This window comes from Lygodium microphyllum, unplaced genomic scaffold, assembly GCF_053477565.2.
Source record: "Lygodium microphyllum isolate KBCC unplaced genomic scaffold, Lygodium_microphyllum_v1.1.10 scaffold_112, whole genome shotgun sequence".
Taxonomy (NCBI): domain Eukaryota; kingdom Viridiplantae; phylum Streptophyta; class Polypodiopsida; order Schizaeales; family Lygodiaceae; genus Lygodium; species Lygodium microphyllum.
In genome coordinates, this window is record NW_028229595.1 from 155,486 (window position 1) to 299,664 (window position 144,179).

The window sequence follows — 144,179 nt, forward strand, 5'->3', positions numbered from 1 at the left end:
TGTTATGTAGAATGTATGTGTGACTTTGGAAAAGTTTTCTAACTTTTGAAAAGGATGAATCTAAGTTCAAAAGAGCTAAAACAAATGGAAGAAGCAGCTGCTGAAGACTGAAGAGAAGACTGGAGTGACAATGACAATAATGAGCTATGAAGAGACAATGTAGTGGCTCTGGTGCCTCTTCACACCAAACATACATCTTGGGAGGTGCATCCATGACCTAAGAAGGATTATTGAGAGTCATTATTAGAGTATTGTAGTGAGGAGATGATGTACTATTGAGAGAGAGAGAGAGAGCTAGAGTTAGTCAATTCTATCAAAACTGTGTAACTGTATATGAGAGATTGAGAGAGAGAACTATAAAGACATTGAAGATGAATACTATGTGATTGATTTCCATTCAAAAGTGGTGTATTCATTTATATTCTTTGTTCTATTGAAGGATTCTATGAAGATGTTGAAGATTATGGTTGATTCTATCAAATCCGTGGGACATAGTTACTATGATGATACGTGAAGAATTGTTGTTTTCTTTGTTTTGGTCATCAAAAGAATGAAATAAAAGCTTGTTGATGTTACAAGATAGATTTTCTTGCAGTAGAATCCCTTTTTTCTTGGTGTCTCTCTTGGGGCTCCATGTTTTTGGTGCGCAGTCGGGGAAACTTGCCATCAACAAGCATCAAAAGAGGCTGAAAATGAAGGAAATGGCATTGCTAAGAAGAGAAGAATTCAATGGATGTTTGCAAAGTTCCTTCTTCCACTGAAGAGTTGGAGATTCTCATTATCAAAGCCACTTTCCACAAGAAGTTCATCCCACAATGGCGGAAACATATTACCATCATGATGCAAGCTCTATGTGGTGGACTATTTCCTCTTTCTATTGAGGCAAAAGAGACGTGCATCTTGGTGGCAAATTGTTTGGGAACAAATTGAATAGCAGAAGTAGAGAGAATGACTATCCATGGAAGATTTGGTATTCATTGAGAAGTTTCCAGACATCATCAAGTGGGAGATCGTGAAGAAGCTTCAGGAGTCGTGGTCTGTGGAGGTTCACGAAAACAAGAAGGAAAAGAGTTGGAATTTGTTCGTGGATGCTCAACAGGAAGATACGTGGAATGCTTGGTGACAATCTTCTGTTTCTCCAATTAACAACCCATTGGAAGTTGGTAGACAGAGTGTTTTTCACAACATACACTGTTGAAACCCTCAAAAGTTGGCATTATTATAATGGCACAACAAAATCCTAAGAAGAATGAGTTTTGATACTTTCAAAACGGAATATCTCCCCCTTTGTAGTGGTTTGAAAGCTGAATTCAGAGATGTTGAAAAGAAGAAAGTAGAAGAGATGTTGGCCAGAGAATCCCCCAGAGACTGAAGCCCCTCTTTGATTTTATTTTGTTGAGTATTGAACAACTAGTTGGAGCCAAGCCCCTGATGAATGACGCAATCAAGAGGCAAGCGTTAGAATGAGTCCAGAGGTATGTGAGAAGAGAGAAGGCAAAAATCAAAGCTGAGAACAGCTCGTAGAAGCCTCTTTTGACGCTCTAAAAGCACTCTTTACAGAAGTCCCCATATGGCGACTCAAGGCCCCCTTCCTAGTCAGATTCATCCTAGAAATATTGATGACATGCTAGCAAATGTAAACCCCTTGCCAGTTTTTAAGGGAGAGTACAATGAAGACCCTGATCTTCATGTAGCAGCCTAATAGTGAGCACTGTAAGCCAACTACCAAGGGAAACAAAGTCCTTGTCCATGGGAGAATACCTCCTGCCTCAACTAGAATTGACTTCTGAAATCACCTCTGACAGTGAAATAGAAGCATGGATGAACTGTTCTCCCTGCTACATGTCAGTCGCAGAGACAGTAACAAAGATAGTAACAAAGATAGAGCCAGAGACAGAAGCAGAAGCATAAGCAGAAGCAAAGGCAGAAGATCTGTTCTTCTCCTATAGAGCCTCTACAGAAGCAGAGACAGAGCCTCTAGAGGAAGAGGATGAAAATGATGGGGAAGAAAATGAAGTAGGTTATGAAAGTGTACATGAAGAATTTCCTTTGATAGGGGATGATCTTGTTGATGTCCCTACAGAGACCTCAGAGGTTGAAGATCTCAGGGTGTTGGATGGAATGACCATGGTTCCATTTGGGTTGACCAATGGACCACAAAGTATGCAGAATCTGCATAAGCAATGGATTAAAGGCATAAAAATTAAGTTCACCAGTGGCTCCTGTCGCTCTAACTGTTTAGTCCAGAGAAAAGATGATGATGATGTCCCTTGTCAACAAAAGCTAGAGCTATCAGAGCCATGGCTTCTAGAAGGTCTGTGCTATGTGACTTTCCTAGATGCATCCTTTGAAGATGAATCCCTAAATCTGGAAGAAATCACCACTCACACAGAAGCAAACAAAGCTCTGATACCCTTCCAGCAATCTCAACAAACAAATGAGTCATCTGTTCGGAAGTAGGACATTGGTTTTAGTGGAACATCAAACGAGGACACTACTCCCCTGAAAGAGTCAGACCTCTATCCAGAAGCAATCCGTGGGACATTGATCTGCGAAGTGGAAGGTGAAAGACAAGTGATGTTCCTCGATACTGACGGTACTGAATGTCACCTGAAAGTGGGCCTCAATCTTCTAGAAGAAGAACTAGTGGTCCTGTGAGACTTATTAATGGAGAATTTAGATGTGTTTGCTTGGTCATATAAAGACCTAAAGGGGATTGATCCCACAGTATGCCAACATCACATTGACCTAGAGCCTGATGCCAAACCTGTAAGGCAAAGACAAAGGCGTATGAATCCTAATTATTATGCTCTGGTGAAGGCTGAATTATTAAAACTTCTTGAAGCAGAGTTCATTTATCCCGTGGCTAACAGTGAATGGGTTTCGCCCATTGTGGTAGTACCCAAGAAGAACAGGAAACTTAGAATATGTGTGGACTTTCGAAAGCTCAATTCGAAGACGAAGAAGGATCATTTCCCTATCCCTTTTACAGACCAATTGTTGGACACACTGGCAGGCCATGAGCTCTGTTCCCTCTTGGATGGATTCAACGGATATAACCAAGTCCAAATCGCAAAAGAGGACCAATCCAAAACAACCTTCACCATAGAATGGGAGACCTATGCCTATAGAGTGATGCCATTTGGGCTTTGTAATGCTCCTGCCACCTTCCAATGAGTAATGATGGCTGCCTTCCAGAATCATTTTTATGATTTCATTAGGTGTATCTTGATTACTTTTGTGTTTATAGTTTGATCCGTGAGCACTGGGGACACCTAGAGCAATGTTTTGACAGATGCCGAGAGTATGGGATTTCTCTCAACCCCGACAAATGTGTCTTTGGTGTCTCATCAAGAGTTCTTCTAGGCCATATTGTCTCTACACAAGGGATTGCAACAGACCTGGCGAAGATTGAGAAGATTGCCGCCTTAACAGCACCAACAAGCCTCAAGCAATTGAGAGGATTTCTTGGCCATGTGGGCTACTACAGAAGATTTATTGCAGATTTTGCAACCAAGGCAGCCCCTCTGCACAAGCTCCTAAGGAAAGATGCGGATTTTCTTTGGACTAATGACTGTGACGAAGCCTTTAATACCCTAAAACAGTGCCTTATCCAAGCACCTATCTTATAGTCTCCTGACTGGACGAAGGAGTTTCATGTGCACACAGATGCATCGGTTGAAGGGTTAGGTGCTGTTCTATGTCAAAAGGGCCCCTCTAAATTGGATCAACCAATATATTATGCAAGCCAGAAGGTCATTGATAGGGAATGGAACTATACAGTGACAGAGCTTGAGTGCTTGGAAATGGTGTTTGCACTGGAGAAGTTTCGACACTATCTACTATCAACTGATTTCAAGTTCTACGTGGATCATGAAGCCCTGTCCTTCCTGATGAACAAGGCAGATGTTAAATGACAAATGATGAGATGGTTGCTCCTATTCCAGGAGTTTGATTTTGAAGTGGTCACTAAGCCTGGCCGTTCCCATGTCCTAGCCGATCATCTATCATGGATCCCTCAAATAGAAGAAGAGGAACAGGATGATCCAGACCTTCTTGATGCTTCCTTGTTTCTAGTTGAAACAGTTACTCCCTAGTATGTTGACATAGCCAATCTCCTGGCAACTCAACAGTATCCTCCAACAATATCCTCCAACAATATCCTCATGGCATCTCAAGCCGTGAGAAGAAGAAGCTTCTGTTAGAATCAGCCCCCTATACTCTACTAGACGATGCATTGTACAAGAGAGGCAAAGATGGTGCTGTGAAGATGTGTTGTAGGGGATGAAATCGGCATAGTATTGAAAGCATGCCATGACGAACCATGTGGTGGACACTTCGCAGGAGAAGCGATAGCCAGGAAGGCTTTGTTAGTAGGATAATGGTGGTTGGCCGACCCTCCACAAGGATGCATATGACTACTGCAAGAGATGTGATGCTTGTCAGCGAATGGGAAAGCCCACCAAAACAAGTGCCATGCCACTGCAACCCATTCTTCCCCTAAAGCCATTCGAGAAGTGGGGGATTGATTTTGTGGGTCCCATTGATCCACCCACCAGACGGAAACAGAACAGATACATCTTAGTATATACGGATTATGTCACAAAGTGGTGTGAAGCTAAAGCTTTGAAGCGGGACAACGGTAAAAACATAGCCCTGTTTATGTACGAGAATATTATCACCCATTTTGGCAGTCCCCTCGAGCTGGTAAGTGATAGAGGTACTCATTTCCTTAATAAAATCATAGAGGAGCTGACAGAGTTGTATAAAATCCGCAATCGCAAGTCCACTCCCTATTACCCCAGAGCCAACAGCCAAGTTGAAGTCACCAATCACATCCTTTGCTTGATCCTGACAAGAATGATTGCCGCACATCGTCGCGATTGGGACGATCAACTTATAGAGGCCCTCTAGGCATACAGAACCTCCCATAAGGCAGGTACAGGACAGACCTCTTTCCAGCTAGTGTATGGTACAGAAGTCGTCTTCCCTGTTGAACTGGAATTGCCCTCTTTGTGAGTGGCAGTTAAAGAACGCTTGGGAGATGATGAGTCACTACAACGCTGCCTCCTGCACTTGGAATGTTTGGATGAGATACAGTGGATGGCCCTATAGTGTATGGAAACCACTCAAGCGTGATGCAAGGCCTATCATGACAGTTTCATCAAGCATAAGGAGTTCAAAGAAGGTGATATTGTCCTAGCCTATGATTCGAGATTTGGCAAGTTTCTTGGCAAGCTTCAACAACGGTGGATGGGCCCGTATAAGGTACTTGCTATCAATCCTAATGCCTCTGTTCAGGTGCAGACTGTTGATTCCTCTGATGATCCTTTTCTAATCAATGGCTATTGTCTGAAGAAGTACTTCCCTCCCTGGGGATCTTGAAAATCACAGTCAACCTACCCTCTCCCTTTTGGGCATTGCACTGTCTTTCTCTTTGTGCTTCTGATAGCCCTTATGATTCTCCTCATGAGGCAGTCTTGTTTTGCTAGCCGCTCACAGATATCTCTCAACCCGACCTTGTTCTCTTCTCGTCTGATCTAACAACGGTGGTGAGATTGGTCTTGACACATGGTATTTCTACCATTCTCTTTATTAATGGAAAAAAAACAAACAAAAAGAGAGAAAAAAAAAAACAACAAACAAAACTGTTATGGGAGAAAAGGAAGAAATTCCTTGTCATAACAGGCCTCGTTCCAAGAAAAGGCGGAAACACCCTTGGGCGGGAAGCTGACTGTGGAAAAGGTGGTAACATCCCGCAGTCCAGGATAGCTGACTTACCAACAGAACCTTTCTAGCAAGTAATTTGAAGCTACCTCCTTGGTGCGCTGTCTTTGCAGTATCAGTCCGTTTGCCCTTTTTAACAGATGACCTTTCTTACAAATCCTTGAAGTACGAGACTTGTTGGCTGCCTCCCTGGGTATGCCTCGTCTTCAAGATCCTGATGACAATAACAACTGACATGATCTTCATCACCAACCCCTTGAGTGATGTGAGCTTTCATCCTAACAGGATGGGGATGTGAGTATGGGGTGCCCTCTGTATGTATCAACGAGTGAGACAGAGGGTGGGGTGAGTGACCAATATTTCCCTTCAAATCAAATAAGAGGTGAGATGTGTGAACGGAGTGTTGTACGCACAGGATGGGCCTCTCAATGCACAACGCACGATCTGTTCATGTGCACTGCACCATAAGGTTCCCCGGCCTTCCTTCTTGCACTACATGCTAGCAAAGGGCGGGATGCACTGTTGCCCCATAAAATGCGCACAAGGCATACAAGCTCTGCACAAGTGACATTGAGGATTACATCAATGGGTTTGAGGAATGGGCTGCCCCTTGTGTCTTTCAACAGAGCGTGAGACAAAGGATGGGCTGAGTGTGACTAGTGTTTCTTCAATCAATTATTGAGAGGTGAGGATTGAGGGACGTTACGACCATTGGAGTCAGGTACGTTCTCGTTTCCCTCTACACCCACGGGATGGGTCTCTCCTATCAGCACATGACACGTCACTTTGTTCTGTACACTGCACATTGTAAGGCTCCCTGGCATTTCTGCTTGCACCTATGCTAGACAGGATTGGACGCACTGACGCACCATCAATTGTGCACCCTGGCATACTCCTCCTACATCACCCCCTTGTCGATTCCTTAATCGGGTGTGAGCTTTGGGTTTCATCATTATTACCTCGAGTGATGTTAGTAATGGGGCGATGACTGCTCTTTCATTCCATTTGAGTAATCGTGAGTTGAGTGCAATATCCCTCGTCATAGACGAATTTCCTGTGATTCCTTCAACCAGCTACCTCCCTGGGTGTTGTCGCGTGGTCCTTGCCATGAAGGACGTGTGCTGTGAAGCCACCTTGGTACTTCGTGCAGCCGACAACGACACAAGACGTAACCTCGATAGTTGACATTACTCCTTGGCAATATGGGCCAAGTTTTTCTAACCCTACACCTTCTGTTTCTAAGTGACGATCATGTCTTAAGTGTGGGGATGTTCGTGGTTGGTCTGATGTGTGGTACTAGGTCCTTGTTGTTTGGTTTACCCTTCCTGTTAAGGTCTTAAGTGTGGGAATCGTCCCTGCGCATCTGTTCTACATATCATCATGAAAATATATCTATCCACCTCCAAATGCAAAAATTCATTTTTCATGCTCTGACGGGGTCCCTTCCCCACTCATCTGTTATATTTTACCCTGTCCCCGGGGCTGTTCCTTGTCCGTTTGCCTTTATCCTTTATTTTGTGATTTTTTTCATGTGAACACACACTACGTTCATTGAGACTCACATCCAACCTTACAACCATGTTCCTCCCTTTGAACTGCCCATTTTTCCTTTTTATCAACCCTTGTTCCGATAGCTGGTTCTTGAGTTATTAATTTATGAAGCAATTCCCGTAAATTGGATGGTTTTCCATATGAATGTGTCTTTATTACTTCGGAACACTAATCTGATATGCCATCCCTGCCCTACCCATTCCCCCTGATATTTTTTCTTTTTACACCCTATCCTTCTGATGCACGGTTGGTCCGCTATTAATTTTTGCGGGTTTTTAGGCCCTTTTCGTGCCTATTTTTCACATTTTTCCATGTGAACATGCCCTATTTTCATCGGAATTCTAGTTTAATTTGACAACCATGTCTCGCCAGCCTTTCCCCCACTTTTTTATTTTTCCTTCCCCCTCTTTCGACTGCTGGATTTTTAGTTATTAATTTTTCCATGTGTTTTTGGGTGTCTTTTTTGTATTTTTTGTATGTGAACCCCTCCTCACTTTGCCTTCAGTGAGTTTTGATGTGACAGTCCTATGCATCCCCTTTCCCCAAACATTTTTCCAGCTGAATAGTTAGCTTGTATTTACGTGTGCTTGCGCCTGTGTTATTTGAAGTAGTATTGCTAGACATTCTAGCAAAAGAACCGAGCAAGAATCTCACAGTGATAGGAAGCAAGTGCAACAAAAAGAATGGCAAAAGAGAATAGTGTGTAGAAAGAAAACGTGGGAGCAAACAAATGCGAAGCTCGTACGAAAATATCAAAAATACAAAATCTCTCGAGTTCCAAGACAAAAACGGCCGAAAAGGTGACCCCTGACCTGGATTAAAAGATGAGGGCAATTAATGGCCGACCTCTTCAATGAACCAAACATTCTCTCATTAATCACATCTGGACAACCAAATTTAGAGGTTTTATTCTTCCTAAACCTCAACTAATTAGCAACTTAATCACTTTCTTACAAGTGCCATTTTTGAAGCGTTTTTGGCCCTAATGCAGCATTTAATGCTGATAAAAATACCAGAAATGCTCAAAAAAATCTCGAAAAGGGTGGACAATGTTTGGTAGGTGAGGCAAGCTAAAGAATGTAGAAACTACCCTCGGAAATGTACTGTTTATCGCACTTCGTTCCAGCAATTGGTTCTTCTCGTATTAATTTTTGAGTTTATTTTCGGGTCCGTTTTTGGAGTTTTTCCCATGTGAACGCGTCCTATCTCGGTCAAACCCATGTGTTGCCATGATAGGGTTGTCGGACACGTTATTTTGCACATTTTTCCTTCTTTCAACACTTCGTTTCGACGAGCGGATTTTCCCATATTAATACACATTTTTCTCTCATCTTCCCTGATTTTGCCTTGGAACCCATGTTGCATTTTTCTCTCATCTTCCCCTCCTCTCCCGGCACATTTTTCATTCTTACGATTTTTTGATCCGACGTACGGTTTGGGTTTTATTAAATTTTCTTCCTTTTGTCGTGTGGTCGTGTCTCTCGTGTCGCGCGTGAACGCGCCTATTTTTGGTTTTACGTGCTTCGGGACGCTCTGTGGCCTCTGTGACTCACGTGTCGTCGTCCCCACTCCATTTGCTCCCGCCGTTGCAAATTTTTTTACTCCTGCCCCATGCATGCGCGCGGGACAGGGGTGCGCTTACTTTTTCATGAAACAAAACACAAACCACACACAAATTTTAAAAAAACCAAATAAACAAAAAATAATAATCAAAAACTCAAAAAAAAACTAAAACAAAAAAAAACACAAAAAAAAAACAGCCCCCACACACAATCCAATGACTACTCACCCCATCTATAACAATAAACACCAACATCATACAAAACAAAAAAACAATTTAAAAAAAAAACCAATCAACCACCACATCCACACAAATAAAAAATAACAAACAAACAAAAACTAAACTAAATAATAGAACACAAATAACTACACCACCATAATCATAACACCCCCAAAAGAAACCGGAAAAGCAAAATAAAAAGAAAGAAAGAAAAAAACAAAAAACAAAAAACGAAGATAGCAAAACAAAAAGAAATTAATTAAAAAAAACCAAACAAAACGACTTACCTGTCGTTGCCCCGCGACCTTCCCCTCCTTTGTGCCGGCTTCACGTCCCCTTGCTCCTCCACACCTCCCATCGTCCTTCTTCTCCCTCACCACGTGCTCCTCCCTGCCTCCCATCGCCTTCTTCCCTTCTTCTCTCCCTTGCTGCCGTCGCCCGCGACCGTCTCCTTCGACGTCCTCTCCTTCCTCCTGTAGTACCACGACCTCTCGTTGTCGCCTCGGCTTCCTTTCTCCCTCGCCGCCTGTGCCTAGCCACTATGCCACTACCACCTCGTTGGGCCTCCCTCGCCACCGCCACCTCGTTGGGTCTCCCTCGCCGCCTGTGCCTGGCCATTACGCCACCGCCACCTCGTTGGGCTCCCCCGGCGCCCCCCTGCCCGCCCCCGCCCGCCCGCCCACCTCCTTGGGCCCCCCCATTTCCCCTTCCTTGGGCACTACCCGCCCGAAGCGCACCCCTGTCCCGCATGCGCGCGGGACAGGGGTGCGCTTACTTTTTCATGAAACAAAACACAAACCACACACAAATTTTAAAAAAGCCAAACAAACAAAAAATAATAATCAAAAACTCAAAAAAAAAAACTAAAACAAAAAAAAAACAGCCCCCACACACAATCCAATGACTACTCACCCCATCTAACTATTAAAAAAAAAAACAATAAACACCAACATCATACAAAACAAAAAAAACAATTAAAAAAAAACCAATCAACCACCACATCCACACAAATAAAAAATAACAAACAAACAAAAACTAAACTAAATAATAGAACACAAATAACTACACCACCATAATCATAACACCCCCAAAAGAAACCGGAAAAGCAAAATAAAAAGAAAGAAAGAAAAAAACAAAAAACAAAAAACGAAGACAGCAAAACAAAAAGAAATTAATTAAAAAAAACCAAACAAAACGACTTACCTGTCGTTGCCCCGCGACCTTCCCCTCCTTTGTGCCGGCTTCACGTCCCCTTGCTCCTCCACACCTCCCATCGTCCTTCTTCTCCCTCACCACGTGCTCCTCCCCGCCTCCCATCGCCTTCTTCCCTTCTTCTCTCCCTTGCTGCCGTCGCCCGCGACGGTCTCCTTCGACGTCCTCTCCTTCCTCCTGTAGTACCACGACCTCTCGTTGTCGGCTCGGCTTCCTTTCTCCCTCGCCGCCTGTGCCTGGCCACTACGCCACTACCACCTCGTTGGGCCTCCCTCGCCACCGCCACCTCGTTGGGTCTCCCTCGCCGCCTGTGCCTGGCCATTACGCCACCGCCACCTCGTTGGGCTCCCCCGGCGCCCCCTGCCCGCCGCCGCCCGCCCGCCCACCTCCTTGGGCCCCCCCTTTTCCCACCCCTACCCGCCCACCTCCTTGGGCCCCCCCATTTCCCCTTCCTTGGGCACTACCCGCTGGCCTTCTTACCCCTCTTTTTCCACCTCCTTTTTCCACCCCCTTGGACACCCCTACCTGCCCACCTTATCTTACCCCCCCCCAAACCCCTTTTTTACCCCCTCCCAAATTTCACCCACTGTCCCTTTTACCCCCCCTTTACCACTTTACCCTACCCTCCCCCTTTCACCCCCCTTCCCTCTATTTACCCCACCCACCCTTACCCCATGTTCCCGTGCTCGTGCATTTGCGTGTGCGCTTGTTCGTGTGGCGTCACGCGGGAGCCCTCTCGTGTTGTGTGCCTGGTGCGTACACGAGTTTGTGGGAATTTTCCAGCGAGTGTTCACGCGCGAGGACGTGCGTTTGGTCTTCTCCGTGCGGTGGAGCGTGCCGTTCCCGAGCACACACAGTTGTTCACACGCAGCCCGGGTATCTCCTTTGATTTTCCACAAACCCAAGAAAAATACTAAAAAAATACCTAAAAACATTTTAAAACATTAAAAAATTCATAAAAATTCAAGTAAAAAACAAAAAAATTACTTAAAAATTCTTTACTAAATTGGGTAATTTTTTGGTTGATCTTGCTGAATATAATATAAAAAATTAATTTCAAAAAAGTAATAATATTTAAAATCATTTTAAAATTCACTAAAAAATTGAGAAAAAATCATTAAAAATCCTTAAAAATCAGAATTAAATTAAAAAAATCACAAGAAATTCCATAAATACATTTGAATTCTTTTGGAATATTTTAAAATAAAAAATATACAAAAAAAGAGAAAAGAAACTAAGATGCTTTATTTTTTCCAGTTAGTGGTTTTTGCTTTTTTTTTATTGGATTCCTTGCATTTGGGACTACTCAGTGCGCTCTCAGTCTCTTGCATACACACCCCTACCAGGTATCTATTTTTCGTGCTTTATTTATTTTTGGTCATCCTTAACCACAGTTAATTGTTAAAATGAACTTTATTCCTTCACTTTTCCACGTGCACTCGCACTAAACACACATTTTTCTAATAACTTAAAATCAACCTGCCGTTCACTTTGCACGCGCTACGTGCGCTTCAGAGGCTGTTATGAATGTCACTTATGGTTCATATTTATCTGCTTTCTTGACATACTCAGGCCTTAAGAATGGTATGCTACCCCCTTCTCCATCTGATCCTATACCTCCCCCTCCACCTTCAGAGGATTCAGAACCCATTGACATAGAGGATCTTGATTCCCCTCCTCCATTGGTCATTCAGCGGAAGCGCTTGAAGCGTGTAGCAGAGAAAGCTCCCCCAGTCATTCCTTCAGTATCCTGCTACCTCTGGAAGTGACCTCCCTGCCTACCTCACATGCAACAACTTATTCAGGGCACATCGAGAGGGTTCTTTGGAAATATCAGTTCCTTCACTGAACAGTTTAGTGTCAGGAGATGCCATTCCTTTCCTTTGTAATGACATCCAGAGTTCTATTGAACTCTCAGTGAGACAGCTTGTGTTCAACAGTTATATGCTTCTTTATATGAAGAATTGATACAATCCAACGACCAGATGCATAATGCAACTACAGAGTTAGCCTCTGCTAAAGACACTCTTGCTGATCTGTTTAAGCAAATGGAGTAACAAACACAAATGATTGAGACCTAGAGAGAAGAAATATCTTCTTTGAAAATTCAATTAGTAGAAGCTCAGCTAGAGGTCACTAGAGTTTTAGAAGAGAAAGAGAAAATGTCCAAAGAAGCTCAAGAGTTTAAGACTCTTTTCGATACAAAACTGTCAGCTTTGTAGACTGCTCATAATACATTGGAATCACAAGCTTCCCATATTAAGCAGTTGTAGGACCAATTGGCACAGTCACAGTCCATTCCTCCAAGCCCCAAGGTTTCCATGATTCCTTCTATATCTCAGCAGGACTTGGCAGTTCTCCAGAGACATGCCACATTATATCCATTGTTTCAAGATAAAGTGGAAAGATTGCAGTCCAAGATGGATTTTGAGCAATTTCATGAATATGTTCCTCCGGACCTCCTTCTTTGTCCACTATCAGTTGTGCAGAAGTTGGCCTTCTATATGAAGCTTTCAACGATGGATCTCCCTCTTCCAAAGGATGGTTGGAGTGGGGCTTGGTCTTCTGATTTGTTGACAGAAGTTGTTCGTATGGTCTTTGAAGATTTTGTAATGACGGATACCATGTTGTTGTCTTATATGTATCTACGAGGTGATCTGTTGATTTTAGATGATGTAGATCTGGCTTGGTATGTGGGGAATGTGGTTTTACAAGCTACCTTATATGTCAACCATTTGGAGTTGAGGATAGATGACATGATACAGTGCTATTCTTATAAAGTGACTACTTGCCTTGACACTTCATGGCATCAATGATTGATTCTGTAGTCCTGAACCAACGCCAGAATACAGCTTCTACTTATGTGCAGAGCACTAACCAACTGAGGGTGGATCGCCTAGCTTATCTTTCCAAGAACCATCCATTTGATTCATCCTTCTTTGATGCCTACCATAGACGATCTATTTTAGGTCCCTCTATTCCTAGCCTATTGTACTATCAACAAATGGCCCATCGCTATGATGCTTATTTTTCCCTTTATAAATCCAACTCAGCAGCTATCTTATGTCTCCTTTTCCAACCTCAGGGTTTTCCTCAAATTCCAATCTTTACCTATTGTTCTTTCATTGAAAATCGAGTTTTTTTCCCTTCTCCGCCATGCCCTTCTCCATCTATCCATATACCTTCTACTTTTTCTGCTTATCAATTGACACCTTTCCTAACTGATTCGCTTAAATTTTTAGCCACTCCTTCTTTAGCTTATTCCTCATTTTATGATTTTGCCTACCCATCTCTTCATCCCCTTTTACTTATTCCACTTCCATCTCCTGCCACTTCTATTTCTCAACCCCCTCAGTTGGTTAGTGGGTACGAAGCATCCGCCTGTAACTATGCCAGATGAGGAATGGCTTGAGCTTGATGAGTTATGCAAGTCCACTATTGTATTATCTCTCACAGAACAGGTTCATTACAATGTATTTGAGGAAGAACAGAGTGCATGGTAGTTGTGGGATAAAATCAAGAATCTCTATGACAAGAAAAGTCCAGCGAGTTAGATGTATTGGCTGAAGCAGCTTATGGATCTGGGCATGAAGGAGAATGTGACTATGTCTGCTCACTTGAGCCAGTTCCATGCTATACTCAAGAACTTGACTTCGTAGGACATCACTTTTGCAGAGGATGTCACTCATCTTTTCTTGCTTGGTACTCTTAATGAGTCATGGGATGTATTCCGCACTGCATTATGTGCCTCTACTGCTACCTTGAAATTATCTGATGTTGAGAGTGCTCTTCTGCAGGAAGAGGTTAATCGTAAGAATTTGGATGCCTCTCGTGTGTTGTATGCTATGACAGTTAGAGGTAGGAATGATGGGTATGGAAAGCATGGCAGTGGCAGTGGCCATGGACGAGATTCTCAAAAATCTCAATCCAAGTCTCGTGGGAAGTCACATAGCAAATCCCATGGCAGGAATGCAGATGTTAGTTGTCACCATTGTGGGAAAAAGGACCATATTAGGCCACAATGCCGTGAATTGCACAATGAAAGGTGCAAAGATAAGGGGAAAGACAAAGTGCAGGATAAGTCTTCTGATTGCAGCATAGTACCTGCAATGTCCAGTGTTAAAATTGAAGAGATCAATGTTATGCAGCTTGAGAATGTTGATGATGATGATTATATCCTAGCAGATTCTTCTAGTGCTTCACAGATGACATAGATACACTCTATGTATGCACAGTGTTGGCTCTTGGACTCAGTTGCGTCCTTTCATGTGACACCTTGCCGAGAGTGGTTTCATTCATACCGTACTGTTTCGGGTTCTGTGTGCTTGGGTGATGACAACTCTCTTGATATTGTGGGCATTGGCGATGTTAGGCTGCAGTTTCCTTCTGGCAGTAGTTTTGTTATGCAGGATGTACGTTATGTACCTGCTTTGACACACAGTCTCCTGTCAGCTGGATAGCTTGATGACGCATGTTATCATGTATCTTTTGGAGACTCTGCATGGAAGATCACTCGTGGTAGACTTGTGATTGCAAGAGGTGCCAAGGCTAGCAGTCTCTACCCCTTGACTGTATCAGCTTCTTTCCTTGATCATGTTTTGTCTGTGGGTTCTATCCCACACGTATCTCTTTGGCATGCCCGTTTGGGCCATATGTCCTTGAAGAGAATGAAAATACTTTCTGATTTGCAGTACTTACCGCCCCTTGATTATGCATGTTTTGATTCATGTGAGCATTGTCTTTATGGCAGGCAGACTAGGTCTATTCATAAGAAGTCTGGCAGACCACGCATGAGTGAGCCCTTGGCATTGGTACATTTGGATGCTTGTGGGCCCATGCCTTGTCAATCTATGGGTGGTGCAAAGTATTTTGTTACTTTCATAGATGATTTTTCACGAAAAGTTTGGGCTTGTCCCATTAAGCTGAAATCTGATGTCTTGGTTGTGTTTTAGAGATGGCTTGCATTGGTTGAGAACCAGTCTGGTATAGGCTAAAATGCCTAAGGACAGATAATGGGGGTGAGTATGTCTCACGTGCTTTTGAGCAGTTATGTGATGAGAGGGGTATTAAGCATCAGTTGACTGCCCCCTACACCCCCCCAAGAATGGTTTGGCTGAGCGGATGAATAGAACCATCTAGGAGCATGTACGTAGTATGCTTAGCCATGTAGGCCTACCATAGAGCTTTTGGGCTAAGGCGGTTAGTACAGTTGTGCATGTCATAGATAGATCACCTTCTAGTGGTTTGGATTTCCAGGTTATAGAGGAGGTATGGACTGGAAAACCTCCCTCTTATGCGCATCTCCGTGTCTTTGGATATGAGGCATTTTGCCATATGCCCAAGGACAAGAGAAGTAAGTTGGATCCTAAAAGTGTCAAATGGATTTTCCTTGGTTATGGGGATGCATGCGAGATGGGTTATTGTCTCTGGGATCCGCAGGCGCTAAAAGCCATCCGCAGTCATGATGTAGTCTTCCATGAAGACAAGATGCATCAGCAGCCTGAGAGAGTTGTTGAGATCCGCAAGGTCATATTTCAGGAGGAGCCGAGAGCTCCCACACAGCCAGTTGGACAGCCTACAGCTGCAAGCAGATGCTCATGGTCAGGGTGTTGGACAGGCAGCTAGGCAGGCAGCAGAGCGTGCCGTGAGACGGTCTACTAGAGATAGACGTCCACCTGATAGATTTCAGCCCTCGATGCATTATGTCTTGGTTACATATGCAAGAGAGCCTTTCACTTATGATGAGGCTATGCGTAGGGGTGACAGCCACTCCTGGGAGAGGGCTATGCAGTCTAAGATAGACTCCTTGCATAAGAATGAGACTTGGGATTTGGTTTCCTTGCCTAAGGGCAAGAAGGCTTTGCCATCCAAGTGGATGTACAAGCTAAAAAGTACCCCTGGACACCCCAAGCCAGCATACAAGGCTAGACTGGTAGCAAAGAGTTTTAAGTAGGAGCATGGTGTGGACTTTGATGAGGTCTTTTCTCCTGTGGTTAAGATGACTGCCCTGTGCTTAGTCTTGGCTTTGGTTGCTTAGCTTGACTTGGATTTATACAAATGGATGTCAAGATGACTTTCTTACATGGGGACTTGCATGATGAGATTTATATGGAGTAGCCTAAGGGCTTTGTAGAACTTGGCAGGAAGCACCTAGTGTGCAAATTGAAGAAAAGTCTTTATGGCTTGAAGCAGACACCTAGGGAGTGGTATCATAAGTTTGATGCCTTTATGCAGTCACAGGGCTACATCAGGAGTGCTATGGATCCGTTCTTTACACGAAGAAAGCACGTGATGGTTCTTTATTGATTTTGATACTCTATGTGGATGATATGTTGATAGCAGGGAAAGCTCATGATAAGCTAGATGTTCTTAAGACTCAGCTCAAGAAGAGCTTTGAGATGAAAGATCTGGGACAGGCCGCTCACATACTTGGTATGTGCATTAGACGCGACAGGCATCAGGGACTCCTCTACTTGTCATAGAGGAAGTACATTCATAAAGTCATTGAGTGCTTCCGCATGCAGGACGTAAAGCCTATTGGCTGTCCATTGCCTTCTTATGTGAAGGTATCATAGGCTGATTGTCCGCAGAAAGATGAGTAGAGGGCCGAGATGGCCAAGATTCCCTATGCATCCGCAGTGGGCAGTCTTATGTATGCCATGATAGCCACTCATCCAGATATTGCCTTTGCAGTTGGTGTTGTGGCATGCTATATGGATACACCTGGCAAGAAGCATTGGGATGCCGTGAAGGGTATCATGAGGTACCTAAAGGGCACTGCAGATATGTGCATATGCTATGGCAGCCAAGATACAGGAGTCATGGGGTACACTAACTCTGATTATGGAGGACATGCAGATAGTAGGAAGTCCACTTCCGGCTATGTATTCACCTATGATGGAGGTGTTGTTTCTTGGATGTCCAGGGTGCAGAAATACACGGCCCTTTCTACTACAGAGGCCGAGTATGTTGCAGCCACACTGAGGCCTGCAAGGAGGCCATTAGGTTGGGTCATTTGGTTGCTGACCTTGGTATGACCTTCTGTAACCCTTTGTAAACCTTCTGTAGAGCCTTTGTATTTGCTCTGTCTCTGTTCTGTATCTGCTCTGTTTCTATTTTGTGCTGTTTTGTAGATCTTCTATAAATGTTATGTAGAATGTATGTGTGACTTTGGAAAAGTTTTCTAACTTTTGGAAATAATGAATCTAAGTTTAGAAGAGCTAAAACAAATGGAAGAAGCAGCTGGCTGAAGACTGAAGGGAAGACTGGAGTGACAGTGACAGTAGTGAGCTATGAAGAGACACTGTAGTGGCTCTGGTGCCTCTTCACACTAGACATACCTCTTGGGAGGTGCATCCACGACCTAAGAAGGATTATTGAGAGTCATTTTTAGAGTATTGTAGTGAGGAGATGATGTACTATTGAGAGAGAGAGAGAGAGAGAGAGAGCCAGAGTTAGTCAATTCTATCAAAACAGTGTAACTGTATATGAGAGATTGAGAGAGAGAACTATGAAGACATTGAAGATGAATACTATGTGATTGATTTCCATTCAAAAGTGGTTTATTCCTTTATATTATTTGTTCTATTGAAGGATTCTATGAAGATGTTGAAGATTATGGTTGATTCTATCAAATCCGTGGGAGATATTTACTATGATGCTGCGTGAAGAATTGTTGTTTTCTTTGTTTTGGTCATCAAAAGAATGAAATAAAAGCTTGTTGATGTTACAAGATAGATTTTCTTACAGTAGAATCCCTTTTTCCTTGGTGTCTCTCTTGGGGCTCCAGAAACTAGAGGAACGGAGGCAGGAACTGCTTCTTCTGCCACTCGCTTTAGGCGATTCCTCTGAATGACCAGAGGAGGAGGGGAGTCATGATCTTCAGGGATAGGTTTAGAATCCTCAACATAAGGAGGAGAAACCACTAGAGGATTTTCAAGAGGTGGTGGAATTTCCTTTGCACGAATAGAGTATGCCATGAAAAGATACAAGTAAGAACCATATGTGACATTAGTAACATTATCCCTAGTCACCCTAATAAAGTGTTGATCCATTTTGATAAGGAGATAGGAACTCCAACCAATGGTCACGTGCTTGAGCACCATTTTGGAAGCATTGAATAATTCCTTGGACATATAATTAGACAAAGTCTTGGTAGACATAAACCTATCCTAAAGGAATTGATATAGTTGTTTCCAAAGAGGATTAGAGATCATGGAGACACAAACTCTGGATGTAGTGATGACTTGCTTAGCATATAAGCCCTTGGTTTGTGTTGAATGCTAAAATGACCTGTGTTTTTTAGTTGATTTTTGTTGTTTTTGTGGATTGAATGGATGGTTTTATATGATGATTATTTGTTTTGGAAGTGGTTTGAGAGTGTTTTGGATAGCTTGGAATGGTTTTGATAAGCTCATGATGTTTTTTAAGTAAAGATGTGATGTTCTGCTATGTTCTGATGATGTCTTGATAGTGTCTGATTGATTCTGATAGCTTCTCTTTTATTTTGTTTTTCTTATGTATGGAAGGATGGAGTAATGATTGATGAAGTTTGAGGTTGTTTGAAATTTTATTGAATGGTTTTTGATGGTTTGGAATGGTTTTAGTATAAGTTATGTGGTTCTGATGCCTTCTATTAACTTTCTGTTGACCTTTTGTAACTCTCTGTTGAGCTTCTGTAGAGCCTCTATTCCTGTTTTGTTCTGTTCTATATGCCTCTGTAAGTGTTCTGTTGGATGAGGGTGTAGTATGGAAAAGTTTTCTAGCCTTGGAAAGAGGTGTATGGAAGTTCAAAAGAGCTCAAGGAAGTGGAAGAAGTAACTATTGAAGAGCTCAAGGAAGTGGAAGAAGTAACTGTTGAAGACTCAAGAGAAGACTAGAGTGAAGTGACAATAATGAGCTATGAAGAGTCATTGTAGTGACTCTGGTGACCTTTCATATCAAGCACACCTCTTGGGAGGGGTATTCATGACCAAAGAAGGATTATTGTGAGTGATTATTGAGTATTTTAGCGAGGATATGATGTACTATTGAGAGAGAGAGAGAGAGAGCCAATCCGGACAATGTATCTATCTATGAGAGATTGTGAGAAAAAGCTATGGAACCTTTGAAGATGAATCATATGTGATATCTTTCCATTCAAAATGGTGTATTATCTTGTGTTTTTGTGATCTTTCAAAGAATTCTATGAAGAATATGAAGAGTATGATGGATTTTGTTAAAGTTAAAGCCGTGGGAGAATTGTTTCTATGAAGCTTCATGTAGATTTCTTGTTCCGGGTGTTCTTGTCTTTGTTGAGATCATATTAAATATGAAAAAGATGGTTGTTGATGATACAAGATAGATTTTCTTACAATAGAATCATTGTTTTCTTAGTGTCTCTGTTGGGGTTCTATGTTTTTGGTGCACAATCGGGAAAAACTACCATCAACAAGCATAAGAAGAGGCTGAAAATGAAAGAAATGGCATTGCCAAGAGGAGAAGAGTGCAATGGATGCTTACAAAGTTCCTTCTACCACTGAAGAATTGGAGATTCTCATTGCCAAAGCCACTTTCTGCAAGAAGTTCATTCCACAAAGGTGGAAAAATATTACCATCATGATGTAGGCTCTATGTAGTGGACTATTTCTTCTACTTGTTGAAGCAACAGAGACGTGCATCTTGGTGGCAAGCTGTTTGGGAACAAATTGAAGTGTAGAAAAAGAGAGAATGATCATCCATGGGAGATCTAGTATTCATTGAGAAGTTTCCAGACATAATCAAGTGGGAGATCATGAAGAAGCTTCAAGGGTCGTGGTCAGTGAAAGTTCACAAAAACAAAAAAGAAAGGAGTCAGAATTTATTTGTAGATGCTCAACATTAGGATATGTGGGATGCATGGTGCACTGACAATCTTCTGTTTGTCCAATTAGCGACCCACACTGGAAGTTGGTGGATAGAGTATTTTTCACAACATACACTATTGAAACCATCAGAAGTTGACATTACTATGATGATAGCACCACAACGATCCTTAGAAGAATGAATTTTGACACTTTCAGAATGGAATATCTTCCCCTTTGTAGTGGACTGAAAGCTGAATTCAAAGACGTAGAAAAGTATTGTGTCTCCTTCCGGGCAGCCATATCTGACTCCTTCGAGCTCCCGTCACTCCCTGGCTTCCCGAGCACCTTCCTGGCATTGTTGGGCATCTTTACAACATCACATCAGAGGTATTTGATCATTTTTTTCAGGGTTTACTTTAGTTCTCAGGTCTCACAGGCTGTAAACAAGATTGGGGCAGCCACCATTGAAGCTCCCTTGCTTCATATCTCACTTGCCTTTGAACAAGACTTGCTGGAGCTTGTTTGAGGCCTTTCTTGGCTTTAACCGGACCCCTCCGAAGCTTGGCCACCATTTTTTGCAGCCCCAGGACCAGCATTTACAATTGGCGGAATCACGCAGCCCTCCCATATGTGTCTTCAGCATTGACAGTCACAACAGCAACTCTCCCCCTCCATTGGCACTTGGAAAGGCTCCATTTCGGGCATATGAACATGCTTTGATGCTTGATTTTGATGGTTGATGTGTTGGCATAGCATTTGGACTGATTTAACACTGTTTTGGGACTGTCATAACAGTCCACAAGCAGTTTATGACAGTGTTACACTGACATTTGATGCTACAACTTGTTTGGCATTGTCATTTGATGCCCGATTGGTCCCGTTTGATGCCCAGATGTTAGGGGAATGTATGCCTATTGTTTGGCAACCATTTGGAGCTAATTTTGGTGCTGAAATTCTCAGTTTTAAATAGTAAATCACTGCTGTACACAGTTGGGCTGAAGTCATTTTACTCATGTATACTTATGCCTATGCTTTTCGAGCTATGTTTTGGGCATATATGGTGATGTATTGACACTTGGGGCTCGACATAGAGCTTAGTTTTGATTCGGGATCATTGGTTGAGTTTGAGCTCACTTTGCAAAGCAGTTGGATGCTCCGTCTTGGATGTACTTATGGCATCTATGTTGTTTATGTCTGACCGGTCTTGACATGCTTAGCCTATGCCATTACTACATGCTAGTTACATTGTTTGGAGCCTATTGCTACTGGAGCTCGGTCTTGGCTTGACCTTGGATTCTCGGAGCTTACTTGAGCTATTTATTGGCTTGCCAGAGTTGTATCTTGGGATGTACTTGATGTCTTACATGCTTATGGATGCTACATATGGATGCTCTACCGCCTACATGTTCGGGATGTACTATTGATGTATTGTCTTGGACTTATGTCATTGGCACTGTGTCTTGCCTTGGCTTGAGCTCTTGAGCTCGTATATACGGCTTTTGTGCTAGTGGGAGCATTCTTGAATGCTTATCAGACATTGAGTAGGTGCTACTTTTATGCATTGAGCCGTTACATGCTATTGAGCAGTTACAGACACTTGAGACTTTGGGACTTCTTACCTTTTGGGATGATACATCATATGTCTTGGTTCATTGTATGCTTATGAGCTAAGTCTCAGTTTTGGATCCGTATCTTTGTGAACTGACACCTACTTGTATCAAGTTTTGGTAGTGGCAGGAACACTTTGCCCTATTGCCTGGGGGGTGTGCCTACTCAATGGCAGATGTTTGTATGACATACTTGGGTGTTGGATTCATGCTTATTGACCATCATATGCTTATGCTATGCCCGCATGATGCCGGCTTTGGTCTTGGCAATATCTGATTGCCTTGGGTTCCGATTTTAGCACTGATAGCTCTCTTTTACTGAAATCTGAAATTTATTACAGCAAGCATATATGTATGGACTGACATGGATTTTTCTTGCTGAAACACTCTGAAATGATGTACTTTCACTAGTACTTGGTGGGCAGTAGCTTTGGTTTCACTTTCTTCGCCATTTTTCCTCGATTTTGGTGATTTTTTGGTCATTTTCTGCAGTAAACAGCAAGCAGTTTGAACTGTCTATAGTCTTCTAGCCTGCATTATGGCGAGTTCGTCCACTGATCATGCTATTTTCAACATCACTAAGCTTGATGGTACGAATTACTCTTATTGAAAGAGCTAGATTTGGCAGGTGTTGGTGCAGAAATTGCAAATCAAACCTTTGAGGTTAAGCGGGCATCCGCCTGCAACTATGCCAGATGAGGAATGGCTTGAGCTTGATGAGTTATGCAAGTCCACTATTGTATTGTCTCTCACAGAACAGGTTCACTATAATGTATTTGAGGAAGAACAGAACATATTAGGGGAGTTTTGAGGTCTCGAAAATGCCCTGTAAGAGATCCTAGAGAGAGAAAACAATTTAAGAAATAAAATTATTTTATAGATTTTTTAAAAGGTTTATATTTTGGTAAGTCAAAAGATCAAAATTCATTAATAAGTCATTGTCGTGATATTCTCGTGGTCACATCAAACCTAGAAATCTAGGTCGCCATAAAGTTGGCAAGGTTGTCATAATGAAGATCTTACCTCTCCTCATTAAAGTGAAAAGTAATATTTAATTTGAATTTTGGTGGATACTCGATTGTCTCCCTCCATCGTTTCTCTCTTCTTTTTTTATCCTCCTTAGTAGTCTCTTCTTTGTTTTCGTTCTTGCTTCTAATCATATCCTTAGCTATGGATCAATTACCCAATGATCTCTGTAACTCAGCTATGGATCAATCATCCAATGATCTATGTAGCTCTCATAAAAGACCTCTCTATCATCTTCATATTGAGTTGGATAGTGAGTATGAACCAATAAGAAAGAGAACAAAATCTATCATGGTTACAGAGTTTATGAAACATATACTGAGGTTTGAAGGAAAGAAGAATATTGATCTTTGGTTAGATGGAAAGCTATATCCCAAAGATCCTAGCAGAAATAGCACTCCTCCTTTCTATAATAGCTCATCATTAATGAGGTTTATTGGTGATGGCTACAATGGATTTTTAGGTTATACACTTAACCTTGTTGCAGAAAAGGATATCCTTGGACTAGAGAATCATCTTTTGATGAAACACAATATAGAGTTGTTGCAGAAGCTAGAGGATTGTCAACAAAAAATTCATTCATTGGAAAAGCGTATCAAAGCTTATCAACGAAAGCAAACTTTATTAGGCCTTCGAAATCGACAAAGAGCTCTTAAAAATATTGAGAATCTCAAATGACGAGGAGGAGGCTATGGTAAAAGAATCCAAGCAGCAAGGTATATTTTTTTTCACTTGAAAAATCTTAAATATGGCTTTATTTAAATTACTTGCATTGATTTGTGATGTTGATTTTGCTTAGATCTCTTCTACAACCAAATACAAGTGAAAGAGATTCTTTAAAAGCAGCTCAATTTTATTATCAACTTCTTCCTTCAGTAGTTTCAAAGGATATTTTGGAGAAGAAGAAATTTAAAAAGGCAAAGAAACAATGCTTGGAGTCATTTGTAAAGGATCATTCTTTGGATTCTGAGTTAGTACAAAAGACATTGGATAGTATTGGTATCAGTCGAGATGCTTATATGCAACTTTTCCAGCTTTTACAATCAAATATGAAGCAAGGACAGGTACGCAATTGCATACTTTCGAAGCCATTTGTGGTTAGGACTATCAGACAGAGAGTTAATAACAAAGTGATGGGGATTCTAGGTGAGCCTTTTCATGCCCACCCTACAATGCTTAATGATCAAATTTTATGACTTGTCAGTAGCAGAGGCACACGGAGTGGCTAGATTTGTGATTAAACTTGATGAAAGTGAGATTCTGAAATGTAAAAAATTGGAGAGAATCTCTATCATCTTGATGAATAGAGCACTTTCGTCAGGTCATTGCAATCACTCAACATCATTTAGTGTTCAATTTGAATATAACATCTGGTGGCTAGGAGCATTTGAGGTAGATACTGATAATTTTGATATATTATATTGGGTTTTTCATCAAACATCAATACCTAATGTTATTCAAAGGCAACAAGCAGGAGAAGAGCTATTTGTTGAAGGATTTGGAAACTACAGGATTGAGTGGCACATAGCTGGTGACCTAAAGACACTCAAATGTATGTATAATGTATCAAAGGGATCCAACTAGAGATCTCCTTGCTTATACTGCATGTCACCAGCTGCAAAGTTAAACTCAAGCAATTGGAATAGAGCTCCCTCTAGGCACAATAAGGATCCACAGTTTAAACCTGTCTTGGACATTCCTTTAGCGAATGCCCATATTTGTACACTTCATGCACTTTGCAGGATAATTGAAAAGCTTGTTTATCTCTATATAGGATTTGCACGGAAGCTAAAGCCATTATCAACTAGAATAGATGCTATAACAAAGGTTGAAAAAGTTCCCTCTGCAATTGGTTTGCATGGTGGCAATGTTGTTATTGAACCAGATCTTTAGAAGTCTAAGGATGGTAATTGTGTCCCAAAAAATCGAGAAATGGTGGCTTAAATATTAAATTTAATTAGTGGAAATTCCTACATAATGCAGTTAAGGATCACACTGATAATGGACAAGCTCGGAATAGAAAAGCTAAAGTTTGGAAAACACTAGACAAAGTGTTTTTTTATTGTGATAAGACTGAATGGAATGACGATGATCTCAAAGACTTTGAAAACCAATTGAACCTTTTCAAGAAGGCGATGACAGAAGCTTGGGGTGATCAACACTTTACTCACTATATGGTAAGAAGTTTGTGTATGTTTGTTTCTTCATTGTCGAACTCATATAATGTTTTTTAATAACTTTCTTTATTTGTTGACTATGCAGCATATTCTATACAACCATGCTCCATACTTTATTAAACAATATGGATCTCTATCTATCTGGTCAACCCAAGGTATGGAAAAATCACATTATCAAGCAAGAACAAAATATTTCAGACACACAAGACATGGAGGTGGAAGACACAAAGCCAACGATTTATTAGAGGTCTTTCAATGGTTCTATTGACAAATCTGGCATAAATTCAAGCTTAAAGACACAACCACATCAAGCAATACATCATTTTTAGCAAGGACTATACAAATTGTTACCCAAAGAAGAAAAGATAGATATTTAAATTCTTGCGCAAAGCAAAGATTTACAGAATGGTTACAAACCAAACAAAGAGTTGGGAAAAGATGGGTTTCAAGAAACCCTTAATCTTTGGCATCTTCTAGTCTGATTGTGTTGCAGAAGAGTCCTTAGTTTCAGGCACCTCGACAGGGCCTCCAGAGGAGTCCTTAGTTTCAGGCACCTCAACAGGGCCTTCAGAGGAGTCCTTGGTTTCAGGTAGCTCGACAGGGCCTCTAGAGAAATCTTTTGTTTCATCCCACTCAATAAGACCTCTGTATTTCAAAAACTCCTGTTTCCGATAGCCTGGAAGAAGCTTCAAATTCTTACTATCTCCTACATAAGAGAGCAAATAGGAGCCAAGAACTCCAAAATATCCAGCTCTAGATCCACTGTATCCAGGCATGAAGCCAAAAAATCTTACGGCTTCTTCCTTATCCACTAAAATGATCTTGTCCAAACCTTTGTTGAAAACTTGAGATCCAATTACCTTTGAGATAGCTCTCAAAGCCATCATTGGTAGACTTGGAGAGCTTGACAATCTACTATGATATATTACAATTGTTTGATTGTTTAAGTTTCCAATATAATGGCCAAGGCTTTGATTTTTTCCAAGCTTCATTGGCCTAGAGCCCTTTGCCCTTCCAAGAAAGTTGTCCAGATCTTCAGTCTCAATCTACACAACAAACCACAACAGTATAAGATATAAGATATTTATCTATAATGCATAATAAAGCCTAATATAAACTCAATGGGTAACTTCGAATTATATTTCATACCTTAGGATGTTCGTCTTCTTCGAGAAGACTATCATCATAAAGATTTGTTGAACTCTTGGGTTTCTCATTTGATGGAGACTTCAATCTCTCTTCATACCCTACATTATCAATATGAAGTTTCTTCTGGACCTGCAAGAACTCTTCTTTTGTAGGTAGCCCCCCCTTTTCGTATTCTACGATCTGATTAATACATGTATGTAAGGCTATAGAGCTGTCTTGGAAATTCTCCCCCTCAACATCAAGACTTGCTAGTGATTCTTGTTCATAACCTATAAAATTCATGTCATTTTTGCCCCAACCTGCAAGGATTGCTAAGCAATAATCTTCTCTAAGATAAAAAAGATGTTGAATATCATTTAGCAACACATATCTCTTCTTGTTGATAAGATAAGTGGGAAATGTTGGAACACATGCAAGAGGACCTTCTTCATCAACCTGTGCACTTGGCTCGATCTCCTTTTCTTCCACCATTGTGATATTGTCACTCTTGAACAAACCTACATCAAAACCTTGGACAAGTTGATTCTCAATATCTTCTTGGAACATATCCTCCTTCTCTTCGACCTCCTTATCCATACTTGTAATATCCTCTAGCTTTCCCTGTTGGTCTATATATGGAGAAGAATTTTCCATGTATTGAAGATACACAATAAATCCAACGTCCTTGTGGATCAGAAGGCATTGCTGTTGATACCTGTGGAAAGGACAACATGTTTCTCTCTTTCTGAATTCCTCATCAATGAGGTTGAACCTGCCTAGCAAAGTTGACCTGGATGTACTGGTGGCTCCCATGACATCACTATAATGAACAAATCCATTGATTCCCAAACCTTAAACATATCTATCATAAAACAAGCTGTACTCCTTAAGTTTATCTTCAAGATCCTCCAATAACTCCTTCAAATCAAAAGGAACATTGAAAATTTCCCTGATATAGCTAAACTTGGAAGAATTTCCAGCGGTGTGTAAGAAATCAAAGAGCCTATCATCAGAAGTCTCCACTACCTCCTCCTCATCCATTCCTTCCAGAGATAGCTTTCTCTTTGTCATCTTGACCAACAAAAGATTTGTCCCTGAAAACAAAGCACAATGGCAACAATGTCTAATGAAACAAGATGGAACGATGGAAAGAGGCCCCAAAATTGCATTTTTCAAGACAAAAAAATCAAAAAAGGAGAAAATTTTTTAATTGACTGGTGAAATGCGAAAACAAGGTGTTCAAGGCAAATGCCGATGAAGAAATCGTGTTTCACCGGACACTACTTGAAGACGAAAGTTATTTGAATGTCTCACCAGTGAAATGCGATAGTTAGCAAAGTATCACTGATGGGACCTGAAATGGGCCGGCACTGGCTATAGCACTAGCCGGACCTCATGCTCATGACACACAAACACCCTCACGGCCTCGCGGACCAGGAGCGTCAATCTAATGCTAAAGGACAAACTGCCCTAAAGCCTAATCTATTCGTTTATAGTCTATAGTCCAACGTTTCCCTAAAACTCCTCAAAGGGAGAACCCAAAGTACATAGGCATAATGCCTCGTCACACACACATAGGAGGCACTCCACCGACTAATAGTTGGAGCCCCACTGCAGCTCTCCTACATCGCAGGGATTGGCCCTTTGATGCGCTGCTAACCATATAACACAAACGAGCACAAACTCCTCTCAAGGTACCAATATTTTACATTCCAGGATGTACCATTCCTCACTACACTTTCCCCTTAGGACCCAACAGCTAACCTAAAGCTTAGGACATCCTCTCACACTCATCGTTGGTCACAACCTAAGGAAAACAGGTGCCATGCATCCAGGAGGTTTTTTTTGATACCTTTTAATTATTATGCTCAATGCAAATCGTGTATGGCTATGTGCTCAGACAAAAGAAAAATCAGCATCGTACATGGTGCATAAAGCATTCTTTCCATGAATTTTACTAGCACGTGCTGCGTTGAAAGGAGGCACCGAGCCATATGCTCATACTACCATCCTCTTTATTTAAACCGTTTCCTATATGCCAAGTGCAATGCATAAATCAAATATTTTCTTTATCTTTCAGCGTTTCAGCCCCTCTTCATCCAACTCTTAGTATTTTTTATCGTTAATCGGTTAGATAGGGTTTCTATGCATTTCTCCCTTTTAAAAGAACGATAAATACACACAAGACATAGAAACGGGGACAAACCGAGGCCAACCTCGTGCTTTGCCATCGTTATACATTGCACAAACATAGATATAATTTTCCCTAATTTTCCTAAGCCCGTTTTCTATTTTTCCCTAATTTTAAACCCATTTTTTCCATTTTTGGATATTTTTCTCTATTTTTCTTTAATAAATAATGACTGAAAATGAAATTTGATTTTGGGCTGTGGCCCTTAGGTTCATTGATAGCAAAAACTCAGATTTAGTTGGTGTGACATATCATATTTTTCATTTATATAGCAAAACCCCCAATTTTACCCTTAAAATGGGTGTTTTGCGTGTATTTTAACAGTAATTCCGGCCATGTAGCCTTATATTTTCTGATTTTCAGGTTGCAAACAATTGAAACTCATGGAAAACAATATCATAATGAACTTTCATCCCATATGAACAAGGTTTCATAAATCAAATAGCATAAAAAGATCATTTTCATTTATAAAAATAGCATTACCACTTATTTTCGAGTTTCGGTTTTTTGTTATTGGTTACGGGACTGATTTCCAGCATGCATTTAATGCTCAGCATGACCCCGCATTGCCGTCTCCAGCCCCTCTTCATTCATGGAGCAATCCGATCTTCGCCGGACGAGCATCTGCCATTCCTTCTTCTTCTTTCTTTTTCTCGCGTGCACCACCCCTTAGAGGAGAGAGAGGGAGGAGAGAGAAAGACTGATTTTCTCTCTCTCTCTCTCTCTCTCTCTCTCTCTCGCGAAGGGCGGCGATACAGAGCGAAGAGATTGTGGATCAGCCCTGTAGTATCATTGCTATGGCTTACTTTCAGCCACAAAATCACATCGTGGGGGGGTCGTTTTGCTGTGCCGCCTCTTCTCAGAACAGCCCATGGCCATTTTTTGAAAAATATGGGCGTGGGGGGGTCCCAAGAGGCACCCCTCTTGACCCCTTGTATGTCCACCTTTTCATTTCTAGCCTTTTTCTCGGCCTTTCCTGCGTCCAGTGTCCGAATCGCAATCCGAAAAATCTTGGGCGTCCCTCTCGGCATCCCTTACTGGCTGGCAGCTTCCATGACTCGCACAGGTGCACGGAAAAATTCCTAAAAATTCGAAAGTGTCACACGGGCGCCTTTAAAGGATTTGACGCTTAAAATCGTCCTAGGTCGAGGCGCCGCCTTCATGATTGAACATTTTTCTGCTAAATTCCACATTTTTCCCAATTTTTAGGCCCATTTGCCGCCCTAAAATCCAGCTTTCAATCACTAACTAGAGACATTATTTCGCGTTTCATCGGTCAAAAGATGCAAAACAAGAAGAGAAACATGAACTATGAATTAATTCTATTAAAACACAGAAATTTATAATAAGATCCTTTCTAGAAGTGCTGTGCTCCTTTTAAAAGATAAAAAGCACATAACATCTGTAATTTTTCAAGTGTTATAAAAAATTCTTTCTATATTAATCAAATTGATTTTGTTCAAATACTTGTAATAACAGAATTTTGTTACCTATCAGAAATTGTTGAACTGCTCTTCAAACAGGAAGAAAAGACCTTGAAGGGAAGTCGAAACAAAATTTCGGGAGAAAGGAAGAGAATATCGGAGAGAATGGCTTTGAAAGGCTTTTATATTGACCGTCAAACGTGTGTTGATAGTTCCAATGAAAAAGTTTGCGTAATGATGAAAAATAAACGTGACTGCAAATTTGGATGAAATTTCCAATATTTTTGCACGCACGAAATACCTCAGAATACGTGCACATGTGTCTCACTTAACACACCGTATCAAATTTCTCAGAAGACGTGCACACTCCCTTTTTTCGAGAATACGTCGCACGTGTTTTACTTAACACTTCGCCAAGTAATGCATGTACCATCGAAATACCCCAATAAAGGGAAGCAACAGCTAAATTCGTTTCATATTTTTATGGTCATGGAGCACATTTTCATGGTCATGCAGTAGGGCCTTCGAGCACATTTTCGTGGTGATGTTGTGGTTGCGAAGAACGTATTCACGTTTCACCAGACCCATTGACAAAATTCGTTCTAAACGGATTTTTCCCAACAAAGCGTGAAAGAAGGTATGGTTTTTTGCATCATCCTTCTCTTTTGCATCCTCCTTCTCTATGCCCAGGCGTCCATTCATTGCATTTTTTTGATTCTTTTCCTTAATTTTTTCTATTATTATGAGCTTATGAGCATTATAAACGAATTCTTTCCATAGTGTGAGCATTCCTTAATGTTGTGGAGATTTAAGGCAATCCTTCAAACTTTTTCCTTAATTCTATGGATATTTTAGGTAATTTTAATGGCATTCCTTAGATCAAAGCTTTGTTTTTCTTGGTTTTGTTGATTACTTTGCTATTTATGAGTTGTCCAGTGAAATGCGAAAACAACATGCTACAAGGAGGCCTCTTGTCTGAAACTCGCGTTTCACTGGACACACTGGATAAGAATGCGATGAAACGCGAAAACAAAATGCTGCAAGGAGGCCTCTTGTCTGAAACTCGCGTTTCATTAGACACATTGGACAAGAATCCGGTGAAACGCGAAAACAACATGCTGCAAGGAGGCGCCTTCTCTGAAACTCGCGTTTCACTGGACACACTGGACAAGAAGTCTGGTGAAACACGAAAATAACATGCTGCATGGAGGCCTCTTGTCTGAAACTCGTGTTTCACTGGACACAATGGACATGAAGTAATATCTTTTTTTTTGGCAGATGGCTAGGACTAAAGCAACAACAAGGAAGGGGAAGATTGATCCTAGGGGTTTAACATCAAAGATTCATGAATCTTCAAAGCCTCCAAAGCCATCTAGAAAGTCAAAGCCAAGAAAAAGTTTTCTCAGAATGTCAGATGCCTAAGGGAGATTAGGAAGGCAATAAAGGCTCTTGACAATGCAATTCCAAAGTTGTCTTTTCAGAGGCTTGTCAGGGAGATTTGTGACAAATATAGTTTGGATAGTTTTAGATGGACTAGAACAGCCCTTAATTGTATACAGGAAGCCACAGAGGATTTTTTAATTGAGTTTTTTCAAGATGCCTATATATGTGCTGCTCATTTCCTTGGTTATGGGGATGCAAGTGAGATGGGTTACCATCTCTGGGATCCGCAGGCGTGGAAAGTCATCCGCAATCATGATATAGTCTTCCATGAAGACAAAATGCATAGGCAACCTGAGAGAGTTGTTGAGATCCGAAGGGTCATATTTCAGGAGGAGTCGAGAGCTCCCGCACAGCCAGTTGGACAGCCTACAGCTGTAGCAGATGCTCATGATCAGGGTGTTGGACAGGCAGATGGGCAGGCAACAGAGCCTGCCGTGAGACGATCTACTAGAGACAGACGTCCATCTAATAGATTTCAGCCCTCGATGCATTATGTCTTGGTTACAGATGCAGGAGAGAATAGCTATGGTATCCTTTGAACTAATTAATGAGTCACATCATATGCAAACTATCCATAAGAAATAAATTAAGAAGAATAAGCCTTCCTTCAGTAGTGGCTCTTGCCGCCCTAATCCACCCCTCTCACGAGAAGATGATGATGATGCACCTTGCCAACAACCACCAGTTTGGCAACTTAAACGGAACTCAGAAGATTCTTGTTATGTGACGTTTTTGGATGCATCCTCGGAAGATGAGTCCTTGATCCAAGAAGTAACTCATCCCCAAACCAAACCTGAAACTGTAATGATATCCTTTCAGCTTCCTAAGGATCAAGCTAAGTCTCCACTAAAAGAGGAAGTTAAAACAACCTTCACAATAGAATGGGGAACCTATGCTTACAGAGTGATGTCATTTGGGTTTTGTAACACCCTTGCTACCTTCCAACAAGTGATGATAGCCGCATTCCAAAACCATTTGCATGACTTAATTGAGGTATACCTAGATGACTTCTATGTCTATAGCCTAATCCGTGAGCATTGGGTACATCTAGAGTAGTGCTTTGACAGATGTCGAGAGTATGAGATTTCTCTTAACCCCGACAAATGTGTCTTTGGAGTCTCGTCAGGAGTTCTTTTGGGTCACATTGTCTCAGCACAAGGGATAGCAATAGATCATGGAAAGATTGAGAAGATTGCCACTTTAATAGCGCCAACTAACCTTAAACAATTGAGGGGATTTCTTGGCCATGTGGGCTATTACAGAAGGTTTATTGTACACTTTGCAAGAAAGGTAGCCTCTTGCATAAACTCCTTAGAAAAGATGTAGAATTTACATGGACCACTGATTGTGACAATGCATTCAACACCCTGAAGTAGTGTTTAATTGAAGCACCCATCCTGCAGCCTCCTAATTGGATGAAGGAGTTTCATGTGCACATTGATGCATCAGTCTTATGCTAAAAGGGCCCCTCGAAGTTAGATCAATCTATATATTATGCAAGTCAAAAAGTAATTGATAGAGAATGAAACTACACAGTGATGGAGCTTGAGTGCCTAGCAATGGTATTTGCTTTAGAGAAGTTTTGACACTACCTCCTGTCAACTCATTTCAAATTCTATGTGGATCATGAGGCCATGTCCTTCTTGATGAACAAGGCCAATGCGAAGGGAAGAATGATGAGATGGCTCCTTCTGTTTCAGGAGTTCAACTTTGAAGTGGTTGCCAAACCCGATCGCTCCCATGTCATGGCTGATCATCTGTTGCGAATCACTCAAAATGTTGAAGAAGAGTAGGATGATCTAGACCTTCTTGATGCTTCCTTATTTCTAATTGAAATTGTTACCCCATGGTATGCAGACATAGCCAACCTCCTAGAAACTCAATAGTATCCCCCTGGTATCTCGGGCTGTGAGAAGAAGCTTTTGTTGGAATCAGCCCCCTATACCTTGTTAGGAGGTGCTCTATATAAGAAAAGGAAAGACGAGGTCTTGCGAAGATGTGTTGCAGGAGAAGAGATTGGAATCGTGCTGAAAGCATGCCATGACGAGCCTTGTGGTGGGACACTTTGCAAGAGAAGCGACACCTAGAAAGGCCTTGCTTTGTAGGATATTGGTGGCCAACCCTCCACAAGGATGTCTATGACTATTGCAAATGTTGTGATGCTTGTCAAAGAATGGGAAAGTCTACCAAATCTAGTGCCATGCCATTGCAACCCATCCTTCCCCTAAAGCTATTCGAGAAGTGGGGAATCGATTTCCTTGGTCCTATTGATCCATCAACCAAGAGGAAACAAAATAGATACATCTTGGTTTGTACGAACTACGTAACCAAGTGGTGTGAAGCCAAAGCTCTAAAGCAGGATGATGGCAAGAGCATGGCTCTATTCCTGTATGAGAATATCATTACCCATTTTGGCAGTCCCCTAGAGCTTGTAAAGTGACTGAGGTACTCACTTTCTCAACAAGATTATGGAAGAGTTGACAAAGCTATACAAGATCCACCATCATAAGTCCACACCCTATTACACTAGAGCCAACGGCCAAGTCAAAGTTACCAATCGCATCCTTTGCTCGATTTTGACAAGAACGATTGCTGCACATTATCCTTATTAGGATGGTCAACTTATAGATGCCCTTTGGGCGTACAGAACCTTCCATAAGGTTGCTACAGGACAAACCCCTTTCCATTTGGTGTATGGAATAGCAGCCGCATTCCCTCTTGAAATTGAGCTACCCTCTTTGCGCGTGGCTATTAAAGAACACTTGGGAGATGACGAGTCTTTGCAATGCCGCCTCTTATATCTGGAATGTCTCGATGAGACTCGTAGGATGGCCCTACTGTGCATGGGAGCCACGCAAGCTCGTAGAAAGGCATATTATAATAGCTTCATCAAGCAGAAGGAGTTCAAGGAAGGTGATTTAGCCCTAGCCTATGATTTGCAATTTGGCAAGTTTCCAGGTAAGCTTCAACAACGATGGATGGGCCCCTATAAGGTACTTGCCATCAACCCTAATAGCTCTATCCAAGTCAAGACAATCAATGCTTTGGATGATCTCTTCCTAATCAATGGCTATCGCTTGAAGTACTTTCATCCTTGGGGGTCTTGACAATCACAGTTGACCAACCCTCTTCCCCTTTAACGTTGCACTGTAATTCCTCTTATGCTACTTTTTGATAGTCATTCTTCTACTACTAGTGATGAGGCGAATGCAGCCCTTTGTCTCTTCAGCTCCACCTCCCGCCCATGTTCTCTCACCCTCCATTTTCAATCGATAGTTGTGATGATGATGGTTTTGATACATGGCATTCTTGCCATTCTCCTCCTTCAAAAGAAAAAAATAAAGAACAAATAAATATATATCAGTCATATGAGAAAAGGACTTCGGTCCCTATCATGTCGACCTATTCTTCGAGAAAAGATGGAAACACCCTCGGGAGTAGGGCAAAAGAAAAGAAAAGAAAAGAAAAATAAAATAAAATGTTATGGGAAAAAAGGAAGAAATTCCTTGTCGTAACAAGCCTTGCTCCAAGAAAAGGTAGCACACACCCTTGGACGGGAAGTTGGCTGTGGAAAAGGTGGTAACACCCCGCAATCCTCCAGGACAGCTGAATCTCTAAGCAGAACTCTTACAACAGAAATTCCAAAGCTGCCTCTCTTGGTGCGCTGCATCATGTAACCCCATTAGTGCTTCTGCTTCCTCCAAGAGACAATATTTCTTATATGCAATCCAAGAACCGGACTTGTTGGCTATCTCCTTGGGTATGCCTCTTCATCAACCAATCCACGTGGACATCATCGACCAGACGAAGTTGATCTTCATTGATGTGGGAGCTTTTTCTCAACCGCCAAGACCCACGGATCGCTTATTGTTTCAAGCATTCCAAGCGAGCTCTAATGGCTATCTCTCACCTAGCCGACCCGCCGTCGATCCTACGAGTGTAGTGAGCTTACATTGATGCTTGATCGAGTACCCTCCTCCCTCTTGCATTCTGGTAGCTCCACGATTCTTGATGCTAGCTCAAGCATCCTCAATCCTCCTCCATCTCCAAGCTCCATCCTCCATAGCCATGCGCGCAAGAGAAGAGAAGAGAAGAGAAGAGAAGAAGAGAAGAGGAGATGGTGAAGAGCTTCACCCCCTTGATCCCTCACTCCCTCACTCTCACACTCCCTCTCTCAAGGGCACACACAAGCAAGAAGGAGAGAAGAAGAGAGGAAGAAGAAGACTCCTTTTGCCACACCCAAAAGAATGAGCTTCTCATTCACTTTTCAACTTTATATACAAAACCCTAAATCTCTTTTGGGCGGTCATCCCCTTTTTCCCTTTTTTACATGGCCAGTCGTAGCCTAGGCTCTTTTTCCCATTTCCCACCACTCTAATTTTATCCTATTCCCAACTAATGCGTACAATTTGCACAGGAGCAAGCCTGGCGCTCTTTTACAAGGATTCGGGAGCACTTCCATATTTAATGGTGCGCCTTTTACTCTTTTGTTGTCTTAAGGCGACACTGAGACTTTCCGAGGGTCGTGCCCGAACATTTAAATTTTTCAAGGTCTGGTTACCGGTCAAGGTGCCTTTTTCTGCTTTTATCCTGCGCCTTTTTTGCTATTTCCTTTTTTCAATTTTTTGCTCCTCTGTGCTGTGGGAAACACGGTAACATTACCCCCCTCCTAGCCAAGTGCTAGTCCCATGGCACTGCGATGGGAAGTAGTGGCTAGTTAGGTCTGCTGCTAGGTGGAACTGGTAGGTGGATGACACTGCTTCCAAGGTGGCTGTGTGAATGAGAGGTGATGGAGTTTAATGACGATGACTAGGAGAGATTCCGGTGTGCTTTAGGCTTCATGAAGATGTTCGGCATCTTTCACATGGTTGTGGTGTCCATTTTGCGACGGCTGATTGGGGTTCCAATTGGCTGGTGGAAATTATGTAGCCAGTCGTCCCTTGAGAATCAGAAACGCTTGAAGCAATAAGCAATCCCTTAGGAGGATGGTATTGGAGGGATTTATCCTAGAGAAGCCCCCCCAAACTCTGTCTTGACAATGATATGGTTTGTCTTTGCATTTGAAAATCCGTGTCTTTGATTTGAAGATCTTTGTCTTTGAGTTGAAGGTCTTCAGTGCTGTGTTAAAGATCTTCAACCTTGCATTGAAATTCTTCAGGCTTGTGGAATCAATAAGCGATCCGTAGATCTTGAGGTGTTGGGCATGCATCTTTGGAAGATGAGGTTCCAAGATCTATGCCAATGGTAGATCTATTACTGAGTACTCCTTTTGCTTGATTTGGTTCAATCATGGTAGCCATCAGCAGGCAGATGGTTGGCAGCATGAAGCACGTTGGTCCGTCCACTCTAATGCAGAAAAGCTCCTGAAACAGCAGCAATGGTGTAATGTCCGGCATATGGAAAAGTTTTTTGGTCATTAAAGGATGCCGTGGGTGATCTTCTTCAGCTGAGTAGCCCATTCTTGAAACTCGAACATAACCTGCAAGAAAAATTGTGCACTTTCTAAGGGGTCTGCCTCCCCGTGTAGTGCGTGGTGCCGGTGGCAGTGGAACTGGGAGATGGGTCTAACATTGGGCAAGCCCTTGGTAATGTCCACACTTGAGGACCCAGTTCATGTGTCGTTGGAGGTGTGGTGCAAGTCTTAGGGTGACAGGTCTGAAAGTCTTGCCCTTGATGTGCCCTAAGTGTGAAGTGGGGGAGCAAAAAAGGCTAGGGGGTTAGGAGTGGAGCCGGCCGACCGCAGCCACCGGGCACACCTAACTTGAGGACCCCTAGGTGCAGTGGTAGTGCTCTATGTGGTGTTCAAGTGTTGCTGCGAGCGAGTGCTTTTTTTTTTTTGAAATGATAGCCAAGCCTAATTGTCTTCATCGGAATGAGGAGGGGAAGGGGGTCGGATAGATTTGCTCAAAAATTGGCGACTTTGCATCTAATCTTTCAGATTCATGCGGACATGAAGAGAAGTGGTGGAGAGAAAGGGTGATTGCACCTAGTGAATTGGCTGTCATTCATATCTTCTAGGAGAGCTAGGCAAAAAGAGGGAAGGCGACTAGCCCTCATCATAAGACGAGCCATGGTGCAGTTGTCTATAGCATTAGTGTCAAAGAATAGGGGAGGTAGGCTGCGCTCTTGTGGAGTCGGGTCCTACTTAAGGAGTAGCCAAAGTAACCTAAGATAATTACAGGTTGTTACAAAAGTGGGGTCAGGATATGAGGAGAAATCCGCAAGAAAGCGTGTCATAGAATCATCTAGGCTTTCAACGATAAAGAGAAGGGCATGCTCGAAGGATACTACATTAGAGTTATAAATAATAGGGAAGTCGTACCGCCCATGGAGGGTGGCAACAAAATCCACCCCTACCCTTTGAGAGTATGCCATGTAGGTAGGGTTGTTCCACTCGAATGGCAAGGTGTTACAAAATGCCATCCAGGCGTGCATGCTGATGTCGCATACTCGCCTCCTCCATAGGGGTTGGCTTTTGTAGCCCTATACAGTGTGTGGGACTTCAAAAACTTTGTTCTGCTAGTAATCAGCCGCTTCTGTGCCCCAAGAGGTCGGGGTCTTTTCTCGCTCTTCTAGCCATCTTTGCCCTAACCGGCTACCGACCGCGATTACCTCGTCCATCACCTTGAGCGGTAGGACCCTCCGCAGACTATTGGGTAGGAGGAAACTAAAGGTGAATGGATCCTTTCCTTGTTCCTGTATCTCCCACAACACCAGTTCTGCGTGGAATCCCACGGGGAGATCATCAGGGCATGGTGGGAGAGGTGCGGACGACAACACGGCTGGTTTGGCTCTTAGCTGTTTCCTGGCTTCCTCTACTAGCTTTCTGTGTCTTTCCCTAGAGGCGGCTTTTCTTTCTGCAGATGGGTCCTCTTGTGGTGGCTCTTGAGACTGCGGCAAGGGGGGTTGTGGAACTACATCCTCCCTGAATCGATTCATGTCAATTTCAAGTTCTGCTTCCTCCCCCTACCATTCTCCCTGTGCTGCTTCTTCTTCAAATCCGAGGGCGTCGATTTCCTGGGGGGTTAGGCCAGCCAGCAATAGGTATTTTCGTTGCTCATCCAAGCTCAGCCTAACCTCTACAGGTAAGGGTGGCATCTGCAATCCAGTGTGTAAGGCTCTCCATGCCATGCCGAGCTTTCTCTGCGTCACCTCCAATGACTCTCCTTGCGCTGCGTGGGTGGTGTCTAGGATGGTGTCGAGGAAGGCCTTCTGTTGAGTGCTGAAGGCCACTTGGGCAGCTTTTGCCTTGCTCTCTGGGATGATTTTCTCCTTCTTTGCCAGAGCATGGCACCACGCCAGTGTCTTCACCCTCTTTTCATTGTGCTCAGCCCACTCCTCTGCTCTTTTGTTCATCTCTTCCAAGCTCTCTCCTTGCTTTAGGGTTAGCATCATGAGTTTCTGCTCATAGTCTTCCAACTCCCTAACCAGCCTCTCTTGCTCTTCTTTTCCAGAGTTTAGTTGATCTGTCAGGCGCTTGATCTCCTCTTGCTGCTCCTTTATGCCTTGTTTTCTCTCCTCATCCCTGGCATTCAGCTCAGCCACAAGTGCATCAACCTGAGCAGATTTGGTAGCAAGCTCTTGGTATTGCACTATCAGGAGCTTGTGCTCTCTTTGCATTTTCACTAGTTCGTGTGTCTCATTTTCAAGCTGCTGTCTCCAATGCTCCTCCCTATCATCCTTAGTCTTCATTTCTTGTTTGAGATCTGCGATCTCCCTCTGCTGCATGGCTATCATCCTTGTTTTATCCAGTTGGAAGGCGGCCACTGATTCCTTCTCGGCTGCCAACTCAGCCACGGCTATCTTGCATTCCTCCTTAGCTTTCTCCAGGCCACATGTCAGTCCATCGAGCACAAACTCTGACACCTGTGTGCTAGACCTTGGTCCTTCTTCTCTATGCGGGCTCAGGTTCCCTAGTTCATCTGCTCGGCTTTGTTGCTCGATGGACCGACGTGTGGCCTCTGCCAGGTCCTCTTCCTCCTTCCTTCGTAGCTCTTCCTCTTCCTCATCCGCCTTTCTTTTCCTTTCCTTCTCCGCTTTTCTCTGCTCTTCCTTCTTTTTCCCTTTTTCTTCATTTTCCTTTCTTTTCTTCTCCTTTGCTTCTTGTTTTGATGCATTCTTTGCTTTCTGTAATTCTTCTTTTTCCTTCTCCTCCTCTTGTCTCTTTGTCCTCTCTCTCTCCTTGGCCTCTTTTAGGGACTCTTTCTTTGCCCTTTCCAAGTCTTCTCTCTCCTTCTTTCTGCCTTCGTCATTTCTTCTTTCTCTGCGTTGTCTTCTTCTTGGGTTTCCTGGTTGTCTTTTTGCTTGTCTGTCCCTCCCCTTCTTCTTCTGTCTCAGTTCTATCGGTGGACCTATCCTTGTCCTGGTGAGGAGGCAACCTTTCTGGCATTTCTCCTTCTCCTTCTTCCGCATCCCGTGCTTCCTTCACTGTCTCCTGGATGAGCGCAGTCAAAATGCCTCCATACCCGATGAAGGAGGCTTTGGAGGAGGCTTTCTTTCTTTCTGTAGCTTTAGAGGCTGGAGATTCTCCTCCTACTGGTACACTTCCTAGGGCCAACGCTTTGGCTGCCTGATCAATCATTTTTTGCACGTACCCGTTTCAATCTACTTCATCTAGGGTATGGGCTACTACATTCTCCAGCACCGATATGCTAATTCGATGCATCAATGAATTATAACGCTGGCTGGAGAAGAGCACATGTATCAGCTTGGCCTGCATCCTGGCTTCTGCATCAGGGATATCCTAGATGCTTATGCCATCATTTGTGAGCACATCTTCCTTCTTTATTTTAAGCATGGCATAAACATCCCTTTTTTGTTTCCTCTCCGTCTTTGGTACCAGTCCCAAAGCCTTCTCCACCAAGGCTGGATCTAACCGGACCTGCACCTGCTTTGCATCTTCTCCTCTGCCCACTGTTACAATACCACATTCTTGATTTGGGTTGTATGTTTTGAGGAACTCCATGCACTTCAGGTGGTCCGGCTCCTGCGAGAACTTTTCTAGATACTTCGTGAGGTTGCATTGTTCAACCACCCTCCTGGCTGCTTCCTCCTTGGCCACCATGACTTCTATGTTGTGGATGGTTCAGAATTTGAGCTGACTGAAGGCGCGGTTCTCTAGATGGATGCGATATTGCTCCCTTTCCTCGTCTGTGAATGGGAGTCGATGGGCGCGGTCTTGTTGTGACATTTTATGCTCCTACCATAAGTCGTAACTTTCATTAGTATTTTCCACATCAATTCGCTGATTGCTGGAAAAGAAAAACTCTATGCTTTTTAAATGAATTCATTAGGAAGCCATGTAGATTTTCCTTTTTAGACTTGGACTCTTTGCCCTTTACTTCAAATTTTTCCTGCCCATTTTCCTACCCCGTCCGTTTTTTCATACTACATGTTTATGCTTTTCACTAATTTTACTTTGATTTATCCCCTTTGATTCATTTCTCTTCTGATTCCTTTCACCTTACCCCCTCCCCTTCCACTGTGAAAAGAATCCTTCCTAGGATTGAGGGTAAAAAGGTTAAGGGCTTTCGGTAGGTTGGGGTAGGAGTTACTTGTGAAGGGGCCAAGTATAGAAATTTGGATTGTATTCCAGTTGAGCTACGCGGTCCAAATTGAAGGGTCGAATTTCCACGTGCGTGATGTATGTGAGAACATCTGTGAGGAAGTCACCAGAGTCGACCCGACTCGCAATGTGGAGTTCTTCCTCTGTTAAGAGGCGGTCAAGGTAGGGATGCCCCTTGATGTGCTCTTCCATGGGTCGGCCCCGAAGAGTGGTTAACACTCTATACAAGGTGGACGCGACGTAAGTGGGGTCATACTCTGCTGTTTTGATGGCACGGCGCTGCTCGGCGTTGGTCATTATGCGGCACCCCTCAACTTCCCATTGCAGCCTAAGAGTGTACCAATGCTTCAAAAACGTGGAGTCAGTATCAGCGAGCTTGGATAACTCGGTGATTTCCTGATCAGTGATAGCAGAAGTGGTTCTTTGATTGTAGGATGTGATGAGACGTTGTTTAATGGCTTGCTCTTTGGAGATCTCGCTGTTGAGCAACTCAGCAGCAGAGTGAGAAGCTTTTGCAAATGTAAATTCAAAAGTATCCCAAGAGCAAGGCATATTGCGCACTTCCGTTGCAAAGGGTTCTTCTAATAGACCTAAGTCCAAGCAGTCGTAGCTGAGGGCTAGTGACATGAAGGTGGCATCGAGTCATTTAATGCATTCCACCATGTCATCTCCGGTGTCCTCAGCGAGGTCGGTGGCTAGCGCTAGGAAGGATTTTCGTTCATAGGAGGGCATAAGGCCGACGGGTGGTCGAGGTTTGCTAGAACTAGAGGCCTTGACAACACATAGTTGCAGTTGGGACTTTCCTTTAGCCTGCAGTTGGGCTGTTTGGACTATGGGTAGATTAGTGTCAGCCACAACATATGGGCTGCTGCAGTCAGCTTTGCCATGGAGAGTCGGATTGACTTGGTCAGATGATGCCTTCTATGACGGTGGCTGTTGCTTGGGTCGATAGGCCTGTGCGATTCTCTTGGGCCGAAGCGTAGATGAGTCAGATGGCTAGGGCTCTGGAGAGCACTGCGGCTTAGGGTTTTGAGGTGCTATGGGACGTGGGCCGATCAAGCTTGAGGGTGGTGTATGAATAGTGCCTCTAGCCGTGGGTGCCTTAGGGATCCACATCCAGGTATTTTCCTCGTAGTAGCCTTACGCATGCAAGAGGGCTTTAGGGACCCATCTTTGCTTGATCACGTGGCACTTCCTGTGATTATGTCTTAGCCTCCTAGGTTTAGAGTTCTGGGTCCTATGTGAGTAGTAGCGTCAACTCCTAGGCAGTGGTTGAGGCTGTTTAGGCACCCATTGAAGGCGAGGCTGTTGGGCCTTAGCTTTGGTTGCCGTGGGTTGCGGTTTATGGAAGTCAGGGAGTGGCGGCCGCGGACTACCCCCCTACTTAGTCTTGCCTATGGAGGTCTCTACCGGTGGCTTTGCGGATGGTGATGGTGTCGCGCAGCCCTTACTGAAAGCTGTGACAATGCGCACATTGCCTATTGCCAGGTGGATGCGCTGCGACTCATAATCAACATTGCAGTGAGTCTGCTTTTTGAAGGTTTGCCCCAGCAATGACTCCATGCCTGCGCCTATAGCGCTTGGCAATACGTAAAAAAGCATTGGAACAGACTGGATAGAAATGGCAACCCTGCACTTGCCGAGAAGTGCATACGAGTGGGCCCCATATGGGTTTAATTTGGCAGTTGTGGGTTGAAGTAGTGGTTTGCCAAGTTGGATCCAATGACTGTGGGTTAAGACATTGAAGTCTACTTCCTCGTCGATCAAGGCATTGAAAGCGCATGTTTGCCTGGCAGTGACCGTGATACGGAGGTAAGCGTGTTCTACGGCTTCCTCATCCTCTTCGTTGATTTCGGCGATTATAGCTACTCATACGTTGACCAGCGGTCCTAACAATGGTGGCTCATGCAAAGGTTGCTTGGGAGGGTAGTACTTCTTGACACGACTACCCATTGAAGAAGCCTATTCCCTCACCGTCTAGTGTCTCAAGCTCGACATTGCCGGTTCGGCTGATTGCACGAACCTTGAAGGGTCCGAGACCTCTGAATTTCATTTTTTGCTTATGCCCCTTAACTGAGTAAAGGAGCACTAAGTCACCCTTTCGAATTCACGCTGCTTGACATGCTTGTCAAACCAACATTTGCATCGGGCCTTCTCACAAATAAGCACGTGGGTGGCTAGGAGACGAGTCTCTGACAGGCATTCAAGCTCGACCAAGCATTGCGTCCATGCCTCCTTCCCTTCCCATCGTTCTTGAAGTGCTATTATCAGGCTAGGAACAAAGAATTCTAAGGGTAGAATTGCCTCAGTTCCATAGGTCAGCCTAAAGGGGGTTTGGCCGACAGCCGTTTTATAAGCTATGCGGTAGGCCCACAAGGCTACCATCAGCTTGTTGTCCTAGTTGCTGCGTGAGGCTGAGACTACTTTAGTCAGGACATTGATAAGAATCTTATTAGTTGATTCTGCCTGGCCATTCACCTGAGGGTAGTATGGTAAGGATTTGCGATGGATAATGAGAAAGGTGGACAGGAGATGTGCTATCACTTTGTTGATGAAGTGCATGCCTTGGTCGTTAACCAGTTCGATGGGGCAACCGAAGTGCGAGATCACTTGCTCCCATAAGAACTTGGCAGTCGTCCTAGCGTCGTTTTTTTGTGTGGCTCTTGCCTCTGCCCATTTTGTGAGGTAATCCGTGGCCACCATGATGTACTTGGCTTGTGAGTACTGTGCCGCAGGACTGATGGGTCCTATGAAGTCGATTCCCCATTTTTTGAAGGGTTAGCGAGCAATAATTGGGGTCAAATCCATTTGATCCTTGCGAATCGGTACTTTTGTCCGTTGGCACTCATCACAATGCTTGACGAATCGCTTGGCGTTGCGGAAAAGCATGGGCCACCATAGTTGAGACTGCAGCACCTTCCGTGTTGTTGTGTCTCCACTGAAGTGTCCTTCCACAATGCCGCTGTGCGCCTCCGAGAGCACATTGTGCATCTCATGCTCACACACACATCTATGCAGCAATCCGTCTTGCCCTAGACTATAGAGTTGGCCTGCAATCAGCTGGTAGGGCTGGATCTTCAAGATCAAGCACCTAAGCCGGGCTTTTTCTATTGGTCGCTCAGGTAGTTCGTACTCGAGCACTTGGACTATGTCGTCCACCCAATATGGCATTAGATCACAGCCTTAAATAAGTCTCTCTTTTTGCTGGACAGGTGGAATAGGTGGGCATCGGGTAACTCATCAACGATGCCTTGTCCAGCGGCTTCTCCTGTGGGGATGCGTGACATGTGATCAGTCATGTAATGCTGTTTTCCCTTTCGTACTACCACAGAGAAATCGAACTCTAGAAGTAGGAGGAGCCATCGCGCTATGTGCCGTGTAGCACAATGTTTGTTTACTAAATAGAGCAAGGCTTGATGGTCCACGAAAAAGATGAAGGGTGTGGCCAATAGATAATGCCGGAATTTCTTCACAGCGAACACCATGGCTAGTCCCTCTCTTTCTATTGTCGAGTAGTTCATCTCCGTCTCAGTGAGTTGTTTGCTAGCAAAGCTCACTGGATAATCTAAGTTGTGCTCACCAGGTTGGCACAACACTGCCCCCACGGCAAACTTAGAAGCATCGATGTGCATGTGGAAGGTAATGGTCCAATCTGGGGCTCGTAGAATTGGTGCTGTTGTCAGAGCCTTTTTCAATTCTTCGTACGCTCATTGGCATACTTCGGTCCACTCAAAGACAATTAGCAGCTTGTACAATGGTCTGACGATCAGCGCGTAGTTCAGTACAAACCACTGATAGTATCCTGTATGGCCTAAGAAGCATTGAACTCCCTTGTAATTAATTGGGGGTGGAAGGTCAACAATAACCCTGACCTTCGAGAAGTCAGTGGCAATGCCGTTCTTTGACACCACATGTCCTAAGATGCATCCGTGCTTTACCCAAAACTGGCACCTCAAGGGGTTCAAGGAGAGACGATATAGGCGACACCGTTCAAAGACTGCGCATAGTTTGTCTAAGTGTTCAATCCAGGTCGAATGGACACACAGGTCGTCGACAAAGACCTCTAACTCCTTGTGCATCATGTCCTTAAAGATGGTGCACATGAGACATTGGAAAGTGGTAGGGGCATTGGTCAACCCGAAGGGCATGACTATGTATGCAAAGATGTCCCACTCAGTGACAAAGGCGGTCTTGTGTGCCTGGTGTCCGCAGGATGCACTTGCACCTGGTTGTACCTTGAGAAGCCATCCAGAAAACTATAGGCTTCCTTGCCTGCCACCCTCTCAAGCATGTGCTCGGTGTACGGCAATGGATAGTTGTCCCTCTTCGTAGCAGCATTCACCTTCTTGTAATTGATGCACACCCGGATTTTTCCGTTCTTCTTCATCACGATGACTATGGGAGATATCCAGTCTGTGTGCTCAATTTCGTAAATGAATCCAGCTCTCATCAGCTTGTCAATTTCTTCTTTGACAGCACGAGCGTGTTTTGGATTCATAAGGTACGGTCGCTGCTTGACCGGCGTTGTGTCCGGTGTCATGGGTATGTTGTGAGTCACAACACTCGGATCTATCCCCTGTAGCTCCTCTAAGGACCAGGCAAACACGTCTATATACTCTTGCAAGAGAGTGACAAGACTCGTTTCTTCTTCACCAGTCAAGTCATTGGCAATGAACACTGGTCGGGGTGTTTCCCCTTCCTGGGCTAAGTCTACCTCCTTGAATTTGGCTGGTCTCTCGATTGGTTCGCTCGTCTGCCCTTGACGTTTGGCACCTAACAGAACTACTACCCTATCCCCTTTTTTGAATTCTGTGAAGCATATAGGGAGGTCCTGCGGCTTTCGCTGTTCTTCTGTTCGTGTATCCCTAGGTTGCTTTGCCTTTCCCTGCCTCAACCGTCTGCGCCTCAGGTGGACGGGTAGGTCCCTCTTGGTACGTCTGGTCGTGGGCGGCCTAGGGATCTCTGGATCACTATCCGAACTAACTTCCGATTCAGAGTTAAACCCTCCATCTTTGCTAGAAGAGGTGGTCTCCCTTGGTGGCTGCAGTTCAGATGGTGATTCAGTCCTAAGTATTGATGCCGTTCCTTGCTGGGCTAGGCCTGCTTGCTCAAGGTCTATGGCTCCTATGCGTTCCAACCAAGCGTGATCACATTCCATGTGCATGACTCCTTTCTCTAGTCTAAGGGTTTGCCTTTTCTGCGGCTTGGCGTCTGCTCATATCTGCTCAATTTCTCATCCTTCAGTGTCATATTCTACGGTATCTACTTCACCCCCGCTCTCATCACTAAAGTGGTAGTCTTCGTATTCGTCGCTAGAATCTTCGTCATCCGACTGCTCGTCGTCTCCTAGGGTTTGGTATGCCTCGTGTCGTTGGTCAGGAACTAGGGCCCAGTTATACATGAGGTTTAAATCGTGCACCCTAGTCCATTGCCACTTGGATTCCTCTAAGAGATCCTAGAGTGGTTTGAAATTTGCAGCTGGATTGCCAGCTAACTGGTCCATTAGGTATTCTAGTATCCCTTGGAGTTCCCTTTTGTTGGATGGTACGTGGGAGATGACAGGATTAGGCTTTCCACGGAGGCTTCCTGCCATCATGCAAACTGGTATAGAGAGTGCTTCGTTAGGCTTGCCAATCGTTTTGATGGCTTGCTCATATGCCTCATGATCTGAGAATGGTAGGTCGATTGTAGCAAGAACGTGCATCCAATCCCGCTCATCCTCTAGGCATGGGGTATACTTGGTCAAGGGCCCATAGGACTTCTTGACCTGAGTGTTCCCCTTGAGCATAGAAGAGATGGCGTCTAGGTCGACTGGTGAGGTCGTCCAAGTGTCCATTTCTATTCTTACGGCATCCGTTCTATTGCCAAGGAAGATCAAGCCATTACCCCAATCTTCGATGACTCTAGTGTTGCGCATCCAGGGTCGGCCTAATAAGATATCATAGTCCACTCCCTTCATGACTATAAAGTCAACCGAGAACTGGACCTCCGCGATCTTCATTGGCCAATTCTTAAGTATCCCGAATGGCTTCACTCTCATACCGTTTGCTAACGTGACATTGAACCTAGCAGTTTCGACAGGTGTGCTTCCCCAAGTCTGAAGCACTGCGTGGCTAAGCACACTAACCCCAGCTCCCGTGTCTACGATTCCCTTTCTTGTTGTGTCACCTAAGGCTAGAACCCGTAAGACCGCATGCATCTCAGAGCCTTCCCAAAAGGCATTGACGTGCAAGGATTTAGGCACGGAGTGCAGCGTCAAACTTGGTAATTGCATTTCTACATCATGGTCTTGAGGGTCTGCCGTGACCTGCTCTTGTGACCCTTCGACCCACTGCTTAAGATCTTGCCATAGGGTAGGATGCTGCTTAAGCAGATCTCCCAGGCTAAGTGTTACAAGGGTAGTCACTAGCGTGGTCGGGAGATCGTTGGATGCTCATCCTTCTCCTAACCTAGATTGTCCGGGCCAATGGCCGTGGCTGATCTGCGGCTCTGTCGTGTCAAGGCTTGGTCTTAGAGGCACTGCTCGTGGTGCGGTTGCTTCTGCCGACTTAGGTTGAGGCGGTGATATTGGCGTGCTGATGCTGGAGAGGTCATCGATCTCGTCCTCTACGATGGGTTCAGCATCCTTGAGGTGCTCCTGAGCCTCCTTCACCCATTCTTTCACCTTTTCTATGGCTCTAACTGTCGCTTCGGATGCGGGTATTCCCCCTACCTTAGCGCTTCCTTTTTCGGCCGTCTTAGGGGTTGAAGTTTTTGCCTCTACGTCTGAAACCTTCTGTCCAGCAGGCAGAGTCATAGCGCTTTCGGTCTTTAGTGCGATCTTAGCTTCCGATCTCTTTTTTCCGCCTGCGGCTTTTCTTCCCTATCGAGGTTGCATCAAGATTGTTAGGTCCTGGTAGAGAGATGCTGGCCTGCTTCATTTGGGCTCGGGTCATGACCCGCAATGGAATAGGTGTGGCCTCCCCATCGGGGTTTTCGACGCCAAACAGCCCCAATGGGACAGATGGCAAGTTGACTGAGCTAGAGGATGGCTTTCGCTTTGGGCAATCTACGAAAAGATGGTTGATTCCGCACTCTGCGCACCTTTGGTCAGCCTTGTCTCTATTATGCTGCTCTCTTTCAGGGCAGCGTGATGAGACATGACCGGGATGACCACAAGTCCAGCAAGTGACTGGATCCTGCGGCGGCTGCCCTCCTAGGCCTCTATCTCGCCATCATCCTAACGCCATCACCGGCACGGGTCGATAATCCATGAGGACTGCGTTGCCCTCGTTGTCGTGCGAGATGTAAGGGTATATGTAGGTCTCTTCATCATTCGGCTCCTCCACGTAGTGGACTGGGGCATCGCTCGGCGGGTGGGTTACATAAGGACCAGGCAGTCTAGGAATGCCGGTAGGGTTTATGTCCATTCTAGGGGCGGCTGGTTTCATATCGTGAGGCGCGGGAAGAGCCAATGGGGCTCCCCTTTCGAAGAATGGCTGTGGCATGTTCACTAGATAAGGCTTGCCATAGGGTTGCGAGTATGGAAGTCTTCTTGGTAACCTACAATGCGCGACATCATGACCGAGCCTACTGCAGTTAGCACAAGGTCTCGACCTAGGGTCTTGACACTCGGTTGGCAGGTGGTTTCCGCCACAGTATACGCATTGGACGTGCAGGCGCGTTGGTCGTCTCAACATGTCTTGCAACTTGGCTAATTCCATCTTGACCTCAGCTGTCTCGGTGGCCTTCCCCTTATCTTGGGATGATGGGATTGGCCGCTCACTAGAGGTTGACGTTCTCTCTGAGCTTCGCGAGTTGGTCTCCTCTAGATTTGAGCTCCTGGAGCTTCGCTCTTTCAGCTGATCATCAACTTTGATGGCTTTCTCAAACACTCTAGCTACTGCATCCCATTGTTGCAAGCTTGAATTGCTTGCCAAAGCCTTATATAACTCCTCGTCTCGAATTCCGTTGATGAATACAGTCAAAATTGCTCTTTCAGTAGGTCGCTTACCCATAGGGATTCTCTTAAAGAGACTCCTTACATGGGTCACGTAGTCGCGGATGTCCTCCTTCTCTTTCTGCTTGATGTTCATCAAGCGTACTAGCAGGTTATTGGAGTATCCGGGCTTGGCGAATCTCTTGACGAAGAGATCCTTGAGGTTATTGAAGTTGACTCGCTCTACAGCATCTAGGCTCGTATACCACATCCTACCCTTGTCGCCTGGGCAAAGCCTGAATGCTTGCGAGCGTTGAGTTTGGTCGTTGAGGCCGTTGGCTTCGCAGACTTGCTCAAACTGCTCAACAAAGCTGTATGGGTCATCGTGAGGTTGGTACTTATTGAGTTGCTTAGCAACAATCGGTATTTTGGCCTGGCTCTTTGAGCCTTGGTTCACCCCTAATCCTGCGAGCAGCGACGTCGCTAGTGTGGTGGCACTCTGCTCTACTACTGTATTATCGAGCAGCCGTTTCATTAGAAGCTTGCTCAACGTCAAGTCTCCCTCTAGTGCTCTTTCATGGTCCGTTCGGTTTCGGCCAGCCAAGTTCAGCACTCGCTGCATCTCATACAGCTCCATGCTTTGCCTTTGGCTCCTAGCCTGCTGATCCCTATTGTACTCAGATATGCCCTGCAATGCTTTGCGGGCTAGCCTTCTCTCCTCTTCTAGATCTGCAATGATTGCATCTACTATCCTGCCATGGTGCTCGTACCGGGCGTGCGCGTCGTAACTACTCACTAGCTGCTGAATAGCATCTAGGAATACATTCAAATCAAGCTCCTCATTAGATCGATGGTCTAAGCTCTCTTCCATCATGATCGAGTTCTCGCGCTCCACTAAGCTATTGATCAGGTTCAGTAGACTTGTTAAATCCATGTCGTTGGCGCCCCTTGCTCGGTCCTACTCTGCACTTTGATGGTTTGGCTATGTCTTGGGTCCTCTCCTATTGGTGGGTTCCTTGAGTGGTTTATCTGAGTGAGTTCCTTTGGTTATTGCATACAAACCTCAATTTATGGTCACTCAATGCGTGTGTCGCTTCTGCACTTGTGCCCAATCAGGCTTTCAGCTTACTTACGTGTACTTCAAGTGCGGGAATTCAATGTGAGTGCAGCAAGCAATTCCTCAGCGTCTTACACACTCTCGCTTGTTTCGACCTAATAGGCTTGTAGATCCATTTCCCGACCGTTTTGTCAGGGTTTAGGGTTTCCTCCTATGTCGCCTTGTTCGTTTTCGGTCAATCAGGTTTTACAACTCAGAGGTTCGCCTCTAAGTCCTTGGGTCTAGCAACTGCCCACTTCTAGCTGCCCAGCGGCTGCACACTACAATTTCTCTTATTACGTGTGCTAGAATCAAGTTCTGAGCACCCGAAGGGTTTCGATAGTTTGCTCTATTGCGTATTTGCTGGGTCAGGTCAAATTTCTGAAAAATTTGATAAAAAGTTGCACTCGGATCAATTGGTCCGAATTGCAGGGTCCGAGTAGGTCACTCGGACGGGCCGAGGCACAAGGTCGAGGGCCGAATTTCGGGGATAGACTCGGACGGTTTTGATTCGGACGGCCGAATGGCGAATTCGGACAAGGTGATTCGGACGGGCCGAGGCACAGGGCCGAGGGCCGAGGGCCGAATTTGAGACTCGGATGGGCCGAGGCCGTGGGCCGAGGCCGGATGTGCCATGTGGCAAAAAGTTTTGACTCAGACAGTTTGAGGGCCGCCGACTGGGCTGAGTGATAAGGGCCAAGGGCCGATTCTGGGACTCGGCCCAGGAAAGGCCACTCGGACGGGCCGAATGTGGCGCACGTAACCCGTGCGAACGCGATTTTGATTGATTCACCAAATGTAGGCCGGCACCATGGCCATGCACTTCCAGATCCTATCTAGGGAAGTAGAGGGAGAGATTCGTATACCTGAATGGGCCGGTAAGCGTGTCGGTGATGCGATCGAATCGATACGGGCTGGAGCTCTCTATCTCTCTCTCTCCCTCTCTCTCACACTAAAATGGCACAAATGAGCTCTCCCTTGGGCTCCTGACTCTTATATCCCTTCCCAAGTGTGGCATTGATATCCCCAATCACTCACTTGCCGATCTTAGGCATCACTAGCGAGCATTTTATCCATTTTGCATGATTTTTGCCCTGTTTTGCCCTGTTTTGAAACAGTAAACCCTACCCTTCTCCAGTTCGATTTCCTAACTCTAACCTACGCTAAATGCAACAAAAATTAAAGGCAAAAAACTAAAATAGATTCTCCATGCTTTCCAATCATTAAACAACCAAAATATCCCAAAATATTTACTTGTTTTGAAGATCAAAAACACCCAAACTTCCTACCTATCTCAAGCTCCATTTCGGGGATGAATCCCCTACTTCGATGCTCGATATGAGGCACGCAAGTGCTCAAGCTTGAATCCGTTGGTCCCGGCAATGGAACCAAAATGTGGGAGCTTTCGCTCAACCGCCAAGACCCACGGACTGCTTATTGTTTCAAGCGTTCCAAGCGAGCTCTAATGGCTATCTCTCACCTAGTCGACGCGCCGTCGATCCTACGAGTGTAGTGAGCTTACCTTGATGCTTGATCGAGTACCCTCCTCTCTCTTGCACTTCGATAGCTCCACAATTCTTGATGCTAGCTCAAGCATCCTCAATCCTCCTCCATCTCCAAGCTCCATCCTCCATAGCCGTGCGCGCAAGAGAAGAGAAGAGAAGAGAAGAAGAGAAGAGGAGATGGTGAAGAGCTTCACCCTCTTGATCCCTCACTCCCACACACTCACTCCCTCACACTCTCACACTCCCTCTCTCAAGGGCACACACAAGCAAGAAGGAGAGAAGAAGAGAGGAAGAAGAAGACTCCTTTTGCCACACCCAAAAGAATGAGCTTCTCATTCACTTTTCAACTTTATATACAAAACCCTAAATCCCTTTTGGGCGGTCATCCCCTTTTTCCCTTTTTTACATGGTCGGTCGTAGCCTAGGCCCTTTTTCCCATTTCCCACCACTCTAATTTTGTCCTATTCCCAACTAATGCATACAATTTGCACAGGAGCGAGCCTGGTGCTCTTTTACAAGGATTCGGGAGCGCTTCCATATTTAATGGTTTACCTTTTACTCTTTTGTTGTCTTGGGGTGACATTGAGACTTTCCGAGGGTCGTGCTCGAACATTTAAAATTTTCAGGGTCTGGTTACCGGTCAAGGTGCCTTTTTCTGCTTTTATCCTGCGCCTTTTTTGCTATTTCCTTTTTTCCATTTTTTGTTCCTCTGTGCTGTGGGAAACACGGTAACAATCGACGAACCTAGAGCAATGTGAGTTTTCATCCTAACCAGATGGGGATGTGAGTATGGGCTGCCCTTTGTAATCATCAAAACAGAGCGTGAGACAAAGGGTGGGGTGAGTGACCAGTCCTTGCCCTTTATATCAAACAAAGAGGTAAGATGTGTGAATGGAGCATTGCACGCACGGGATGGGCCTCTCAATGCACAAAGCACAAAACTGTTCTTTTGCATGGCACTATAAGGCTCATTGGCCTTCCTTCTTACACCGTATGCTGGCACAAAGTGGGATGTACTATTACCCCATCAGTTTTGCACAAGGCATACAACCTTCGCACAAGTGGCAGTAAGAATTTAATCAATGGGATGTGAGAAACTCGGTTGCTCTCCTATTATCATCAACAGAGCATGAGACAAAGGGGGGGGATTGAGCGTGATTTATTTTCCTTCATTAATTGAGAGGTGAGGATTGAGGGATGTTCCGATACTTGGAGACAGGTACGTTCTCATTTCCCTATGCACGCACAAGTCACACCTCCTTCGTCATCATTCTACACCTTGTTCTCTTTGGTGCACTATGCATAATAAGGCTCCATGGCCTTCCTTCTTGCACCTATGCCAAATGGGTTAGGATGCATTACTGCACCATCAACTATGTACATTGGTATACTCCCTCTGAACCATTCCCTTTGTCAATTCCTAAACTGGATGTGAGCTACATGTTTCAATCATTAATCTTCAAGTGACGTGTGCCATGGGGTGAGCGACGATCTATTATTTCAATATGAGTGACTATCGAGATTGAGTGTTGAAAACCTTGCCATCGACACCCTAACCAACGTTTCAACAACAAAGCTATTGGGTGCTACTGCGTGGTTCGTACCATGCTGGACGAGTGTGACATGGTGATATGTGGTACCTCTTGTCGATGACTATGATCCTCCATGCAACAACGACGGTTCACCTTGACCATCTACAAATCGGGCCAAGTTTTTCTAACCTTACTCTTGTTGATTTCAAGAGTTAGTTATGTTTTAAGTGTGGGGACATATGCGTATGGGTTATGATCAAGTGTTAGGACCTTGTTACATCATCAATTTGATTGGAGGGGAGCTACAGAGCTCTACCCCGAGACCTACAAACCGCTTATTGGTCAAGTGTTTCAAGCCGAGCTGCCATGGCTACCTCTCACATAGCCGATGCGCAATGCCTACCTTACGGGTGTAGTGAGCTTACCTTGATGCTCGATCAAGTTCCCTCCTCTCTCTTGCACTCCGGTAGCTCCACGATCCTTGCGGCAAGCTCAAGCAACCTCAAGCCCTCTCCATCAAGCTCCATCCTCCATAGCCGTGTAAGAGAAGAGAAGAGAAGGGAAGAAGAGAAGATGAAGAGAGAAGATGGGGAGCTTCTTCTCTACGATCCCTCACTCTCACACACTCTCTCCCTCACTCCCTCACACTCCCTCAATCCCTCACTCAAGCACAAGCAAGAAGGAAAGAAACAAGAGAAGAAGAAGAAGAAGCTTTGGCTACACACAAGAATGAGCTTTTCATTCACTTTTGAACTTTATATACATGCTCTATTTTTTGGGTGGTCATCCCCACTTTTTACATGGCCAGCCATTAGCCTAGGTCCTCTTTCCTATTTCCCACCGTTCTAACTTATCCCATTCCCAACTAGGACATACAATTTGCACAGGAGTGAGCCTGGCACTCTTTTACAAGGATTCGGGAGCACTTTCACAATTAATGGTGTGCTTTTACTCTTTTTTTTCTCAAGGCGACATTGAGGCCTTCTGGAGAGGTCGTCATTCAAAATTTTTAGGGTCTGACTTCCATCTTTTCCTTCCTTTGTCATGTGCCCTTTCGGTTATCTCCTTCTTCCATTTTCCCGCTCCTCTGTGCTATGGTAAACATTACCCCCCTCCTAGCTGAGTGCCAGTCCCATAGCGCTGTGGTGGGGAGTAGTGGGATAGTTGGGGTTGTTGCTAAGTGGAACTGGTGGGTAGATGACCACAATCAAAAGGTGTTTTTGTGAATGAGAGGTGATGGAGTTTGATTAACGATGACCGGGAGAGATTCTGGTGTGCTTTAGGCTTCATGAAGATGCTCGGCATTTCTCGCATAGTTGTAGCTCCCATTCTGCAGAAGGCTGATAAACCTGGGGATCTCTAATCATTTGGAGGATACGAGGTTTCAAAATCTATGCCAATGGTGGGTCCATCACTGAGTTTTCCTTCTACTTGATTGGGTTCAGTCATGGTAGCCATCCAACCATCCAAGCATCCAACCATCGAAATATGCAAAAGCTCCTGAAGCTGCTGTAGTGGTGTTTTGTCCGACTCAGAGAAAAATTCTTGGGCATTAGCGGATATCGTGGATGATGTTCCTTAGCTCGGTAGCCATTCATTGAGTCACGATCATAGCCTGCAAGAGAAAGTTGTGCACTCCCTAAGGGGTGTGTCTGTCTCACAATGTGGTGTAAGTGCACGTGTAGTGGAACTGGGAGATGGGTCTAACCTTGGGTAAGCCCTTGGTAATGTCCCACACTTGAGGACCCAGTTCGTGTGTTGTTGGAGGTGCAGTGCAAAACTTAGGGTGACAGGTCTAGAAGTCCTGTCCTTGATGTGTCCTAAGCGTGAAGTGGGGGGGAGGGGGGTACTAGGTGTAAACCCTAGGTGTAGTGAGTGAAGTGAGCCCTCGTGTTTTTTTTTTGAAGAATTGCATACAAGGAAGATGTCCTGGCTAATGCCTGTCACCTTCAGTTGGATTACAAGGCGGTCGCAAGCATTGGGATAGGAATGTGCGACTTTGTAGATATTCTTTAATACCGGCCCGGGCCTTCAGAGGTATGGATGACAAGAAAGGATGATTGCACCTTGTGAAGTGGGTATCATTCATGTCCTCTAAGATTTCTAGGCAAAAGGAGGGAAGCAAGGTTGCCCTCATTATTAATCTAGTCATGGCTCTACTATTTATCCCTAGGTTGATGTAAAAAAAGAGTGGGGGGAGGGGGGACTTCCTCGACTGTGGGTCTCTGCATTAGTAGGAACTTGATAAGCCTAAGATAATTACAGGTAGTTAGGAAGGCTGGATTTGGGCAAGAAGAAAAATCCATGAGGAAGCAGTTGATAGATGGGAGGAGATCCTCTAACCTAAAGACTAGGCATTCCTCGGGGTTCCATGCATTAACATTATATATTTTAGGAAAGTCAAAATCCCCATGAATATCTTGATCATAGTCAACTCCATGCCTACGGGGGTAAGGCATGTAGATGGGGTCGTTGCGTTCTTTAGGGAGCGAGCTGCAGAAGGCGGTCCAGGCATCAAAATTGGTATCCCAAATCCTCCTCCGCCACTTCGGCTGTGCCTTGTAGCCTTGGATGGTTTTGGGAACCCTGTTTACTTTGTCTTGCCAGTGGTCTTTAGGCTCTTGCCTCCATCTGGTTATTATGAGGCTTCTTTCCTCTATCCACCTGCTTGCAAGATCATTAGCCAGATCCTTGATCTTGGCTAGAATACCTAGAGGCAACGCACGGTCCAGAGAGCGTGGATAAGCAAATGAAAGTTCAAATGGCCTCGTCTGGAACTCCTATTCACGCCATATGACCAATTCCTGAGGCCAATCAATAGGATGGGGATCCCCCCGTAGTGGCATAGGCTCTTCAGGGAATTGCCTTAGCAATGATCGTGCTCTACATTGGGCTTCCTCTGCTAGTTCTTGCCTTCTTCTTCTGGCTACCACAATGCACTCGGGCAAATGGGCATCTTCGGGCTCTTCAGGTAGGAGGTCTGGTAGAGGCGGATTGGGCATTCTTTGTTGCTCTTCTTCAGCATCCTACTCAAGGTCCGGACCCTCTTTGACATTCTGCTCGCCGGCAACTGATGGGACCGCTTGTGGTGGTGGTGGTGGCTGCTCATGCTCTTCGAACCCAAGTTCCTTAAGCTCAACAGTGGAGAGGCCGGCACGACATAGGTAGTGAAATTGCTGCTCTTTTGTGATTCTTGTGCCTGTTGGAAGCTCCCGTTCTTGAAGGCCATACCTTAGTGCTCGGGTGGTCAGTTCTAGCTTCCTTCTTACCTTCTCCACCACTGAATCATTGCCCTCCGCTTGGGTGACATGTGGTACTGTGCTGAGGAAGGCTTGCCTTTGTGCATTGGTGCATACATCAGCAGCTTCTGCCCTAGACTCGGCAAGCACTCTCTCACACTCAGCCCACCGCCAAGCGTTTCGTTAAGTTCCTAACTCTTTCAAAGTTGTTTCTTTCCCACTCGTTGGCTCTCTCATCCATCTTCTTTCTTCCCTCCTCCAGCTCACTTGCCAAGGTTGTCACAACTTGCTGCTGCTCATTTGTTAAGAACCAAAGCTGGTTCCTTTCCCTAGATTTTTGAGCCAGTTGTTCTTTAGCAATTTCTTTTGCTTGATTTGCAATGCTGAATCTCTTTTCTGCCTCAGCAAATAGCTCTAACTTTTCTTGCACAAGCTGCTCGTGGCTTTGGATCTCTACGAAGTGCAGTCTTTTTTGTGTGAAGGCCATGGCCATGAGGGCCTCTATGTCTCCCTTAGTAATCTCTAATGCGTCTTGCAATCGTTGTGCATCATTTTGCAACCTTTGTGCTTCTGCTGCGGGAACTCCCGACCTTTCTTGCTCTAGGAACTTTATTTCCCTTTCCAATTTGTCTTGTTCTTCAAGTTCATACCATAGCCAGAAAGCTATGGCATCTTCTTGTCGCTCACTTGGCTCGCCCTCCTGAGCTTCTATCTGTCCGTACCTTTCCAGTTGCAATTCTCTGTTCCAAGTCAGCATATTGCTGCACTAGTAACTTCAAGCTTCGTTGTTCTACCACCAGGTTTTTCTCTTCATCTTCCAGCCTTTGTCTTAGGCGGCTCTCATTGTCCTGGGCTTCCTTGGTCTTTGCTTCCAACTGATCTTGTAGTGCTTTCACCTCCCTTCTTCGGTCCGCTCCTTGCTTTGAAACTTCTAGCCTTAAGGCTGCCAAAGTTTCCTTTTCCTTCTCTAACTCCACCATGGCCACCTTCTTTTCTTCTTTTTCCTTGTCCAATTATGCTAGAAGCTCAACCACATAAGCGTCGTAGTCAGCACCAGGTGGCATGGGAGTAGGGGCTGTAGTGGTTGATGCCTCTAGCTTTTGTCGTTTTGGATCTTGCCTAGACTCTGCATCTGCGACGACATCGGACCTTTTTGCTCCGACTTTTGGTACAATTTCAGCCACTTTACTGACAAGTAGCTGCATCATGCTCATCAGTTGGACCGTGTCTAGAGAGGGCGTGGGTTGCGGGGTGGTTGTGGTTGTGATTGTGGTGTCGGTTGGTACTGGCACAAAGGAGGAAGGTAGGGGGTGCAGTAGGGACTTGCCCTTGCCTACAACCACCGGGGCCGCTTCCACACTACCACTTGCTTTAGCTTCATGGCAGGGACTCAAAGGGTCGATCTCTCCTCCCCCATGGGTTTCTTTGATAGATCTACGAGTGGCCTCTGCCAACTCAGCAAGTTCTTTCATTCTTAGTTCGTCGGCTTCCTCCTCTGCCCTTCTTGACTCTCTTTGAGCCCTCTTCATCTCATCTCACTCTTCTTTGCTCAGCCTCTCTTTCTTCATCTTCTGGGTCTTGTCAGTCTTCTTTTGCTCCCGTGGTTCAGCCACTTGAGTGGGTGGTTCCTTTGGCTCTCCTTTGTCGCTTATTGTCTTTTCACTCGAGCCTTCTTCCTCGTGGTGAGGTGAGCTTTGGTGCACAGCTTGCTCTTCATCTACACTGGCATCCTTGATAGCCTCATCGATGATTGCCATCAAGACACTGTTGTATCTGATTGTGGAGGCTCTCGAGGGAGGCTTTTTCCTTGCGGATTGTGCAGTAGAGGCAGGAGACTCCCCACCAACTGGTGTTGCGGCCGGAGCCAAGAGCGCGGCCGAACTCTTGATCGTTTTCAGCACAAAACTATTCCAATCCACCTCCTCTGGAACTCTTGCAGCAATGCTCTCTAGTAATGGCACCCCGATTCTGTTCATTAAAGCGTTGTATCTGTGTCTTGAGAAAAGGACGTGGACCATTTTAGCTTGCATCCTTGTTGCGGGGTCTGGAATATCAGCCAAAATGATTCCATCCACTATGCACATGTCCTCTTTTTTGACTCCCATCATGGTATATACATCCCTTTTTGGGCTCTTCTCCTTCTTGGACACAAGCCCCAAGGCTTTCTCGACAATAGCTGCATTAAGGAGCACTTGCACCCTTCTTTCCTGGTCACTAGTCCTTACTGTGACTGTGCCACAGCTCCTACCTTCATCAAAGCTCCTTAAGAATTCAGTGCACATACTGTAATCTACAGCCTGTTCGACATTTTCCACGTACTTTCGGAGGTTGCATTTATCCACCAACTCCTTCACTGTCGGCTATTCCAGGATGCCAACTCCTTCACTGCAAGCTCTTCTAGGATGGCATCGTCTAAATTCATGGTATATTTGAACATGAACTGGCTAAATCCACGTGTCTCAACACTGATCCCATACTTTGTCAGCTCCTCTTCAGTGAATGGAAGTTTACCCCCCTTTTCTTGTCCTATCATGGTAGGTGCCTATCATTACACCATGACAATATTAGCATTATGGATTGACTCATCACTAACAAAAATTCAAGAAAGAATGCATGTGACAATTTGCCGTGCTGCTTTAGAGGTATGAAACTTGGAAATAATTTAAAAGCAACATCTATTTCCTCCTTGCATTCTTTCCTATTTGAATTCAGTTGATCATTTTCATCCCTCACTACACCTTGCTACATCACTTTGCTCCCCCCCCTTAAGTTTTAAAGGAATCCTTCCTAGGATTAGCAAGGGAAGAAGGAGGACTCACATGGTCTTGGTGGGGCGAGTTACTTGGCCAATAGCCAAGTATAAAGGTTAGGGTTATATTCAAGCTGGGCATGACGATCAAGTTCACATGGTCATATGGAAGCTTGGGTGATATAGGTCAAGCCATCATGAAAGATGTCCCTAGAGTTGAGGTGACTAGCAACGTGCAGTTCGTCTTCCATAAGGAATTGGTCAATGTAAGGGTGGGCTAACACATGGTCATCTAAGTGTACGTTGGGTGTAATGGTCAAAACCCTAAATGAAAGAGGTGCCACATAAGTAGAGTCATGTTCAATTGTTTTGATTGCCCTTCTTTGCTCAGCATTGGTCATGATGCGGCAGTCTTTTTTCTCCCATTGGAGTCGCAAGGTGTACCACAGTTGTAAGAATGAAGAGTCAAAGCTGGCAAGCTGCATAAGCTCCTCTAGTCCTTGTTCACGTGCAGAGTGAATAGGCTTGCAGTACGAGGTAATTAGTCTTCTGAGAATGGCTTGCTCCTTTGAGATTTCTCCATTAGCAATTAATTCGGCGGCAATTTTGGAGAATTTGATGGTCATAAATTCGTAGTCTTTCCAAGTGCATGGCAATGCACGAACATCAAAAGCAAGGGGTTCATCGAGAAGTCCTAGGTCAAGCCTCTCATAGCTCCTAGCAAATGTGGTGAAGGTGTTATCTAACTCCTTGATGCATGTCACTACGTCATCTCCTGAGGTCTCAGCAAGATCCTTGGCCAACACTGAAAGGAAAGATCATCTTTTATACGAAGGCCTAATACTTTTGGTGGTGATGATGCAATTGGGCTGGACAGTGGTGACTCCATTGATGGCGTCACAGATGGGACTTTGCACTCAGGGGGGCTTTGAGATGCTGCAGGGGGCTGCAGTGGCATAGGAGGTGTTCTGCATTCTAGCTGAGTTGACAGGGGGGTGTGCAACTCCCCTGACTTGGATAATGGTAGGGCATCTAGCTTTGGACGATAAATGTGTTGGGATTCATTAATCACAACTGGTGCTGGTCCAGCTTGCTTTGCAGCCTGTGCTCCATATGTGCAAGCCTCTCTAGCTAGAGTGGGGTTGCTTAGAGTTGAGCCTCTTGAATGGCCAGTCTTAGGCACCCATATCCAAGGGTTGCCCTCATAGTATCCTTGTGCTCGCAAGAGATCTTTGGGGATCCATCGTGGCATGGTAGTGCGCCTATGTCGATAGCGTCTGAGCTGCCTGATTTTAGTGTTTGTAGGCTATAATTTAGGTTGACCAATGCGTGTCCAATGGTCATGCATCAAGATATTATAGTCGGCACCTTCGTTGATCAAGGCATCAAAAGAATACGTCTGTTCTGCAGTGACCATGATTCGTAGGTAGGTGGGTGCCATTGCTTCTTCATCTTGATCTGTCAGATCGGTAATAGTGGCCACGTAGACGTTGACAGGGGCTTTAAGCATAGGTGGCTCATGCAACAGATGGAAAGGAGGATAGTACTTTTTCATGTGACTTCCATTGAAGAAGCCTATTCCTTCACCTTTGAGTGTCTCTAATTCAACATTGCTTGTTCTACTAATTGTACGTACTCAGAAAGGTCCTAGTCCTCGAAATTTCATTTTCTGTTTATGACCCTTCACAGAGTATAGTAGAACAACGTCCCCCTGATCAAAGTTGCGTTGTTTGACATGCTTGTCAAACCACATCTTTCTTCCTGCCTTCTCACAAATCAGAGTGTGGGTGGCTAAGAGTCGAGTCTCCGTGAGACACTCTAACTCCACTAAGCAGTTGGTCCAAGCCTCTCTTCCCTCCCAATGCTCCTGGGCTGCTATCCTTAAGCTAGAGACAAAGAACTCTAAGGGTAGAATGGCCTCCGTTCCATAAGTCAGCCTAAAGGGTGTTTGTCCTACAGCCGTTTTATAAGCTGTATGATAGGCCCACAAGGCCGCCATTAATTTGTTATCCCAGTCACTTCGTGATGTAGATACTATTTTTCTAAGCACGTTGACTAGGATTTTATTCGTGGATTCTGGTTGGTCATTTGCTTGAGGATAGTAGGGTGAGGACCTTCTATGAATGATTAGGAAGGTCGAGAGCACATGGGATATCACTTCATTAATAAAGTGCATGCCCTGATCACTTACTAGCTCAATTGGGCAACCAAAACATGAAATGACTTGCTCCCACAAGAACTTCGCAGTGGTTCTAGCGACGTTCTTCCTAGTGGCTCTTGCCTCTGCCCACTTCGTTAGGTAATCAGTTGCCACAATGATGTAGCGTGCCTGGGAGTACTGTGCCGCAGGACTGATAGGTCCAATGAAGTCAATGCCCCATTTTTCGAAGGGCTGTTGTGCTATTATGGGGGTAACTCCATCTTATCCTTGTGCATAGGCACCTTAGTTCTCTGGCACTCATCATAGTGTTTTACAAATTTAGCAGCATCACGGAATAGTGTGGGCCACCATAGTTGGGATTGTAGCACCTTACAGGATGTTGTATCCCCACTAAAGTGTCCTCCAGCTATTCCACCATGCGCTTCTCTCAATACATCATGCATCTCATGGTCACACACACATCTACGCAACAAATTGTCTTGTCCTAGCCTATGGAGTTGGCCGGCGATCAGTTGGTATGGCTTGATCTTTAAGATAAGTCTCCTTAGCGTGGCTTTCTCAATAGGTCCCTCAGGTAGACCGTTCTCTAGCACTTGAACTACATCATCGGCCCAATATGGTGTCAGATCGGCTCTAAACAAGTCTCTATCGCTAGACAGGCCAAAGAGATGAGCGTCCGATAGGTCGTGAGGTATGCCTTGTCCAGCAACTTCTCCTGTTGGTATGCGAGACATGTGATCAGTCATGTAGTGCTGCTTTCCCTTACGTACAACCATAGAAAAATCAAATTCCAACAAGAGGAGTAACCATCTACCTATGCAACCTATAGCGCACAGCTTGTTCACGAGATAAAGCAAGGCTTGATGGTCAACGAAAAAGACGAAGGGGGTGGCCAATAGATAATGCCTAAATTTCTTTACAGTAAACACCATGGATAACCCTTCCCTTTCTGTAGTGGAATAGTTCATCTCCATTTCAATGAGCTGCGTGTTGGCAAAACTCACGGGCTAATCTAGGTTGTGCTCACTAGGCTGGCATAGAACAGCTCCAATAACAAACTTAGAGGCATCTATGTGTACATGGAATGTTATGCTCCAGTCTGGGGCTCGTAAGATTGGTGTAGTGGTGAGAGCCTTCTTCAACTCTTCATATGCATGCTGGCATTCCCCAGTCCACCCGAATACGATCAGGAGATTGTACAATGGTCTAGCAATCAGTGCGTAATTTAGTACAAAGCGTCGATAGTATCACGTATGGCCTAAGAAACACTGAACACCCTTGTAGTTAATGGGTGGTGGTAGGTCGACAATGACCCTGACTTTTGAGAAGTCAGTGGCAATGCCATTCCTTGACACTACATGCCCTAGGATACATCCATGCTTCACCCAGAACTGGCACTTTAAGGGGTTCAACGAGAGGTTTTATAACCGACACCGTTCAAAGACAACTCTCAACTTTTCTAAGTGTTTGGCCCAACTAGAGTGTACGCATAAGTCGTCTACGAACACCTCTAGCTCGCATGTAAGCATATCCTTGAAGATGGTGCACATTAATCGTTTGAAGGTCGCAGGTGCATTCATTAGCCCAAAGGGCATAACGATGTAGGCGAATACACCCCATCTAGGAAGCTATAGGCTTATTTGCTTGCTACCCTCTCCAGCATGTGCTCGGTATATGGTAAGGGGTAGTTGTCCCTCTTTGTAGCGGCATTAACTTTCTTGTAATTCATGCACACTCAAAATTTACCATTCTTTTTCATAACAATCACTATAGGTGATACCCAATCCGTGTGCTCAATCTCATATATAAATCCCGCCTTCATGAGCTTATCAATTTCTTCCTTCACTGCATAGGCGTGTTTAGGATTCATAGGGTAAGGTCGTTCCTTTGTTGGCACCGCATCTGGAACCATTGGGATATTATGGGTCACAACCCTAGGATCGACTCCTTTAAGTTCCTCCAAGGACCAAGCAAACGCGTTGACATACTCTCGTAGGAGAGTTATGAGTTTAGCCTCCTCATCCTTGGTCAAGTTGTCAGCAATGAGGCTTCTCGCCTTCCCCTGCCAAGTTGACTTCCTTGACCTTGGTGGGTCCCTCAATTGGCTCACTGGTTTGCCCTTGTCTCTTTGCTTCTAGCAGAATCACCACTCTATCACCCTTCTTAAACTTTGTGAAGTGTTTGGGGAGATCCTGCGACTTCTTTTGCTTTTCTGCTTTTGAGTCCTTAGTTTGCTTCATTGTCTCCTCCTTTAGCCATCTGCGCCTTAGGTGGATTGGCAAGTCCCCTTCGGTGCGTCTAACCTTAGAGGGTTGGGGTATTTCGGGATCACTCTCCGTATTGACTTCTAACTCTAAGTTAAACTCACATCCCTTGCTTGAGGAAGGAGTTTCGCTAGGGGGTTGTAATTCAGTAGGTGTATCCGTCTTAAGCACTGGAACTACCAATGGTTGCGCCACTCCTGCCTACTTGTAATTCATGGCTCCCATGTGCTCCAACTAGGATCTATCGCACTTCATCCGCATGACTCCTCGTTCATTCCAGCCTGCCCTTTCCCTTCTAGGCCTAGAGTCTTCCTTGATCTATTCGATCATTCTCCCTTCAGTTTCATATTCTATCGTGTCTAACTCTTCTTCACTCTCGTCCCCAATAGAGCAGTAGTCCTCATACTCCTCATCATCAGAGTCTTGCCCCTCTGACTGCTCGTCATCCTCCAGGCTTTCCTCTCTAACCCCCTTTTCGTTAGTGACTAAAGCCTGATTGTGTAATAGGTTCAGATCGTGAATTTTGGTCCATTTCCACTCAGGCCTAGCCAAAAGATCACTTAGGGGTTTTAGATTGGCAGCCATGTTGCCCTCCAGTTTATCGGTCAGGTACTCTATGATTTCCTGAAGCTCGAGCTTGTTGGTGGGGATATAGAATGAGACCGGTTTCCCTGGGTTATGTGAGCTTCCTACCATCATGCAGAGTGGTACGATGGGCCCCCTTGCTGGCATGCTTGGGGATTTAGTAGCTTGCCTATATAGCTCTTCCTCATCTGAGAACGGTAGGTCAACAGCTGCCAAGACGTGCATCATATCCCACTCGTCCTCAGGGCAAGGGATGTACTTGGTCAATGACCCATAGGGTTTACTTGCCTGTGCATCACCTTTTAGGACAATTGAGATAGCATCAAGGTCGGCTGGGGTAGTCTTCCAGGTATCCATCTCAACCCTTATCGCTTTTGCTCTATTCCCCAAGAAGATGAGATTGTTACCCCAATCTTCAATAACTCGCATGTTCCTCATCCAGGGTCGGCCCAGTATTATGTCATAGTCCACTCCCTTCATGACAATGAAGTTCACAGAAAATTGCACCCTTGCGACCTTCACTAGCCAATTCTTTAGGACCCCGAATGGTCTGACCTTCATTTCGTTGGCCAATGTGACATTGAATCTAGCCGTTTCCATAGGTGGGTTTTCCCAAGCCCATAGAATTGCGTGGCTCAAGACACTGACACCGACACCTGTGTCTATGATTCCTTTTCGAGTTACATCCCCCAGGGCTAAGATAGGTGAAACTACATGCATCTCAGTGCCTTCCCAGAAAGCATTGACGTGCAGTGACCTTGGAACTGAGTGTAGCATTAAGCTTGGAATCTGCGTGACTGCGTCCTGCTCTTGCAAGTCAACAGCAATGTGCTCCTCTTTTCCCTCCACCTAGTGCTTTAATTCTTGCCATAAGGAAGGGTGCTCACGGTTACTGGAGTGGTTACTAAAGTGGTGAGGAGGTTGTTGGGTGGTTGCATCCCTTCTTGGTCAGCACTCTTTGGCCATATGTCTTGGTTAGCTTGTTGACATGCTTCTTCATGGTCTTGCCTCTATGGCATCTCATGCGGTGTGGGTGCATTCCCCGATTGGGGTCGTGACGGGGAAACGGGTGTACTCACACTAGAGAGGTCTTCAATTTGGTTTTCCAGTATGGGCTCTACGTCCTTAAGGTGTTCCTGGGCGTCCTTGACCCACTCCTCGACTTTGGCTATAGCCTTGAGTTGCCGTTTGGGGTGGGAGTATTCCCCTACCTTGGCACTCCCTAGTTCTGTTGTCTTAGGAGTTGAGGTCTCTGCCTCTGCATCAGTGACTCTCTTTCCTGTCACTAGTGTTGTAGCTTCCTCAGTCTTAAGGGTAATCCTTGTGTTTGTTCTCTTTCTCCTTCTCCTCCAGCTTTTCTTTCCCGACGAGGCTACATCCAGGTTACTTGGCCCAGGTAATGAGATGCCTGCATGTTTTGTCTGTGCTTGCATCATGACATGTAGTGGGATGGGCGTATCCTCACTATCAAAGGTCTCCACACTGAACAGTCCCAAGGGTACTGAGGGCACATTGGCAGAACTAGTTGATAGCTTCCGTCTAGGACAGTCAGGAAATAGGTGTGTGATTCCACACTCGATGCATCGAAGGTCAGCTTTGTCCTTGTTTGCATGTTCCCTTTCCGGGCAGCGTGATGAAATATGGCCTGGATGATCGCAAGTCCAGCAGAGATTGGGTCTTAGCTTGGTCCTCCAAAGCCTTTGCCTCTTCCTCTACCTAGCGCCATCACCAGTACTGGTTGGTAGTCCATCAGGACTGGATTGACTTCCTCATCATAGGATATGTATGGGTTCACGTAGGTCTCCTCTTCACTAGGTTCTTCCACATAGTGGATAGGAGCGTCACTCAGTGGATGGGTTACATAGGGCCCTGGTGGTCTGGGTATGCCTGTTGGGTTCGTTTCTAGCCTAGGAATGGCCGGTCTTGCATCATTTAGTGCTGGAAGCGCCAACTGGGCTCCCCTACCAAAGAGGTTAGGTGGCCTGTTGCCTAAGTATGGAGGGTTGTATTGCTGCGCATATGGGAATATCCTTGGCAGTCTGCAATGTAATACGTCATGACCGAACCTACCGCAGTTCGAGCACGGCCTAGATCTAGGATCTTGGCACTCGGCTGGGAGGTGGTTACCGCCATAGTGTATACACTACACATGCGACCGCACAGGTTTCCTCATTTGGTCTTGCAATCTTGCAAGCTCCATTCTCACCTCAGCCAGCCTGCTGGCCTTGGTCAACACTCTTTCCCTTATCCCGTATGCTAGAGTTCTCTCTCTCCCCTGAAACTATTGACCACTCTGGAGCTCTCTGACTTGCACCGTCCCAACTAATGTTCTTCATGCTTCGCTCCCTAAGCTGATTGTCCACCCTTATTGCCTCTTCAAAGACTCTAGCTAACACGTCTCGGTGTAGAGTGGAGTTACTAGCCAAAGCCTTGTAGAGTTTCTCGCTTTGAATTCCATTTATAAATACGATAGACACCGCCTTCTCATTAGGTCGCTCATTTGCAGGGATCCTCTTGAAGAGGCTATGCACATGAGTGACATAGTCCCTTACGTCTTCCTTTTCCCTCTGACTGACATTCATCAATCGGACGATGAGATTTTCAGAGTACCCTGCCTCAAAGAATCTCTTGATAAATAGGTCCTTAAGATGGACAAAGTTCGTGCGCTCAACTGCATCTAGACTAGTCAATTCTCCCCTTATCACCTAAGCACAGACCAAAAGCTTGAGAGCGTTGTGCGAGATCTGTGAGACCATTTACTTTGCAAACTTGTTCAAATTGCTCCACAAAGCTATATGGGTCATTGCTAGGTTCATACTTGTCCAGCTGCTTTGCTACAATAGGGATCCTAGATTGCCCCTTTGCCCCTTGCGTGACCCCTAATCCCGAGAGTAATGCGGTGGCTAAGGCTGTTGCGCTCTACTCAACAGACGTATTGTCCATGAGTCACTTGGCTACGAGTTCACTCAACGATAAGTCAGCCTCTACTGCTCGTTCTCTCTCTGCATTTGGCCCTGCTTTGACCGCACCAGCCAAGGCTAGCACACAATGGGCCTCGTACATGTCTACATCTTGTTGGAGTTTCCTAGCCTTCTGCTCATGGTTATAGGTAATTATGCTCTCTAGCGCCTTTCTAATAGCCTTTCTTTCCTCTTCTAGGCTTGCTACAACTTCCTCTACTGGTCTGCCCTGAACTACCATCCTAGTCAACAAGTCGTACTCATTGACTAACTCCTACACTAAGACTAGGAATTCTCCCAAGTCCAGTCGGTCCTCTCCTTGTCCGCCTCGTGATCTTGACATTGATCCCACTTCCAGCTCCACAAGGTCGTCGATCAATTTGAGTAGCTCGATCCTCTATGTTGTCGCCTTCTGGATCTTTGTGTCCCCTTAAGGTCCTACTTATGGGGTTCTCAGGCACCCAACTATGTTTTGGGATCTTCTCCTAATAGTGGGTTCCTTGATGTTATTATATCTCCTGATGAGTTCCTTGTTATTGAAAGCAGTTGTCAATCTTATTCACAAGTTGTGCTTCGTGCTTTCTAGTGCTCAGTGCGAAAACATGCTTTTTCTTTCCTTGTAGTGCACCTTTGGTGATAAAATCAAAAGTGAGGTGCCGATGTAGGCAATGCTCAATGCAAACTCCACTCTTCCCCTCACGTTCATAGCATGATATGGCTCTAAGTGTAGGTTCTGGCTAATCTATGGTCTTACTGAAAGTCCATGCTGCGTTCTCTATTCTGCTTCAGGGTTGGTTGGTCGGTCACTGAAAGTCAAGTCGAATTTTCAATTCGGTCTACTCAGTGTCTAGCTATTTGTGGTGAATCTTTGGTTATCCTGTCTAGTCTCTGGCTTCTAAGGGCTAAATTGGGTTTCCAAGGGGGTCAGAGATATGAACAGGGTGGCAAGAACTGTTAGGCAGGTTCAAAAACCCCCTATTTTGAGTTCTGGTGAGGTGGTCCGATTCTGGGAATCAGATCGGACAGGGTGGTCTGATTCTAGTAGTCGGACGATCTGACTCCAGAAATTGGGTGGTCCGATTCTGGGAGTCGGACTGTTCCGACTGTGCCAACGACGGCCCACGGGTTGCGCGCGATGCTTCAAGCCCAACTGCTACTCCATGGAATCATCCCATGCCTTCCAAATAGGTGTAAAACAATACAAGGAAATGCCAGGCAATACCTGGAATCACTGTGACGCTCGAATCGATCGGCACTCCAAAGATCTCCCTGTAGCTCTCTCTCTCTCTCTCTCTCTCTCTCTCTCTCTCTCTCTCTCTCTCTCTCTCTCTCTCTCTCTCTCTGGCTCTCAAGCTCACTCTCTTCTCACAAGGCAGAATGTCAAATGTGATCTTTTCTCGTTCCCTGGGCCTCTTATTGCCCCATCCCAGCCTATTGTAACCTCAGAAGCTAATCCCTCACACTCTTCCAGCCAGAAATCTAAATCTGTGCCCCTATTCCCCTGTTTCCAGCAATAGCAGAACCCTCTCTGTTTCCCTTCTTTTTCCTATCCTAATCTTAACCTAATGCAACAGAAATAAAAAATAGAGATAGAGATGGATGGTCCTACTCTAATATTCAACAACAAATCAAAATACTTACTTGCTCCAAGGATTAAAACCTCCCAAAACTCCTTACTATCTCGAGCACCGGTTCGGGCTGCAATTCCTACTTCTATGCTCGATTCAATGAGCACAGCGCTCAAGGCTCGTTTCCGTATGTCCTGGCAATGAAACCAAAATGGAGGGGAGTTACGGAGCTCTAACTCGGAGACCTACAGACCGCTTTTTGATCAAGCATTTCAAGCCGAGCGGCCATGGCTACCTCTCACACAACCGACGCGCAATGCCTACCTTACGGGTGTAGTGAGCTTATCTTGATGCTCGATCAAGTTCCCTCCTCTCTCTTGCACTCTGGTAGCTCCACGATCCTTGCAGCAAGTTCAAGCAACCTCAAGCCCTATCCGCCAAGCTCCATCCTCCATAGCTGCGCGAGAGAAGAGAAGAGAAGGGAAGAAGAGAAGATGAAGAGAGAAGATGGGGAGCTTCTTCTCCACGGTCCCTCACTCTCACACACTCACTCCCTCACACTCCCTCAATCCCTCACTCAAGCACAAGTAAGAAGGCAAGAGACAAGAGAAGAAGAAGAAGAAGCTTTGACCACACACAAGACTGAGCTTCTCATTCACTTTTGAACTTTATATACATGCCCTACTTTTTGGGCGGCCATCCCCACTTTTTACATGGCCGGCCATTAGCCTAGGCCCTCTTTCCTATTTCCCACTGTTCTAACTTATCCCATTCCCAACTAGTGCATACAATTTGCACAGGAGTGAGCCTGGCACTCTTTTACAAGGATTCGGGAGCGCTTTCACAATTAATGGTGCGCTTTTACTCTTTTCTTTTCTCGAGGCAACATTGAGGCCTTCTAGAGAGGTCATCATTCAAATTTTTCAAGGTCTGACTTCCATTCGGGGCACCTTTTCCTTCCTTTGTCCTGTGCCCTTTCGATTATCTCCTTCTTCCAATTTCCCGCTCCTGTGTGATGTGGTAAACATTGATTTGTTAAGGTTTTAAGTGTGAGGACGTGTCCTTGCGCATCCGATGTGCATACCCTCATGGAAACATCCCTATCGGACGATTTGCATATACCATGTCCTGGTCCTACCCTAATGGGGTTCCTTATTCTCTTTTCAACATGTCTTGGGGTTGTTCCTTGTCTATTTGCCTTTTTTCTTTGTTTTGCCTCTTTTCCATGTGAACGTACCCTACGATCATGAAAATCATAATTTGACCTTACAAACCTATTTTTCCCTTTGAATTGGCCACTTTCCCTTTTTACAACCCCTTGTTTTGAGCCATGGATCATGAGTTATTAATTTTTGGAGAATTTTTTGCCCATTTATCATGTTTCCATGTAAACGTACATTTTTTGTTTCGAAACAATGTTCTAATGTGACCACCCTAACCTACACCTTCCCTTGGACATTTTTTCTTTTTACTACCCATCATTTTGATGTATGGTTTGTCTGTTATTAAATTTTTTGTCTTCTTTAAAATTTTCGTGTGCCTTTTTGCCCCTTTTTCCATGTGAACCTACCTTAAGCACCTCGAAATCCAATTTTTATTTGACATCCTTGTTCTTCTTAGCCTCTTGCATGATTTTCCTTTTCCCCTCACCTTGATCCCGCCTATCGATTTTATTTTATTTATTTTTCCATGAGTTTTTATGTTAGTTTTTCCTATTTTTCCCATATGAACACCCCCTAATGCCATCCGAACAGTGTTTCGACTTGACGACCCTATCCCACTAGCTTCCCTTGACATTTTTTCTTTTCATTGCCCTTCATTTCAATGCACATATTTTTTGTATTAATTTTGGACTCTGTTTTTGTTGGTATTTTTATCGTTCTTTCCATGCGAACACGCTCTATTGTCCTCGGAACCGCATTTGACCTCCCAAATCCTATTTGACATCTTCTTACAGTCATTTTTTGTGTTCATATCGCCGGGTTTTGACTACCAGATCTTTTCGTATTAATTTTTCTTTCCAGTTTGGGGTGTATTTTTATGGTTTTTTCCATGTAAATGTGTCCTATCCCTGTCGGAATGACGTTCTCATTTGACAGGATTGTCCGGCATATTATTTTACACACTCTTTCTTCTTTCCACATTTCATTTCAATGGTCGGATTTTTTGAAATTAATTTTTCTATGATTTTACGTTATGAAATTACACATGATTGCGCACACATTCTCGCTTTCGATTTCTCAGGCACATCGATCCGCCCGTCTCGCCGTCCTTCCCCACGCATGTTCTCACACGTCCTCTTGGTTGCCAAAACGTAAATTTTTTTACCCTCACCCTGCACACATGTGCGAGACGAGAGCGCCCATAGTCATTTCATTCTAAATTTCAAAAATAAAATTAAAAAAAACCAGCCCCAATAAAAAAACACACACACACACACCTACCCCCCTTTGTAGCCCTTCCCCCCTCGAGTCCCTTCCCCCCCGTTATAGACCTCTACCCCCCTCCCTAGATCCCCTACCCCCCTCTAGCAACCTACCCCTCGTACCTTAGTGGCCTCCCCCATAGCCCCCCCTTTTGGTTGCCCCCCCCCCCCCCCCCCGCCCCGCGGGTACCCCTTGCCACCTCCCCCCCTTTCCTCTAACCACTCCCCTCCTTCCTCCTCCTTTCCTCCCCCCTACCTTGCCCACCACCCCTTCTTTCTTTTAAACTTTTAAAAAAACACACAACTAATAAATTTAAAAAACCAAAGTAAATTTACATTTTAAAAATGAAACTAAAAAAAAACCATTTCCAACATTGAACAACATAAAAATAAACAATTCACACAAATTTCACCACACAAAAAAACAACAACAACAACAACAACATAATAATCGTACTTCCACAGGCCCCCTCTCTTGATTTATAAAAATAAAAAATACAAACAAAAAAAAACCTAATGTAAATTAAAAAACAAAAAACCAAACACTTAAATTCAAAATACATGTAAAAAAAAAAAAAAACCCACACCACACAATTCATATCTTTACAATTTAGAAACAAACACAACATTGGAGAAATTCTTAAAAAAATTTGGCCAAAATTACCAAATTTCCTAAACATTCATTTAACCGTCATGAACAATCAATTTTAACCAAACAAGAAAAAATAGAAAAAACAAACAAAAAAAAAATCCACAAAATTCTTGAAAAATCACCCACAAATTCCTTCATGCTTTTGACCCACCCCACACCTATAAAAATTTACACAACCGATGTGCACATAATTCTTTGTGTGACAAACCATTTATGATGTCAATAAAATGCTTTACAAATTTGCGAAAATTTATAGAAAATTACTATTGAAATTCTTGAAAATTCAAGACACTTATTTTTCCTATTTTCAATATTTGAATGTCCATTTGATTCTTAACACTTACCAAAAAAAAAATTTAAAAATAAAAAAAACAGACACACACAAAATAAAAACAAAAAACAAAAACAAAAACAAAATACACAAACTCAATTTACAACTCAACAACACAATCAAATCCAAACCACCAAACAAACAACAAACATTGTTAAGCCCTTATACGAAAACAAAAAAATACATAAATCAAAATTGTACACTCGTCTAACACATGATATATCCATTTGACAATTTGTTCTTGTCCCTTATCTTTTTCTCTTGTACCATGGTGTTAATATTTGATTTTTTCGTACTTGATAGGAGGTTGACTATTACCTAGTCGCCCTCCTCTTTATACTTGTGGATTTTTCTCTCCTACAGATTGTTTGGATGAGGGATTGTGCGCTTCAGACCTTTTGGGTGTCCACACATCGCCAGGTTCTCTCTTTTTTTCCCTCTCCCACATGCACAATAACACATAGGTAATTGTAAATAAAAATAACTCGACCATTGCTGCACCCACAAAAATAACACAATGCGCTTTCCTAAATTTGTAACTAAAATGAACACAATCATTAATTGTAAAAGGAACCCCCGCTGTTGCACGAGCACTTTGGCACAATAACCAATCTAATTTTCTAACATTAATCCACAATGCACGCGCACATGCACTATACACACAATTAATTTGTAATTAATAATGAACCCCCCAAAGTCACGCATGCATGCACTTAATCTAATTTTTAACAATGAACTATATTTTTTAGAGATCCCTAGTCCAATAAGTCAAATTAGTATGAGTGGGGTTGGGATGCGAATTCAATTCACCATGCATTAAGGGCTTAATTACTAATGAATTGCAACTTAATGTTTCATTGGTTAAAAGGAATTCGGTAGCGATCACCTGCTCACTTCACAGCACCTTAAGTATACACCCAACGTTTACGAGGATTAGGATTTCATAATCAGAGATGTCAGTCATATTTGTCTATGTTTATTCTGATGGTCCAAATCTATGATTCTATTTTCCATTTGGTCAGTGCTTGGGATACAGTGTGTTTGAGTTTTTATTCTTTTTGAGTGCTTGATTACGGGAATCAGGGTGCCTATTTGTCATGCATATCACCAAGCTTTCGGTCGCATGATTGCGTAGGTATGTTGAATTTTTTACGTAGAATGTGGATTGCTTGGGGAAGTCTATTCCGGTCCTATTTGTTTTTCATGATATTTTTCTTAGTGGTGGCTTGTTTGGGTTTTGCAAGAATTTTCCCAATTTTCTTGGTTGCGCGTGTGTGTGGATATCGTATGTAGTCTGAATGGCATCTTCCTCTACTCCCCTGATTGTGATCCAGCATGTGCCATTGTTAGTGCATGACTATTCCCTTCTCTTGGAGGCGGATTGCATTTGCCGTGATGGTCTTCGTTCATTTGTAGCACTTAAGTTTCCACTAGTGGACAGCAAGTTCTATTGCTCTTTCCTGGCATCATACAAAAACCAGTTTGGTTTAGTCTATGACCAACGCTTCTGCCTATCCACTGCCAATATTAGTGAAGCATTACGTTTGCCTCTTTCAGCTTTCTTTGTACCCAGTGGCAATCATTTATTGACCATCGAGGAGATCCTTTCACTTCTTCAAAAGGAGACATCTACCCCTTTGGTGTCCAGCAAAGTTATTACTAGCTTTGGGGTTTATGTTGCTCATATCTCCTCTCCGATGTGGAAGCCACTATGCCAGTTCCTCCAAGATAGATTCATGTCCGGAAAGCCTGCTTCCAAATGTCTATCCAAGGAGCTTTTCACTGTGTTTGTGCAGATCCTTGAGTGAGCCAAGTTTAATCGGGCCACATTCATGCTGGCTAAGATGGATCAACATTTTCAGATAGTCAGAAAGGGTCAAGGCAGTAATGTTGCTTATGGTGTATTTCTTCAAAAAATTATTACTCTTGCCCCTCCTCTTGGTGGTGCGCTACTGGGGCTGATCCTGCTCCTCTTTCAAAGCAGCCTCCACCTCTTGTTCCATCTCCTCCTCCATTATACCTGGATTCAAATTCCGAGGATGAGCCCCCTCCCCAATTTTCTTGAACTAAACACAAACGTACCACAAGGCCGGCTAGTTTCTCTTCAGTTTCAATTGTAGATCCTCCTAGATAGGATACTACCCTCTTGTTTCTAGCAATTCTCTCCCTTCATTCCTGCCTTGTCCTAACTTATTTGCTGCCCAAAGGGAGGGATAGCTAGATAAGCAGATTTCCTCTACTTTATAGATGATGCTAGCTGGACCTCTGCTTTCCCAGTTGATTTTTGGTGTCTAGTCTACATTGGAAACTTCCCTTACTTCTTGTCTTTAGTCTATTTACGTGGGGGCTTATACTTCATTGCAAGATAAAGTTGATTCCCTTACTAGTCAGTTTAGCAAAGCTTTGGAGGACTTGGCATTTGAAAAAGTTACTCTCAATGACATTCATAAATAGATGACTGAAGCTACTGCTTTGATGGATTCCTAAAAAGCCCAAATAAGGAGTTAAAAACTAAAGTAGCTACCTTGGAAGCTGAGAGTGTGTCTTTAACTCAGGAAAAGAATGCAACTCTTAAGGATATGATAGAGTCAGCTTGTAAGTTGGGTACTTGTTGTGAGGGTCAATTGCAGCATTCCCAATACACTATTGAATCCCAGAAGAGACTTATTGAAGAGGTGAACAAGAAAATTGCTAGTCTCTCTATTCCCCCTCCAGCTCCTGTAGTTTCTTCTATCTTATCTTCTAAAGAGGAGCTTGACCAGATGCAGCAGAAGGCTAAGTTGTGTGATGGGTTTTTTGCTAAGGTAGAACACCTTCAGCCAGCGAATGAACTGTGTACATGATGACTTTACTCGCTATGACGAATTGGTGTCACCTTCCCCCTCCTTCTGGATTAAGTATAATTAGTAAAGGCTTTCCTTGTACATTTCCTTGAGCAATGTGGACTTGGAATCTCTAGAGGATGGGTGGTCAAATCTATGGTATGTAGATTTGTTGAGAGTTGTCTTTGATAGATTCGTGGATGAGCTAGTTTCACATAAAATCCAGTCATTGTCTTTTATGTATCTCATAGGACATCTGCAAATTCCTGATGAGGAGGGTCTAAGTGTTTATGTGGGGGATGTGATTTTGCAAGTAGTCATGTATGTTCATTCAGTGGAGCTCTTGTTAGCAGAAAGCTTGAAGACTTATAATCAGCACACGTCTTGGTGTAAAGGGCATGCTTCGCATCTACCTTTGGAGGATGATGCTTTAGAACCTCGTCATTTACGGAGAGCCTTTCATAAGTCTAATATCCAGTTGTAAACTCAATTGTTGAACTATATTGTTGATCATCCATTGTTTATTGATTCCTTTTTCCAAGCACTTAATTTTCATTGTTCTATTTACCCGTTGGATATCCTACTGATCTTCTTTCCTATTCTCTCATGTCTTATCACTTTCCATTGTATGTTTCTCTTTTTTCTTCTAGCTCTGATACTATTCCTCTTTTATCCTTTACTCCTTTTGGATCCCCTCATATTCCTATTTTTACTATATGTCCTTTTATTTGTTGATCCTACATTGACTATGATGAAGTCTTCTCTCTTGTAGCCAAGTTGACTATCCTATGCTTGATATTGTCTTTGGTTGCTCACTTAGATCTGGACCTTTATCAAATGAAATAAAGATGGCTTTCTTACATGGGGACTTTCATGATAAGATCTATATGCAATAGCCTAAGGGCTTTGAGAACAAAGGCATGAAACACTTAGTGTGCAAGTTGAGAAAGTGTCTTTATGGTTTTAAGTAAGCACCTACTAGGGAATGGTACCACAAGTTTGAGTGCTTTCATGCATTCACAAGGATATAATTGTAGTGATATGGATTTGTGTTTATACATGAAGAAGGCTCATAATAACAGCCTGATGATTTTGGTACTCTATGTGGATGATATAATGATTACTGGGAGAGCTCGTGATGAGCTCGATGGCTTGAAAAGTTAGCTCAAGAATCTTTGAGATGAAGGACATGGGACAGAGGCCTCACATATTCTTGGAATGTGCATCACATGCAATCGCTCTAAGGAGCCCCTTTACTTAATCACAGAAGGAGTACATCCAAAAGGTCCTTCCACGGTTTCATATGGAGGATATTAAGCCTATTGGTTATCCTTTATCTTCTCCTGTGAAGGTTAGTCAGGCCAATTATCCACAATCTGATATCTAATGAGCAAAATGTTGAGATAGCCAATATCCCTTATGCATTCATATTGGGTAGTTTGATGTATCACATGATAACCACTCATCTTGGCATAGCATTTGTAATGGGAGTTGTGGCATGCTATATGGCTACACCTAACAAGTTGTATTGGAATGCTATGAAGGATAGCATGAGATACCTTAAGTGCACTACATGTATGTGTGTATATTATGGTGACCAGGATATAGGAGTCATGGGATACACTAACTCTAGTTATGCATGACATGTAGATAGTAGGAAGTCCATATCTAGCTATGTCTTTGCCTTCACTAGGGAGGTGTTGTTTCTTGGATATCCAAGATGCAAAAATGCATGGTCTTATCTACTTGTTAACCCTTTCCATGATGGAAGCAATGGAAGAAAGAAAAAGTGTAAATAAATATTTTGAAGCTCAAGTGAGTGCAAGAGCAAGAGTTTGAATTGGAGTGAACAAGGAAAATCATTCAAGTTGTACAAGCGCCAGACTCCCTCCTATACAAGTTGTAAATTCAAAAATTTCACAATGACGTATAGAATGAATTGTGCTTCATAGGCTTAGAAAGAATACAAGGCAAGTATTGAGAAAGGGCCATTGTTGAAGCAAAGGGTGGGTGGATGCCCAAAAAAGAGAACATGTATATAAGTCGAAAAATAAGAGCATAAGCTCATTCTTAGAGTGTGCAAACTTGTGGCTCTCTTCTTGCTCGTGTCCATCTTGTTGTGTGAGAGAGGGATTGAGAGAGAGGAAGAGTGTTGGTGAGAGTGAGGGACCATCTTGGAGAATCTCTTGCCTCTCTTCTCTTCTTATTATTATTCTCTTCTCTTCTCTTTGCATTGAGAGACAAAAGGTTCATGTTTGCATATTGAAATTTCAATTTTATTGCATGGATGATTGGTTGCAAAGTGTAGATAGGTTTAAGATTGTGTGTAAATATAGAGTTTAGGTATTCGGGTGCTAAAATTTAGAAAAGAAAAACAAAAAGACTAAAGAAATTTAAGTCTCTGTATACTCCATAGAGTTGCAAGCAAGGGGCTTGCAAGTAGGGGGCTTGAAGGAGCTTGTGAGTTGGCCAAAAGTAAGGTTCCTTTTTTTCTCCGTCTTTCTTTCCTTTTTATTAGATCTAGCACTAGAGTTTGGAGTTTGGTTTTCGCTTTGGTGTTTATGTTTGCTTTCAATTAAAAAGCTTGTATAGTGCGAGAACTATAAGAGCAAGGGGGAGACAAGAGAGAATGCATAGTTGGAACCGTGCATTAGGAAGGAGAGCAAAGATTATACAAGTTTGCAAGCTTGAAAAAGGTGAGTCTACTCTACCTCACTCGGACTTGTGGATGTGACTAGCATGACCTCTAAAGGATACTAAATTGTTTCCATCATTGATGTAAGTTTTGTGTAGGAAATCTTGCTTCTCATTGTACTTGATCTTGTCGTCAAATTTTTCTTAAAACCCTTAGCAATGGATCTAGCCTTATATGATGGCTTGGGGCTTCCAGGGATACTCTTCAACTTGTATACCCACTTGTATGGCAAAGCATGCTTTCCATTAGGCAAAGGAATTAGATCCCACATATGATTTTTCTACAATGAGTCATACTTTGACTACTTGACCCTCTCCCAAGAGTGATTATTACCTCTACACATAGTCTTATCATAGATAAGAGGCCCACTAGAATCTATCACCATAACATAGTCCATGGAGGGCACAAATTAATCACATGAATATCTATCTGTAGTAGACTATCACATTATAGGCTGTGGGGCATGTACATCTTGTCTAATATCACCATGTGTAGCTCAATTACCTACTCAAGTTGCTTATGCATTTTCTCCTCATGAAAAACAATATCATGGCTACATATGACATTTCGAGCCTACCGATCCCATAGGCAACAACCCATCTCACCTACATCCCTATAACTAAGAAATATGCATTTTATTGACCTAGGGTCAAGCTTGTTGTGCTTGTCCTTGGACATATTTACTATGTGTTCTCCACTCCTTGCTCAGATTTTGTATGGTTGTGCTGTGTAACTTCTATGCTTATGTGAGTAATCATAAATGAAGGTACCAAAATACTTGATGTCACCTAACGATTGATAAGGCATAGGTCCACACACATCATAATGAACAAGAGCCAAAGGCTCACCCATGTACGTAATACTAGACTTTTTATGGGAACTCTATGTCTACTTGCCATCATAAAGACAATGATCACAAGAATCAAAACATTTATAATGAAATAGAGAAAGTTATTGTAAATGGGCAAGCATTTTCATTCCCTTTAATGACATGTGCCACCCAAGGCGATAATCCCACAATGATACATGTGGTACTATAACCATGACCAAAACATGGTCAATCGATCCAAATACAAGTAAGAGATAAAGAGTGCTACACTTGGCACCTCATGCAAGGATAAGATTCCCATGGGTAATCTTTCATAATGAATCATCAAAAGATACAAAGTAACTTGCATCATCAAACTATCTAGTAGAGAGAGAAGGATTTTGGTCAAAGCTAAATAATGGCGTACATCATGAAAAGTAAAGATGCTGCCTGAAGTAAATTGCAACTGTATATCTCCAATACCAACAATATCCAATGCCAAGGCATTATCCAATTGGACAAATTCTATCATGTTATGATAGGATTGAAACTACTCTCGATGAGGAGTAACATAAAATGAAGCCCCTTGAATCAATCAACCAATGGTGAAGATAAGAAGAAAAGGTATCAATCAACTATGAAACATCAAGAGAGGAAGCTACAAGTATGTAATCGTCATCCGAATCAGTTTGCACTACATTAATCTCTACATCCTTGATGATGGACTTATTGGAAATAATGTTGTGATCATGATTCTTTTCATGCACTTTTCCCTTTCCCTTTTCCTTGTACTTGTCATTACACATTTTATGGCATTGTGGCCGAATATGACCTGGCTTCCCACAATAATGACAATCCAATGTGGACTTGCAGCCACATGACTTATTACAAGATTGTCCATGTGACTGAGAACGAGACTTCTCATAGTCTCTCCCAGGGTGGTCATTACTACTCTTAGCATTACTACCTCTAACTGTCAAAGTGTAAGACCTATGGGAAACATCAACATTCTTTCTCTTAACTTCTTCATTCAATAATGTATCCTCTATATCCTACAATTTTAGCTAATTAGTAGGTATATTTGCACACATAGCAGTGTAGTATGTGTTCCATGATTCAAGCAATGTAACCAGCAAGAAAAATGGTGAAATATTCTCTTTAAAGTCAATCCCTTGCAAAGAAAAGTGGCTGAAAATAGAATGAAACTCATTTAAGTTGGTGAACATGGAAATCCCCTCCTTCATACGAAGGTCCATGAATTGCTTCAGCCAATACATATTTGAGAGGCAGGGCTCTACTTATCATAGACATCATGGATTTTCTCCCATAACTACCATGCAATCTATCCTTTAGAGACACCATTATAGAATACCTACTTAGAGAGTGACAAAATGATTGTAGATTTACTTAATCGTTCAATTCAACCCAATCCTTTGCATCAAAGCTTTGAGCTTTAGACCCTTATACCTCATTGACTTAATCAACAATTTTTGCACCAAAACTTGCCATATTTATACCTTCCAGTATATGTAATTAGTGCCATTCAATTTATCAATGTTAAAGATAGCATTGCCATTTGATCCAACAATCATACTTATAATAGATGAAAGCATAGAGCTTACCCTTTGAATTTGGCATGCAACCACCTTCAACACATAAATATCATTTTTATATGTTATGTGTACAACTTATTATACGCCTTTCACTAAGCTATGAAAATGCAAGTACATCATGCACAATTCATAAGGACTTACTTTTTCAACATGCTTTTTCTAGGCTATGGCCTATGAAAATATTAATTTTTCTAGACCATTTAATGGTATTGTAGTAAAAAAGCCTATATAAGGGCCTAATCATTTCAAAAACAAAATTTTAGAAATTTTTAAATAACTTATGGGATAAAAATTTAATCTTCAATATTTTTCCAAATATTTTTAATTTAACTTATTTCTTAAAATAAATTAAGTCTCTAACTACTAATTTTTTCATATAACTTATGTTAGTTATTTAAGTCTCTTTCAATTTTTAATTAACTAATTATAAATTTATGTTGATTACATAAGTTAAATTTTATTTTTAAACTTTAAATGAATAGTCTTCAATAAGGTTAGTATAACTTCTACTATGATTGAATAATTTATTACATTATAATAATATTCCAAGATCATCTAAGAGAAGATAAGTCACATTCCTAATTTACAAGATTTTTTACAATTTTTTTTTCCATAACATGGATTATTTAAGAGTTTTGGAAACAAATTAGTAAACATGAGTTGTATCAACGGCCCTATTTTCAACTTTTTGGGTGGATGAAGGTCGACCTTGTCAGTGCACTTGCATGGGGTCATGGTAGTTGAGAAAATGTGTTAGAATGAAAAGATTCATGAGAAGGGTGTGGGTGGGCGAATGACCACTATCTTCTCATTGCATAAGTTACCTCGCCTCTCTTTTTTTCTCACTCTCACCCTCACTCTCTCAAGAGTAACCTCCTCTCAACAATATTATGAGTTGTGAAGAGAGGGACATCCTTTAAATAGTTTTTATAAAGGGGGTGTGGGTTGTCTTTGTTTGTTGGATTAATCAAAGGGGGTTTTTCTTTGGTTTCCTAAGGGAGAATTTTGGTCTTTATATTAACATTTACAAGGATGAAAAGTCCTTAAGCAAAATGCAAAATTTTTAATATATACATGTGTGTGCGCGCGTGCGTGCATGTGAGTTGTATCAGGAGCGATGAACAAGGATAAACCCTTCACACAACGCAAAACACAAGAGGAAAAGGAGTGCCAGTATAAGTTTATGGCTTGTTGGCTTGGTGCTTGTCTTTGATAACCAAAATTTTGGCCTCTACTAATGTGCAAAAGACCTCAAAGCCTCTGAAAGACTAGATCAAAAGACTCTATAATCTCATAAACGCCTCCCAAGACGTTAAGCAAAAAACCATAGTTCTCCACCCATAAAACTTGGTAGATCTTATATTTGACTTACCACACAATATCAGTCATGAAATTTGGAGTCATGTAACTTACATGAATGTGACCAATGCTACATTTGCTTACTACTCATCCCATCTCGTATGCAGTGATATTTGTCAAGTTATTTAAATAATATCACACTCACCAAAAATCTCTCCACCAAATTCTCTGACCTGCCATCATCCAGCGATGGTCAAGCGATGGTCCCCGAGACTTAACAATATTCGGGTTCAATCAACATTCCCATCATTCACTACTGTCCACATAGTGTCTCTCATAGTCGGAAATACATCTCGTGCTTACTAAAGCTCAAAACCCATGCATATATACACACTCCTATGATTCTCCACCTGCTCAATTTCTCGAAACCGAGCTTCTTGTGTCTAGCTTGCAAACTCACGTGTGCTTGCTCCTCTTCAATAAAATGATATTTTCAACATTGTTTGAGGTAGATTTGATTTTCGCAAAAATGCCTCACAACGTGTGTACTATAAATATTTTTAAAATGGGGATATTTATAGTATTAAAATTTTATAAAAGTTATCAAAAATTTAAAAATAAGTCTTAATAAATAAAAGTATTAGTATTAAATTAAATTTTTTATCAATAAATTAAAATAAATCCAAATAAAATCACAATAAATAGAGATAATTCAACTTAATTTTTTAAAAAATATAATTCAATCATAATAGAATATTTTAAGCTAATTAAATAGCAAATTAAAAAAGTTAAGCTTATGTGGGGTTGTATGAACATATAGAAACACAAAAACTCAATGGCATGAATGCAAGGAGGTGAAAATAAGGCACTCAAACGTAGTTTTCCTGGAAACTTTTGGGTATATTATAGTTGGACATGAATTTTGCATCATATTGTAATACAAGAGCTTGCAAATCCCTCAATTAAGGATATTATATGAGGTCCTTGAAAACATCTTTGTGAGTATCTATGTCCATGTGTTGTGGTTGTTTGATCCAATGATTTGCCACAATTGTATATATTATCTTCTTCCTCCTGTTATCAATATACCATGGTTGAATACTCCTATTATTTTTTATTCTTTGGTAATGCTTCCATTGCCTTGTAGCTTAGTAATTTTGTATGGCTTCCATATCTTCTTTTTCGTGGCCACTTAAACCATGTATATTTGTATGCACTCAAAGACTTTGACCATGTGTTGTGTCATCACAATGAGCTTCACCTTCATGATAGTAGCCTATACTTAGGCCAAGATGTGATAGTGGTTGAGAATCCATCATGTTAGGGCTGAACACCTGGTAGCATGTACATGGGGGGGGGGGGAGAGAGAGAGAGAGAGAGAGAGGACGATGCCATAGATAGGGGAGAGAGAGAGAGAGAGAGAAAGAGAGGTTGAGAGAACAATATCAAAAACAAGGCAAGAGAGAGAATGATAGAGAGAGTGTGTGTATGTGTGTGCATGCGTATACCTTGTTATGTATAACTAAAAAAGAGAGCGAGAGGAGTGGTAGCAGACCCTCCTTTTGGTAGTTCAATTTAATTAAATAAAAAGAACATGGGAAAATTTAAGATTCATAAATCTTTTCCCTCTTTTAAAGTCTTCAAAATTACCTCCATAAAATTGCTTGAAAATTGGTGTCAATGACATCATTTTTTGGTGCCACCTAATCGTGCTTTCACCCAATATACCTCACTCCATTACTCACATTGAAAATGTTCCTTTGGGTATATAAGATGGTAAAGTAAAATACTTGGCTAATGTAATGCATGTAGTTTCTATTGAAGGGAGAAGCCCAAGTAAAAACACGAGCAAGCGGAGGAATAGAGGTGTGAGCTATGGTAGATGGAGCAAGAGAGCAAGAGGAGAGAGAGACTCGAGATGTGGAAACTCCAATAATTACAATGTGTAATCGGTCTTCCCTTTATTCAAATATCATTGAAAGAATAAAGAATAAAGTGACAGTGATGGGCATCCATTGCCTATAGTAGTGTGCAGGTGTGCGGGTACTATCAGTGTAGTAATACACACGCTTAGGCACAGGCGCCTTTAACCCCAACAACCACCCACGTAAAGGTGAATGTGCCTCGACTGAAGAGAGAATAAGAAAAAAATTGACAAAGTACATTGTGTATTGAGAGTACAACAGGATGAGGAATAGAGGTCATCTCATCTAATGCCCATCAACTTCCTAAGAAAGTCAAAACGCTCTGCTGAGAAACTTTTTGTGAGCAAATCTATAGGTTTTTAGTCAATTGAGATCTTGACAAGGTCAACAGACTTGTCCTCTCAATGACCTCTTTGATAAAGTGATGTCACACCTCAATGTGCTCCATCTTCGCATGGAAGACCAGATTCTTGGCTAGCTAGAGAGCACTCATAAAATCTGAATGTAGTGTAGGGACCATGTTAGTCATACCAAGGTCTGCCATGAAGTGGCTTAACTGGAGAGCCTTCTTCCAAGGCTCAGTGGGTGCAACATACTTGGCCTCCATAGTAGAGAGTACCATGCATTTTTGCATCTTGGGCATCTAAGAAACATCACCCCCAGCAAAGGTAAACATATAGGCAGATGTGGATTTTCTATTGTCTGCATGTCCTACATAATTAGAGTCAATGTACCCCATGACTTGTGTATCCTGGCCACCATAACATATGCATATATCTACTGTGTCCTTCAAGTACCTTATGATACCCTTGATGGCATCCCAATGTCGCCTGCTAGGAGGTATAGCCATATAGTGTGCCACAACTCCCACTGCAAAAGCTATGTCAAGATGAGTGGCTATCATGGAATACATCAAACTGCCCACTCTAGATGCATAAAAGATCTTGGCCATCTTGGCTTTCTGCTCATCATACTGTGGATAATCATCATGGCTCACCTTCACATGAGAAGGCAAAGGACATCCAATATGCTTAACATCTTGCATATGAAATCGCTTGAGGACCTTCTGCATGTACTCCTTCTGTGATAAGTAAGGAGCCCTTGAGAGTGGTCATGCAAGATTGCACATCCCAAGATATGTGAAGCATGTTCCATGTATTTCATCTCAAAGCTCTTCTTGAGTTGACTTTTCAGAGCATCCAGCTCATCAGGAGCTTTGCAAAAGCAATCAACATGTCATCCATATAAAGTGCCAAAGTCAAAAGGCTGCCATCATGAGCCTTCTTCTGTATAAACATGGATCCATATCACTACGTGTATAGCCCTATGAATGTATAAAAGCATCAAACTTGTGGCACCATTTCCTAGGTACCTACTTAAGGCCATAAAGGTTCTTTCTCAATTTGCACACTAGGTGTTCCCTACCTTTTTCCTTAAAGCCCTTAGGCTACTGCATATAAATCTCCTCATGAAATATAACCCTACGGGAGCATAAGGCTCCTCCTAAAATATAACCTTACATATCTTGACTATCCACTCAAGTTGCTTATGCATCTTTCCTCATGGAAAACTACATTATGGCTACGTATGAATTTCCAAGCTTGTGGATCCCATAGGCGATAGTCCATCTCACATGCATCATCATAACTAAGAAATATGCATTTCATCCACCTTTATGTGCTTGTCCTTGGGTGCATGGCAGAAAGCCTCACAATCAAAGACACACAAATGATCATATGAGGGAGGTTTTCTAGACCACACCTCCTCTGTAGCCTGAAAGTTAATAGTACTGCAAGGAGATCGATTAATCAAGTGTACAGCATAGTCATTGCCTCAACCCAAAACTGCTATGGTAAGGCTACATGGCTAAGCATATTATGGACCCTTTCCTATATTCTCCTATTCATGTGCTTAGCCTTACCATTCTGGCGTGGAGTGCACGGGGCAGTCAACTGATGCTTAATATCTCTCCCATTGCAAAATTGCTAAAAGGCTTTAGAGACATACTCACCCCCATTATTTGACCATAGGCATTTCAGCCTATATCATCAAATTTTAGTTTTATGGGATATGCCCAAACCTTATGTGAGTAATCATCAATGAATGTGACAAAGTACTTTGTGTCTTCTAACGAGATTGATAGGGCATAGATCCATAGACATCAGAATGAATAAGAGCCAAAGGCTCACCCATGTGCAGAGTGCCAAACTTCTTATGCATACTACATGTTTTTTTTCCATACAAATAATGATCACATGACTCAAAATACTTATAGTTAAGGGGCGGAAGATATTGTGAACGAGAAAGCATTTTCATTCCCTTTAAAGACATATACCCAAGGTGATGATGCCAAAGAGATACATGTGGAATTGCAACCACCATAAACAAAACATGATCTATGGATCCAGATACAACCAAGAGATATAAGTGCCAAACTTGCACCACACACCAAAACAAGGTTTCCATGGGTGATCTTCCAAGAAGAATCCCCAAAGGAAACAAAGTAACCCTCATTGAGTATGCCAGTAGATATAAGACTCTTCGTGAGAGCTGCGTGGTATACTACTACATGAACCAAATCACAAATACCAACTATATGCAATGCCAAGTCATTCCCCAAACGGACAGGTCCAGTCATACTATTGCGATCGGAGTGGAACCTCTCTCTATGAGGGGTCACATGAAAGGATGCCCCTGAATCCATCAATCAACACTAAGTAAAACCATGCGAGGCATTAGTCGCCTGTGACTCATCCAAAGAAGAAGCTACAAGTATGTAATCATCATCAAAGTTAGGTTGTTGCACTACATTGATCTCTTTGATCTTAACATTGGACTTAGTAGGGATGATATTGTGATCATCAGACTTGGCCTGTGCTTTCCCTTTGCCCTTTTCCTTGTGCTTGTCATCGCTCATTTTATGGTAGTGTAGTGTGATATATCATGCTTTTCCACAATAATGGCATGTCAAATCAAACTTACATCCATGGGACTTATTACGAGACTGTCCATGGGACTTAGAATGAGACTTCTATGAGGCTCTACAATGGCATCATTCCCACTCTTGTTGCCATGGTGACCTCGAACAGTTAAAGCATGAGAAGTATGAGAAGCATCCACATTCTTCCTATTTATCTCCTCTGTTAGGAGTGCACCCTCTACATCAGACAATTTTAACCCATTCTCGAGCATATGTACACACATAGCAATACAGAATGTGTCCCAAGTCTTAGGCAGTGTGACCAACAAGAGCAAATGTGGAAGATTGGCCTTAAAGTCAAAACCCTGCGATGACAACTGAACAATGATAGCATGAACTCACTCAAATGCTGAGAAACACTTGTACCTTCCTTCATATGCTATCCATATGTAACAATATTATAATAAACCTGCTTGTTGAGGGACATGATAATTGTGGATCTACAAATCTCATCTAAGTCATCCCATACATCCTAATCTTGACCTTCAGACTTAATGTTCTTGCATTTGATCGGACTAATCTAAGATTTTTGCATCAAAACTTGCCAAATTTGGATCTTTCAATAGCCATAATTGTTGCCATCCAACTTTTCAAAATGTTGAAGATGACACTTTCATTTGAACAACCAACCATATTGTAGGAAAAAGAGGCACAGACAATAGACCAAATAGGCTACTTTAATACCTACAAACAATCCCAAAACCACTACTAAAACAAGCTAAAAACAAGAGGTACTGACCAAATAATGAATTGTCCACAAACTATGATGACCAAAATAGCATCAAATGGAGGAGACTGCTCTCATAAGTAATACAATAGTCTAAAATTACAACATGCTGAAAATGAGGTATAATAGTAAGAAATCAATGCCAAATAGGGGCAATCACTAATACAAAACAACCTCCAACAAGTGAGCAGAAGTTGAAGTAGCTCAAGCTCAACTGCAAGTAAAATCCAAAGCTCAATGTAGCATTCGTGTGTCAAGTAAGTAGCTCCCACTTGGAACATAAGTTTGGTGTCAAATGAGCAGACAAAGCTCAAATCCTCATGATGTGAGTGGCATCCAAGCATCCAAGATACATCAAGTACATAGCCGGGAGCATAAGACCCAATAAAAGATTCAAGCACGTAAGGTCATAGACCTCTGAAGCATCTAATGAAGTAATTAACAACCAATGTCAAATGTCCTAAGCTTGAATCAAAGCTCAGCTACATTCAATAGCATAACCAAGCATAGAGCTTCAATGTCATATACCAGTACATCTGATAGAATGCCCTAATAGCATGAAAGAGTATTAGACACAGATTGTCTCTGTTAAAGCTTGTTGTCCACTATATATACAATAGTAAAATGATAGTCAAGACTAAGCAAAAGTGAGCTCAATCAAAGCCCAAAAGCATTCTGGGAGCATGGCCAAGCATGTGGCATTAACCATAGACATCAATATATCATCCCACGTAGTTGGGAGGCATCAACAAGCAATAGGCATATGGTTTCACTGATAAAATAGCCTGCATCCCTGCTTATTATAGTAGTAAAAATGATAACAAAACTAATTCAAATATGGGCTCAAATCAGTCCAAAAGCATTCCAATACATTGGCCAAACATTCCCTAAGTGTCCAACATCAAATGAGCATCCCAGCAACATCACATAAGCCAAGAGCATGGCATTTCCCAGACAAATAGCATTCAGCCCTATTATGACAACAATGATATCTATGAGAAAATTGAGCTAAAAGAGTGCTCAAATCAATCCAATAGCATCTCAAACCAATGGCATATGATCCCCCAAGCATCCGGCAACAAAACATAGGTATACGGGTATCCCAAGAAGCATATACAAGCTCCTAACATTGAATATATGGCTGTCCTTATTTAATGATAGAATATTGCCCTGTTTGCACAATTAATAGCTGAAGCTTAATGATTCAAATCCAATGGTCAATGTTAATGGCCAATGCCTAGAGGAGTGGTAAACAACCAAAGCCTTTGTCTAATGTCGGTGGTTGAGCGAGCACAAGTGCTTAAAAATAGCCACAGCTGAAAAAACGTTTTTGTATTTCCAACCCTAAATATTGAGCTAAATACTCCTTGAAATAAGCTCAATGTAGGCTCAAGAATTCCTTGAGATAGCCCAATAGGTCCTAAGAAGTCCTAGAGCAATGAGAGCTCAATATGAACCTCAAGAGTTGGGGCTATGGCTACCAATGGTGAAACCCTATTATAGGTAACTCAAATGAAAGTTGAAGCAATGCCAGATTGAGCTTGAGCTCATGGAAGAGAAGACTCTGTTAACCATCAGACGAACAAGGTGGAAAATCTGAAAAAGCTAAAGCAGAAGAGAAAGGCCAAGGCAAAGTGAAACGGAGGATGAACGCGCACCAAGAAAAATCTAGAAATACAAGGAGTGCATACAAGTCCTAAATAAAGGAAAAAGGCGTGCAAGAAAAAGCGCAAGTCAATACTTTGTAAAAGAGCACAAGCGCATCATGATTTAATTTAAAAAGCGACGAGCTCTCACCCATGCAATTTGTAAATGTAGATGAGCGGTGGAAAGGAAGCTAGGAAGATAGAAGGACAATGGGAAAAAGGGTCTAGGCCATGGCCGGCCATGTAAAAAAGGGGATAAGGGGATGACCGCCCAAAAGGGATTTAGGGTTTTGTATATAAAGTTGAAAAGTGAATGAGAAGCTCATTCTTGTGTGTGGCCAAAGCTTCTTCTTCTTCTTCTTCTCTTGTTTCTTACCTTCTTGCTTGTGCTTGAGTGAGGGATTGAGGGCGTGTGAGGGAGTGAGGGAGTGAGTGTGTGAGAGCGAGGGATCCTGGAGAAGAAGTTCCCCATCTTCTCTCTTCATCTTCTCTTCTTCTCTTCTCTTCTCTTTTCTCGCAAGGGCTATGGAGGATGGAGCTTGAAGCAGAGGGCTTGAGGTTGCTTGAGCTTGCCGCAAGGATCGTGGAGCTACCGAAGTGCAAGAGAGAGGAGGGAACTCGATCAAGCATCAAGGTAAGCTCACTACACCCTTAAGGTAGGCATTCTGTGTCGGCTATGTGAGAGGTAGCCATGGCCACTCGGCTTGAAACACTTGATCAATAAGCAGTCTGTAGGTCTCGAGGTAGAGCTCCGTAGCTCCCCTTCATTTTGGTTCCATTGTTGGGACCGACGGAATCGAGCCTTGAGCGCCAGGCGCATCGAATCGAGCATAGAAGTAGGGTTTGCAGTCCGAACCGGTGCTCTAGATAGTTAGGAGATTTAGGAGGTTTTAATCCTTGGAGCAAGTAAGTATTTTGATTTGTTGTTGAATATTAGAGTAGGACCATCCATCTTCATCTTTGTTTTTTATTTTTGTTGCATTAGGTTAAGATTAGGATAGGAAAAAGAAGGAAAATAGAAAGGGTTCTGCTGCTGCTGGAAATACGGAAATAGAGGCACAAATTCAAATTTTTGGTTGGAAGAGTGTGAGGGATTAGCTTCTGAGGTTACAGCAGGCTGGGATGGGGCAATAAGAGGCCCAAGGAACCAGAAAAGACCACATTTGACATTCTACTTTGTGAGAAGAGAGTGAACTTGAGAGCCGGGGAGAGAGAGAGAGAGAGAGAGAGAGAGAGAGAGCTGCAGGGAGATCCTTGGAGTGCCGATTGATTCGAGCAGCACAGTGATTCCAGGCATGTCTGGCATTTCCTTGTAGTGTTTTGCACCTATCTAGAAGGCACTGGGTGATTCCATGCAATAGGCGTTGAGCTTGAGGCATCATGCGCAATCCATGGGCTGTCATCTACGCAGTCGGACTAGTCCATCTGATTCCCAGAATAGGACCACCTGATTTCTGGAGTCGGACCGTCCGACTGCGAGAATTGGACCACCCCATCCGATCCGACTCTAGCACTCGGACCCAGGGCCAAAATTGGACCACGTGTCCTATCGCAAGAGTTGGACCACCCTGTCCAATTAGGGAAATCGGACCAACGTAGAAATCGGACTGTCCGATTTTCACCATTGGACCACCTTGTCCGATTTTCACAATCGGACCAGTCCGTCCGACTCCCAGAATCAAACCACTTCACCAGAACTTAAAATAGAGGATTTTTGAACCTGCCTGACAGTCGTGGCCACCCTGTTCACATCTCTAACCCCCCTGGAAACCCAATTTAGCCCTTAGAAGCCAGAGACCAAAGAGGATAACTGAGGATTCACTCCAAACAGTTAGACACTAAGCGGACCGAATTTAGAACTTGACTTGACTTTCAGTAACCAACCAACCAACCCTGAAGCAGAATAGAGAACATAGCGTGGACTTTTAGTAAGACCTTAGATTAGCCAGAACTTGCGCTTAGAGCCATATCAGGCTACGAATGTGAGGGGAAGAGTGGAGTTTGCATTGAGCATTTCCTGTATCTGCACCTCACTTTTGATTTTATCACCAAAGGTGCACTATAAGAAAAGAAAAAGCTTGTTTTCGCACTGAGCACTAGAAAGCACGAGGCACAACTTGTGAATAAGATTGACAACTACTTTCAATAACAAGGAATTCATCAGGAGATATAACAACATCAAGGAACCCACTATTAGGAGAAGATCCCAAAACATAGTTGGGTGCCTAAGAGCCCCTTCACTAGGACCTTAAGAGGATATGAAGATCCAGAAGGCGACAACATAGAGGATCGGATGCTGTCAGGGCTACTCAAATTGATCGACGACCTTGTGGAGCTCGAAGTGGGAGCAATGTCAGGATCACGAGGCGGACAAGGAGAGGACCAACTGGACTTGGGAGAATTCCCAGTCTTAGTGCAGGAGTTAGTCAATGAGTATGACTTGTTGACTAGGACGGTAGTTCAGGGCAGACCAGTAGAGGAAGTGGTAGCAAGCCTAGAAGAGGAAAGAAAGGCGATTAGAAAGGCGCTAGAGAGCATAATTGCCTATAACCATGAGTAGAAGGCTAGGAAACTCCAACAAGATGTAGACATGTACGAGGCCTGCATGTGCTAGCCTTGGTTGGTGCAGCCAAAGCATGGCCAAATGTAGAGAGAGAATGAGAAGTAAAGGCTGACTTATGATTGAGTGAACTTGTAGCCAAGCTGCTCATGGACAATACATCCGGTGAGCAGAGCGCAATAGCCTTAGCCACCGCATTACTCTCGGGATTAGGGGTCATGCAAGGGGCAAAGGGGCAATCTAGAATCCCTATTGTAGCAAAGCACTTAGACAAGTATGAACGTAGCAATGACCCATATAGCTTTGTGGAGCAATTTGAACAAGTTTGCGAAGCAAACGGTCTCACGGACCTTGCACAACGCTCTCAAGCTTTCGGTCTCTGCTTAGGTGATAAGGGGAGAATTTGGTACACTAGTCTAGATGCAGCTGAGCGCATGAACTTTGCTCGTCTTAAGGACCTCTTTATCAAGAGATTCTCTAAGGCAGGATACTCTGAAAATCTCATCGTCCGGTTGATGAATGTCAATCAAAGGGAAAAGGAAGATGTAAGGGACTATGTCACTCATGTGCGTAGCCTCTTCAAGAGGATCCTTGCAAATGAGCGACCTAACGAGAAGGCAATGTCTATCGTATTTATAAATGGAATTCGAAGCGAGGAGCTCTATAAAGCTTTGGCTAGTAACTCTAGTCTACACCGAGTCGTGTTAGCTAGAGTCTTTGAAGAGGCAATAAGGGTGGACGGTCAGCTTAGGGAGCAAAGCATGAGGAACACAAATCGGGACAGTACAAGTCAAAGAGCTCCAGGGCAGTCAACAGTTTCAGGAGAGAGAGAGAACTCTAGCATACAAGATAAGGGAAAGAGTGTCGACTAAGGCCAGGAGCTAGCTGAGGTGAGAATGGAGCTTGCACGATTGCAAGACCAAATGTGGAAACCTGTGCAGTCGCATGTGCAGTGTATACACTGTGGTGGTAACCACCTCCCAGGTAAGTGCCAAGATCCTAGATCTAGGCCGTGCTCGAACTACGGTAGGTTTGGTCATGACGCATTACATTGCAGACTGCCAAGGAGATTCCCATATGCGAAGCTATACAATCCTCCATACTTAGGCAACAGACCACCTAACCTCTTTGGTAGGGAGCCCAGTTGGCGCTTCCAGCATCGAATGATGCAAGACCATCCATTCCTAGGCTAGAGATGAACCCAACAGGCATACAGAGACCACCAGGGCCCTATGTAACCCATCCGTCGAGTGACGCTCCTGTTCACTATATGGAAGAACCTAATGAAGAGGAGACCTACATGAACCTATACATATCCTATGATGAAGAAGGAAATCCAGTCCTGATGGACTACCGACTAGTATCGGTGATGGCGCTAGGTAGAGGAAGAGGCAAAGGCTTTGGAGGACCAAGCCAAGATACAATCTCATGCTGGACTTGCGGTCATCCAGGCCATATTTCATCACGCTGCCCTAAAAGGGAACAAGCAAACAAGGACAAAGCTGACCTTCGATGCACCGAGTGTGGAATGTTGAAATATCGAGCTCCACTCGTGATATGCTAGGGTGACCGTTGTGCATTTATGTCATCGACTTGTTAGTTTGCAGATGTGGTTGGTACACCGCTCATGAATAATAGCTAGATGACAACTATCCTTATCTACTCTAGTTCATGGTTCAGTTAGTATGCCACCTTAGTTAGTTGAGTTTGGTTTGAGACCCATATATAGGGTTCTTCTATTTCTTTGTATGAGAGTTCTTTTGGCTTACACAACTAAGAAGAGGAAAATTGTTTTCAGCCTCCACATGTGTGTGTATTCCCCCATTGTGCAAGTGAGAAAGCTACAAGTGAGACTTCTTCTTTCTTTTCCACAATCTTGACATGGTATCACAGCCTGGTTCGTGGTAAGGAGCTCAAGAAAGCAAACCAAGTTCACGGTGTTCTAGTAAGAGGAATAGCGTTGCTTTCATTTTTCGAGTTTGGGAGCAAGTCTCTGCAGGTAGCACAGCCGGAAAGTGCCTAAGTGCATTGTCTCAGATTGAGACGCCCTTCGTGGTGTAGCAAGAGGCCAGTATATGCTGTGGGCGAGGGCTTTAGCCCTCGGTTGCCCTGTTTTTTTGATTTGAGGCCAATTTTGGGGCCTATTTTGGAGGTGGAAGTTTTTCGCACACACTCAGGAAAAGGCGCTATTTTTGTTGTGCGACCACTGTTCTACAGGTCGGTGAAAATTTACCACAAAAATTGCATCGTATGCCTGTGTACAAAGACATTGGGAGTTACAGAATCATCGTTGTTGCCTGTTGATGCAAAATCGTCACTAGGAAGTGACTGTGTGGTCAAGTACCACTTTCGCCAGTTTTGCAGATTTTCCCTTGTGAGGCTGAAGCTGTGTTTTTTACAGTGACAAAATTTTTTGCAGTGTTCTGTAATGGCGTCTGATTCTCTTTCATAGATTGTCATTGAAAAGCTTGACAAGAACAACTTCCAAGCATGGAAGTTTAGAATGACGAATTTCCTTATGGGAAAAGAATATTGGGAATTTGTTGCAGGAAATGAAGAAGAACCAGCTCTTCCTAATGTTCCCAATCAACAGCAAATGCATGCATTTAAAGGATGGCATGAGAGAGCCAGAAAAGTTATGTATTGGCTATCTATCAGTATTTCAGACTCTATGATTGTGCATATTCAGGATGCAAGTATGCCAAAGGAGGCATGGGATACTTTGTCAAAAATGTATAGCACAAATACGCAAGCCAGGAAAATGCAGCTCAAGCAAGAGTTGCACAATGTGCAAAGAGAAAGTATGAGCATCAATGACTATCACATGAAGGTGAAGAAGATTGTAGATGCACTTGCTTCCATTGGGTTGCCAGTGGAAGATGATGATTTAGTTTCTGTGACCTTGAATGGTCTAGGAAAGAATTATGCACAGTTCCGGACATTCATTTCCGTCCGTGAAAGATTTCCTAATTTTGAGGAGTTGATTGCTCTTCTAATTTCTGAGGAGCAGAGAAATGGTGGTGCATCTTCTTCAGGAGGAACTTCAAAAGAAGCTGTCTTCTACTCAAATACTGGAAGAGGTAGAGGCAGAGGTAGAGGAGGCCAATCTGGAGGCCGTGGTAGAAATCAGAATATGCAGCAAACTCAAGAAAACCAGTCCTATGGAGGAGGACGTGGTAACTCTAGAGGCAGGGGGAGCCAAAGAGGTTGTGGTGGATGGCAAAGAGGCCAAAATGCAAACAGCAATGTTAAATGCTACTACTGTGGTAAAATGGGTCATATGGCTAAAGACTGCTATAAAAAGCAGAATGACATCATGAATGGAAAATTGCAACAAGGGAATTATGCATCTTCTAGTAGACAGGGTGATGACAGAAATGAGCATTTGTTTATGGTATAGCACATGAACAATTCTGTGACAAGTGCAGAAGAAAGCAACGAAGTGTGGTATGTTGACTTAGGTGCGTCAAACCACATGACAGGTCATGCAGAATGGATGCAAGATGCAAGGAAAATGGAAAAACTAGGATTTGTGGAGACTGGTGATGATACTGCACATCCTCTTGTGCAGATTGGAAAATTTCCTTTGTCTATGCAGGATGGGAAAAAGAAATACGTGTCAGATGTATTTCATATCCCGAATATCACCAAGAATCTGGTTTCTATTGGTCAAATGGTTGAGCAGGGCTTGTAGGTCAGATTTAATCCCCATGGATGCTTTGTTGAGGATATGAAAAATAAAGGTCGCTTGATAGCAAAAGGAAAAAAGAAGGGCAGAATGTTTACGTTGGATGCAGACATGCCTGAATTGAGTGCAGCAATGTTTGCACATGGGACTGGTGTAGTTGCAGATATTGATATCTGGCATAAACGCATTGGTTATGTTAATGTACAGCGACTTAAATCAATGCAGGCCCAAAATATTGTTGCAAGATTGCCTAAATTCAAGGTTGCAGAAATGCATAAGATATGTGAAGCCTGTCAATTTGGAAAACAGGCAAGGAAACCATTTCCTAGACATGTTCAAGAGAGTAAGAAGCCATTGGAATTAATCCACTCTGATGTGTGGACTACTAAAGCTACATCTATCGGAGGCTGTCATTATTTTGTCACTTTTATTGATGACTATAGCAAAAAAGTTTGGGTGTATTTTATGAAAAAGAAAAGTGAAGTTTTTGGGCATTTCAAAACTCTTAAAGCTATGGTTGAAAAAGAAACAGGCCTGCAAATAAAATGCCTAAGGTTAGATGGAGGGGGAGAGTACCTCTCAAATGAGTTTGCAAGGTTCTTGCACGAGCATGGCATAAAGCAGTAATATTCATGTAGTCATACCCCACAACAAAATGGAATTGCAGAAAGAAAAAACAGGCATATTGGAGAGGTATCTCGTGCCATGCTCAATGAAAAAGACATGCCAGATTCTTACAGACTTTTACTGGGCTGAGGTAGTTGCTACAGCAGCCTACATAATGAACAGGACTCCCACTGCAGCAATACATGGCATTACTCCAGGGGAGAGGTATACTGGTAGGAAACCAGATATTTCTCATTTGAAAATTTTTTGTTGCATTGCCTATGTTCATGTGCCAAATGAGTTGAGATCCAAGTTGGATCCAAAATCTGAGAAGTGCATCTTTATTGGTTACTCTCTGCAGAGCAGAAAGGGTATAGATGCTATAACCCTTCTACTCGTAAGTTTACAGTGAGCAGAGATATTGTTTTTGATGAGATGAGTAGCTGATATAAACCAGTAAATGTGATTGATAATGTAGATGCACAAAATGTCAAGATTGTGGGAGAGAAGGAAGGAGTCTCACTTGAAGCTTTCTTGCTTGCACAATGGGGGAATACACACAAGGGTAGAGGCTGAAAACAATTTTCCTCTTCTTAGTTATGGAAGCCAAAAGAACTCTAGTACAAAGAAATAGAAGAACCCTATATATGGGTCTCAAACCAAACTCAACTAACTAAGGTGGCATACTAACTGAGCCACAAACTAGAGTAGATAAGGATAGCTATCATGTAGCTATTATTCATGGGCGGTGTACCAACCGCGTCTGACAAGTCGGTGACATAAATACACAACGGTCACCCTGGCGTATCACGAGTGGAGCTCGATATCTCAACACTCCCCCTCGAGCTCAATCCCAATTCCTGCACACCAAGCAGGTCTCTAAACTTGCGCAGCTTCTCTGCGCCCAATGCCTTCGTGAATATGTCAGCTACCTGATCCTCTGTGCTGACATAAACTAGATCAATAAGACCTAGTAAAACCCTCTCTCGCACATAGTGATAATGCACCTCAATGTGCTTTGTTCTAGCATGATAGATTGGGTTATTTGCTAAGTGTATACTACTCATGTTGTCACAATAAATGACAACTGGCCCATCTGTAGACTGATGCATATCATAAAGTAGCTTATGCAACCAAGCTACCTCACATGCAGCCATTGCTGCACCCCTGTACTCGGCCTCTGTGCTCGACAAGGCAACTGTAGGCTGTTTCTTGCTGCTCCAAGTGACTGCAGCACTCCCAAAAGAGAACACATATCCACTGGTAGATCGTCTATTAGAAATACTACCAGCCCAATCAGCATCAGTATATCCATGCAGTTGTATCTGAACCCCAGTCTCATAAAATAGTCCATACTGCAATGTGGACTTCACATACCTGAGTATGCGTCTAGCCGCATCCAAATGTGATTTCCTTGGAGCCTGCATAAACTGACTTACCAATCCAACAGCATAGCTCAAATCTGGCCTGGTAATAGTCATATAAATCAAACTTCCTACTATGCGTCTGTACATAGTAGGGTCTTCTAGAAGCTCACCTGCATCTGTGCTCAGCTTCACATTCTGCTCCAAAGGAACTGAAATAGGCTTACAGCCTGTCATCCCATATTTGGACAGCATGTCCAATCCATACTGCCTCTATAAGAGCTGTATCCCACTTGGTGATCTAATCACCTCAATGCCCAAGAAATAACACAGCTCTCCCAAATCCTTCATCTCAAACTTCTGCTTCAATAGCATTTTCACATGAAGGATATCTTCATCACTGTCACCTGTCATAATCAAATCATCAACATAAATGACAAGTAGCATAATACATTTCTCTGTTTTTCTCACATAAAGTGAGAAATCTGCCTTGGAAATCTGAAAGCCAATAGTGACAAGATACTGTCCTATCTTGTCATACCATGCTCTAGGTGCTTGCTTCAAGCCATACAAGGCTTTCTTCAACCTGCAAACAAACTCAGGATGAACAGCATGCACATAACCTGGTGGCTGCTCCATATAGACCTCTTCTTGCAAATCACCATGCAAGAAGGCATTCTTTATATCCATCTGATGTAAAGACCATCCCTTTGATGTAGCCATAGCAATGACTGCTCTTACGGTTGCCATCCTTGCAACCGGACTGAATGTTTCTTCATAGTCAATGCCATATGTTTGTGCATACCCCTTGACTACTAATCTTGCCTTGTATCTGTTCACAGAACCATCTGCATTGTGCTTCACCTTATAAACCCACTTACAGCCAATTGCATTTTTACCTTTAGGCAAAGGTACCAATTCCCATGTAGCATTTGCTTTCAAGGCATCCATTTCTTCATCCATGGCTTTCTCCCATTTTTCTTTTCCCATGGCTTCCTCAAAAGAAGTGGGTTCTGGTTCATGTATCACTTTAACCATATATGCATAGTGAATGGCTGTAAATCCATCATATTTCAGCCTATCCACAGGATACCTAGCTCTCGTAGACCTGCGCAAAGTAGGTTCACTCCCAGGTGCTCTCAAAACATCCATGGTCTTCCTTACTCCAGGTGTAACAATAGAAGGAATACCCAACTCATCATCAATGCTCTGTTCTGAGCCACTGGATTCACCATCCACATAAGAGTGACCTGCATTCACATCAAACATGGGCTGATCAACCTTCTCTTTTCCTTTTCGTGATACTGCATACCACTATCTGCATTGCTTTGAGAAGATTCTCCTGATCTCAATCTGCCTTTCCATGGCGAAGAATGTGAACCACTGCTAGAGGACGCTCCAGGTCCACTAATATTTTGTGACTGCTGCTGTGAATTCTGTGCAGCATTACCATTTTGTGCATCTACATCATCAATCACATTTACTGGTTTATACCAGCTGCTCATCTCATCAAAAACAACATCTCTGCTCACTGTAAACTTACGAGTAGAAGGGTTATAGCATCTATACTCTTTTTGCTGCAGAGAGTAACCAATAAAGATGCACTTTTCAGCTTTTGGATCCAACTTGGATCTCAACTCATCTGGCACATGTACATAGGCAATGCAACCAAAAATTTTCAAATGAGAAATATCTGGTTTCCTACCAGTATACCTCTCCTCTGGAGTCATTCCATGTATTGCTGCAGTGGGAGTCCTGTTCATTATGTAGACTGCTGTAGCAACTGCTTCAGCCCGATAAAAATCTGGCAAGTCTTTTTCATTGAGCATGGCACGAGATACCTCTCCAATATGCCTGTTTTTCCTTTCTGCAATTCCATTTTGTTGTGGGGTATGACTGCATGAATATTGCTGCTTTATGCCATGCTCCTGCAGGAACCTTGCAAACTCATTTGAGAGGTACTCTCCCCCTCCATCTGACCTTAGGCATTTTATCTGCAGGCCTGTTTCTTTTTCAACCATAGCTTTAAGAGTTTTAAAATGCCCAAAAACTTCACTTTTCTTTTCATAAAATACACCCAAACTTTTCTGCTATAGTCATCAATAAAACTGACAAAATAATGACAGCCTCCAAGAGATGCAGCTTTAGTAGTCCACACATCAGAGTGCATTAATTCCAATGGCTTCTCACTCTCTTGAACATGTCTAGGAAATGGTTTCCTTGCCTGTTTTCCAAACTGACAGGCTTCACATACCTTATGCATTTCTGCAACCTTGAATTTTGGCAATCCTGCAACAATATTTTGGGCCTGCATTGATTTAAGTCGATGTACATTAACATAACCAATGCGTTTATGCCAGATATCAATATCTGCAACTACACCGGTCCCATGTGCAAACATTGCTGCACTCAATTCAGGCATGTCTGCATCCAATGTAAACATTCTGCCCTTCTTCTTTCCTTTTGCTATCAAGCGACCTTTATTTTTCATATCCTCAACAAAGCATCCATGAGGATTAAATGTGACCTGCAAGCCCTGCTCAACCATTTGACCAACAGAAACCAGATTCTTGGTGATATTCGGAACATGAAATACATCCGACAGGTATTTCTTTTTCCCATCCTGCATAGACAAGGGAATTTTTCCAATCTGCACAATAGGATGTGCAGTATCATCACCAGTCTCCACAAATCCTGGTTTTTCCATTTTCCTTGCATCCTCCATCCATTCTGCATGACCTGTCATGTGGTTTGATGCACCTGAGTCAACATACCATACATCGTTGCTTTCTTCTGCACTTGTCACAGAATTGTTCATGTGCTGCACCATAAACAAGTGCTCATTTCTGTCATCACCCTGTCTACTAGAAGATGCATAATTCCCTTGTTGCAATTTTCCATTCATGATGTCATTCTTCTTTTTATAGCAGTCTTTAGCCATATGACCCATTTTACCACAGTAGTAGCATTCAACATTGCTGTTTGCATTTTGGCCTCTTTGCCATCCACCACGACCTCTTTGGCTCCCCCTGCCTCTAGAGTTACCACGTTCTCCTCCATAGGACTCATTTTCTTGAGTTTGCTGCATATTCTGATTTCTACCACGGTCTCCAAATCGGCCTCCTCTACCTCTGCCTCTACCTCTTCCAGCATTTGAGTAGAAGACAGCTTCTTTTGAAGTTCCTCCTGAAGAAGATGCACCACCATTTCTCTGCTCCTCAGAAATTAGAAGAGCAATCAACTCCTCAAAATCAGGAAATCTTTCACGGACGGAAATGGATGTTCGGAACTGTGCATAATCCTTTCCTAGACCATTCAAGGTCACGGAAACTAAATCATCATCTTTCACTGGCGACCCAATGGAAGCAAGTGCATCTGCAATCTTCTTCACCTTCATGTGGTAGTCGTTGATGCTCATACTTTCTCTTTGCACATTATGCAACTCTTGCTTGAGCTGCATTTTCCTGGCTTGCGTATTTGTGCTATACATTTTTGACAAAGTATCCCATGCCTCCTTTGGCGTACTTGCATCCTGAATATGCACAATCATAGAGTCTGAAATACTGATAGACAGCCAATACATAACTTTTCTGGCTCTCTCATGCCATGTTTTGAATGCCTGCATTTGCTGTTGATTGGGAACATCAGGAAGAACTGGTTCTTCTTCATTTCCTGCAACAAATTCCCAATATCCTTTTCCCATAAGGAAATTTGTCATTCTAAACTTCCATGCTTGGAAGTTGTTCTTGTCAAGCTTTTCAGTGACAATCTGTGAAAGAGAATCAGACGCCATTACAGAACACTGCAAAAAATTCTGTCACTGCAAAGAACACAGCTTTAGTCTCACAAGGGCAAATCTGCAAAACTGACGAAAGTGGTATTTGACTACACAGTCACTTCCTAGTGACGATTTTGCATCAACAGGCAACATAGATGATTCTGTAACTCCCAATGTCTCTGCGCACAGGCATACAATGCAATTTCTACAGTAACTTTTCACCGACCTGTAGAACAGTGGTCGCACAGCATAAAACTGGGCCTTTTCCTGAGTGCGTGCAGAAAACTTCCGCCTCCAAAACACGCCCTGAAATGGCCTCAAATCAAAAAAACAAGGTCGCCAAGGGCTAAAGCCCTTACCCGCAGCATATACTGCCCTCTTGCTTCACCGCGAAGGGCGTCTCAACCTGAGACAATGCACTCCTGCACTTTCCGGCTGTGCTACCTGCAGAGATCTGCTCCCAAAACAGAAAATGAAAGCAACACTGCTCCTCTTACCAGAACACTGCGAGCTTGGCTTGCTTTCTTGAGCTCCTTACCACGAACAAGGCTCTGATACCATGTCAAGATTGTGGGAGAGAAGGAAGGAGTCTCACTTGAAGCTTTCTTGCTTGCACAATGGGGGAATACACACAAGGGTCAGTTTTCCTCTTCTTAGTTGTGGAAGCCAAAAGAACTCTAGTACAAAGAAATAGAAGAACCCTATATATGGGTCTCAAACCAAACTCAACTAACTAAGGTGGCATACTAACTGAGCCACGAACTAGAGTAGATAAGGATAGCTATCATGTAGCTATTATTCATGGGCGGTGTACCAACCGCGTCTGACAAGTCGGTGACATAAATACACAACGGTCACCCTGGCGTATCACGAGTGGAGCTCGATATCTCAACACAAAATGGTAATGCTGCACAGAATTCACAGCAGCAGTCACAAGATATTAGTGGACCTGGAGTGTCCTCTAGCAGTGGTTTACATTCTTTGCCATGGACAGGCAGATTGAGATCAGGAGAATCTTCTCAAAGCAATGTAGATAGTGGTATGCAGGTATCATGAAAAGGAAAAGAGGAGGTAGATCAGCCCATGTTTGATGTGAATGCAGGTCACTCTTATGTGGATGGTGAATCCAGTGGCTCAGAACAGAGCATTGATGATGAGTTGGGTATTCCTTCTGTTGTTACACCTGGAGTAAGGAAGACTAGGGATGTTTTGAGAGCACCTGGAAGTGAGCCTACTTTGCGCAGGTCTACCAGAGCTAGGTATCCTGTGGATAGGCTGAAATATGATGGATTTACAGCCATTCACTATGCCTATATAGTCAAAGTGATACAAGAACCAGAACCCACTTCTTTTGAGCAAGCCATGGGAAAAGAAAAATGGGAGAAAGCCATGGATGAAGAAATGGATGCTTTGGAAGCAAATGCTACATGGGAATTGGTACCTTTGCCTAAAGATAAGAATGCAATTGGTTGTAAGTGGGTTTATAAGGTGAAGCACAATGCAGATGGTTCTGTGAACAGATACAAGGCAAGATTAGTAGTCAAGGGGTATGCACAAACATATGGCATTGATTATGAAGAAACATTCAGTCCGATTGTAAGGATGGCAACTAGTCATTGCTATGGCTGCATCAAAGGGATGGTCTTTACATCAGATGGATGCAAAGAATGCCTTCTTGCATGGTGACTTGCAAGAAGAGGTCTATATGGAGCAGCCACCAGGTTATGTGCATGTTATTCATCCTAAGTTTGTTTGCAGGTTGAAGAAAGCCTTGTATGGCTTGAAGCAAGCACCTAGAGCATGGTCTGACAAGTTAGGACAGTATCTTGTCACTATTGGTTTTCAGATTTCCAAGGCAGATGTCTCACTTTATGTGAGAAAAATAGAGAAAGGTATTATACCGCTTGTCATTTATGTTGATGATTTGATTATCACAGGTGATAGTGATGAAGATATCCTTCATGTGAAAATGCTATTGAAGCAGAAGTTTGAGATGAAGGATTTGGGAGAGCTGCATTATTTCTTGGGCATTGAGGTGATAAGATCACCAAGTGGGATATGGCTCTTACAGAGGCAGTATGGATTGGACATGCTGTCCAAATATGGGATGACAGGTTGTAAGCCTATTTCAATTTCTTTGGAGCAGAATGTGAAGTTGAGCGCAGATGCAGGTGAGTTTCTGGAAGACCCTACTATGTACAGGTGCATAGTAGGAAGTTTGATTTATATGACTATCACCAGGCCAGATTTGAGCTATGATGTTGGATTGGTAAGTCAGTTTATGCAGGCTCCAAGGAAACTGCATTTGAATGCGGCTAGATGCATACTCAGGTATGTGAAGTCCACATTATAGTATGGACTATTTTATGAGACTGGGGTTCAGATATAACTGCATGGATACACTGATGCTGATTAGGCTGGTAGTATTTCTGATAGACGATCTACCAATGGATATGTGTTCTCTTTTGGGAGTGCTGCAGTCACTTGGAGCAGCAAGAAACAGCCTACAGTTGCCTTGTCGAGCACAGAGGCTGAGTACAGGGGTGCAGCAATGGCTGCATGTGAGGTAGCTTGGTTGCATAAGCTACTTTATGATATGCATCAGCCTACAGATGGGCCAGTTGTCATTTATTGTGACAACATGAGTAGTATACACTTGGCAAATAACCCAGTATATCATGCTAGAACAAAGCACATTGAGGTGCATTATCACTATGTGTGGGAGAGGGTTTTACTAGGTCTTATTGATCTAGTTTATGTCAGCACAGAGGATCAGGTAGCTGACATATTCACGAAGGCATTGGCGCAGAGAAGCTACGCAAGTTCAGAGACCTGCTTGGTGTGCAGGAATTGGGATTGAGCTCGAGGGGGAGTGTTGAGATATTGAGCTCCACTCGTGATATGCCAGGGTGACCATTGTGTATTTATGTCATCGACTTGTTAGTTGCAGATGTGGTTGGTACACCGCTCATGAATAATAGCTAAATGACAGCTATCCTTATCTACTCTAGTTCGTGGTTCAGTTAGTATGCCACCTTAGTTGAGTTTGGTTTGAGACCCATATATAGGGTTCTTCTATTTCTTTGTATGAGAGTTCTTTTGGCTTACACAACTAAGAAGAGAAAAATTGTTTTTAGCCTCCACCTGTGTGTGTATTCCCCCATTGTGCAAGTGAGAAAGCTACAAGTGAGACTCCTTCTTTCTCTCCCACAATCTTGACATGGAATCACACACCTATTTCCTGACTGTCCTAGATGGAAGCCATCAACTAGTTTTGCCAACGTGCCCTCAGTACCCTTGGGGCTATTCGGTGTGGAGACCTTTGACAATGAGGATACGCCCATCCCACTACATGTTATGACACGTGCACAGACAAAACAGGCAGGCATCTCATTGCCTAGGCCAAGTAACCTGGATACAACCTCCTTGGGAAAGAAAAGCCGGAGGAGAAGGAGAAAGAGAACAGACGCAAAGATTACCCTTAAGAATGAGGAAGATACAACGCTAGTGACAGGAAAGAGGGTCACTGATGCAGAGGCAAAGACCTCAGCTCCTAAGATAGCAGAACTAGGGAGTGCCAAGGTAGGGGAATACCCCCACCCCAAATGGCAACTCGAGGCTATAGCCAAAGTCAAGGAGTGGGTCAAGGATGCCCAGGAACATCTTAAGGATGTAGAGCCCATACTGGAAGACCAAATTGAAGACCTCTCTAGTGTGAGTATACCCGTTTCACCGTTGCAACCTCAATCGGGGAATGTACCCACACTGCATGAGATGCCACAGAGGCAACACCAGGAACAAGCATGTCAGCAAGCTAACCAAGACATATGGTCAAAGAGTGCTGACCAAGGAGGAAGGCAACCACCCAGCAACCTCCTCACCACTTTAGTAACCACGCCAAAAACCTTGAGCCTAGGAGATTTGCTTCGGCAGCACCTTTCCTTATGGCAAGAATTAAAGCACTAGGTGGAGGGAAAAGAGGAGCACACTGCCATTGACTTGCAAGAGCAGGACGTAGTCACGCATATTCCAAGCCTAACGCTACACTCAGTTCCAAGGTCACTGCACATCAATGCTTTCTGGGAAGGCACTGAGATGCATGCAGCCTTACATATCTTAGCCTTGGGGGAAACAACACGAAAAGGAATCGTAGACACAGGCGCCGGTGTCAATGTCTTGAGCCACGTAGTTCTACAGGCTTGGGGAAACCCACCCATGGAAACGGCTAGGTTCAATGTCACATTGGCCAATGGAATGAAGGTCAGACCATTCGGGGTCCTAAAGAACTAGCCAGTGAAGGTCGCAGGGGTGCAATTTTCCGTGAACTTCATTTTCATGAAGGGAGTGGACTACGACATACTACTAGACCGACCCTGGATGAGGAATGCTCGAGTTATTGAAGATTGGGGTAACAATCTCATCTTCTTGGGGAATAGAACAGAAGCAGTAAGGGTTGAGATGGATACCTAGAAGACTACCCCAGCCGACCTTGATGCTATCTCAATCATGCTAAAAGGTGATGCACAGGCAAGCAAACCCTATGGGTCATTGAGCAAGTACATCCCTTGCCCAGAGGACGAGCGGGATTGGATGCACGTCTTGGCAACCATTGACCTACCGTTCTCAGATGAGGAAGAGCTATATAGGCAAGCTACTAAATCCCCAAGCATGCCAACAAGGGAGCCCATCGTGCCACTCTGCATGATGGCAAGAAGCTCACGTAACCTTGGAAAACTAGTCTCGTTCCATATCCCCACCAACAACCTCGACCTTCAAGAAATCATAGAGTACCTAGCTGATAAACTAAAGGGCACCATGGCTGCCAATCTAAAACCCCTAAGTGATCTTTTGGCTAAGCTTGAGTGGAAATGGACCAAACTTCAGGATCTGAACCTATTATACAATTGGGCTTTAGTCACTGACGAAAAGGAGATTAGAGAGGAAAGCCTGGGGGACGACGAGCAGTCAGAGGGGCAAGACTCTAATGATGAGGAGTACAAGGACAGCCGCTCTATTGGAGACAAGAGCAAAGAAGAGTTAGACACGATAGAATATGACACTGAAGGGAGAACGATCGAATAGATCAAGGCAGACTCTAGGCCTAGAAGGGAAAGGGCAGGCTGGAAGGAAAGAGGAGTTATGCGGATGGAGTGCAATAGATCCTAGTTGGATCACATAGGAGCCATGGATTACAAGCAGGCAGGAGTGGCGCAACCATTGGTAGTTCCAGTGCTTAAGATGGATACACCTACTGAATTACGACCCCCTGGCGAAACTCCTTCCTCAAGCGAGGGATGTGAGTTTAACTTGGAGTCAGAAGTCAGTACGGAGGGTGATCCCGAGAAATACCCCAACCCTCTAAGGTCAGACGCACCAAAGGGGACTTGCCATTCCACCTAAGGCGCAGATGGCTAAAGGAGAAGGCTAGGAAGCGAACTAAGGACTCGGAAGCAGAGAGGCAAAAGAAGCCGCAGGATCTCCCCAAACGCTTCACAAAGTTTAAGAAGGGTGATAGAGTGGTGATTCTGCTAGGAGCAAAGAGACAAGGGCAAACCAGTGAGCCAATTGAGGGATCCGCCAAGGTCAAGGAAGTCAATTTGGTAGGAGAAGGCGAGAAGCCTCCACCTGTGTTCATTGCTGACGACTTGACTAAGGATGAGGAGGCTAAACTTGTTGCTTTCCTACGAGAGTATGTCAACGTGTTTGCCTGGTCCTTGGAGGAACTTAAAGGAGTGGATCCTAGGGTTGTGACAAATAATATCCCAATGGTTCCAGATGCGGTGCCAACAAAGCAACAACCTTACCCTATGAATCCCAAACACACCTATGCAGTGAAGGAGAAAATCGATAAGCTCATAAGGCAGGATTTATATATAAGATTGAGCTCATAGATTGGGTATCACCTATAGTGATCGTTATGAAAAAGAATGGTAAAATTCGAGTGGGCGTGAATTACAAGAAAGTTAATGCCGCTATGAAGAGGGACAACTACCCCTTACCATATACCGAGCACATGCTGGAGAGGGTAGCAGGCAAAGAAGCCTACAGCTTCCTGGATGGCTTCTTTGGCTATAATCAAGTGCAAGTGCACACTGACGACAGGCACAAGACTGCCTTTGCCATGGAGTGGGGTGTATTCGCCTACATCGTTATGCCCTTTGGGTTAATGAATGCGCCTGCAACCTTTCAACGATTAATATGCACCATCTTCAAGGATATGCTTAGATGAGAGCTAGAGGCGTTCGTAGACGACTTATGCGTACACTCTAGTTGGTCCAAACACTTAGAAAAGTTGAGAGCTGTCTTTGACCGATGTTGGTTATACAACCTCTCATTGAACCCCTTAAAGTGCCAGTTTTGGGTGAAGAACAGATGTATCCTAGGGCACGTAGTGTCAAGGAACGGCATTGCCACTGACTTCTCAAAAGTTAGGGTCATTGTCGACCTACCACCACCCATTAACTACAAGGGCGTGTTCAGTGTTTCTTAGGCCATATGGGATACTATCGACGCTTTGTACTGAATTATGCACTGCTGTTGATCGTATTCGAGTGGACTGAGGAATGCCAGCTTGCATATGAAGAGTTGAAGAAGGCTCTCACCACTGCATCAATCTTACGAGCCCCAGATTAGAGCATAGCATTTCATGTACACATAGATGCCTCTAAGTTTGCTATTGGAGCTCTTCTATGCCAACCTGGTGAGCATAACCTAGATTACCCCGTGAGTTTTTCCAGTAGGCAGCTCACTGAAATGGAGATGAACTATTCCACTATAGAAAGGGAAGGGTTAGCCATGGTGTTTGCTGTAAAGAAATTTAGGCATTATTTGTTGGCCACCCCTTTCGTCTTTTTCGTTGACCATCAAGTCTTGCTTTATCTCATGAACAAGCCGTGCGCTACAGGTCGCATAGCAAGATGGTTACTTCTCTTGTTGGAATTCGATTTCTCTGTGGTTGTACGTAAGGGAAAGTAGCACTACATGGCTGATCACATGTCCCGCATGCCCACAAGAGAAGCTGCTGGACAAGGCATACCTGACGACCTACCAGACACTCATCTCTTTGGCCTGTCTACTGAAAGAGACTTGTTTAGAGCCAATCTGATGCCGTATTGGGCCGATGATGTAGTTTAAGTGCTAGAGAACGGTCTACCTAAGAGACCTATTGAGAAATCCAGGCTAAGGAGACTTATCTTAAAGATCCAGCCATACCAACTGATCGCCGGCCAACTCTATAGGCTAGGATAAGACAGTTTGTTGCGTAGATGTGTGTGTGAGCACGAGAGACGCAATGTATTGAGAGAAGCGCATGGTGGAATAGCTAGAGGACACTTTAGTGGGGATACAACAGCTCGTAAGGTGCTATAATCCCAACTATGGTGGCCCACCCTATTCTGTGATGCTGCTAAATTTGTAAAACACTGCGATGAGTGCCAGAGGACTAAGTGCCTGTGAGCAAGGATAAGATGGAGTTGACCCCCGTAATAACACGACAACCCTTCGAAAAATGGGGCATTGACTTCATTGGACCTATCAGTCCTGCGGCACAGTACTCCCAGGCACGCTACATCATTGTGCAACTGATTACCTGACGAAGTGGGTAGAGGCAAGAGCCACTAGGAAGAACGATGCTAGAACCACTGCGAAGTTCTTGTGGGAGCAAGTCCTTTCACATTTTGGTTGTCCAATTGAACTAGTAAGTGATCAGGGCATGCACTTCATTAATGAAGTGATATCCCACCTGCTCTCGACCTTCCTAATCATTCATAGAAGGTCCTCGCCCTACTACCCTCAAGTAAATGGCCAAGTAGAATCCATGAATAAAATCCTAGTCAACGTGCTTACGAAGGTGGTATCCACATCACAAAGTGACTGGGATAACAAATTAATGGTGGCCTTGTGGGCCTATCATACAGCTTATAAAACGGCTGTAGGATAGACACCCTTTAGGCTGACTTATGGAACGGAGGCCATTCTACCCTTAGAGTTCTTTGTTCCTAGCTTAAGGATAGCAGCCCAGGAGCATTGGGAGGGAAGAGAGGCTTGGACCAACCGCTTAGTGGAGTTAGAGTGTCTCATGGAGACTCGACTCTTAGCCACCCACTCTCTGATTTGCGAGAAGGCATGAAGAAAGATGTGGTTTGACAAGCATGTCAAACAATGCAACTTTGATCATGGGGACCTTGTTCTACTATACTCTATGAAGGGTCACAAACAAAAAATGAAATTTTGAGGACTAGGACCTTTCCAAGTACGTACAATTAGTAGAATAGGCAATGTTGAATTGGAGACGCTCGAAGGTGAAGGAATAGGCTTTTTCAATGGCAGTCGCATGAAAAAGTACTATCCTCCTTCCCATCCATTGCACGAGCCACCTATGCTTGAAGCCCTTGTCAACGCCTACGTGGCCACTATTACCGAACTGACAGATCAAGATGAAGAAGCCGTGGCACCCGCCTACCTATGAATCACGGTCACTGCAGAATGGATGTATTCTTTTGACGCCTTGATCGACGAAGGTGCTGACTATAATATCTTGACACATGACCATTGGACACGCATTGGTCAACCTAAGTTACAGCCCACAAATGCTAAACTCAACCCATTTGGGGGCAACATTTACTCACTCTTAGGAAAATGCAAAGTGGCTGTCTCTATCGAGTCTGAAAGTATACCAGTCTTCTTTTATGTGTTGCCAAACACTAAAGGGGCTGGTAATAAGTCACTACTAGGTCGCACTTTTAAAAAGCAAACAAACTGCAATGTGGACTATAGCCTAGATCACATCCATCTTGCTATAGGCAATGTGCGCATAGTGACTACTTTCAGCAAGGGTTATCTTGATCCTTCTACAATTACAAAGCCACCGCTAGAGACCGCTATAACCATGCCTATGACCAAGCCTAGGGAGAAGGGCTGTGATATCTCACCCCATGCTCAAACTGCTAGAACCATGCTCACCAAGGCCATTCACAAGGCCAAGGAGTCCACGCTCATATGGGTGCCAAAACAATAAGGGCCACCTCCTTGTAAACCGCAGCAACGTGCTTCTAAATGCAAAAACTATCAGTCACAGCCTAAGACGTAGCTCAAACGCTATCGACGGAGGCACATGACCATGCCGTGATGGATCCCCAAAGATCTCTTGCGAGCACAAAGGATACTATGAGGGCAACCCCTGGATATGGGTGCCTAAGAGTGGACATTTAAGAGGCTCGGCTCTAAGCAACCTCACTCCAGCTAGAGAGGCTTGCACATACGGAGCCCAAGCTGCAAAGCAAGCTAGACCAGCACCGGTTATGATTAATGAATCCCAACACATTTATCGTCCAAAGCTAGATGCCCCAGAATTATCCAAGTCAGAGGAGTTGAGCACCCCTATGCCGTCTCAGATAGAATGCAGTATACCTCCTATGCCACTGGAGCCCCCTCCAGCATCTCAAAGTGCTTTTGAGTGCAAAGTCCCATCTATGATGCCATCAATGGAGGCATCACTGTCCAGCCCAATTGCACCATCACCACCAGCAGGTCTTAGGCCTTCGTATGCAAGACAATATTTCCTTTCAGTACCAAGGATCTTGCTGAGAACTTGGGAGATGACGTAGTGACATGCATCAAGGATTTAGATAACACCTTCACCACATTCACTAAGAGCTATGAGAGGCTTGACCTAGGACTTCTCGATGAACCCCTTGCTTCTGATGTTCGTGCGTTGCCATGCACTTGGAAAGACTACAAATTTATGACCGTCAAATTTCCCAAAATTGCCACTGAATTAATCGCTAATGGAGAAATCTCAAAGGAGCAAGCCATTCTCAGAAGACTAATTACCTCGTACCACAAGCCTGCTCGCTCTGCACCTGAACAAGAATTGGAGGAGCTTACGCAGCTTGCAAGCTCTGATTCTTCGTTCTTACAACTGTAGTATGCCTTGCGACTCCAATGGGAGAAAAAAGGCTACCACATCATGACCAATGCCGAGCAAAGAAGGGCAATCAAAACAATTGAACACGACCCTACTTATGTGGCACCTCTTTCATTTAGGGTTTTGGCCATTACACGCAACATATGCTTAGATGACCATGTGTTAGCCCACCCTTTCATTGACCAATTCCTTACGGAAGAGGAACTGCACATTACTAGTCGCCTCAACTCCGGGGACATCTTTCATGATGTCTTGACCTATATCACCCAATCTTCCATACGACCATGTAAACTTGATCGTCATGCCCAGCTTGAATATAACCCTAACCTCTATACTTGGCTGTTGGCCAAGTAACTTGCCCCACAAAGTCCATGTGAGTCCGCCTTCTTCCCTTGCTAATCCTAGGAAGGATTCCTTTAAAACATTGGGGGGGGGGGGGGGGGGGGGGGGGAGCAAAGTGAGAGCCAAGTGATGTACCAAGGTGTAGTGATGGATGAAAATGATCAACTAAATTTAAATAGGAAAGAATGCAAGGAGGAAATAGATGTTACTTTTGAATTATTTTCAAGTTTCATACCTCTGAAGCAGCACGGCAAATTGTCACACGCATTCTTTCTTGGGTTTTGTAGTGATGAGTCAATTCATAACGCTAATATTGGCATGGTGTAATGATAGCCACCGACCATGGCAGGACAAGAAAAGGGGGGTAAAATTCCATTCACTAAAGAGGAGCTGACAAAGTATGGGATCAGTGTTGAGACGCGTGGATTTAGCCAGTTCACGTTCAAACATACCCTGAATCTAGACGATGCCATCCTGGAAGAGCCGGCAGTGAAGGAGTTGGTGGATAATTGCAACCTTCGAAAGTATGTGGAAAAGGTCGGACAAGCTGTAGATTACAGCATGTGCACTGATTTTTTAAGGAGCTTTGATGAAGATAGGAGCTGTGGCACGGTCACAGTATGGACTGGTGACCAGGAAAGAAGGGTGCAAGTGCCCCTTAATGTAGCTATCGTTGAGAAATCCCTGGGGCTTGTGTCCAAGAAGGAGACGCGCCCAAGAAGATATGTATACACCATGATGGGAGTCAAAAAAGATGACGTGCACACAATGGATGGAATCATTTTGGCTGATATTCCAGACCCTGCAACAAAGATCCAAGCTAAAATGGTACACGCCCTTTTTTCAAGACAAAGATACAACACTTTAATGAACAGAATCGGGGTGCCATTACTAGAGAGCATCACTGCAGGAGTTCCAGAGGAAGTGGATTGGAACGATTTTGTGTAGAAAACTATCAAGAGTTCAGTCACGCTCCTGCCTCCAACCGCAGCACCAACGGTGGGGAGTCTCCTGCTTCTACTGCATGATCCGCAAGGAAAAAGCCTGCCTCGAAAGTCTCCACAATCAAATATTGCGGTGTCTAGATGGCAATCATCGATGAGGCTATCAAGGATGCTGGTGTAGATGAAGAGCAAGCTGTGCACCAAAGCTCACCTCACCGCGAGGAAGAAGGCTCGAGTTAAAAGACAATAAGTGACAAAGGAGAGCCGGAGGTACCATCCACTCAAGCGGCTAAACCACGGGAGCAAAAGAAGAGTGACAAGAGTCAGAAGAAGAAGAAAGAAAGACTGAGCAAAGAAGAGCGAGCCAAGATGAAGAGGGCTCAAAGAGAGTCAAGAAGGGTGGAGGAGGAGCAAAGGAAAAAAGAAAAGGAAGAACTCGAAAAAGAATTAGAGAAGAATCAAAGAGGGCAGAAGAAGAGAGGCAAAGAAGGGCAGAGGAGGAAGCCGAAGAACTAAGAATAAAAGAATTGGCTGAGTTGGCAGAGGCCACTCTTAGATCTGTCGAAGAAACCCATGGGGGAGGAGAGATCAATCCTTCGAGTCCCCGCCATGAAGCTAAAGCAAGTGGTAGTGTGGAAATGGCCCCAGTTATTGTAGGCAAGGGCAAGTCCCTGCTGCACCCCGTGCCTTCCTCCTTTATGCCAGTACCAACTGACACCACAACCACAACCACCCTGCAACCCACGCCCTCTCTAGATACGGCCCAATTGATGAGCATGATGCAGCTACTTGTCAATAAAGTGGCTAAAATTGTACCAGAAGCCGGAGCAAAAAGGCCCGCTGCAGCAGATGCCGAGTCTAGGCAAGATCCAAAATGATAGAAGCTAGAGGCATCAACCACTACAGCCCCTACTCCCATGCCACCTGGTGCCCACTACAACGCTTATGTGATTGAGCTTCTAGCACAATTGGACAAGGCAAAAGAAGAAAAGAAGATAGCCCTGGTGGAGTTAGAGAAAGAAAAGGAAACTTCGACAGCCTTAAGGCTAGAAGTTTCAAAGCAAGGAGCCGACCGAAGAAGGGAAGTGAAAGCGCTACAAGATCAGCTGGAAGCAAAGACCAAGGAAGCCCAGGACAATGAGAGCCGCCTAAGACAAATACTGGAAGATGAAGAGCAAAACCTGGTGGCAGAGCAGTGAAGCTTGAAGTTACTAGTGTAGCAGTATGCTGACTTGGAATAGAGAACTGCCAAACTAGAAAGGCACGGACAGATAGAAGCTCAGGAGGGTGAGCCAAGTGAGCGACAAGAAGATGCCACAGCTTTCCAACTATGGTATGAACTTGAAGAACAAGACAGATTGGAGAGGAAAATAAAGTTCCTAGAGCAGGAAAGGCCGAGAGTTCTCGCAGCAGAAGCACAAAGGCTACAGAATGAGGCACAACGACTGCAAGATGCATTGGAGATTACCAAGGGAGACATAGAGGCCCTCATGGCCATGGCCTTCACCCAAAGAAGATTACACCTTGCAGAGATCCAAAGTCACGAGAAGCTTGTGCAAGAAAAGTCAAAGCTAATTGCTGAGGCAGAAAAAAGATTCAGCATTGCAAATCAGGCAAAAGAAATTGCTGAAGAACAACTCGCTCAAAAATCTAGGGAAAGGAACCAACTCTGGTTCTTAACAAATGAGTACTAGTAGCAGGTCGTGACAACCTTGGCAAGTGAGCTGGAGGAGGGAAGAAAGAAGATGGACGAGAGAGCTAGTGAGTGGGAAAAGAACAATTTTGAAAGAGTTAGACATTTAACAGAACGCTTGGCAGTGGCTGAGTGCCAGAGAGTGCTTGTGGTGTCTAGGGCAGAAGCTGTTGATGTATGCACCAACGCACAAAGGCAAGCCTTCCTCAGCACAGTACTACATGTCACCCAGGCGGAGGGCAATGATTCAGTGGAGAAGGTAAAAAGGAAGCTAGAATTGACCACCCGAGCACTAAAGTATGGCCTTCAAGAATGGGAGCTTCCAACATGCACAGGAATCACAAAAGAGCAACAATTTCACTTCTTACGCCGTGATGGCCTCTCCACTGTTGAGCTTAAGGAACTTGGGTTTGAAGAGCAAGAGCAGCCACCGCCACCACTACAAGTGGTTCCATCAGTTGTCGAGCAAAATGTCGAAGAGGGTCTGTACTTTGAGAAAGATGCTAAAGAAGAGCAACAAAGAATGCCCAGTCCGCCTCTCCCAGACCTCCCGCCCGAAGATGCCCATATGCCCGAGCGCATTGTGGCAACCAGAAGAAGAAGACAAGAATTAGTAGAGGAAGCCCAATGAAGAGCACGATCACTGCCAAGACAATTCCCTGAAGAGCCTGTGCCACTACGGGGGGATCCCCATCCTATTGATTAGCCTCAGGAATTGGTCATATGGCATGAACGGGAGTTCCAAACGAGGCCATTTGAACTTTCATTTGCTTATCCACTCTCTCTGGACCCTGCTTTGCCTCTAAGTATTCTAGCCAAGATCAAGGATCTGGCTCTAATGATCTTGCAAACAGGTGGATAGAGGAAATAAACCTCATAATAACCAGATGGAGGCAAGAGCCTGAAGACTACTGGCAAGACTGTTGAGATTCAGCAATCACACTCACTAAATAGCCTCTTTGTATGGAGCTTCAGGGCCAAGGATATGCAGGCTAACCTATCCCATATGCACAATGGTGCCTACTGCAGTTTCCTACTTTCCTATAAAGCATTGTACTTGCTTCCTTTTCTTAACGCAATGATAGTACTCTTTTCTTTTCAGTAAAGTGTCAATGTCATTGTCTACATACACAAGATTGTGTTTATGAGTCCAAGTCTCAATCTTGGAACCTAATTCACTTGTGTAACAAACATTGTCTTTGTCTTCTCCATCATGAGTCCACACTTCTCCTTTCATCCACCATAACTCACTGCCATGCTCTAGATCCCGCATTTCTCACATGGTATCAGAGCCCAGTCGGGCATGGCTCAGCTCGGCTTAGCTCTCCTCTGCTCTCTCTCAGCTCATGTTAATCTCTAGTCAGCTTAGTTCCATCCCATGACTTCATCTCCCAACTCTATCCTCACTGAAGCTTCCATGGCAGCCATAGCCAGCAGCACCCTATCAGATTGAGCTACTTATATCTCACTCCACAGGTCAAATCTCTTGGAGCTTCCTTCTGGAAAAGTATTCCCCAACTCACAAAGCTTCCCTGTATCACATCAATCCAGGACATTTGGCTATCTGAAGCTCAGCATTGTGAAAATTCCCAGTCACTGCCATAGTCTTCAACTGTGACCTGCAGGACATACCCTCCATGGAGCCTTCATATCTCTCTTTGTAGAGTATATCTTCAGGAACTTTCTTCTAGACATATCTTCCTTCACTCAGGGCGCTCCCTCCTGACACAACAAACAACCACGTTGGTGATCTACAGCCTTGGCATTGCACAAATTCGTCATCGCTACCCCAAACTACGTCGTGGCTGTTCGCGCCCTCTGCCTGTGTCGTGCTGTCCACGATCTGGACGATTTCCATAGGGCTTTGATAGCCCATGAAGTAAGCTTCCTAGACATGTAAATTTTTTTGAAAATGATCAAGTATAGCTCCTGCAATCTGAGAAAAACCAGGCCCCTGTCTCAGAAACCCTAATTCCACCATAGCCAAAATCTCCCAAAACTCATTTTTCTTTCATTTTCTCTCTCCTGACACTCAACCCAAGCCTCTGTCACTCTAATCCATTGACCCAGCATCAAATCAAGGAGGGGAAGGACCTGAGAAGATTGAAGAAATGACCGAACGATCCCGAAAAAGAAGAATCAAGCTCAACATCAACACTGACATAGTGTGTTTTCACACTATCACTAACTGTCTCTTGACACACTGCATTCTACTCTTCTACTGATAAAATCTCAGAATTCTGGTGTTGATTTGCTACTGATCTTGAAACCTCAACATGGGAAAAGACTCTCCAAATGCTCGATTCAAAGGAGTCGGGTTTCACACCTGGCAAACCCGCATCAAGCTCATCTTGATGAAAAAGGGTCTCTGGGCCATCACAAATGGCAAAGAGAAGAAACCTTGGGACACGGACCTTGCAACTACTTGGCAAAAGAATGATGATAGAGCCCAGGCCATTATCAAACTGGAGCTAGACGACAGTTATATCCACCATGTGGATAACTGTGAGACCTCACAGGATACATGGAAAAGACTTGACACCTTGTTCGGTGCACAATCTAAATCATCAAAGCATGGTCTCCTGATTGAGTTCTTCAGGCTTGAAATGAAGTCCAGCACATCACTTGCCACACATCTCAATTACATGGAAGGACTCCTAACCCAAATTGCAGGAATCAACATTAAAATGGATGAAGATATTTGCATCGGTGTTCTACTTAAGAGTTTGCCTCCTGAATATAATAATGTATCAACAACTTTAATCAACATGCCAAATCCTGAACTTGTTGATATCCAGGCATCACTGTTAGAAGAGGAAAAGAAGCTAAAAACTAAGGAATAACCAAGTACCTCTAGAGATGAGCATGCATTATATGTTGGCAACAGGTACAAAGGCAAGAAGGATCAGCTCTTCTGTAACTTCTGCAAAAGGACCGGACACACCGAGAAGTTCTGCCATGCAAGAAAGAGATCCCAAAAGGCCTATCTAGTCGCAGTCAAAGAAGAAGAAGAAAATGGAGCAAAGGAAGAAGAAGATGAAGATGAAGACCACCAGGATCGGAAGGACAAGACTCATCAGTCCTTCTACTCTCATAACTCTGATAGACTGTTTTAAAAGCCTTGTATTTCCTTGCCCTAATGCTTCCTGCCATAAGCTTTGTAAACTCCTTATGTAACTTGGCATTACAGTCCCTGTACACTTTGTGAGGCCCCTGTTACAGCCTCTGGATGTCCATCATGTTTTGGTGCCCACACTTAGCCTTTTCTGCAACAGCCTCTGGCGTCTACCATGTTTGTGATGTGCCCACACTTTGCAGGTGGTTCTCATTACAGCCTCTACGCACTTTGTGCCTTTCTAGTTGTGATTGAGGAGGGGTGTTGAGATTCAACAATCACACTCACTAAACAACCTCTTTGTATGGAGCTTCAAGGCCAAGGATATGCAGGCTAACCTATCCCATATGCACAATGGTGCCTAGTGCAGTTTTCTACTTTCCTATAAAGCATTGTACTTGCTTTCTTTTCTTAATGCAATGATAGTACTCTTTTCTTTTCAGTGAAGTGTCAATGTCATTGTCTACATACACAAGATTGTGTTTATGAGTCCAAGTCTCAATCTTGGAACCTAATTCACTTGTGTAACAAACAGTGTCTTTGTCTTCTCCATCATGAGTCCACACTTCTCCTTTCATCCACCATAACTCACTGCCATGCTCTAGATCCCGCATTTCTCACAAAGACAAGGTAAACAGGGTTCCCAAAACTGTCTAAGGCTACGAGGCACAGCCAAAGTGGCAAAGGAGGATTTGGGATACCAATTTTGACGCCTGAACCGCCTTCTGCAGCTTGCTCCTTGAAGAACGCAATGACCCCATCTACATGCCCTACCCCCATAGGCATGGAGTTGACTATGATCGAAATATTCATGGGGATTTTGACTTTCCTAAGATATATAATGTTAATGCTCGGAGCCTCGAGGAATGCCTAGTCTTTAGGTTAGAGGATCTCCTCCCATCTATCAACCGCTTCCTCGCAGATTTTTCTTCTTGCCCAGATCCAGCCTTCTTAACTACCTATAATTATCTTAGGCTTATCAAGTTCCTACTAATGCAGAGACCCACAGCCAAGGAAGCCCACCTCCCTCCACTCTTTTTTGACATCAACCTAGGGATAGATAGTAGAGCCATGACTAGATTAATAACGAGGGCAACCCTGCTTCCCTCCTTTTGCCTAGAAATCTTAGAGGATATGAGTGATACCCACTTCACGAGGTGTAATCATCCTTTCTTGTCATCCACACCTCTGAAGGCCCGGGCCAGTATTAAAGAATATCTACGAAGTCGCACATTCCTATCCCAATGCTTGCGACCACCTCCTAATCCAACTGAAGGTGATAGGCATTAGCCAAGACATCTTCCTTGTATGCAATTCTTCAAAAAAAAAAAGAGAAAAGAACAAAATAAAAGAAAAAGAAAATAAAAGAAAAAGAGAGAGAAGAAAAAGAAAAAAAAAAGCACGAGGGCTCACTTCACTCACTGCACCTAGGGTTTACACCTAGCCCCTCCCCCACTTCACGCTTAGGGCATATCAAGGGCAGGACTTCCAGACCTGTCACCCTAAGTTTTGCACTGCACCTCCAACAACACACGAACTGGGTCCTCAAGTGTGGGACATTACCAAGGGCTTACCCAAGGTTAGACCTATCTCCCAATTCCACTACACATGCACTTACACCACACCGTGAGATAGACACACCCCTTAGGGAGTGCACAACTTTCTCTTGCAGGCTATGATCGTGACTTAGTGAATGGCTCCCTAGCTAAAGAAGACCATCCACGACATCTGCTAATGACCAGGAATTGTTCCATGAGTCAAACTGGACACCACTACAGCAGCTTCAGGAGCTTTTGCATACTCTGATGGTTGGATGGACCAACATGCTTGATATAGCTGACCATCTGCCTGTTGATGGCTACCATGACTGAACCAAATCAAGCAGAAAGAAACTCAGTGATGGACCCACCATTGGCATAGATTTTGGAACCTCATATTCTCCAAATGATTAGAGATCCCCATGTTTATTAGCCGTCACAGAATGGAAGCTACAACTGTGTGAGAAATGCTAAGCATCTTCATGAAGTCTAAAGCACGTCAGAATCTCTCCCGGTCATCGTTAATCAAACTCCATCACCTCTCATTCACAATAGCACCTTTTGATTGTGGTCATCTTTTCTCGCACGGCTATGGAGGATGGAGCTTGACGGAGAGGGCTTGAGGTTGCTTGAGCTTGCCACAAGGATCGTGGAGCTACCGGAGTGTAAGAGAGAGGAGGGAACTCGATCGAGTATCAAGGTAAGCTCACTACACTCGTAAGGTAGGCATTGCACGTCGGCTATGTGAGAGGTAGCCATGGCCGCTCAGCTTGAAATGCTTGATCAATAAGCGGTCCGTAGGTCTCGGGGTAGAGCTTCGTAGCTCCCCTTCAGGCTCTAATACCAGTTGAAGGGAGAAGCCCAAGTGGAAGCACGAGCAAGAGAAAGTAAGAGAGGTGTGAGCTATGGCAAATGGAGCAAGAGAGCAAGAGAGAGAGACTCAAGATGTGGGAACTCCAACAGTCAAAGTATGTGACAGGCCTTCCCTTTATTCGAACAGCACTGAAAGAATAAAGAATGAAGTGATAGTGATGGGCGTTCATTGCTTGTAGTGTGCACGTGTGGATACTATCAATGTAGTAACACACGAGCAGCTAGGCATAGGCACCTTTATCCCCAACGTCTATTGGTTAGATGGTAGAATATGGATTACATATTTGGTTGAATATAATGGCTATTATGTAGATTACCTTGGAAATGGTTACATGTTTATCCAAAAATGTGTGTGCTAACATATTTCTTATCCTTGATAATATGCCTAAAATGAATGCTACAATGTTTGCATAAAGTTCAAGTGTTGTGGCTGTTATTCAAATTTAGCATAACCAGATTGGTCTTATGAATATATAGCATGTGAAAAATATATAGTCAAAATAGATTATGGATAGCTTACCAAAGTTAGAGTTTGTGGGATCCATGAGGTATATAAGAATTGAACTTTAGAGATGAATTTAAAGTGCAAAAGTGATCCAAGATCCATAAAAAGATGCCTTTGGTGAAAAATGTATCGATCGCAGATCAAGGAGCTAGAGTTTTCTTAGATGTATTTTCGATGTTAGGAATCCACCAAAAGTGTCCTTTTGTTGATCGGAGTCCATTTGACCCCCAATTTAATGGTCACAAGGTTTGGCGTTATGAAGTAGCTACCTAATCCAGGAGCTAGAAAGCAAGTGACGGAGACGAATGTAATAAATTTCGATGCCCTGTCCAGTCAGATTGCAAATCTGAGGTCTTTTTCCCCCTCCATTTGGCTCAAAACCACTTGCAGGACAGTGGGAATGCACAAAATGAACTTGTTTTTGTGTAAGTTATGAGTTAATTGGGATTAAGGAGAGCTAAACCACCATAAACATCACAAAGGAGAGGGGGCATTTTTTCGGCGCCTATCCAATCCATGAAAAAATTAGATTTCACAACAGTTGGCATCATGCTTCATGCTCCTAGGACTGAGATCCCTGATCTCTTCGCTCTCCATCACGTGAAACAACAACCAATTTTATGCATTCTATGGAAAGATAGAAATTCAGTCTTTCTCTCTCCTCTTTCTCTTTCACCACCATAAGTGTGGTTCATATATGGGCTGAGAGGATGAGGAGGATTGGGTGCTAGTTATATTAACGAGACATGAGGAATGATACAAGGAAGCACAAATGAGGCTTTAGTACAACTGTAAAACAGCATCAACAGCTTCTCATTTTCAAAATATGATGCGTGCATATATGAATTATAGCGTAAGCATCTTTTATTAAATTTTTAATTATGAATCTTTCATTATTGCTATGAAAAATGATTTAAAAAAATTGAATATGCTTGAGTATGTCTAAAATTATAGAATAATTGGTAATTTCTAGTAATTCATATAATAGAAATTAAAATCATAAAATCTATAATGTAAGATTTAGTAGAGAAATGATAATTTCGTGGATTTTTATAGTTTGAATAGTGTTCTTATGCAGTTATGTTGAATGTAATGTTGAATCACAATCCACATAAGCTCCAAAAAAATAAAATTGGAAGAATTAGTAATTAATATTATAAAAATGAAAAGATCTGTGAGTGTATAATGGCTATAGAGCATGAGGTTTTCCTTGTGTACACCCATTTGTGTGTTAAAGTGGTTGTCTAGAGAATGTTTTTTATGAAAAAAATACCATAAAATATAGAAAACACCCTACATGATAAGTAAACACATAAAGAAGCTAAAATGTCAAGAACTTTATACAAAAATATAAGTGTTTGTGCATTAAAATGAAGCATATAGGATTTGTTTAATATTTTTAAAGGGACAATAACATGGATTAGTTCGGTGTTGTTTCTAAGCAACGCAGTAATACGTTAAAAAGGAAATCATTGAAAGAATATTTTGGATACGACATGTTGGTTGATTTGTCATTAATTTGTTTGAGCACCATATAGTATTACACTTTGCATTTGCATTCTTATATATGGTATCAAGAAAGAAAAAGTCTCTTGGATGCATTGCAATTGGTTGTTTTAAACTGTTGTGACCAACAATGAGAGTGTGAGAATCCCTGAGTTGTAAGATAGTACGATTTTCCTTGGGGACTCTTATGTGAGGAAAAAAATTTATCTCATGGAATGCTTTATTAAAAGAGTGGATAATGTTAGATTGTATTTTATGTTTAGGCGATGCATGCTAGGGCCAATCCGCGGGGTGTAGGAGAGCCGTGAAGGAGCCACAACAATCAACTAGGTGATGCTCTGTATGTGTGTACGACAAGGTGTTAATCACTTGTATGTGTGGTATAATCCCTCTGTGTTTGAGTTGGGATGGGAAAAATGGTTGGACTACAAATCGATACAAACGCATGATTTAGCTAGATTAATTTATAGCCTCCATGACGCTCCTGGCCGTGAGGCCGTGAGGGTGGTTTTGTGAGCATAGGAGCCTGGCTAGAGCCCTAGAGCCTAACAGGTGATACATTTATCCAGAGCTGCTAATAAGTGACCATTTTTTAATCTTGGTTAATAGGAACTAGTTGTTTAGTGTATGCCAAAGAGCATTGAAAGAGATCTGTTATTTCTTAATAGACACCATCAAGTGGGCATCAAGCCAAGGTTCAATGATAAGAAAGAGCTGAAAGGGCTAGACAAAGATCATAAATTATTAGGAGGGATTCTCCTATGCATAGTAGTCTGATATTGCTAAGAGTGAGAGGTCTTATTGACCCAATTAATATCCCAATTAGTCAGGGGAAGAAGGAAGCTCTAGCGTTCCCCTTTCCTGGAAAAGTCGATCTACTTCGAGTGGGAGTGTAACCCCTCTCGTCAGTACAAACCCTAGAGAAAACCTGATCGTCATGATAGAGCAACCAATTGGGATACTTGCATGAATGACAAATTTGCCAATGCTTGGGTTTCCTCTACCCATTTTTAATGGGTTAGCATAGGAGGATACATAACTCCACATTAGTGAGTTCCAAAAGTTAATGTTTAACTATCGAATCTAGGATGAAGGACATCTTATGATGTTTTTTAATATGACTTTGAAAGAAAGAGTTGTGTTGTTGTATCATGGCTTGAAAGCATGGACCATAACCACGATTGACTTATTCTTTATAGCCTTCCGAAGAGAGTTTGCCCATGAGAGAGGTGGTCAATATTGGCTGCATGTTCTAAATGTGACACATCAAGATCCCCATGAGAATGCTCAAGCATATGCCAAGAAACTAAAAGAAGTGTTTTACAAATTGCAAGTCTTTATTCCTACTCCACATGTTGCCTAACGGATATACTTTTTACATGGATTGACTTCAATATCCAAGTGCAGTTGAGTAGTGTTGCTCTTGCTAATATAGACATGCTATTATACAAGCATAGGAGGTAGAATTGCGATTACAAGTGGCCTACGCATCTAGGACTAACCTAAATTTGAGTCTAGTTTGGCATTGATAAGTGGAAGTACACCTATGACTAATTCGAATGGAAGAGGAAGCATAATGCAAAATGCGCCCATGCTATCGGATCCTCCTAATGGTACTATGCCAATGGCTAGCCAAATGGTTCCACTAAATAATAGAAGCCAAATGACGAACTCTAATACAATGGTAGATCCCTAATCATGTGGTTAGGCTAGTTGAACAGCAAGCGGATAATCACAGTTATGAGTCTAATGCATTAAATATTCTTGGCAAAGTCAAGGACATGATGAAGCATTATACCAATATGACAATGGAATAGTATATATAAATAGCTACAAAGTCAATGTTTTGAAGAGGGTGGTCCATCAAGATATAGCTATAAGTGATGTGGTGGTCAGCACTTTTCAACAAACTATCCTAATGTCAAATGCAACATGTATGGGAAGTCCACCATCTAGCTAGTACTTTCTAGAGTAAGATTAGCTACCTTCAACAAGGGAGTAGACAACTAGGTCCAATTAATCATCAAGCACAAGGGAATAACCTTCAAAAACAAGATGAGGGACCAAAGCAAATATTGCAAAGAGGGAAAGCTATCATAGAAGAGCTGCCTAGTGGTAGTGGTGTCAACTATATTGAAGGAGTTGTGTGTGTCAACACCATTAAGGCTTCCAATTTATGAGCCATTACAAGATGACAGAAGGTTAAAGAAGGCAATAAGAATAATGTAAAACCTATTGAGAAAAACCCTAAACAAGTTGATAAGGGGATGCAAGTCCTTAACCTTGATGTGAAAGCCGATCCTCTAAAAGATACCTGATGGCAAAGCTAAATCCAATAAGGAGTTACCAAAGAAGAATGTAAAAGCCAAGAAAGAGGCATTTAAGCATGTTCAATGACCAAGAGAAAGAATGGTCTAGTGAGAGAAAAGAACCATTGCTAATTATCATGAATTTGACTTAGCCAATTCTCTTTAATACTATATTAAGGAATTTGGGAATTCTCATATAGTTTAAGAATTTCCAATATAGATCATATTTGGCCACATGATCAAATCTTGTCCCCTTACTTGAAAGTGGAGTCTACCCTAATTACTATATAGATTGTCTTTCCAAGTCCCACTTTGAAACATGGGTTAAGATTTAGCCACATGACCAAATCTTTACCCCTTATTTGAGAGTGGGACTTGGGAGATTTCCAAATTCTCTAATATGGTGTTCTTTGTGAGGTGAAGCCTGATGTGAATCTCCTGCAATAGTTGATCAAGTTATCTCTAGGAGTGCATAAAGAGTTTAAGAAGATACTTTGCACTGGGTATATTGTGTCAAACCCTTGGGAATAGCCCATGTGGGACATGACTGGTTTGAGCATGCTTAGAAACATTGCCTAAGGGTGACAACATATGCTGATGACATATTAATGGAGCATACCATTGTGGATAAGAGATATTCCATCAACATTATGAGTTCAAAATTGATGGACTAGAAATCCAAAAGGATACCTCCATGATTCTCCAAATGGCTGATGACAGTTTAATGCAACCGGAAGGTTTCATTAGCAAAGTCCATGCAACTATTGCTAATGTGGAATGCACTTTGGACTTTAGGGTTATTAGGTTTACAAGGCGATGAAGGATGGATTTTAGGCCCCGGAACGTGCCTAAAAATAGGAGAAAAATGTGGAAATGCGGGGGAAAATGCTCAACCACGAAGGCGGCAGCTCGACCTAGGACGATTTTAAGCGTCAAGTGCTTGACGGGCGCCCGTACGACACTCCAAGAATTTTCATAATTTTTCCGTGCGCCTGTGCCAGTCAGTGGAGCTTCCGGTCAGTGCGGGATGTCGAGACGAGTTCATAGAAATTTTCAGACGGACTATCGGAGTCCGTACGCGGAAGATGGCCCGAAACCAGCCGGGGTGCCCAAAGGGGGGCCCAATTTGGGAAATCCCAAGAGGTGTGAGGGAGGGGGGGTGACCTTTGGCACCCCCCTCCAAAAAATCGTGATGTAGGAGGGGGGCGGCGGCTGTTTTTGCAGCCGCCGAAAAAATCGCGCCCCCCCCCTCCCCCCCCCCCCCACAATCATGATGGCAGCCTAAACACAAGCCATGAAGGAAATTATGCCAGGCTCCTGCCTCCAGTCTACGCTCTGCATCGCCTCCTCTCGCGCGCAAGATGGTGGCCTGGTTGGAGAGAGAGAAAATCAGTCTTTCTCTCTCCTCCCTCTCTCTCCTCTTAACCCCCGTTCGTGCGTGGAAGAGTAGAATGGAAATGGATGGCCGGATGGATGCCGATTCTTGACGAGATTGAAGGGCAATGCCAAATCATTGTAGATTGCTGATTCCAAGCAGAATTCATGGCTGGAAATAAATCGTGGGACGTGCCAAAATTAATGGAAAAACCCGCAAGACACGGTAATAATTATTTTTACAAAGAAAATGGCCTTTTGATGCAAATTTGGTTGATAAAAATGTGTTCATATGGATTGAGTTTTGAGTATGTCGTGCTTTGAGTTTTTTTCTAGCTATTCATCATTTAAAAATCAGAAAAACATGTGCGGGATAGCAGAAAATAGAAACCTGAGATACGAAAAACCATAAAAATGAAGGAAAATAGGGTTTTTTGGGCTAAAAATGATGCAATGAATTAATCCACACCTACTAAAATTCTTTTTCTGCTGAAATGAACTAAGGGCCATAGCCCATAAGCTGAACTTTATTTTCCTCAATTAAAAAATGGGAGAAAATGGGAAAAATTGCAAGAAAATGGTGGAAAAACCCTAAAAATAGGGGAAAATTTATATTTTGGGCTTCGAAAAATGGGGAAAATTATGAGTAATGTCCGTGAATGTATAGTGAGGCTGAGGCATGAAGATTTTCTTCAGATCAGCCTTGCTTCCGTGTTTTAGTTCGGTTTTGTCCGCTTTTGATATGAAAAAATAAGGGAAAAAGCCGTAAAATGCCATGCAACGAAGCACGAACGGCAGTTGGAAACCATTAAAAGAATGTTTTTGCACTGGTGCACAATACTGTTTTGCTAAATGTTTGAGCACTAGACATCCACGAAATGCATAGAGCATGAAAAGAATTTAAAAGTATCAGTGACCAACTCCTGGACATGCATTGCAATTGGTTTATTAGGACATGACCTATGTTGAGAGGCAGTGAGATACCCATGCTGTAGGCTAGTCGTGGGATCCTAAAGGGGAAATCAAGTAAGGACAATGGTACATTCCTGGACACGTTTATTTGGTACCTTGAGCGACTTTTGTGCGATGTGTCTAAATGTTGAGCGACGCATCGAGGGGCCAATCCCCAAGGTGTAGGAGAGTCGCAGAGGGTTGACGGCATTCAGCCGTAGGAGGAACCCCATGTGTATGTGATTCGAGCCTTTTGGCTATGTGAAAGGGACTCCCTCTGAGGAGTAATATTGGGTTAGGATCAGTTGGACTACAACGTATTACAAACACAATGTTTAGGAAGGCAGAGATTTTGATAGACGCTCCTGGCCGCGAGGCCGAGGGGTTGTCTTGTGCGTAGTGATGAGGCCCGGCTAGTGCATGAGCCAGCGCCGGCCCGCTTTTAGGTCCATCAGTGGTGCATTTGCCGGGAACCGCTTAAAAGTGGCGGTTCTCGAATCCTGGTTGTTTAGGGACCAACTAGCAGTTTATGCCAAAGGATACTGAGATTGATCTGTTATTTATTGATAAGCATCGTCTAGCAGAAATCCAAAAGCAAGAAAGAGACGAAAGAGCTAGACGACGTGCTGAAATTTTTAGGAGATGTTCTCCTAAGCGTAGCGGCGCTGAACCCTTACGAGGGAGTGGATCTAGTGGTCTTGGGGCCACAAGCAGTAAGTTAGGAGAAGGTGGAAGCTCTAGTGCTCCCCTTTCTGCCATAAGCCAGTCTACATCAAGTACAAGAGGTGTAATCCCACCGTCCCGTATTCCTAGTGCAAATCCAATCCTTGTCATGGCGCAGCCTATTGCAATTCCAGCAGGAACGACGGATTTGCCGGCTCTAGGTTACCCGCTACCCATTTTTAATGGGTTAGTTGAGGAAGATGCAGAACTCCACATTAGGGAGTTTCAAAAGCTGATGTTCAATTGCCGCATTCAAGAAGAAGGACATTTAATGATGTTCTTCAATATGACTCTCAAAGGAAGAGCCGCTATATGGTATCATGGTTTAGAAGCCGGAACCATATTGAACATTGATGCATTTTATGGAGCTTTTCGAAGGGAGTTTGCCCCTGAAAGGGGTGGGCAATATTGGTTGCGTGTACTCAACATGACTCGCCAAGAACCACACGAGGATATTCGTGCTTATGCGAAGAAGATTAAAGAGGTTTTCCGTAAGTTGGACACCTCTATTCCTATCCCTGCAGCTGCCCAATTGCAATATTTCCTTCATGGTTTGGACTTTAATATCCAATTGCAGTTGAGTAGTGTCCCCTTGGGGGATATAGATACTGCCATTACACGAGCACAAGAGGTAGAATCCCAACTACAAGCAGCCTATGCTTCTCGAGGAAATTCAAATATGGGTTTAGTATTGGGAAATAATGTGGCAATGGCCAATGGCAGTGGTGGTCAAGGGATGGCGATGGCTAGCCCTAATGGGAGAGGAAACATGATACAGAATGTCCCTTTATTACCAGCTCCCCCTAGCATGTCGATGCCTACGGGCAGTCAAATGGCTCCAAATGGTGGAGGCCAGGTGGTTAATTCTAATACCATGCCTGTGGCTCAACAACCAGTGCCTAATCGAATTGTTAGGCTGATGGAACGACATGGTAATGACCAGGGCTATGAGTCGAGTTCTTCCAATGTTCTTGGCGAGGTTAAGGACATGATGAAGCATTATACTGACATGATTACGGAGCAGTATCGGCAAATAGCCGTTGATGTCAACTTCCTTAAAAAACAACAAAATTTGATAGGAAGTAGATACCTAAAGGAGGGTGCACCGTCGAGGTTTAGTTGCAAATGGTGTGGTGGGCAGCACTATCCAAGAAATTGCCCAAATGTTAAGTGCGACATTTGTGGAAAATCTGGCCATTTAGCAGCTACTTGCTAGAGTAAGATCAGTTCCCTCCAGCGAGGAAGTCGGCAACCAGGGCCTGTTAATCATCGTGCCCAAGGAAATGATTCCCAGCGAGAAGATGGGCCTAAACAAATACTTCAACGACCAAAGACTACAGTGGAGGAGCTACCAAGTGGTAATGGGGTTAGTTTGATTGAGGCTGTACGTGTTAACGATGCTGAAACCTCTAATTTACGAGCTGTTCTTACAAGAGGTCAAAAGGGTAGAGAAGCCGACAAGGATAAGCCTGTCGACGGAAACCCTAAACAAGGCGACAAAGGAACGTAAGTTTTGGATCCTGCCATGGAAGGGGGACCTTTGAAGCCCGTAGAAAGTAAAGCCGATAAGGAACCACCAAAGAAGAAGGTGAAAGTTAAGAAAGAGGCAATAAAGCTGGGTCAGTGACCTAAAGAGCGGATGGTTTGGCGTGAAAAGCGAGCTCTATCAAACTATCATGAATTCGATTTGGCGAGCTCTCTTTGTGAAGTCAAGCCGGATGTGAACCTCTTACAGCTTATTAAGCTTTCCCCAGGAGTACGCAAGGAATTTAGAAAGATCCTACGTACTGGGTATATTGTAGAACCTTTGGGTATTGCACGAGTTGGTGATGACTGGTTTGAGCATGCTGAGAAGCATTGCCCAAGGGTTGCAGCCTATGTCGATGGGATATTAGTAGATTATGCCATTGTCGACACGGGATCATCTGTTAACATTATGAGTTCTGAACTGATGGAAAGGTTGGGTCTTGCGATCCAGAAAGATACCTCCACAATTCTCAGAATGGCAGATGATAGTTTGAGACAGCCAGAAGGCTGCATTACTAAGGTCCATGTCACTGTTGCAAATGTAGAATGCCTGTTGGACTTTAGGGTGATTCGTTTTGCAGGCCGCCCAAGTTATCAAGTATTACTTGGACGACCTTGGATCTTGCAAGCGGACTGCCAAGTAGATATACCTGCCGGTCGACTGATATTCGGCAGAGGTGCCCAGCGTGTGGTGGTTGATGCTTATCCTGAGTCCCCACAAAGTGAGAGAGCTCCTCTATCTTCTACAGAATTGGAGACATTAGAAGATTTATCTGCCAGTGAGACATCCTCGAGTGATGAGTCCAAAGAGGGATCCACCATAGAGGACATCTATCAGATCACTTTGAACGAGCCGATAGAGGGCCAAGATCGTATAAGAGATGCAGATGTTATCGAGCTAGACCTTGGTACGCTTGATGATTCGCAGCCAATCAAATTAGGTTCTATGCTCAGTACAGCAGAAAGGGAGGATTATGTGGCCTTGATCCAGGAATTCCGTGATATCTTTGCCTGGAGTTATGATGAGTTGAGAGGCATCCCTCCTAGTCTTGCTGTTCATACAATTCCATTGAAGGAGGGCAGTCGTCCTATACGGCAAAAAGTAAGGCGTATGCCTTTTGAACTAAGGGACGGGCTGTTTGAAGAGCTACAGAAGCTTCGAAAAGCGGGTTTGATTTTTCCTATGCAACACACGGAATGGTGTTCGCCAGTTGTGATTAGAAAAAAGAAGAATAATCAAATCCGTTTATGTGTAGACTTTAGGGAGCTGAATAAGCAGACAGTTAAGGACTACTACCCGTTGCCATTTATTGACCAGATTTTGGATCAATTAGCGGGTAGGGAGATATATTCGTTTATGGATTGCTTTGCAGGATATAACCAAATGGCAATTGCAGAAGAGGACAAGTTGAAAACAACTTTCATTACTGTATTTGGTACTTTTGCGTACCATGTGATGGCCTTTGGTTTATGCAATGCGCCTGGTTCGTGGCAACGAACAGCAGATAAGACATTCGGTGACATATCCCCTGAAGAGTTGAAGGTGTTTATTGATGACTTAGGGGCTGCCACCTTGAGAGAAAGGCAATTGATCATTCTAAGAAAATGCTTTGAGCACTGTAGACAATTTTGCATCGCCCTAAACCCACGGAAGTGTGTTTTTGGAGTACCTTATGGGCTATTGCTGGGTCATGTGGTCAGTTCGGTAGGAATTGCGATAGACCCCGAGAAGGTTAAAGTTATAGTTGCCATGGGTCCACCACACACTCCGAAGGAGGTGCATAGCTTTCTGTCTTCGGTTGGTTACTACCGTAGATTCATCAACGCCTTAGCAGAAAGAACGTTGCCGCTTACAAATTTATTGTCCTTTAGCTGTTCGTTTGTATGGGGTGACCCTTGTAAGGTAGCATTCGAGGATGTGAAACAGGAGCTAGCAAGAGCGCCCATTTTAAAAGCACCTAAAAGAGGTGAGGTGTTCTATATATTTTCAGCAGCCACCATGTATAGTATCAGCTGTTGTTTAGCCCAAATTTGGGAAGAGAAGTGGTACCACCCGATTGCTTTTGCTAGTCGAAAGCTGGGGGTATCTGAAATCAATTACACCTACATGGAGAAGCTGTGTTTAGCGATGGTCTTTGGGACCAAGAAGTTCAGGCATTACATTCTCTATGAGAAAGTCGTGCTTTATACGAAGGCGGAGGGACTTCGACTATTAATGAATAAGTTACAGCCGCCTGATCGTTTAACGAAGTGGTTAATCACTTTGCAGGAATTTGATTATGAAATTAAGAGTAAGCCACCAAGGTTGCAAGGCATCGTGGAATGTCTTGTGGACTTTGGGGAGTCGAAAGAATCTGTGGCTGAAGATAGTGACATGGAGTTGTTATTTAAAATAGATACGGCATCTATTCCCTCCTGGTATGCTGCAATAACGCATTATTTATCAACGGGAGAGGCGGGATCCGAATTATCTAAAGCTGAGAAAAGGAAAATTAAGCAGCAAGCATTAAAGTTTGCTTTGATCGCAGGTACATTATATCGGCAAGGGGTTGATGGTATCTATCGCCGGTGTATGATGCCTGACGAGGTGCCATTCATTTTGGAAGAGTGCCATGATTCTGCTTGCGGTGGCCATTTTGCTGGACGGCTTACAGCACAAAAGGCTTTAAGAGCAGGTTATTGGTGGCCTGCCATCTTCCAGGATGCGTTTGCGTATGTTAAGCGATGCGATATTTGCCAACGGCATGATAGTCGAGAGAATAGGAAACGACCACTCACCCCTATTATGGCGATACTTCCATTTGAGAAGTGGGGAATAGACTTTGTGGGTCCTATTACTCCGTCGTCGACTACGCAAAAGAGGTACATCATTGTCGCAACTGACTACTTCACAAAGTGGTCAGAAGCACGTGCAACAAGGAAAGATGATGCTAAAGAAACTGCTAGTTTCCTTTTAGAGCAGATAATATGCCGGTTTGGTCGGCCGAAAGAATTAGTGTCGGACCGCGGAACCCATTTCCTGAATAAGGTGATCAAAGGTTTGACAGAGATGTGGCAAATCAAGCATAACAAGACAACCCCATATAATCCGCAAGCCAATGGGCAAGTCGAAAGCACCAACAAGCAGCTTGTGGGCATCCTGTCCAAAATTGTGTCGGAAAAGAAACGGGATTGGGATAAAAAGTTATATGTGGCTGTGTGGGCCTATAATACGACATTCAAACGAGCCACTGGCCATACCCCATTCAAGTTAGTATATGGGGAGGAGTGTGTCTTGCCTTTAGAAATTGAGCTTGCCATCAATCATTCTTTGAGCGATGAAGACGCACTTTTTGAGCGCTTGACGACACTGGCACATTTAGATGAGCTTAAGCTGCAGAGCTTATTGCACCAAGAAGTGGCGAAGCGCCGAATGAAGCAGCTACACGACCTCAAAGCCAAGAAATACACCTTCAAGAAAGGACAGCTTGTTCTGTATTATGACGCACGACGTAAACTATTCCCAGGCAAGCTAGAGCCCAAATGGGATAGGCCCTATAGGATCGTTAGAATAGGAAAGAATAAATCCACAGTCTTGTTAGCTGACCTTGAGGGGACAGAATTTAAAAATAAGATTAATCTTAATAAGATTAAACCTTATTATTTTTTATTGCACTAATGCTATGACTACCTTGCAGGTCTAGGAAAGATCGATCAAACATTTGCAAGGAAATCGTGATAGAGGTTGATGGGTCGTCTGATCCCTTATTTAGAACACCCATATTTAGAACAAAGGTATCATCAGGGAAAACTCATTTGGTGGAGCAAAGGATACAAGGTGATTGAGCAAGAAGGCGGGACATTTATTTGGGAGATCAAGGTCTTCTGCCATCACTGCCTGTAAATTTTGACGAGCATCCCTGTTGAATTCAATGATGATGGAGGGATGGAGCCTACAGTCCACCCATTGAATATGCTGAATTTCGATTACCATAATTACGAGTAGAGTTCCGGATGGCGGGATATGTAAACCCTTTATGGACGTACACCTTGTACTTTGATGGGGCGTCCAGGGGTCCATGCAAAAAAGGAAGTGTAGGAGTTGTCATCCGAGACCCCCGTCGACGCATTGTCATGAAGTTAGTTGCTTATCTCGGGGCAAATTTTACCAATAATATGGCCGAATACAAAGCCCTGATCATGGGTTTGAATATTGCAAAGAAGGGTGGTATCCGCCAGTTATTGGTGAAAGGGGACTCTCAATTGGTTTTAAATCAACTCAATGGGACGTACATGGTACAAAACCCCATCCTTTGCATGTACCATCATACTGCCATAGCCCTGCTAGACGAATTCGATAGAGTGTCTTTTCAGCTGATTCCACGGAATTGGAATCAGTTTGCCGATTCATTGGTTAATTTCGCGTATGAAGAAGACCTCTTCTTTAATTGTGGCCCTTGTCCGGATATATCTATTGATAGGGAGACAGGACCTGGTCGTTTGTGGGGTATGCTTTCTGAACATGCCCTCTTTGGCAGACGATGGTTGATCTGGGTGATGCAGAGGGTAAGCGAGACTCATCTGCCTTTATTATCTTGGACCCACAGACTGGTTAGACGACATGTGATGCGAACACCTCTTGCGATATACGCAGGAGGGATGGGTCATAATTTAATGCACCTAGTGTAGGGCTACGAGCCCTGTTCCCCTGGGAATGGTATGCTTTGATGTCCATCATGATTGTTTCCAGGAGGATGTTATGCGTAGTATTGTTTGATTTCGTTAGGCCAAGAGGGCCGGTTCAGTTTTGTAGCATAGTCATGTTTTATTTCATTAGGCCAAGAGGGCCATTTCCCTGTCTAGTGCGGGTGCATTTAATGGGGTTTTTGGTTTAAGTGTTGTGCTGGACAGATTTCGTGGTTCGTGGACTTTGGTGGAGCCTGGAGAAGCCTTTGCTGCGATGAAAACTTCTTGCGGCCAATCCAGGTGATATTTCTCCTTTACGAGTACCTTTCTTTCCTGTTATATGTGTATGTGTACTTGTCAAGGGGATACATTTTGTTGGGGACCGGCAACCAAGGCATGAAGTCCCAGGTTTAGGTTGAGTATGTGTGAGGGAGGTCGGAGCAGTCATTGCCTCCTGCAAAGACATTGTTGGACATTGAAAGACCTGCCAGAAGATAATAATAATGATGCCAAGAAATCCGGAATATCCTAAAAGATGAATATAAATACGAAGGTGTGTAAAAAGGGGTTCTAACCCCTATCAAAGAAAAGAAAATGAATGAAAATATATAAGCAGTTGATCATTGCCTTGCGAAGGCCTGGTAGGTTCCTGGGGACGAATCAGACCTGGGGCCGATGCCTTGTCTTCCTAGGGGTGGCTTCTTGCTGGAACAAAAAAAATAATATCAAAACAAGGAAGGTTGGAGCGAACATAAAAGTGAGCATTAAAAAAAGGATTAAGTGTCGCCTTGCGAGGGCTTGGTAGGTTCTTGGGTGCCGAGACAGGTCCTGAGACCGATGCCATGTTCTCCTTGGGTCACTATGCTCAGCTCCCTCCTTTTTACATGCCCAAGTATATTGATTAAATAAAAATCATCACAGAAGAACTGTACTGAAGGAAAATACTCTTTGATCAAGCTATAGGAGTCCTCGCCTTGTAGGAGCTCCTAGTTGTGTTGTCTTTAGTTGGTAAGTAGTGCAGACTACCACTTCGGGCAACCTCTTTGATAGGTTTTTTTAGTTTGGCTGTGTTGGAGCAGCTGGTTCGTGACTCACTTCAGATCTTCTATTAGATGATGCTAGGCCTACTCCTTGTGGATATCATGCCTTGGTTCTGTCCAGGGGTAAGGGGGGCATTGTGCTGAGTTTTATTATATATTTGTTTTTGTATCAGTTTGATGCTTCTTTGGTTGTTTATGTGCAGATATGTTCGTGGGTTCGACGGACTGAGTCGTCCTATCCCGTGGTCACCAATGAAGGATGGATTTTAGGCCCCGGAACGTGCCTAAAAATAGGAGAAAAATGTGAAAATGCGGGGGAAAATGCTCAACCACGAAGGCGGCAGCTCGACCTAGGACGATTTTAAGCGTCAAGTGCTTGACGGGCATCCGTACGACACTGCGAGAATTTTTATAATTTTTCCGTGCGCCTGTGCCAGTCAATGGAGCTGCCGGTCAGTGCGGGATGTCGAGACGAGTTCATAGAAATTTTCAGACGGACGATCGGAGTCCGTACGTGGAAGATGGCCCGAAACCGGCCGGGGTGCCCAAAGGGGGGCCCAATTTGGGAAATCCCAAGAGGTGTGAGGGAGGGGGGGTGACCTTTGGCACCCCCCCCTCCAAAAAATCGTGATGTAGGAGGGGGGCGGCGGCTGTTTTTGCAGCCGCCGAAAAAATCGCGCCCCCCCTCCACAATCATGATGGCAGCCTAAACATAAGCCATGAAGGAGATTATGCCAGGCTCCTGCCTCCAGTCTACGCTCCGCATCGCCTCCTCTCGCGCGCAAGATGGTGGCCTGGTTGGAGAGAGAGAAAATCAGTCTTTCTCTCTCCTCCCTCTCTCTCCTCTTAACCCCCGTTCGTGCGTGGAAGAGTAGAATGGAAATGGATGGCCGGATGGATGCCGATTCTTGACGAGATTGAAGGGCAATGCCAAATCATTGTAGATTGCTGATTCCAAGCAGAATTCATGGCTGGAAATAAATCATGGGACGTACCAAATTTAATGGAAAAACCCGCAAGACACGGTAATAATTATTTTTACAAAGAAAATGGCCTTTTGATGCAAATTTGGTTGATAAAAATGTGTTCATATGGATTGAGTTTTGAGTATGTCGTGCTTTGAGTTGTTTTCTGGCTGTTCATCATTTAAAAATCAGAAAAACATGTGCGGGATAGCAAAAAATAGAAACCCGAGACACGAAAAACCATAAAAATGAAGGAAAATAGGGTTTTTTGGGCTAAAAATGATGCAATGAATTAATCCACACCTACTAAAATTCTTTTTCTGCTGAAATGAACTAAGGGCCACAGCCCATAAGCTGAACTTTATTTTTCGCAATTAAAAAATGGAAGAAAATGGAAAAAATTGCAAGAAAATTGTGGAAAAACCCTAAAAATAGGGGAAAATTTATATTTTGGGCTTCGGAAAATGGGAAAAATTATGAGTAATGTCCGTGAATGTATAGTGAGGCTGAGGCATGAAGATTTTCTTCAGATCAGCCTTGCTTCCGTGTTTTAGTTCGGTTTTGTCCGCTTTTGATATGAAAAAATAAGGGAAAAAGCCGTAAAATGCCATGCAACGAAGCACGAACGGCAGTTGGAAACCATTAAAAGAATGTTTTTGCACTGGTGCACAATACTGTTTTGCTAAATGTTTGAGCACTAGACATCCACGAAATGCATAGAGCATGAAAAGAATTTAAAAGTATCAGTGACCAGCTCCTGGACATGCATTGCAATTTGTTTATTAGGACATGACCTACGTTGAGAGGCAGTGAGATACCCATGCTGTAGGCTAGTCGTGGGATCCTAAAGGGAAAATCAAGTAAGGACAATGGTACATTCCTGGACACGTTTATTTGGTACCTTGAGCGACTTTTGTGCGATGTGTCTAAATGTTGAGCGACGCATCGAGGGGCCAATCCCCAAGGTGTAGGAGAGTCGCAGAGGGTTGACGGCATTCAGCCGTAGGAGGAACCCCATGTGTATGTGATTCGAGCCTTTTGGCTATGTGAAAGGGACTCCCTCTGAGGAGTAATATTGGGTTAGGATCAGTTGGACTACAACGTATTGCAAACACAATGTTTAGGAAGGCAGAGATTTTGATAGACGCTCCTGGCCGCGAGGCCGAGGGGTTGTCTTGTGCGTAGTGACGAGGCCCGGCTAGTGCATGAGCCAGCACCGGCCCGCTTTTAGGTCCATCAGGCGACCAAGCTATCAAATATTATTAGGAAGCCCATGGATCTTGCAATCTGATTGTCGAATTGATATACCCGCTAGTCATTTGATTTTTAGCAAAGGTGTCAAATGCATAATAGTGGATGCATATCTTGAATCTCCTCAAAGTGAGAGAGTACCCTTAGCTTCAACAGAATTAGATGCATTACAGGATCCTTGGAGCCCCGAGAGGAACACCAAGGAAAAGGGAATTCTCTTACAAGAAAATCTATCTTGTAACATCAACAAGCTTGTTTATCATGTTTTATATGATCACAGTGAAGAAAAGAACACCAGGCACAACAAATCTTCATGCAGCATCATGTAGATCTCCCACGGTTTTTAATAGAATCAACCATATTCTTCAACATCCTCATAAAATCCATCAATAGAACAAAGAAATCAAAGAAATACACCATCCTTGAATGGAAATACATCACATAGTATTCATCTTCAATATCTTCATAGTCTTCTCTCTCAATCTCTCATATACAATCACTTTGTTTTAGTAAAATTGGCTATCTCTGACTCTCTCTCTCTTACTCCATCAATAATACATCATATCCTCACTACAATCTCTCAAAAATTACTCTCAATAATCACTCTTAGGTCGTGGATACCCCTCCCAAGAGGTATGTCTGATATGAAAGGTCACTAGAACCACTACAGTGTCTCTTCACAGCTCACTACTGTCACTTCACTCTAGTCTTCTCTTGAGTCTTCAGCAGCTACTTCTTCCACTTCTTTCAGCTCTTTTGCACTTGTATTCACCTTTTTTCAAGGCTAGAAAACTTTCCCCAAAATCACACATACATTCCACAGAACACTTACAGAACAGTCTACAGAACAGTACCAGAACAGAAGCAGAAGACCTACAGAAGGTTACAGAAGGTCATCAAAACCTCATAACTCATTCTCAAACCATTTCAAACTCTCACAAAACATTCAATAAGCTTTCACAATATCTCATTCTTCATCAATCAATACTCCATCCCTCTTTAAAGAAGACAATCAGAACAAAAACAGACCAAAACAGAACAAAACAGAAGGTATACAGAACCAATCAGAACCTATCAGAACATCACAAAACCCTCAACAAACATCATGAACTTCCAAAACACAATCAATATCATCCAAAACGCTCTCAATCCACTTCCAAATCAATCAATCATCCCTTAAAATCAACCATTCAACTCTCAAAAACAACAAAAATCATCCAAAAAACAAGTCATTTCAACACTCAACATATCCCCACACTTAATAAGGAAGCGTCCTCGCGACCCAGGAAAAAGGGAATACAAGTTCAAGAAAAAGCTTCACGTTGATCTTCAATATCTTCTCACAAAGAATCCATCCAACATGACCCCAACTTATAACCTGTTTCTGATATAAAAATACAAAGAAAGGAAAACTCTGTATACATTAACACCTCTTATCAAACTAAAAATCACCACAAATTTGTAAAGGATATAAGAGTTTGCTTCTTCTTCTTCTGCATCAGCTTCAACTCTCCAACCACGACCCCATCTCGACAAATTTCCAAAATATAGCTCGTACACAAGATCCACCACGTTCGTTTGACATACATGAACTCACAATACTAATACGAATACACAACACAACCATCTGAATGACTTCTTCAAAAAGAAGAGTTTGGCATTAAAAAGCTTGCACCATACATTGGAAAGGCATCAATGAAGATGATCCCTCTTAAAAGATTGATGTTGTCTGAATCGATCCATAGATAAGGATTCATCTACAAAGTTTTTAGGAGGATTTTGGAAAAATTGGAGACAGCACATCCTTTCCAATAGGACTAAGTATCTACTAGGCAAACAGAGGGCATGAAAATACAGTATCTCCAACTGTTGGGAATCAATGCTAACATTGACGTTCATGCACAACTTTGGGATAGGCTTTGAATCAGTATGAGAGTGCCTATGCATATACGCCAGGTACCAAGCAAAGTGAGCAGTTAATCTCACTGAGGGATCTACAGACTGTGAATATTGTTGGGCAAAATGAACATAGTTTTGATAAGCTTGACTTGAAACTGTCCATTCCCCTGGAATTACTGGCCAATTAATCTGCGGTCCTGTAAGGCAATCATCCGAACTCCATCCCCTTCTTCTGGAAATCTGAGTATCAAAACCAGCACAGTCACTAACCAACTGAGGTGGTTGAGATATGGAAGTGTTAGGAGAGGGTAATGGAATAAGGGAAAGTGGATGTAGGGAAGGATAGGAAAAATCATAAAAGGAAGAAAAGGTTAAAGAAGGAGTGGCAGAAATTTGTAAGGAATCACTAAGGAAAGGTGTTAACTGATAAATAGGAAATGTGGAGGGTACATTTATGAGGGGTGAAGGACAGGGTGGAGAAGGGGAAAATACCCTATCCTCAATAAAGGAACAGTAAGTGAAAATAGGAATTTGAGGGAAATTGGAAGGTTGGAAAAAAAGTGGTAAAATTACTGGGGAACTAGATTGACAAAGGGAAAAATATATAGCATAGCGGTGAGCCAATTGTTGATAATAAAGGAGGGTAGGAACAGAAGGTCCCAAGAGAGATCATCTCTGATAGGCATCAAAGAAAGTAGCATCAAATGGATTATGTTTGGAAAGATAAGTTAAGAGATCCATCCTCAGTTGGTTAGTACTCTGGACAAAAGTAGGAGCTGTGTTTTGTCTTTGATTGAGGACCACGGAATCAATCATTGGATGCCACGAATTATCCTGACAATCAGCTACTTTGGAGGAATAATTCTGAAACATATCAGCTATGCGCAACTCCAAATGATTGACATAGAGAACAGCCTGTAAGACCACATCCCCCACATACCATGCCATATCTACCTCATCTGGAATTAACAAATCTCCTCGGAGATACATGTATGCCATCAGCATGGTGTCTGACGTGACAGAATCTTCAAAGAGCATTCTGACTACCTCTGTCAACAACTCAGCAGACCAAGCCCCACTCCAGCCATCCTCTGGAAAAGGTAAATCCATCGTGGAAAGCTTCATATAGAAGACCAGCTTCTGTAAATGGTAGTGGACAAAGAAAGAATGGTCAGGTAAGACATATTCCTGAAACTGTTCAAAGGTAGACCATAACAAGTCCATTCTGGACTGCAATCTTTCCACTTTGTCTTGGAATAAAGGGCACAAAGTAGCCTGTCTCTGTAGGGCAGCCAAGTCCTGCTGTGAAAGAGAAGGAATTAATGGAACAGGAGGGCTTGGAGGAACAGAGCGGGACTTTGCAAGCTGATCCTGCAACTGCTGGATTTGGGAGGCTTGGTTGGCCACTGTGTCATTAGCCATTTGTAAAGCTAAAAGCTTGTCATCTAAAAGAACTTGGAATTCTTTCGCTTCACTGGACATCCTCTCCTTCTCTGCTGAAAGGTTAGTAACCTGTGACTGAGCCTCTAGTAACTGGGTTTTTAATGAAGAAATCTCATCACTTTGAATGGCAACCAGTTGGGTTTGCTGTTCCATTTGCTTAAATAGATCTGCTAGGGTATCCTTAGCAGATGCTAACTCAGATGTTGTCTTATGCAACTGGTCTTTGGACTGCATGAGCTCCTCATAGAAAGATGCGTACAGCTGTTGAACACAGGCTGTCACTGACAACTCAATGGAACTTTGAATATCCTTGCAGAGGAAAGGAATGGCATCTCCTGAAACGAGACTGTTCAGGGAGGGAACTGAGATATCCAAGGATCCTTCTCTATGTGCCCTGAATAGGTTATTGCAAGTGAGAAACCCAGGGAGGTCACTACCAGAAGTAGCAGGGATAGGCACTGAGGGAAGTACAGCAGGGGCTTTGTCCGCTACCCTCTTCAAGCGTTTGCGCTGTATGACCAGGGGAGGCGGAGAATCATCATCCTCAATGTCAATAGGTGCTGACTCTTCTGAAGGTGGAGGAGGTAGTACTGGATCTGATGGAGGAGGTGGAGGTACAGTCTTCTGTAAACCTGAATAGGTCAAGAAGGCAGACAAATAGGATCCGTAGGTAACATTGGTAACAGTACCCCTCGTGACTTTAACAAAATGCTGATCCATCTTAGTAAGGAGGTATGTGCTCCAATCAATGGCAACTCCTTTTAGCACCATCCTGGAAGCTGTGAAAAGCTCTTTGGACAAATAGTGTGATGGCGTTTTGGCAGGCATGAACCGGTCCTGAAGGAACTGGCACATGGTCTTCCATACGGGATCAGTGATCATCGAAAACGAAACTCCTGAAGAGTTTATCACTTTCTTAACATCAAGGACTTCCCTTGTCTGCTTCTGCAACAGTTTGAGAATCTCTTCAGTAGAGAAGAGCTGTCGAGTGGTCACAAAAGGTTCTCCTTTGAAGGGTAAGGACAAAGCCTTCCCTAAGCCTCGAGACGTCAATGTCATAGACATGCCTTGGACTACTCCTGTCTTCTTGCTGTAAGAGGCCAGGAACTCATTACATACGGACGGATCCTCTGGAAGTAATGGAAAAGGAGTGGCCACAAAAGCAGCAAGCCCTGCCTTCGTGAGGGGCTCAAAAGTAAGTAGGGACGAGTAATCCCTACTAACTAGTGGAACGTACTGAATAGGGGGAGGAGCATGAGAAGGCGCCATTCAGATGGTTACACACACACCACAACCACAGACAATCAAAGAGAATGCCTGCAAAGCAACAGACAAAAACCAAGGATAAGAGGATTACCAAATAAACGTGACACGACCAACTAACCCCAAGCAAACCACATCCTAGAAAAAATTTGACATGACCTTGAGACAAATGCGACCGAAAGCTTCATGTGATGCATCAGACAAACACCCTGAACCCCGTATCAGGCAACAAAAGAAAAAACTGCATACCGTACCCGTAACCGTAACCGTAATGAAAACAGGAAACCAAAACCATATCATATCCAACACATATCAATACGACATCTGTGATAGACCAAGACTGGACCATGGAAAATAACATTAAGAACTGCGCATACCCATCCCACGAAACGCTTCATTAAAAAAGGGATTAAGTGCAGTGAGGGGGGATTTAATTTAATGAAGGGTTGATTTGAATCAATTATTAAAAATGGGTGAAGTTTTATTAGGTGATAAACCTTAATAAGAAAACGGCGGTTCCTTATTACAAATTTATTTACCAATTATTAGGTTAAACCGGTGCTTTTATACGATTCCCGGACTTCGATTCCCGACTGGGTCTCTAAATGCAATTCATTGATTATAATTAAAGTGATGTGGAGCGCTTTTTTGCCAGCGCGTGCTCAAGTGACGGCTGGTTTATTTTAATTAAAATTTTAGAGTGCCTCTGTAGCGCACGTAGCGCGTGCGAAGTGAACGACTGGTTTATTTTAGTTAAAAAAAATGTGTGTTTAGCGCGAATGCGCGTGGAAACGGTGGGTGGATTAAAGGGTTTATTTTAACAATTAATTGTGATTAAGGGAAAAAAATAAATAAATAAATAACAGAAAATAAATACCTGGCAGGGCGTGTATGAAATGCAGGAATGCGCACGGAAGAGTCCCAGGAAAGGAAAAGCAAAAAGCACTGATGAAACAACAAATAACACCTTAGCAGATGTATTAAGTTGATTGATGTTGGGTTTTTATTTTTATTTATTTTATTTTATTTTTAGTTGTAATTTTTTTATGTTTGAATAAATGGAAAATGAGTAAGGGAGGCGAGGGAAATTTTTTTAGAAGGTTTTTAGAATTTGTTAGAATTTTTTACAATTTTTTAAATGATTTTTCCTATTTTTTTTGGCAATTTAAGGGTAATTTTAGGAAAGATGGATTTTTCTAAAATTATAGGAAAGGCAATTCCTAGCAGACAAAGGTCCAAAAATTAACAAAAGACAGAAGGAATTTTTAGAAATTTTTTTGAAATTTTTTTATGAAAAAATGAATGTTGTGATTAAGTAAGTCACATTGGTCACATAAATCACATAAGTCACATTAGTCACAAGTCACATTAATCACTTAAGTCACTTAAATCACTTAAGTTACTTAGGTCACTTAAGTAACTTAAGTTAGGTTAGTCATGGTGGTCATGGAAATCAACCTAGGTTAGTTCTAACTAAGTCAGGTAAGTTAGTACTAACTAAGTTAGGTAGGATTAACGAGGTTAGTTAGGATTTAACTAGGTTAGTTAGGATTTAACTAGGTTAGTTACTAACTAGAGTTAGTAGTAACTACCTGGGAGGGAGGTAGGGGAGGAAGTAGAGGGTGGAGGTGGAGGAGAAGGGGGAGTTGGCGGTCGGGGCGGCGAGGTGGCGGCGGCGTGGCAGTCGTGGCGCGGCGAGGCGGTCCGGCGCTGCAGCAGACGACGGCGGCGGGCAACGGCAGCAGGGCGGCTGCTGACGGCGGCGGAAGTGGCGCGAACGGCGGGCAGAGGGCACCAGGCGGCGGTCGAAGCGCGAACTGCGGCGACCAGGAAGGGCGTCGGCGGCGGACGAGGCAAGGAGAGGAAGGAGAAGGGGAGGAAGAGGGAGGAAGAGGGGAGGAAGAAGGGGGAAGAGGGGAGGAAGAAGAAGAAGGCGATGGTGGCAGGAGAGAAGGAGGAGAGAGAAGGGAGAGGAGAGAGATGGTGCAGATGGAGGGAGAAGGAAGAAGGAAGAAGAGAGGAGAGAGTACGTGCAGAGAGGGAGAGAGAGAGAGAGAGAGAAAGAAAGAGAGAGAGAGAGACGGTTGAGGTGGGAGGGGAGTTGTTTTTAAAAAAAAAATAAAAAGAAAATAAATAATAATAATAATAATAATGAAATGGGTGGGTGGGCAGGAGGGGGTGAGCAGGGGTTAGGGAGGATGGGCGGGGTCAAGAGGAGGCGGATGCCCGTCCCGCGCACGTGCGCGGGGCGGGGTAAAAAAAATTTGCCGTGATGGGATTGAAATGGCGCGAGGAAGACGGTACGGGGTACGCGGACACGACCGAGGCGCGTGGAGATTCGTAAAATCGAAAAAAAGGCGCGTTCACGCGCAAAACGAGCGCGAGAAAAAAACGTAAAAAGAAAGAAAAATTAATAACTCCCAATCCGGACGTCAAAACGAAATATCATAAAAACGAAAAGTGGGCAGGACGACAGGGGGGAAACAAGAAAAATATGGGACGAGGGTTCCAGGAGGGATAAAGGGCGGTCACGTGCAAAAAACACAAAAAACGAATCAAAAACTCAATTTAAAAATTAATATCGAAAGATCCGTACATCGGAATGAAGTGCAGAAAAAAGGAAAACTGTGCAAAAAGATGTGCCCGACAATCCTATTACGTCAAAACATAATTCCGACTAAGGTGAGACGCGTTCACATGGAAAAAACCCAAAAAACAAACCCGAAAATGGGATCAGAAATTAATATCGGACGAACCGTTTACCGGAATGAGATGCAAGAAGAGGGAAAAATGTCCGCAGGAAGGGGTGGCACAGGGTGATCACGTTAAAACGTAGTTCCGGCAGAAATAGGAAGGGTACACATGGGAAAAACTCCAAAAATACTCCCGAAAACTCATTTAAAAATTAATAAGTAAAAATCCAGAAGTCGAAAAAGGGTAGAGGAAAAAGGAAAAAGGGAGGGGAAGGCACAGGGGACATGGCTGTCAAATCAAATTGGAATGCTGATACAAATAGGGCAGGTTCACATGGAAAAATGTCAAAAATACGCAGAAAAAAGTCGTAAAAAACCGGAAAATTAATAATGGACAAATCGTGTATCGGAATGATGCGGAATAAAAAGGAAAAATGTCAGGGGAAAAGCGTTGGTCAGGGCTATGACGTCAAATCACAGTGTCGAAGCAAGAAAAGTGCGTTCACATGGAAAACCGGCTAAATTGTGTAAAATGCTTCCAAAATTAATAACTCACAAACCATGCACCGGAACAGGGGTAGGTAAAAGGAAAAAATGGGCAGGTCAAAGGGAGGAACAGGGCTATAAGGTTGGATGAGGACTTTGGTGAACGTAGGATGCATTCACATAGTAGGACCTCAAAATCAAGGAATGAAGGAAAACTACAAGGAAATAGCCCCAAGGGTGGGTGGAACATAACCGGGTGGGTGGGAAGGGACCCCATTAGGATAAAAACAAGTCATGGTATACATGCATGAGCAAAATAAGGCATATGCAGATGAGTATGCAATGTAGACGCGCAGGGACGCGTCCCCACACTTAAGACCTTAACGGATAGGGTTAACCGAACATTAGGGACCTAGGACCATGCCACAGACCATCCACTAACTTCCCCACACTTAAAACATGAACATCACTAAGAAACAGAAGTTGTAGGGTTAGAAAAACTTGGCCCATTTCGTCAAGAATCAAGGTTGAGTGGCGATGGCACGTCCAGTGTTGTTGTCGGCGCTGGAGGGACCAAGGCATCTCTACAGCACACGTTCGTCATGGCAGGGACCACGCGGCAGCACCCAGGGAGGTAGCTGATGGAAGGAATCGCAAGAAATTCGTTGTCGATGAGGGATATTGCACTCAACTCACAGTCACTCAATTTGAAATGAAAGAACAGTCATTCGCCCCATGACTAATATCACGCGAGGAAGAATGATTAAAGCTCCATATCTCATACCCGGTTGAGGAATCGACAAAGGGGGAATGGTGCAGAAGGAGTATGCCAGGGTGCACGGTTGATGGTGCATTAGTGCGTCCAACCCGTCTGGCATAGGTGCAAGGAGGAAGGCAAGGGAGCCTTATGGTGCAGTGTACAGCACAGGGTGATGTGTTTTGTGTTGATGGTAAAGACCCATCCCGTGGGTGCATAGGGAAACGGGAACATACCTGAC